This window comes from Chiloscyllium punctatum, chromosome 43 (genome assembly GCF_047496795.1).
Source record: "Chiloscyllium punctatum isolate Juve2018m chromosome 43, sChiPun1.3, whole genome shotgun sequence".
Taxonomy (NCBI): domain Eukaryota; kingdom Metazoa; phylum Chordata; class Chondrichthyes; order Orectolobiformes; family Hemiscylliidae; genus Chiloscyllium; species Chiloscyllium punctatum.
This window is the reverse complement of record NC_092781.1, coordinates 41,967,144-42,111,322: the sequence shown is the minus strand read 5'-3', so window position 1 is coordinate 42,111,322 and position 144,179 is coordinate 41,967,144.

The window sequence follows — 144,179 nt, the reverse complement described above, 5'->3', positions numbered from 1 at the left end:
TTGGAAGTGCACTGCTGTAACCCATATGCTCCTCAAAGGACTCACTGCTTCCCAGAAACATACACCTGACGTATACCTCGTTCGATTTTCTTGACCAAAGCCTCAAAATCCCTATTCATGGACTGTTCCCTACTACAGCGAGCATTGCCTTTCACATTAAGAAGAACATGCTGTCCCTGAACTCTAATGAATTGGCTTTTGAAAGACTTCCACTTGCCTGACGTCCGTCTAAATATGTATAGCTGACCCCAATAGTTGTTTTGAAAGATCCTGCTGAATCTATCAGAAGTAACCGTGCTCCAATTTATAATATTAACTTGTGGACCAGACCGCTCCTTCTCCAGAACTATTTTCAAATTAATGTAATTTTAGTCACTGCTCCCAAAATGCTCCCAATCGAACAGGTCAATCACTTGCACTGCCTTATTTCCCAAGAGGAAATAAAGTTGAGGCCTATATCAGATCTGCCATGATCACATTGAATGGCAAGGCAGGGATGATTGGCCGAATATTTGCATTTCCCTGAATGTTCATAGTTGTGTATTTGTGTGCGTTTGTCTTTGTGTTTCGATGTGTCTTTTAGGGTATCAACGTGTGTATCTCTGCATCTGCATCTCTGAGCATTTGGGCTTCTGTTGTTTTGGGAGTGAATCCATTGATATGAGGATCAGAACGTCCCTCTTCAATGTCTCACTCTCTCTGCAATTCCCTCTCCTTCTGGTGTTTAAAGTGATGTCATGCCAACTTCTGCAAGCAGACACGCACCTCTGCACGAGAGGCAGCTTTGTTTGGAAAATGTATCAAGGACATTGAATCTCTCACAAATAAATTGAATTAGCTTCACTGTCACATGCACTGCAATGAATGGAGTGGGAGTTTTGCAGTGTCTTCACATCTGGCAACATCTTAGGTTCAAGGTAGCTAGGTAAAATATCTTAAGTATTTGGTCCAAAATGAAAAGAATAATAAGTGAAAGTACAGCTGAAGAAAAATATGAAAATCAAAGAGCATGCACGATTTAAAATCGCTTCATGACAGTCTGCGTCAGAACTGAGTCGACTGACTGCACTGGATCCAGTCTCCAAAATGTGCCAGGCTCAGTCTCCAGAATGCACTGGGCCCATGCAACATATCGCACTCGGCACAGTCTCCTCACTGCACTGTGTCCAGTCTGTATAGATTACCAGACCTAGAGTCCAGACCACACCGTGAAGAATCTCCACACTGCACCTGTTCAGTCCCCCAGACCACATTTGCCCAAGTCTCCACTCCACGACGGGTCCATTGTCCAGATTACTCTGGGCCAATACTCCAGACTGCACTGGTCCCACTCTGCAGACTGCACCAGGCCTTGTCTCCAAACCAAATCAGACTCAGTCTCCAGACCGCACCAGGCCCAATCTCTTCGTGCTGACCAGATATCCACTCAGGTTGATAGATAAATACACTGCCGTGGTCAGTATAGCAACCGGTGCTGAACAGATATCTGTCCTTGTTTACGGATGTGCTGCTGTGATCTGGAGCGTATTCCACACTCGGCAGATTGCTAGTTTGGAACGAGCAGATCTTGATCTACACAGTGCACTGTGTTAAAAATTTAATTCCTCTGGCTTATGATGTCTGGGCTGATTCGGTGAGGTGAAATCAGAATGTGAGATAAATAATCATTTCAGCTGATCTGACAATGCCTTCACTTCTTATTCTTGTGATTGGATCCTCTGTCTCTCACTCCATGTCTGATGCAGTGTGATCATTCACAGTACATCGTGTTTGTGAATATTCACTGTCCTGGCAGCAACCACAGCCTCTTCAATCAGAAGCAGTCATCATTCTCTTCATCTTTAGGTCTCCACACAGAAATAAAGGATGGCCTCTCGGTTAAACGTTGTCCATTTGATACACAGCTCAAAACACCCACCCGCTTGCTGCAATGTGGGAACTGGGAACATCAGCGAACATCTTCGGTGCAAGGTAGCAGGGAGATGGAGCAACACTTCCCATGTCTGAACGGGCTAGAGAGAACAATTCAGTGTACACTGAATATCGCTAAGTCCTGCATTCTGTCTCCAGTAATGTAATGGACAGTCTTTTATTCTTCAAGAAATATTCACAGGTTCGCCATTATCCAGTTTGCATTCCACCTGTCAAGCTTTTGTCCGTTGCTGATGCATTTACTGATTCTATACCTGCCGATTGTCTACATCCTTGATAACTTAGTTTCCTAACTACTTCGTGTCATCCAGAAATGTAGTTGTTTGTTCCATTTATGAAAAACATCATAGGTAGAGATTGCAAATACTACTGGTCACTGTGTCACTGCAGTCCTCATTTTCTGTTAAACTGATAAAGAAACTAATTTCTCTCATTCATCACTGCTTCCCGCTCAGTTGCCAGTCCTCCCCGTATTCCTGTGCAGCAGTTTTGGAAAGCGTAGTATTCCCGTCCATTTCATTTGTAACAGACATGAGAGATGAAAAACATCGACTCCAATTGCTGAGAACCGCCTCGATTGGCTGAAATACCCCATCCTGTTCCTTAATAAATCTCTTGATGGGCTGAGTAGCCTGCTTCAGCATAGATACAGTTGTGAATTATGCTGAAAGTATTGGAACCATCAGTAAACAGCCGACTTCTGACTTTCTGATGAGTGGAAGGTTATTGATGTCGCAGCTGCTGATGGCTCACAGTGCCCTCATGGATGCCCAGCTTCCATTTGCTCAGTCATTTATAATTATGTCCGACTTCGCAGGGGACAGTGCTACATAAGCCAGTTTGCAATACCTTCAATATGACGTTGAGACTTTCCCTCCGCCAGGGCAATCTGCGTAATGCTCCGACAGAAGGTTTTAGGAGCAGATCCATCTGTGACAAATAGTTTGGTGAGAATGTTTCACTCTTATTGGTTGACCCATCACTTCTCACAGTCGGGCTACTGAGTATTGGAAGACTCGCCCTACTCGATGAGTGTTGGGCCTGTGGAGACACTGACAGTGCTGCCTCCGATTTGTTTACCACATCATGGTGAACTGAGTTATCACTGAAAGCTAGAGTGGAGGTCAATAGATGTCCATCATCAGGCTATTTCCTTGATCATCTCTCTCGTGTTACAACGGTCCAACCATGTGCAGGTCAGGTGAATTGGCCATGCTAAATTGCGCGTAGTGTTAGGTAAAAGGGGTAAATGTCGGGGAATGGGTGGGTTGCGCTTCGTCGGGTCGGTGTGGACTTCTTGCGCCGAAGGGCCTGTTTCCACACTGTAAGGAATCTAATCTAATCTAATCTAAAAAAGAGATTTCCCGGGTTCTGGAATCAATGTTGAGGAATTCCAGGGAAACCCCTTTCTTGACTGCATCCCACGATGAACCAGCACTGATGGATCTGCCTGACAGTGGGGCAGGATATACCCAGGGATCGTGACTGGGGATTCATGAAACATTGCTCATCAGTCCTGATTCTGTGATTATGACGGTGTCTGCCAGTTTCAAGACGGGATCAACATGAGAAATAAAGGCGAAAATGGAGCAGGAAATGTCGGGTTAAAATGCAGAATGAAACGCCCGCTATCAGATTGTGTTTTCTATTCTCAAAACAGACTAAGGAATTCACTGTACACATTGAGTGAATGCATAACATTCAATGATATTAGACGGACATGGCTGTAGAGTAACCGAGATTGGAAACTCAATATCCAGAGCTGTTTCGATTTTGGAGTGCAAATGTTATGAAGGTGTGGGTGCACTTTCACAGAGTTAACAGCAGAAGACTCACGGACACAGCACCAAGTGTTCTCAGAAAGGCAACAATGTAACACTGGGCTGAAAAACTCGATTGGTTTTTTGCTTGAAGACAAAAAAAATATTGGATTTAGGCCAAACAGTTTAAATTATAACCGAAACATATCAAACTTCAATAAAGTTTGAACCGAGTATATTGACAATCTTGAGGGCTGATGACGCATTCCGATGCTCTCGAGTATAAGACCAGGGAAAATTGAACAAACTGGAGGTGAACAGCCACGACCAGCATTTAAGCAGATGGCCTAAAAAAATTGCTCTTTTAAAAAGGGCACCATTTCGATCAATTAAGCAGGAATTCCTAACCAGAAGGAAAAAAAGACGCAGGAAGATTTTTAGAACCGAAAGCTCTATGGTTTTAAGATACAAAGTTTTTTTTTCTTAATTACGATCTTAATTGAGCGTTTTGTCAACCTAGTATAAAGGAAGGCATGTAAAGATAGCTTAGAGACCGCAATTGTAAATAAAGGTTAAGTAATTATGCTCTGTTTTAGTTTAGGAAATTAATTTGTTAATTTTTACTTTGAATAGTTCTTGGCGACTCGAATATTTACAGAATACTGCATTGAATATATCTTTTCTTTGTTCCTGGTTTTAAATTTAACAGGAGCGTTTACTCCCGTACCGTCTAAAATATACAGAAATGAAAAGGAAGTGCGAGAGTTCTCGGAATAATGAATGGTATCTGGACGATCACAAAAGACGATGGTACAAATCAGGATTGATGTATTGTCTTAATAATGTTGTTTTTGCTGCAAAGTGCCAGTAGAATTGAGCCTGGGGCGAGATTCTCACCATGAGGCTGAGTGGTTCTCAGCAAACTCAATGGGAAGACGTGCCTTTGTGATGTGAGTCTCTATGACTCTGCCACATTTCATACCCGACATTCCCGGGAGAATTCCGCATTCGACATTCCCGCAGCAATTTATATACGACAATCCCCAGAATATTCTATAACTGACCTTTTCCTGGCCATTCCTCATCTGACATTCTGCAGACAAGTCTGTACGCATATTTTACAGTGGTCATTCTCCGGACCGTTCTGAACACAGCATTGCTCAGAACATTCTACAACCCACATTTCCAACAACAATCTACACCCAACATGTCTCAGAACATTATAAGACTGATATTCTCTGGATCATTCTTTAATTGCCATTCTCCAGAACTATTTATAACTGACATTCTCCGGAAAATACTACACCTAATTTTGCCTGGAACATTCCTTCACTGACATTGCCCAGGTCATTCTGGACCGAGCATTCTCTGGAACAATCTACACGCAACTTTCTATAACAAACATTCTCTTGAACATTATATAACTAAGATTCACCTGAACATACGAAACCCAACATTGCCTGGAACATTCGAGAACTGAAATTGCTGGAAACCTTCTATTACTGACAATCCCAGGAATGGTCTACATCCGGTTTTCTGGAACGACTATTCCTCAGAACATTGTATCCCTCACATTCCCTGTGGCATTACCTTACCAACATTCCTGGAACTTTCTGCACTTTAGTTCCAAAACTAACATTCTCCAGAACACTCTATAACGTACATTCCCCGGAAAACTGTACCTGTCATTACCAAGAACATTCCATAACCGACATTCTCTGAGATATTCTATTACTGATATTTTTTATAACATTCTAAACCCAACTTTCCCTGGACTATTCTATGACTGATATTCGTCAGAACATCGTTAAACCGACATTCCCCGGAACAATCTATAACGGACATTCTCCAGACTACTATGTCACCATCATTCTTTGAAATATTTCGCACCATTCCTGAAACATTTCCTGAAACACTCAATCAATTAATGTTTTTTGTGACTGACCGAACGTAAGTTAATTGGGCAACAGCTAAGACCGCAAGTTAAGATGCTGTTTCATGGAGAAGGAGACATTGGTCTGAAGTCTTCTCACGCATTTAAAGGGGTGAGTATGGTTTTCCTGCGTTTGCATTTCTTCCCGACACAGGATCAACCATAATGTAAATTAAAAGACAGAAGTTTTCACCTCTATTTGTCTTCAAGGAACTGAGACAGAATCCTTCAGGACGGCGACGTTTTCACTCTTCGTATTAGGAAATGGAAAGAAGTGACCTGTGTCTGATCTCGAGTGATCGAATGTGCAGAAATGTTCCAGAAACCATCTATTATTATGACTGGGTCTTTGTGTGTTTGGGGAAGGGGGGAGGCGTTCTTGTACTATATGACTATTTTTATCATTAATTTAGAACGTCCAATTTGTTATTTCACCTTCAATTATTATAATCTCTGATTACGGTGACACGTATGAAAGCCTCACCCTGTCGTCAATCAAACTGGTCAATTTGCCTCCAGGCTGATTTTATAATGCCGTTGTTTGCTTCCTCATAGTTAACGTAGTGACGATCTACGTCCTGCTTTGTAAAGATTGTGGATTATCTTCATGTGTCAGACGTTACTTGGGGGCGATGTCAGTGGCAGATCTACTGGTCATTATCCTTGACCTGATATTGAGACAAATTCCCATCGTATTTCAGAAACCGTTTTATTTCCTATTCTCCATCCGCTTGTGTAACATCCACGCCGTCCTGCTTTACGCAGCAACTGACTGTTCTGTCTGGTTCACCGTCACTTTCACCTTTGATCGGTTTGTGGCCATTTGTTGCCAGAAGCTGAAAATTAAATATTGCATTGAGAAAACGGCAGCTGTGGTCCTGGGAGTAGTGACTATGCTGAGCTGTTTAAAGAACATTTTCTGGTATTTTATGCTCGGAGGTGGCAATCAGCTGTTTAACTTACCCTGGTTTTGTTATGCAGAAATACCTATTGATTCCCTATTAACCTGGGCCATCATCGAGTTCCTCCACTACATTATTACCCCGGGTCTCCCTTTTCTCCTGATTCTGCTGCTCAATGTTTTCACTGTAAGACACATTTTAAAGACCAGTAGAGCGCGGAGGAGACTCCGGGCTCACACCAATGAAGCCGCTCAGTCTGACACAGAAATGAGAAATCGAAAAAAATCCATCATTTTATTGTGTGTGATCTCGGCCAATTTCATCCTGTTTTGGACAACGTTAATGCTGTATTCTATTTGGAACCAGATGCGAGTGTTTGTGCATAGCAGTTTGCAACTAGATTTCTTTGTGCTGGATTTGGGCATTATGCTGCAGCTCCTCAGCTGCTGCACAAACACCGTGATTTATGCAGTCACCCAGACTAAGTTCAGACAGCAGCTGAAGCAAGTGCTGAAATTCCCCTTTACACAAATTCATCAATCAAACAAATTCACTCATTAATCAATCTATTCGTGGGTTTCTCATTTCAGTTCAACGTTTCAACAATGAAGCAGCTTGTCGCTTTGAGAACAGACTGAAGTTCGTGCTGGTTTGTTCAGTCTTGTCCCACAGCGGATTACAGGGACGTATTTCAAGGTTTCTCTCAACTCAATGATCAACACGATAAGGCACCATCCCATTGGCTGTACCAAATACTTCAATTTGTCAGCAATAAAAATGTTCATTGTGAAGTTTCATGCAGCAGAATCAACGATATTGGTGTTTGTCATTGTGTTGAAAAGCTGAGATGAGATATACAGACTCAGCCCCAAGCCCTGCTCCTTAGGGAAGTGGAGGCGAACGGGACTGTGTTCAAGAGTTGTGTTTAAATCATCCTGTGCATGTTTTCACCTGTGGGTCACCCACCGCAAACAGGTCATGGGCATAATTCATCTTTCTACCCCGTTCATACAATTTCCACTCAATCGAATCCGTCTATCTCTCTCTAACCTTCCGTTCCTCTTTCCCCTTTGACCCCCTCTCTTGCACCATTTCGCCAGATGCTCTCCCCCCTCGTCAGGAAGGGGAGCAAAAAGTTTTAAATCTCACCCTTAGCATTGGTGCCCGCCATTGCTTTTTGAGCAGTAATGTGTTCGCGAGCGTCGAGCAAGTGGGTGTCGGGAAGGTAAGCAAAATATTCGTAACCACTCCTCTGAGCGCGACCCAGCCATTGTTGTTCCAACAGGATGTGTGGGAGCTTCGAGTAGGAGGCTGTCGGAGAGGTCACGAGATTCCATATTTGGGCATTTGCTTTTGCTTAAACATTACTCGTGTGGTGCCTTCAAGCAATCCTTCTCTAAACAAACAAAAATCAGTGAATCGGTTAGAGAGGTGATGTATTTTCTTTCGTGTTTCACTTTTTCAGCGGTGCATTTGGAAAGTTAGAGCAGTAGGAGAGTAGGTTCACGCATTTGAATATTCCTCCTGCATTATGTGGGAGGACACGGTCACCTCTAATGTACCTGCTGACGATATTTGTGGGATGTGCACGCAGCTGCAGATCCTTGAGGACCCTGTCATTGAAGTGGAGCTGGAGCTGGATGAATTTCGGATCATTCAGGAGGCGGAGGGCGTTATTAATAAGGTTTTCAGGGACGTAGTTATTCGACAGCTCAGTGAAGAAGGTAGTTGGGTTACCATCAGGTGATCAAAAGGGAGCCGCCAGGCAGTGCAGGTTTCTCCTGTGGTCTTTTCCCTCAAAAGACGTAAACCATGTTGGATGCTGTTGCAGGGAGGACCACGTACCAGTGATACGCTGTGGAGCAGAGCTACGTCTGGAAGATTCTGTCCCTGTCAGTCAGAGTGGAGTGGGGAAAAGGAGCAGAGCTTCAATCATTGCAAATTTCATAGACCTGGGATAGATATGAGATTTTGTGGTAACGAAGGAGAGTCTCGCGATGACTGTGTTCCCACTTGTGCGCGACAATTCGTGATGTCTCTGCTCGTGTTTTCCAGATCCTTGATTGGGAACAAGAGCAGTTCCAAGGTGTGATCCACATAGGCACACCGAGGAAGAAAAATAGGGATTGGAGACAGCAATTCAGATAGCTAGGATGGAACCTGAGAGCAGGAACAAACTGAGTTGTTATCTTTGGTTTGTTGTCCTTGCCACGTGCTAGTGAAGAAAGGAACAGTGAGAATGCGACGCAGAACCCGTGACTGCAGTACAGTACAGAAGGGAAGGTTTTGGATTGTTGGATAATTCGACCTCTTTCTGAGGAATGTGGGACTTCATAAAACAGCATGGTCTTCACGTGAAGCAGAGGGATACCAGTACCCTGCAAGAAATTTGGCAACTCCATTCGGGGAGAGTCTTTATAGGAAAGCAACAGGTGTTTGGGAACCTGAGTTGGCGTTCCAGTGTACAAGATGTTGAGGGTACTGATGTCAGGGATAGGTTTAAAATGTTGCGAGAGGGCACTGGCAATCAATATGTTGGTTTGAAATGTGTGTGCTTCAATGACAGGAGACTCAGAAACAAAGAGAGGGTGAAAGTGCAGCATTGATTTTAATGTGGTCGTTGAAGAGACATGGCTAGAGGAGGGAAAGGAATGTTTGTTCCCGATTCCAGGATAGAGATGCTTCTGCAAGAACAGAGAAGATGTTAAAAGAGCCAAGCATATGTCGTATTTTTCAACAAGGGTCGGAATAAAGCAGATGAGATAACTCATATTGAGTTTGAGGACTCATCCACTGAGGTACTTTTAATGTAGTTAGAAACAGAAAAGGAGAGTTCACTCGACTGGGAGTGTTCTGTCTGCCTCCGAAATATTCCAAGGATGTAGAGGAAGGGATGGCTAAGATGATACCCGATTGGAGCGAGACTAACAGGATGATTCTAATGGGGAACTTTGACTTCCCCAACATAAGCTGGGAATACTATAGTTACAAGCAGTTTAGGTAGGTCAGTATTTGTTCAATGTGTGCAGAATGGTTTTTGACACAATATGTTGAATGGCCAACAAGGGAAGATGCCATATTGGAGTTGTTATTGGGGAATGAACCCGGCAACGTGTTCGCTTTGTCGGTAGGTGAGCTCTTTCGCAAGAGTGAACATAATTCGGTTATGTTTACAATAGCAGCGATAGGTATATATTGCAACGAAAGAGGTAGGAATGCGGGGGAAAGCAATTATGATGTGATCAGTTAAGATTTAGGATGGGCAGGATGGGGAAGGAAACTGCAGGGGACTGGCACACCTGACCTATGGAGCTTAATCAAGGAACAGCTACTGCAGGTTCCTGATAAGAATATATCTATTAGTGGTGAAGGCAGTTATCAAAGAATATAAAACTCTTGTCAAGAGGAAGAATGCTTATGCGACGGTAAGGCAAGACGTCTAGGTTAGCGGGCGCAAGACTTATAAGTTAGACAGAAAACTTATGTCTAACGTTAGAGGGCTCAGAAAAGACAGTCGGGAGCACGAGAAGTTGTTGTTGGATATGATCAAGGAAAAACCCAAGACGTTTTACAAGTAAATCAGAAATAAAAGAATGACTGGATTACGTTGAGGGCCAATCAAAGACAGTCGTGGCAATTTGTGTGCGGAATCTGAGCACATGGGGAAAGCACTTCATAAATACTTTTCGTCAATTTCCACATTGGAAAACCGCAATGCTTTTGATAAAGCGGAGATACAGGCTAACAATTTAACTGGGATTGGGGTTGACAAAGAGGAGATTTTAGTAAGTCGAGAAGATCCGAATTTAGGTAAAATCCCTGGGCCGGATGAGATTTATCCTCAGATTCTTTGGGAAGACAGGGAGGAGATTGCAGACACTTTGGCTTCCATCTTTATGTCGTCATTGTCGTCAGGAGTATTGCCAGAAGACTGGAGGATAGGGAACGTTGTTCCTTTGTGTCAGAAGGGGAATCAGGGCAACGCTTCTAATTATAGGTCATTTAGACATCCTTCGATTGTGGGTAAGTTGTGAAGAAATTTGAAGAAATAGGATGTATAATCAGCTGGAAAGGAATAAATTGATTAGGGGTACCCAACCCAGTTTTGTGAAGGATAGGTCGTGCCACAATTGATTGTTGCGTTCTTCAAGAATTTGACAAAAAACAGGTGGATGAAGGTCAAGCCGTGTATATGGACTTCCGTAAAGCGTTTGATTCGTTACCACGCAATAGGCTATTGCATATAATACGGTGTTTTTGCATTGAATGTCATAGCGGTTTGGATCAGAAATTGGCTCGCTGAAATAAGGTACAGGGTCGTGGTTGATGGGAAATGTTTATCCTGGAGTTCTGTTGTCAGTGGTGTTCCGTAAGGATCTGTTTGGGAGCCACTGCTGTGTGTTATTTTTATAAATGATCTGTACATGGGCGGAGAAGCATGGATTATTGACTTTGTGAATGACGTGAAGGTGGGCAGAGTTGTGGATAGCGCTAAAGGATGTCGTGGGTTACAGAGGAACACCGATAAGATGCACGGCTTGTGTCAGCAGTGGTAAATAAAGTTTAAAACAGATAAGTGTGAGGTAGTTCACTTTGGAAGGAGTAACAGGAATGCACAGTACTGGAGTCATGGTAAAATCCTTTGCAGAACGGAGAGATCACGGTGTCCAGGCGTATAACTCACTTAAAGTTTCTACACGTGTTGGTAGGGTTGTTAAGAAGGCATAGGTTTTGTTGACGTTTCTTTGTAGAGCGACTTACTTTTGGAGCCAGGAGGTTATGCTTCAGCTGTACAAGACACTGTTAAGTTTGCGCTTGCAGTATTGAATGCATTTCTGGTCACCCCATTAGAGGAAGGATGGAGAGGGTTTGGAAATAGTGCAGAGGGGATTTACTAGGATGTTGTCTGGTTTGGCAGAAGGTCCTCTGAGGAACGTCTGAGGCTTTCTTCTTTGGAGAAACCAAAGTTGAAAGGATTTAATCGAGACACATAAGGTACTCAGAGCGTTAGACTGGCTGGACAATCACAGCCATTTTCATCCAATGGTGAAGGCTAACACGACGAGACATCGCTTTAAATAGAGGGCTGATAGATGTAGAACAGATATTAGGGGTAGATTCTTTACTCAGTGTGTAGTAGGGGCGTGGAACGGCCTTCCTGCAGAAATTGCAGACTCACCGACGTTAAGTGAATTTTAATGGACGTTGGGCATGCATATTGCAAGTTAAAGGATTGTGTAGGTTAGATGGCCATCAGATAATTTTGATAGGTCTGCGCAACATCGAGGGCTGAAGTGCCTGTGCTACGCAGGAATGTTGTATGTTCTATATTCGATGTGTGAGAGGGTTACAGAGACAGAGGGAAAAGGGTAGCCTGAGAGAGAGTCAGGGCAGAGTAGAGAGAGAGAGAATGGGACGGGAATAGAGAAAGACTGTGAGGAAGATATAGAGAGTGAGGGATGCACAGACAGAGTGTTGGAGACGATGAAAGAGAATGAGGGAGAATTATGGGGTGTCGAGAGAGATAGAGAGGCCGAGGATAGAGAGAGACAGTTAGATTTCGGCAAAAATGAGATACAGAAAGGAAGGTGTCTCGAGAAAAGGAGGGTTACAAAGAGAGTGGGAGAAAGAGCGATGGTGGTCGGGAAAGGAGAGTGGTAATGAAGAATAGAGAGAAAGATTGGGGAAGGTGTTGGAGAGAACGAAAGAGAGTGGGAGGCCGGTAGAGAGAGTGGGGCGAACTGAGGAGAGACCGAGATAATGGAGCCATTAGAGAGATAGTTGAAAGGGGGACGGAGAGACACAGAGAGGTAGGGGTGTTGAGAGAGAGAAAGCGAAATTGGGCGGTTGACGAGGAACAGACAGAGTGGGGGTGGAGAGAGAGGAAGCGTAGTGGAGTGGGGTAGAGTGAAGTTCAGTGAGTGGGATAGAGGGAGAGAGGCAGCGAGAGTGGATTGTCGAGAGACAGTGGTGGGGTGAAGATGTTGAGAGTGGAAAGTGGGTACACAGAGAGAGAGTGAGAGGTGTGCGGTGAGAATGCGAGGAGATTACGGAGAGTGAGCGAGTGGAACAAGATCAGAGAGAGTAGGAGTGTCTTAGAGTGAGAGATTGAGAGCGGGTTAGAAAGAGGGAAAGAGAATCAGAGGGTGCTGGGAATAGTGTGAATGTATTGGAGTGGTGATGAGAGAGACAGTGTGAGGAGGGCATAGAGATAGAGGAAGAGCAAGACTGGCGGAGCGGTCCAGAGCGAGAGTAGGGGACTGGAGCGAGAGTATGCTTGTGATCGGGTGAGATGGAGAGTGAGGGAGGGCGTTAACGAAAGAGAGCGTATGTGAGGTGGCAAGGAGAGATCACAGGGATAGGGAGGAGTGACGATCGAGACAGGTCGGCAGACAGGTAGTGTGAGTGCGGGGTTGGATAGAGGTTGGGGTGAGCATTCGCGAGAGAGGAAGAAACATTCGGCCAGGTGAGTAGAGTGAGTTGGAGTTGGACAGGGAGGATGATTGGGAGGGGGGATAGAGAGAGGTTGAGCACGCCTGGGGATGGGGTGGTTGCGAGAGAGAGAGATAGAAAGAGAGTGAGGGACCAGAGAGAGAGTGAGAGCGTGCTCGAGAGGCTGGGCGGTGTATGGAGAGGCCGTGTGTGAGAGGGTGGTGAGAGAGAGAGAGATGGAGTCGGTGTTTCGAGACAGAGACAGAGAGAGGGATAGAGAGAGAGACAGGGAGGGGGTAGCGAGTGAGAGTGGGAGAGGGCAGGCAGAGAGATGGGAGTGTCGAGAAAGAGAGCATGGGACTGTTACAGAGAGAGAGAGTGACAAGGATGTTCGTGGGAGGAAGAGATTGTGGGGTGTGTGGAATTTGAGAGCGCGGGAGGGATGTAGAGACATGGAGAATGGGAGGGTTGCAGAGACAGACAGAGTTGGAGGAAGGAGGAGAGTGAAACAGAGACGGAGCTGGAGGTAGAGGAGGGGGTTGAAAGAATGCGAGAGATGCTTACAGAGAGAGCAAGGAAGTGGTGGTGGTAGCGAGGGAGATAATGGAGGGACTAGAGAGGGAGATCGTGGGCGAGGTATCGGCGAGGCAGAGAAACACAGTGGGAGGCAGGCAGACAGGCAGAGTGGGGGAGAGATGGAGAGAGAGGGAGGCAGAGGGTCAGAGAGAGGGATTTGGAACAGAGAGAGGCTGACTTGGAGAGGAGAGGTGTCGAGAGTATGTGCGATTTGTAAGTCGTTCAGAGAGGGAGAAATAGTGGGAGGGGAGACACAAATACGTAGAAGTCGGCGTGAGAGAGAGAGGGAGAGGGTAGGGGCGCCGAGGGAGGGTGGACCAGGTATATAGAGACAAACAGTGGATGGTAGGTAGAGCGAGAGAGAGAGTAAGGGATGGAGAGGGAGGAAAGGAGAATACAGAGAGAGACAGTGACAGGGAAAAGAGAGAGTGCGAGGAGGATACAGAGAGAGATGAAAAGGGATGTGGATGGAGTGACAGAGGAAGATGGGTGTTGAGAGAACATACGTTGGTTGGTTTGAAAGTGAGAGAGAGAGGTTGATGAGGGGAGGATAAGAGAGACAATGCGCGAGAGTGGCGAGGGGAAGAGTTGGCGGGAGGTAGAGAGAGTGATCAGCATATACAGAGAGAGTGGGAGGGATGTAGAGAGGGGGGTGCGAGTATCATAGATAGAGAGAAAGAGAGTGGGGAGCGGACTGGAGAGGGACAGATTTGGAGCTGTTTGGTGAGAGAGAGTTGGATATATGTAGAAAACGAGAAGGTGGGGTTGCAGAGAGCGGGTGGGAGCTTCAAAGGGAGTGAGTGCGAGGCAGTTGGAGATAGAGTGAGAAGGGGGCAGAGGGAGATTGTGGGACAGGTGTAGAGAGAGAGGGAAAGTTCTCGAGTGGGATAGAAAGAGATTGTGACAGGAGAGAGAGAGAATGACAGGTATGTATCGAGACAGAGAGTGCGAGAAAAAGCAACCATCAGATAAAGGGAGTGAGGCAGAGAGAGAGATCAAACAAGATGGAGAGGGAGGGAGAGAGAATCAAGCATGGAGAGGGAGACAGAGAGTGGGTCTGTAAGGGAGAAGGAAAGAGATACCTGCATTTATTGGGAGAGTCAGACAGACGGAGATGAGGAGACAGCATCAGATAGAGGGAGTGAGGACGGTAGAGTCAGTCAGAGTGTGAGGGAGACGGAGTCACACATACAGAGACGGAGACTGACAGAATCCGACAGGGAGAGGGAAATAGGGAGTCAGAAGAGAAGGCAGAGAGAGATTCAGACAGAGGGAGAGGGAGAGAGAGAAATTCGGGGAAGTGATTGCGTGAAAGATTCTGGCAGTGAGGCAGGCAGGTGGAGAGGGAGAGAGTTAGGCACAGAGAGCGGTAGATATAGAGAGTGAAGGACAATAAGACAAAGGGAAATGTAAAGAGGGGAGAGAATCAGACAGAGGGTAAGGGTGAGAGGGAAATGCGGGGAAGGGATTGTGAGAAAGATTCTGACAGAGAGACAGGCAGTTGGAGAGGGACAGTGAGAGAGTTCGACCCAGAGAAGGGGAAGGGAGAGTTAGAGAGTCAGACAGAGGAAGATAGAAAGAGGAAGAGACAGAGTCAGGTATAGGGAGAGGGAAAGTGGAAGACTCAGACATTGGCCGGGGTGGGGGGGTGAGAGAGAGTCAGCGAGCGAAAGAGGTAGAGAGAGCGGCACACACAGGGAGAGGGAGAGGAAGAGTCAGACAGATTGAGGGGGGAGAGAGAGATAGAGAGATGGAAAGGGCGAGAGAGCGTCACAGACAGAGAGTGGAAAGAAAGAGAGTCGGACAGAGGGAGCAGGGAGAGAGAGTTTAAGACACAGGGAGAGAATGCGATGGCGAGAATGAGAGAAAGAGTCCAACCGAGAGATGGAGAGACGGACAGAGCGTCAGAGGGAGAGGGAGACAGAGAGATCCGGGCAGAGTTAGAGGGAGACAGAGAGAGAGTCAGGTAAATGCAGAGTGAAAAGGATAGAGCGAGTCAGACAGAAGGAAAGGCAAAGTCAGACAGACTTAGGGAGTGAGAGGGTTAGACAAATAGACAGGGAGAGTGACTAATACAAAGAGCTGAAAAGGGAGAGAGTCAGAGGGAGAGGGAGAGGGAGTGTCAGACAGACACTGGGTGAGGGGCTGACGCAGAGAGTATGTCAGGCAGAAGGCACGAGAGACATAGTGAGGCAGAGTCAGGCAAAGGAAAATGGAGAGTTGAAGAGAGAGAATTCGATAAGCAGGCAGAGGGCGAGGGAATCGGAGATACTACGTCAGAGACAATGGGGACTGAGGAACAGAGAGAGAAAGAGAGTGATACAAGGGAGAGCGAGACGGATTCAATCAGAGGGGGAGGGGAGTGAATGTGTGTGTGTCAGACGGGAGTGATACAGAGAAAGAGTCAGACAGTAGTGTCAGGGTGAGAGAGAGATTCGGAGAGAGAGAGAGAGAATTTGGAGAGAGTTGGAAGGAGAGCCAGACAGAGGTAAAGGGAGAGGCATATACTTAGGCAGAGAGAAGGGGAGAGGGAGAAGAGACACATTCAGACAGAGGTAAAGGGAAAGAAAGACAGTCGGACAGAGGGAGAGGGAGAGTCAGACAGAGGGAGGGAAGACAGAATCAGACAGATGGACAGGATAAGTAGAGATTCGGACAGCGGGAGAAGATGTGAGAACGTCAGCCAGAGGGAGACAGTGAGAGCACGTCAGACAGAGGGAAAGGGAGAGACGGGTTGAATGTCAGACAGATTGACAGGGAGAGGTGGACTGTGAGTCAGGCAGAGGGAAAGGGAGAATGAGAGAGAATAAAACAAATGAAGAGAGACCGTCGAAAGACGGAGATGAGAGAGACAGACAGAGGGAGAGGGATGCAACGACAGACAGGGAGAAGGAGAGGGAGTCAGACAGAGGGAGTTGGAGAGTGAGTCAGGCGGAGGAAGGATGAGAGGGAGAGTGAGACAAAGGGACGGGGAAGAGAAAGAATCAGATATAGGATGGGGAGAAAGAGGGAGACAGACAGAGAAGTACGACATTGAGAGTCAGACGGAGCGAGAGGGAGACGGATAGAAAGGGTCTGAATGTGGGAGAGCGAGAGAGCCAGGAGGAAGGAATGGGATAGAGAGAGCCTGACGGATAGAGAGAGAGATATCGGACATCGGGAGGGACTGGTGAGAGATTCAGACGGAAGGGGGTAGAAAGAGAGAATCCGACAGCTGGTAGGAAGAGGGTGAGTCAGATGAAACGAGAGGGAGAGACAGTCACAGAGAGATAGAGAGAGTTTGAGACCGAGGGGGAGAGAGTCAGAAAGTGGAAGAGTAGGTGTGGCAGAGTCAGAGCGGGAGAGTAAGGGACAGAGCGTCAGACAGATGGAAGATGGATGGAGAGACAGAGAGAGACAGACAACGAGAAGGAGAGACGGAATTCAGACAGAGGGAGGGGGAACCGAGAGACGGAGACAGTCAGGCAGACGATGAGGGAGAGAGAGTCGGACCAAGGGCATTAGAGAGAGAGACAATCAGGGAGAGGGAGGGAGAGAGTTTCTGACAGAAGGAGAGAAAGAGACAACAGAGCGTCAGACAGAGGGGGAGACAAAGGGAAAGAGAGTGTCAGACGGGGTGTGGAAAGACAGAGTAGAGAGCCAGACCGGCGGGTACGGTGGAAAGAGAGAGAGAGGGCGAGAGAGAGAGGGCGAGACAGAGAGAGAGTGTCAGATAAAGGGAGAGGTGGAGACAACGAATCAGATGGAGGAGGTGAGTGAAAGAGGAAGAGAAAAAGGGAGACGGAGGGAGTGAAAGGGGGAGTTGAGCAATAGGAGGGGAAAAAAAGAGAGAGTATGCCAGATTGAGAGGGAGAGAGAGGCAGACAGATGGAGGTGGCGAGACAAAGAGTCAGAGAAGGCAAGAGGATTTCAGATAGAGTGAGACGGCGAGAGAGTTTCAGACTGAGGGAGAGGGAGAGCGTAAGACAGATGGAGTGTTACAGGCTGAGTGAGTCTGAGAGAGAGGGGGGAAGAGTCTGGCAGAGGAGAGGGAGAGAGAGTGCCAGTGTGTGATAAAACGAGGTAGAGTCAGTCGGGGTAGAGAGAGAGAGAGAGGAAGAGTCAGTCAGAAGGAGAGAGAGTTAGGCAGTGAGAGAGCGGAAGAAGAGAGAGAGTAGGCAGAGGGTAATGGGCAGACAACGGCACAGACAGTAAATGGTCGAGGAAAGTGAGACCCAGACGGAAGGAGAGGAAGAGGGAAAGATAGAGAGTCAGAGAGAGAGGGAAAGCAGGAGAAAGAGTCAGACAGAGGGAGAGGACAGAGAGTGACAGAGTGAGAGAGTCAGATAGATTCCGATCGATGCAGTTAGAGAGTTACAGAGAGAAAGAGAGGGAGGAAGGAAGTCGGAGAGAAAGAGAAAGAGAGAGACAGAGAAAGAGAATTTGGAGAGAGGGATGAGGAGAGATAGGGTGAGACAGCGAAGGAGATGGCGGGAGAGAGAGAAATTGTGAGAGGAAGAGATGGAGTGTCAGGCAGTGGGATGGGTGAGAGAAAGAATTGGGCAGTGAGAGAAATAGAGAGAGTGTCAGAAAAAGGGAGGGGGAAAGCGGAAGAGAAAGTCTGACAGAGGGAGAGGAGATAGAGTCAGAGAGGGAGAGTGAAAGACAGCGTTTCAAACAGAGGGAGAGTGAGAGAAGAGTTGGACAGAGAAAGAGGGACAAACCGAGTTGGACAGATGGAGTGCGAGGGGCGGGGAGATAGAGTCAGGCAGAGGTAAAATGAGAGACAAACAGAGTCATACCTAAGGAGAGAGTGAGAATCTATCAGAAGGAAAGGAAGGGAGAGAGTCAGACAGACGTTGAGGGTGGGGAGAAAGAGAGAGAGAGATTTCAGGCAAATAGAGGCAGAGGAAAGTGGGAGTCAGACAGTGGGAGAGGGAGAGAAACACAGAGGGAGAGAGAGTGAGTATGTCAGGGAGAGGGTTGATGGAGAGTGTGTGAGTCAGACAGGGGGTGAGATGAGAGATTGATAAACAGACATAAGGAGAGGAAAATGAGAGCCATACAGTGAGAGAAGGAGAGGGATCGGCAGAGGGAGAGAGAGAATGTGTCAGACACAGGGAGAGGGGAGCGACAGATAGAGTCAGATAGAGAGAGATACATGCACAGAAATTGCAAAGGGGAAGAGTGTGATAGAGAGCTGGAGATGGAGACAGCTTAAAACAGAGGGAGAGGAGAGATGTCAGGCAGACAGAGATTGAGCATCAGACTGAGGGAGAGGGATGGAGAGAGACTCAGAGAGAGGGGGGATTGCCAGAGGAAAAGAGAATTGTAAATAGTTTGTGGAAGACGAAGTGATAGAGATGAACAGCATGGAAACAGAGACTTCTGTCCAACCCGATCAGATATCGCAACCAGTCTTGTCCCACTTGCCAGCATCCGGCCCGTATCCCTCCAAACCCTTCCTATTCATATATCTATCGATCAGAGAGTGGGAGGGGCAATAAGGGGGAGAGAGAGGGGAAGAGATAGGGAAAGGGAGAGACAGGCAGAATCAGAGAGTGAAACAGAGATTGAGACAGAGGCAGAGATAGACAGAAAGAGTCAGACAGAGGCAGACGAAGACACCATAAGAGTGTCAGACAGAGAATAAATGGGGAAGAGAAAGTCCGAGAAAGGGAGAGGGAGAGGGAGAGGGAGAGAGACAACATATGACAGAAGGTCAAGAAGAGGGAGAGTGTGTCAGAAGGAAATAGAGGGAGTGTGATAGACTCATGCAGAGGGATATTGAGGGAGGAATATTCAGTTAGAGGAAGGGGTGGGAGGGTGTGTCAGGCAGAGTGAGAGGGACAATGACCAACTAAGACAGGGAGGGAGAAAGAGTCAGGGAGAGAGAGAGGAGGAAAACAGTGAGTGAGGCAGAGGGTGAGGGGGTGAGATAGTGAGAATCAGACAAACATAAGAAGAAAGTGAGTGCCAGACAGCGAGAGACAGTGAGGGATGAGAGTGTCAGACCCCTGAAGAGGCGGCAGGAGAGAGGGAGAGAGTGGAAGAGCGAAAGAGAGAGAGAGATAGTCAAACAGAGAGAGAGGCAGAGAGAGAGAGAGACAGGGAGAAGGCAGAGGAAGTCAGACAGAACGGGAGACTGTGTGTGTGTGTGAGAGAGATAAAGACAATCAGATTCAAACAGCAGGAGAGGAAGGGAGAGCGAGAGGGAGAGAGAGGGGGAGAGAGACAGAGACAGAGAGACAGAGCCAGACATTCGGAGAAGGAGATTGAGAGAATGTGCCAAGCAGAGGGAGATATATATATATATATATATATATATATATATATAGAGAGAGAGAGAGAGAGAGAGAGAGAGAGAGAGAGAGAGAGAGAGTCAGGCAGAGGATGAGGGAGAGTGCCAACAAAATGAAGAGGAGAGGGAGACATCGAGCGGGAGATGGAAACAGAGACAGACAGAGATATACAGCGGGAGATCGAGAAACAGTGAATGTCAACAAGGGAGGATGGGTGGGGAGAGAGAGTAAGATGGAAGGAGAGATAATCCGACAGATGGTCACAGAGACAGAGAATCCGACAGAGGGAGAGGCAGAGATAAAGAAAATCAGTCAGAGGGAGAGAGAGGAGGGAGAGAGAGACTGAGACTGAGGGACAGGGAGAATCAGACATATGGAAAGGGAGATAGGCAGTCAGAAAGAGGGACAGGGTAAGAGAATGGGAGAGTCGGAAACTGGGATGAGATAGACAGAGTGTCAGGCAGAGTGAAAGTGCCACAGAGAAACTCAGATTGAGACAGAAGGAGAGAGAGACAGAGACAGACACTTGGAGAAGGAGAGAGAAAATGTGTAAAGTAGAGGGAGAGAGAGAGTCACAGCGAGTTCGGGGAGACAGATACACAGAGAGTCAGACAAAGGGAGGGGAATGGAGGGACAGAGTGAGATGGAGAGAGAGAGGATCAGGCATCTGGGGAGCGAGAGAGAGAAAGTGAGACAGCGGATATATATATCGGAGTGCGAGAGAGAGAGAGATAATGAGTCAGACAGAAGGAGAGTGACACCAGGAATAATAAAGAGTTTCTTTGTGTCAGACCGAGGAGAGAGGGACAGAGTGTCAGACAGAGAGAGACTGAGAAAAAAAAACGTCAGACAGAGGCAGAGGAGAGAGAAAGAAAGACAGAGAGAGCGAGTAAGAGAGAGACAGACATACGGGGGCGGGAGACAGAGATTCGGACAAAGGGAGAGGGAGGGAGATAGAGACAGACAAAGGGAGAGGAAGAAAAAGAGTCAGTCAGAAGGCGAGAAAATAAAAGTCAGCCAGAGGGGCAGAGATGGAGAGGACTTCGGACAAAGGGTGTGTTTGAGAAACAATGAGAGGAAGTCAGTGGGAAGGTGCAGGAAGAGAGATTAGGACACAGGGAGAGAGGAGTTAGAGGAAGTGAGAGCGTCAGAGAGATATAGGGAAGGAGAGACAGATACAGATCGAGAGTTACGCAGTGTGACAACGTCAGACAGCGGTAGAGTATGCGAGTGAATCAGATGGAGGGAGGAGAGAGCGAATGTCTGTCAGAGGGACAAAGGAAAGGAGTAAATATTAGAAAGAGGAAGAGATAGATTCAGACGGGGAGAAGGAAAGTAAGACAGTCAGACACAGGGAAAGAGAGACAGAGAGTCAGACCGAGGGAGATAGAGTGTGAGTTTGACAGAGTGAGATGGTGTGAAAGAGAGAGTCCACAAGTGGGAGAGAGAGAGTCAGAGTCAGTTAGAGAGACAGAGCTAGAGTTATACAGTGGGAGAGGGACAGGGAGTCAGAGCGGTGGTGACAGTATAGAAAGACACAGAGATATACATACAGAGGGAGAGGAGAATGAGATTCAGACAGTGCAGGAGGGAGGGAGATAGAGAAATAGGCAGACGGAGGGAAGGACTGGAGAGTGAGAGGTCCAGATGGAGAGACGGGAGTGTCAAAGCCTAACATTGGTAGAGGATCTAAAAATTTGAATTTAGTCAAAAAAGTAGATTTCTATTATTAAAAAAATGTTTCCTGATTTAAAAGAATACCATAAAATGGCCTGTGAAACATATTACTGATTGCAGAATAAACTTGCAGTTCAATGATAAGGGGAAAATAGATTTTTCATAAGATGAATGCTGACACATTAATTGACCATTTGAACTAACCTTGAAGTGATACATGACATGAAAATTGACGTAAATAAGATATCCTTCATAAACAAATACCATTGGATTACCCTGTCTTCATTCATATCACCATATTACAGTTCAATTGATTTCTTTAGTCATGAAGACCCCTTTTCCAGGAAATATCATTGAATTAAATTGCTGTAAACCATGTCACCTTATTGTATGTGATCCGTCTTTCTTGTGATTAAAGTTGTATTATTTTTAAAACATACATAAGTATTGCGTAATAATGAAATGTAATTGTGCAACTTCACCACAGAGCACAGTCGCTTTCATCTCTGTGTTGCTGGATAGAATTGTATCAAAGTAACTTAATTCAATAAACTAATGATCCTTGCTTTTGCAATAGACCGCATTTGTCGATTGTTTCGGCTGATCTCGAACCAAGAGACCCCTATTGAGGGTTCGACATCTTCATTTTGGAGCTTTGATACGGTTTAGCTCAGACAGATTGTTAACAGCGGTGTAAGAGTTAAATATCATTCACGACTGAGTGTTGAGGAATTCGGTCCGCCAGATGTGAGTATTTTGACAGTGTTCAGTTTTCCTCTCAGTCAAATTGTGTTTGATGTGACCCCTTGCTGTTAATTTTCCAGTCCAGCCTGAAAGGATAAGTCAGAGTAAGACAGGGTTTGGGGGACTTTTAAAAAAATGTTTTGAAACATTAATAGAGATTAATTGAAGTTGAGTGTCTTTTGATACTTGGAGAGTGGTCTTCGAAAATTGCTGAATTCTGAGGGGAGGGTTAAAAACTGAATTAGTTAATTTCTGTTCTATCAAAAACAAACTCCGGAATTTTCTTGGCTTCCAAAGATCTCTGGAGATTTGTGATAAACGGTTTCTGATTTGGAAAAAAAAACTTTTCTTATTTTCGGGTTTGGACTGTTCTAACTCTTTTTTTTCTTGTTTTTAAAATGTTCGATTGTTTAAACTTAGTTTATTTTCGGGCTCGGACTTTCATTTTCGGATCTTAGAAAAGTCGATTGCTTAAACTTCATTTTCTTTCGATTTTGGAATGTTTTAACTTCATTTTTTCGGTGTTAAAAAAATTTCGATCTCTCAAAATTCGTTAATTTCCGGGTTTAAAAAAAACTTCGATCTCTTGAAGCTCGTTAATTTTCGGGTTTTTTAAAAATGATGTCTTGAACTTCGTCAATTTTCGAGTTTTGGAAAAGAACTTCGGAATCTCAACTTATGTTAATTTTCGTTTTTTTTAAAACAAAATTGTTCTCTCGAACTTCGTTAATTTCTGGGTTTTTTGTAAAAACTTAGTTCAATCGAAGTTCGTTACTTTTCAGGTTTAAAAAAAACTTCGATCTCTAGAACTTGATTCATTTTCGAATTAAAAAAAATCTTCGATCTCTTGAATTTTGTTAATTTCCGGATTAAAAGAAATTCAATCTCTTGAACTTCGTTAACTACCACGTTTAAAAAAAAACTTTGATCTCGCGAACTTCGTTAATTTCAGGGTTAAAAAAAGAACACTTCGGATTCCAGAACCTTGTAAATTTCCAGGTTCTTTAAATTCGGATGCTTGTATTTTCAGCAGTTTTTGGAGGCTGTTGCCCTGAACACTTCCAATATAAGCAGTTATTTAAGAGGGCTCCGAACGATCAATTCAGTAGTGAGTAAGGTGACTCCCGATATGAGAAGTTTCTGGGAGGCAAGAGGCCCCCCGACATTTGAAGTAATCAGGGAAGCAGTTGACTCCCGATGTTTGATGCTTTTTAGGGAAGACAAAAGGCCTCCAGGTTTCAAATAGGTTATTGTTAATATAATTAAAAATACATAATAATAAGTTAATAAATAATTAACTTTTATAAAAAAAATTGCAATATTTCTCGTCTAAAAATAAACTTAAGTATTGATTGGAGTAATTTTTTGAAATGGGCAATTACGGAACAGAACAGATGATCTGTCATCAACATTAGAGAAATTTCCCGAAAATTCTGAGGCCTTCACAAAACTGTCTGGAGCTATAAACAAAACATTGATTGATGAAGAATGGCCGTTATGTGGCCATAAAGCTGTTCAATTGGTTTAATCAGCTCCGCAATTGATTTGGCAACAGAACAAAGGAGCGGGAAGGAAAGAGTTAATTGAATTATGGCGACAGGTTTGTGATGAGAGGCACAAAGAATCAATTTGACGGTCGTGATAGGATACTACCTTCAAATCGGGGATTGAATTGACTGCAAATGGTGCTATGAAATCTGTTGAGGTTGTTTAAAGTAAAGGTGCTTGAGCAAAACAATTACAGAAACAAAATGCGAAGTCTCAAGTGACTGGTAAACAAACAGAACTGCGCAGTTCGATGGTTGGCTTTCGTTTTAACGAGGAAGACAATGATCATTCAGATATCGATGAGTGTGTTTTTGTGCGGCTCCCATTTAAAACAGGCTAATCAGTCTATGGAATGTCCAACTGTTTCACTTAATTCTCAAATTCCCGTCACTCCCCCACAGCCCATTTCTCTGTCTTCCCAGTTCAGACCTGTCAATGATCCTTGTACTTCGAAATCTCAAACTGTTGTACGTTCAGCCGTTATACCCCGATCCGAAGCATGCACTACTGAAGGTACAAAGACCCTTGATCCTCCTAACCCTTTTCAGAATGGAGATCACATTCCTTATAATACTCAGATTAAAAATCAGTCCAGATCTACGACTAAGCGTCATCTGCAACAATCAGAAACTTTCTCAAATTCCTCTTCTGAAGATACAGAAGATGAGACACCCACATTAAGCATGTTCCCTGTAACGTAACTACCGAACCCTCAACCTGCTGCTCCGAACGCCACTCTCCACATTTATTGCCCATGCAAGCCCCATGAAATTATATCTGTCATTAGTAATGCACCGGAACCTCACAAGGCACCTCAGCCTTTTGTTGATTTCTTAAATACAACAAATACTTTTTACGATGGTAATGCAAAGAACCTTTGGTCACTTTTACAGATTTTTTTTACCCACTCTGAATATGCACGTTGTATTGGACACATTAATCATAACAATTTTACTGATTTTGCTAATGCTATAATTCAGGAGCAACAAAGACAAGATTTCATTTTAGCTGATGCATCTGATGTATTGGCAAAAAAATATTGACTTTGCTCGTGTTCTGGAACATCGACCGAAATATAAACAGACTGCTGAGGATTTTTTGGAACGTTTTAGAGAATGATATGAATCTTATTCTGGAGATCAAGACCGAAATTTTAATGCTGTTAATACACAGTTTACCTTTGTCTTATTGAACGGTTTGCTGACTTCTGTTACCACAACAGTCAAGAAAAATAACTTGGAATGGGTTAAAGCCACTCCTAATCAAATCCATCGTTCTATGAGCGTTTTATGAAAACATCAAAGTGAAGAAAAGCCTCAAGTCCGTGGGAAATCGGTATTTGTTTTTCGAGAAGGAATTATTCCAATCAAACATGCCTGCGTATCAATACAGGTTTTGTAACTACCAATACAACAATCGCGGGCATAATCACAGGGCACTTTACCCTCAATCCAGAAATATGCCTATTGGCTGTTTTAATTGTAAGGGGCGATATCATTAGGTCCGTGACTGCCCGATCCAATGCTGCTCTGTCTGTGGGAATAGTTACGATTGGGGTGCTGTTTGCCCTAAAAAGGTATTAAAGAAAGATCAAAGAAGACAATTTACCAATGTTTCTCAGAATACTCCTTTTTCTCAACGGTTACATAATTGTCCTTTACGTGAACCCACAGTCCGACTTGGAGTAACCAACAGGTGGTATCCTTTTCTAATTGACACAGGAGCTTCAATGTCCTATGTAAAATCTGTCATGGACGTGCCAATTACAAAACGAATAAAGAGTTTGTCTGGTCTGCAATGGGAGAGCAAAGAATATCCAATTTGCGAACCAGTTCCTGTTTATTTTTGAGGTTATTCCCTGTTTCAACATTTTGTGATTAGAAAGAAAATATCTTGCAACTTGATGGAATGAGACTTGCTTTGCGACTTTCACGTTAATCTTGCATGTTCCCCTGATGGTGTCCAGCTCGATACTGACTCATCCGAACGTCCATTTTCTTTATCCACTAACTGCAATGGTGGCAACATGATATTGATCCTCCAAAATTAGCAGATCACATTATTCTTGCTTATTATCGAGAAGGCCAGGATAAAACTCTTGAAAATTTTTTCACAGATTTAATGAGAATCAAATGGACTGTTCACATGGACTGGCCCATGTCACTGGTCGAGAAGGAGAGGCAGATTTCGTTTAAATACATCCTCATCTATGGATGTCAAGGGACTTATCACACCTCATAATATTGGAAAAATTAACTCACCTCACCATGCTAAAGAACTTGGCCCTATGGTTCACTGTGCAATTATCAAGTTGACCCAAATTGTTACATGTTGCAGACAATACAAGAAGTTATGACTGTTCAAAATTACACAGCTCCTACCTCTTGCAATGCTACACTTCAGCATCATGAGAGTCGGGACAGCTTTAACTTAGTCAATCCGAATATATGGTCTGAGAAATTGACTCATAATGGACTTACAGACTGTGAATCTGTTTCCGTCGCTTTAAAACCAATTTTTTTTGCCATCCATTCGCCAGTATCCACTGAAACAGCATGCTATTCCAAGTATTACTTGTTTGCTAGAAAGCTTTCAGCATCAACACATCTTAGTCCCATTCCAATCACCTTGTAACCCTCCAAATATTGCTGTCCAAAAACCTGGAAATCCAAATCAATACAGCATGGTTCAAGATTTGAGAGATATCAATGCCACTGTTCAGCCATTTCATGCCGTAGTTCCAAACCCAGCTCATATTTTATCAACTATCCCTGTGGATGCTAAATGTTCTGCTGTTGTTGACTTCAGCGTGTATTTTTCTCACTACCACTTGAAAAGAATAGCCAGAACTTATTTGCCTTCACCTTTAATGGACAACAGCTAACGGTGGACTCGACTACCAACGTGCGTCCTTCATTCTCCAACACTTTTTTGTCAGATCTTGCAGAAACAATTGAAATGTCTAAACATAGCAAGTGGGTCTACATTAGTTCAATATGTGGACGACCTCCTTTTAGACAACGTTGATGAAGAATCAAATCGATCTGATGTTGTCCCTGTTCTGAATTACTTGAAGCAATTCGGTTGTGTAGTCTTATCACAGAAAGTTTCCATCGCACTACGCCAAGTCAGGTTTTTGGGTTTTATTGTATCAGTTGATTCATCCACCCAGGAACAGAGCCGCATCAGTCCTCTTGTCAACTTCCCAGCTCCAACTACTGCGAGGCAAATGCGCCAATAGCTGGGCATGGTCAACGTTGTAGACAATAGATTCCCAACTCAGCTCTCCTCATTAAGAAATTAACCGCATATATCTCCACCGAGGATAAATTTATACTTTACTCCGGAAACTACAACTCTTATTTCCTCTGAAATGATCCCCACAAGTGCTTGAGAGAGTGACGGAGCTTCGAAAAATAGGGAGCAACAGCAAGGCTAGAGGGTTTTGCAGACCTTAGGAGTTTTTCTGGAGAAAAAGGAGGATTCAGTAATTTTTATATTTCATGGTGATCAAGGAGGGTGGAGCGGGAGAAATGTATGTAGGGACGTTCCAAGTTTTCGTAGTATGGATTTCTTTTGGGGACTGGATTCGTTTACAGAGTTAGGTAGGGTTTAAGTATTGGATGATTTCATACGAAGAGAAGAATTGCGACAACAGGACGTGGATTCAGCAAATTGGGAAGTATGGAGTCTGCGCGAAATTTCAAACGTGAGAAGAGTTTTCTGCAATGGAAGGAATTGCGGAGGCATCAATTGTCTCATCTAAAGCAGATGACCGAAGTTGGGAGGGCTGTTGCTGCTGGAGAAGATATCAAAGGGTGGAAGGATCGTAAAGCCACAGGAAGTCATATAACTGTGCAGAGGTGTAGGGTCGGCCAGAGTTCATGGAGGATGGGAGTGAAAGAGCAGTTTACAGGGATAATAATGTTTGTAGGACAGGGTTGGTGTACGCAATCAGGGAGTGTTTCATTAAACAGAGCTGATTTCAAAGATAAAAATAATTTTGCCGACTGGAGTAACAAATTGACAAATGGAAGATAGTCATCAATAATGATGGTTATATATATAGGAAGACTCAGCTTCCGGAGGTTACTAAGATATGGAGACTATGGAATCTCGCAGATTTTCCCGGAGATAGGGACAGAAACCTTGGTTTCACAGTAAAGGGAACTTTGCACAAACAGGCGGATGTTCCTGTGGTAAGTACGATTGAAGAAGAGGCAGACGTTTCCACAGATACGGGAGAGAGCGAGATATTGCATGGAGACCAGTCGACGAATGTGGAGACTGGAGGAGCTTACATTACCAGGGTGGGTGATAGCGACTGAAAGATTTTACCTTGATAGTGAGTCTTCTCGGAAACGGTTTACAGAAGTCACATACATTGGACTAGCTTCGACAGATCGAGAGTATTACAGGGTCCAAAGAGGACGACACTGATCGAGATGATTGTAATGTGTCCAGAGACTGATGGTGTTTTTGGGACTGAAAGAGGTTATGTCGGAAGGGGGTCAGTCGGATCTGCAGCAGTTTATGGATACTTGAGAAGATGGAGTCGATTACCAAGACAGAGCAGTTTCTCGTGTAGAATTTGTTGCAGATTAGATTAGATTAGATTAGATTACTTACAGTGTGGAAACAGGCCCTTCGGCCCAACAAGTCCACACCGCCCCGCCGAAGGGTAACCCACCCATACCCCTACATCGGCATCTACATCAACATCTACCCCTTACCTAACACTACGGGCAATTTAGCATGGCCAATTCACCTGACCTGCACATCTTTGGACTGTGGGAGGAAACCGGAGCACCCGGAGGAAACCCACGCAGACACGGGGAGAACGTGCAAACTCCACACAGTTAGTCGCCTGAGGCGGGAAATGAACCCGGGTCTCCGGCGCTGCGAGGCAGCAGTGCTAACCACTGTGCCACCGTGCCACCCAGATAGTGAGGGTTGTGCGGCCTGGAAAATTCAAAGATGGGGAGGGTTTTCGGACAAGAAGAGATTACACAAATAGGAACATTGGAAGAGACTGAAGTAGTTTTCATGAAGAAGGTTACACAGTTAAGGAGGAATATCGTGACTGAAGGTACGTTCACAGTCATGGATGGTTGGTTTGGTAGAAGGAGCTCCAGGATAGGAACTGCAGTAAGGGTTTATATGGAAAGTATAGGTTGTATTTCTTGAAGAAGATTACACTGATGTGGACAGTGTTACGGAGAGTCGAAGAGACTCTCGAGGACGTCACAGCGAACATGTTATGGGGAGTGGAGGAGATTGGAGACACAGTGTAGGCGGTAGGTCTGGGACAAGCTTATACAGATGATCCGTGTTGGAGGGCTACAGGTAGCTTACCACAATGAGATTTATCAAGACATGATTACGTGTTTGATACAGAGCAGATTTGAGGACATGACTGTCAAAGTTGAGACGATCCAGGTGAGCGTTTGCAGATATATAAATGGTTCGAGGACGACCAGTAGATAACAATGATCAAGAGTGTTGTAATGAATGACGAAAGTTACAGTCATAAGAAAAATTGTAAGGACAGGAAGAGGTGACAGTCAAATAAAGCTTTGTTACGACTGTAAGAGCTGACATCGGCAAGGCTGTAGCATTTTACAGAGATAACGTGAATATTGAGGATGAGGCAAAAATAGGTGACAGGACTTTTGGAAGATCTGAATAGAATCTTCATCGTGTGGAAGAGGTCATCCGGCGCTCTGAAGAGAATCCCAGCCAGGCACAGCCCTCAACATATCCACGTAATCCTGCATTTCTCAAAAGAAACTCACCTGGCCTGCACATCATGAACACGATGGCCAATCCACATATTTGCACATTCTTGGACTGTGGTGGAAAATAAGAGCAATCAGATGAAATGAGCAGAGGCATGGTAGACTTGCGCAGTCGACAAAGGCAGTCGCCCAAGACTGGAATCGAGCCCAGCTCCCAGCGCTGCGAGGATGAAGGGCGGACCACTGAGCCAATGTCCCATCATGTATGTGATGAAGCAGAGCATGCAGACATTGTGAAAGAACGCAAAATTCCCGAGAGTTATCAGAACAGGAGGAGGTAGTTAGGAACAGGAGAAGGTGACATAGATGTTGAACATTGGAGACACTGGAAAGTTATACAACAATAGGTCCGGCTGTGGAGTCTCTCGACAAATGCAGGGTTTGGAAGAGTAGTCGAGACTGGGGAGGTTAGTAACACTCTGACCTGTAGAACTTGCCTGAGGTTACTGGGTCAGCAAGGAATGGATGGGTTGTCTGGGGTGTGAGACAGAGGTAGTTGAAGGGAATGTAAGTTATTAAATCAATCAAGTGGAGGTTACAACCACAGAAGTTTTTGTGACGACAGGATGTTCGAGAGCGAAGAAGGCAAACAGTGACTGGAGATGGTCAGAGGTAAGGAGCATTACAGTGATGGGAAGGGTCACGGAGATTGAGAAGTTTGTAGAGAGTGGGTAACGTTGCAGACGTGCGGAGCGCTCAAAGAGTTTCAGAATGTTGCACAAAGCGAGGGTTGTCACGAAAGGCTGTAGAAACTGAAGGCCTTTCTACTGATGGAGAGGAGTAAATGGATGATAGAAAATGATATACTGGGAATTCAGAATCAGTGAGCTCGTCGAAGCGTGAATAGCAAAGGCAGGAATTCAATAACCACTGAACAAGTGATGTTGCAAGTTCGATAGCGAAAGAATAGTGCACTTAAAAAGGCGAAGCTCTTCGAAACTACAAAGTGTGCAAGTGGGTCCTTATAAACAATGGGCAAATAAGGCCATTAAATAGCCTTGGCAGAACAATGAATAAAAAGTCACAAGGTATTCGCTACGTATAGCTAAACTAAGAGGATTCACAGATAAAGGTTGTTTCCTGTTCAGCATTCAAAAAGTAGAAAGGCATTGCAACCGGAGAATTCAGTTGGGATGGTGAGTTTCCAGATCATGTCAGGATCAATAAGGAGTAGGTATTATACGTATTCGCTGACATAACTTTGAAGGCATCTCCAGTGCACAACGAAATGTGTCCCACAATGCTATGTGAGGGAAGGAGGAGATTTTTGGGGCGCTGTCATATCTATTAAATAAGTTGCTGGCCACAGCTGGAGTGCAGAAGGACTGACGGTTCTCAAACTTGGTGCCTTTTTTCAAGAAGAAGAGGAGTGATGGACCAGGTAATTACTAAGGAAGGTGCTGTTTGAAGAATTCTGTCGAGCTTTTCTTTTTAAAATGGTTTATAAAAATGATGTTGAGGGCAGTGAAGATGATGTATTTTACGTCGACTACATGAAGGCCTTTGATAAGGTCCGAAATGGAATGATTGTCCAAAAGGGAGAAGCCCATGGGATCCAAGGCGAGTCGGTAAATTGGATCCAAAATTGCTGTTTGATATCCTTTCACCAACGGTGTACGACAGTGATCTCTGCATAAGCCATTGGTATTTACTCTGTACCATAGTAACTTGGAAGTGAAACCTGAAGCTACAATTAGTATATTTGCAGATAACATGAAAGTTGGGGTTGTTATCCACAGTGAGGCAGATGGTCTCAGGCTACAGTCTAATATCGATCAGATGATAAACGCAGCAGGGTAATGGTAAGTGAAGTTTAATTCTAATCAATCTGAGGTAATGAGTGTCGGTAAATCTAATCAGTAAAGGGCGTAAATAGTAAACTGTAGGTCACTGGCGGGTACTGCAGAACAAAGGAATCTTGGTGAAATGTTCACTGGGTACTGAAGGTTCTGACGTAAATTTGCTGCCTGAGCTCGAAATTTCGTGTTCACATGTTTCGTTGCCATACTTGGAAACACCGTCAATGAGCCAAAAGTCTAGCACGGGTGTTCGTGCCACGCTTTCAATCTATGTTTTTACTTTTAATTCGGTTGGTGATGTCATTTGGTGTGGTGATGTAAATTCTTGTGCTGATGTCCTCTCCTGTTCTTTTCTCGGAGTCTAATCCAATGTGCTTGTTGGTAGAATGTCTGTTGGCATGCCATATTAATATGAATTCTCTGCGCATGTCACTGATTGGCTTGTCTTCAGATGGATGTGGTCCCAGTCGAAGTGATGTCCTTCTCCATCTGTATGTAAGGATCTTAGTGAGATTGTGTCATGTCCTTTTGTGGCTCGTTGATGGTAATGTACCCTGGTGGCTAGTTTTCATCCTATTTGTCCAATGTAATGTTTGTTACAATTCTTGCAAGGTATTTCGTAATTGTCATGAGTTTGCTTGTTGAATGCATATTGCCTTTCAATTCATTAGCTTCTGTTTTAGTTTGGTGGATAGTTTGTGAGTTACTATGATGCCAAGAGATCTGAGTAGTCTGGCAGTTATTTATGTCATTCCACAGATGTAAGGGAGAGTGGCAAACGTTTTCTGGATGCGATTTGCTTGCTTGTGTGTTGCAGAGAAATCCGTGGATAGTTTTCATTGGACAATATTTTCCACAATCTGAAAGAGCAAGTAAAACAGGAAATGATAAAACCCCAGGAAATGCTCTAACCAGAGGAAATGATGTTGCTAACCGAAGCGAGTCTAAATACATAAATATAAAGCTGATTACCACCACCAGTGTTTGACCCGAGGGTAACTGATTATTGTTACCTACATTGTGACGCAGCAACTAAAAGCAAAACTTGTACACCAGCGAGCAAACTTGGATCCAGAACTTCAAATGTGCGACAAATCTTCGAGAAATTCGCTAATCCCTGAAGACGTCAATACAGTTAGACAGATTGTGGAAGGTATCTGAATTGGGGACAGGGCTGGGATTCTTATTCTGTTGGGGCGAATTGCTAGAGATACTGGAGAAGAGTTAAACTGGTCTGACAGGGCTGTGTGACCTGAAACAGCTGTGATGACCAAAAGAAGGTGGAGGTTTTTATTGAAGTTGTACGATAAGTTGGGTTTCAACTAACTGACCACGGTACAGCGCTCCAGAATAATGTACTGCCACATAACGGTGTTGGGTTGTCACCTGCTGCCCTGTGCTTTTTGACAGGCGTTCAAGACAGGAACTTAGACAGACAACACACGCTCGAGCACGGAAGGATATGAGGGAAATTGATGAATTAAATTGCATTTGTTTCAATGCAACGGGCCTGACAGGGCAGGAATAGGAACTCAGGGCATGAATAGGAACATGAGATTGGAATTCTAAGGATATTATGAAGCACAGCTGAGTAAGGTCACCACTGACAGTTCGATTTCCCAAGATACTGATGCCACTGGAAGGATAGAAATGGAGACAAGATTAGGGAAAACATAACAATGGAACTAAGAGAAAATATTCCTGCGGGATTACCCAGGGAATCTTCATTACTGGAATGAAAAAATAAGATTCGGTCATCAGTTAGATGCAATTCTTCGACTGACCCCTCAGAAACATTGGGAGATTGAGATGCAAATTTAACGGAGATCTCAGCCATCAGGAAGAAGAATATGACTATAACCATAAAGTGTTTGTGTAATCTTTCCAATCCTAGACGAGCAGAGCGACACTATGAAGCATTTCGACGGGAGAAATTTGCCAAGTATATTCCAGACAACTTTCGATCAATATGTAAATGGCCCGATAGGTGAAAGGGGAAATTGACTTCCCTTTGGGAAACAAGATCAGCAATTTGGTAAAGTTTCTACGATCCTATTAATTTAGAAATATCTGTGGAAAAGGAGAGTGGCAGTCCAAAAGTGTAAGTTATAAAATAGGAGATCACCAATCTTGATAGTATTCGACATGAACTTTCAAAAGATGTTTGTGGAAGCTATTTCAGTAAAAGTGAAGTTTGACACGTGAGATTGATATAAAAGTGAGATAAAATGAGCATTCAGGGTCCGCATGTTACAACTAGAAAATAGGCTCACGCTGACGGAATTAGGAAACGTTGGCTGACAATTTTTGGCTCTGATGAAGACAAATGAGTGACATATCACATATAGTCAGGTGGATCGAGTGAATCCCTTCAGCATAATCGTGTTTGTCGCAAATAAACGTTGGATGGAAATCGTGAATGCAAAAAGGGGACGTGAAGTATATTTGAGAGAAAAGTTTAAGGAATATCCAAAGAGATTTTGCAAGTAAATTGAGAACAAATACGTAATTGGGAGAAGATAGGGCCCCTCAAAGATCAATGCGGCCATCGATATCTGGAACTATGGCGGATCTGTATGATCCAAAACAAGTATTTCACTTCACATGTTACTTTGGAGAATTATAAGGGAAGTCAGGGAACGAAACAGCGATTGGTTAGACCACTCTTGGGATATTGTATACAACTCAGGTCTCCGGCCAGAGAATCGTATTGTTGAAATTCAAAGGAGTAAGAAATGTTAGAGAAGATGTTGCCAGGTTCGGAGAGTTTGAGGTGCATGGAGAGCCTGAATAGCCTTGGAATATTTTCACTGAAGCGTCGCAGGGTGAGAGGTGACCTCACACAGGTTTATGAAAGCATGAGAAGCATCGATAGGGTAAAGAAAGAAGGTATTTTCCCATGTGTTTGTAAATACAAAACTAGAGGACATGGGCTTAATTTGAGAGGGAAAAATTTGAAATGGACTGAAGGTTTATTTTTCTTGCAGACAGTGATATATGTACGGAATAAGTTGAAAAAGCAGGCAGCGGGCACTTGTATAATTGCAACATTTAAAAGGCATTTGGACGAGTGGATGAAAACTAAGGATTTAGAGCCACGTGTGACAAACGCTAGCAACAGAGATTAGATTTATCTGAATTATCTGATCGGCATAAACGATTTGGACCAATGGGTATCTTTCCCTGTTGTACAAGTTTATGACTTTAAACAAAACGCCATATTTTAATAAGAGGTGTTGATGAAGGTATTATGACACAGAGGTAGTAAAGTCCCTAAGACCTGATCAAGTATATCATATAAATTGTACGAAAATAGGGAAGAGATTGATTGACGAGTCCCTGGCAGACATGTTTGTACATTGACACCAATGAGTGATGTGCTGGAAGACTGGAGGGTGGCATGGTGGTCAGTGAAGAAGGCTTCCTAAGATTACAAAATAAACTTGTTGGAATCGGTGTATGGGTTTAAAAGTAAAGTGGAGTTCAATGTGGATAAATGTGAGGGCTTGCATTTTGGTACAAAAAACGAAGGCAGACTTTATACACTTAAAGTTAAGGCCTTTCGCTGTGTTGTAGGGCAGAGGAACTTCATCCACATAATTCTTTGACCTTTGCATCTCGGATAGACAGGGTGGTTAAAAAAAGGCCTTGGCACACTTCTCTTCGGTGCTCAGTCCTTTGACTACAGGATTTAGGAAGTCATATTGAGTGTTTCCAGGAGTGTAGTGAGGCGTGTTCTGGAAAATTGTGTCCAGTTCTGTTCGCCGTTATTTGAAGGATATTATTAATCTTCACAATTTTCAGCTCTCTCTGCTGGGCATGGAAATTTTCACTTACAATGAAAGACTGGAGAGGCTGAGACGTTTATCACTGGTGCCTGGAGTTTGAGAGGCGACCTCATAGGAGCCTTGTAAAATAATGCGGGCTATAGATACAGTAAATTGTTATTTTATTTTCCCGAAGATGGGAATGTTTCGAGACCAGGAGTCGTATATTTCAGTTTAGAGGAGAGAGACGTACATACAAAGACGTGGCAAAGGTTTGGAAGTGTACGGGCCCCGGAAGGGGCAGCTGTGTGGAGCTAAAATTCCGACTATAGTCGGCTTCATCCAAAGGGTCAGTTCGCGTGTTGTATGACTATGACGAAAAACATAATGCATTTTTGACCAATATCGAGACAAAGAAAGGGAACTAAACGTCAATTAACTTGACGACAAATGTGTGCAAATAGTGGGAAGAGATTCTGTGGTCAGGACTGACACACATCTGGGTAGGGAAGGATTGGTTATGGATAGTCAGCTAGTCAGCATGTCTTTATTAATGCAAATTCGTGTCTCACAAACTTGATGAGTTTATTTAAGATGTCACCGAGAAGATTCATTAATGCACTGCAATGACTTCTTTAATGACTTCAGCAAGGCCTTTGACAGGGCTGAGCATAGAATACACGTCAGCTAGTTAATATTAGATAGGATCAGGAAGATCTTGACCACTGGATACAGAATTGTCTTCATTATAGGAGAAGGAGTGTGCAGGTTTAGTGCTGTTGTTCAGACGGGAGGCATGAGACAAGTGTTACAGAGTAATGGTCTGGTCTGTTTCACTGATGTGTATCATCTCCAGGAACAATTTTGGTGAAAGGATATGAGGCACTACTAATATTTTTGTGGCTACCAAACATTAGTGGGCAGTGAACACAGTTTACAAAGGGGGTCTTGATCAACCGTACCATTCGGCCAAGGACAGAATATGGAGTTTAATTCAGGTGTTCGATGCTGTTAAGGCAAACCAGGAAGGACTAACATAGATTATGGTATTGCCCAGGGCAACGTTGTCGAATGGAGAGAGAAAGCAAGGGTGCAGTTGCAATTTACCTTGGAAATCATATCACATGTTGATAATGAAGTGAAAGCGGTATTTGGCACACATGACTTCATTGTTCAGAGTCTTGAGTACATGGAGGTATTTCTTAAATTATCCTGAAAAGGTCCCTTTGGTAATTAGGCCGACAGGTTGCCATTATAATGGTTTTTAAGTCGATGTGGAACATGCGTAAAGGGACGAGTCAAGGGTAGGCCAGTCCAAAAAAAATTGTGAAACCTTGAATGAGAAAGCAAAGATTTAAAGAGGGGCGTGATATGCAATATATTCCACAGAGACAAGTAGGTATATGGAAGGAACTGCTCGGCGAAATGGTAAAAAAAACAATTACAAGATGTAAAAGACATTTGAACAGGTGCACAGAGAGGAGAACGTTCGAAGGGATGTGGGCCAAACGCAGGAAAATGCGGCTCATTCAGTTTACTAACCTTGGTCAGCATTGGCAAGTCGGGCCAAACGAACATTTTCAGTACATCATGGCTCTATGCCTCCAGTTACTTGAGGCGGAGTCTACCGAGACAAGGTATGTTTTAGAAACTGAACCTCGTTACAGAGATAGGGACGGTCGTCGAGATTGGAATATTTATCAAATACATAGAGGCATTCTAGAGCGGGGAGGGGTTTACAGAGATAGGAACTGTTACAGGAGTTCAAGAATTTAAAAACACTGGACCACAAGACATGTCATCAATACATTGCTGGAGAGAGAACACAAAACAGAAAGATCGCACCCTCTCGTAGCAGGTCTGCTTTAACCTCTGTTGTACTGATCCTCCCAAAGCGAACATAAGCTTGGATTGATAACTGAACTACCTATACTGTCTTTGCACAACAAAACGTAGTGTAATATTTGTGACTTAGCTTTGGACATTTCTGAATTTTTCCCGCACCCCCCTCCCAACAAATAGCATCTATGGCATGTCATGTACCCCCATGTTTTGGAGACCAAATTTCTCGTCCGTTTCCCGAATGGTTTTCTCCAGAATTTTACTTCCCAAAATGCATCACCTCACATTTGCCCGAATTGAACTCCATCGGCTACTTCTCTGCCAAACTCTCCAGGCTATCTAAATTATCCTGTATGCTTTGACAATCTGCTGTGTTTCTGTTACGCTACCGATCCTCATGTCATCTTCAAACATGCTGACTGTACAAACAGTGCTATCTTCAAGATGATTTATGTTTATCACAAAGAGCAGTGGGCCCAGCATTGATCCCGGTGGAACATCACTGGTCATCTTTCTCCATTTCACGAAGCACCCTTCAATTACTACTCGCTGTCTCCTCTTGCTCAAGCAGTTGTTTATCCACCTATCTAGAACACACTTCACACCGTGTGTCTTCACTTTCTGAATTAGTTTACCCTGGGAAACCTATCAAACGCCATACTAAAGTCCATGCATATACTGCATCCACAGCCATTTTCTCCTCTATCAAATAGCTCACTTCCTCAAAGAACTCTATTAAGTTGGTAAGGTAAGATCTCTCCCGCACAATATCATTGTGCCTATCACTGATACGCCCAGTATTTTGCAAATATACATAGCTATTATCCATCAGTACCTGTGCCAGCAACTTTCCCGCGACTGACATTAGGCTCAGTGCTCTGTCGTTAACTGGAATACCCCTACTGTCTTTCTTGTGCAGCAGGACCACATGAACAACTTGCCCGTCTTCCAGTTCTTCATGTGTGTTTAAGGATGCTACAATATTTGTCATGCACACAGCGATTACTCTCTAGACACCCTCAGTTACATGGGATAGATCACATCCTGACCAGGCGATGTGCCGAAGTTAATATCTTTTTCACCGACTCAGCTCATCTTCCCTGCAAATGACAACGTGATCCTGATTTATCAACCTTCTATCTCTAATCTCAACTTTCATGATGTCCCCTGACTCAGTGAAAACGAATACAAAGTAATCATTGAGAATCTCAGCTTTTGCCTCAAGTTAAACACAAAACCTTCCTTATCCTTTCGTGGACCAACACGTTTTCTCATGAACCTGTTGCTTCTTAAAGATTAATAAAATGCCTTGAGATTCTCCTTAATTCTGCTTACTAAAGTTATTTAATGGCTCATTTTCACCCGCTTGAATCCTCAGTTCACATTTGACCTATTCGGCCGATATCCCTCCAAACTCATTCTCTTCTTAGCTGTCTGGTCGTCGCATACGCGTCCCTGTTCTTCTTGGCTCGTCACACGATTTCTCCTGTCATCCACGTTTCATGAATCTTAGCTCTCCTATCACTTTTGGTCAAACTATATTTGAACGCCTCCCACATATCAAATATGGACTTCCCTTCAAAAGCTGCTCCTAATCCACATTTCGAAGCGCCTGCAAATTTTGATGCCATTGATCTGAGCCCTGTTTAGCACTATTTTCTTAGGACCACTTTCAACTTGCTGTACATGTATTCTAAAAATTACAGAATTGCTGCCGCTATTCCAGAAGAACTTGTGAGAACTGACCTGATCATTCCTCAACCTAAGACCCAATATGGCCCCTTTCCTCATTGCACCACTGACATTCTGCTCTCGAAAAATGTACTGTACGCTCCTTTTTATTCTGCCCTTTCCAGACATCTGACATAAATATTTCCCAGGCAAAGTTGGAAAAATTAAAATCTGTCCTGTAATACTGCCTCAATGATGTTACTGCATCCTTCTTATTTCTCTGCACTACACATATTGACTCACTGCTCAAGCTCTTCATTGTTTCCTCCTTTTGCACAGCCTTGATATTATCCCGGATCAGAAATACAACTTATCCACCCATTTTATTTCCCTCTCTGTCCTGTCTGTATCCTGGAAAATGTCGTTGCCAATCATGCCTTAATTCAAACAAATCTGTGAACGCGATAACGTCATACACGTAGGCTCCAATCCAAAGCCAAAGTTCATCTGCATTGCCCACAATACGCCTTTCATTAAAGTGTATACACTTCAGAATAACAGTTCGTTTGCATTCATCTCCTCTCTGCCTACCCTTCTGTTTGGTAATGTTATCTTCATATGATCCTAACTATTTCTCGTTTTCACTTCACAGTCGAATAGAATTCTCTTCTGGCTCCATGTTGTACCATTGTTCAATAGCTGTAAAGAAACACCTGGGAACTATAGAACCAAGACCAAGATCTGTCCTGAATACCTTGCTTGAGGACAAGGAAAAAGATATGCATGCATTTGGAAAACAGGGTTTGACTACGAGTATGGTTTTGTGAGTGAGAGGTCATTACACGCAAATGCTTTAGATTTATTTAATGGAAGTGACGAGGAAGGTTGACGAGGGCTGGTCGGCAATAAAATTCTATACGGATTTCCGTCCGTGTTTTGCTATGTCTCCACATGATAAGCTGCTCTGGAAGGTTCGATCACATGGAATGCAGGATAAGCCGGCAAGTTGGATACAATATTGCTTGATGACAGGGAGCAGAGTGCAATATTGGAAGGGGTGGAGGCCTGTGACTAGTGTGGTTCCTCAGAGTTCGGTGTTGGGGCCAGTGCTGTTTGATGTCGATCTCAATAATTCAGGTGAAAATGTGCAAGATATGATTAGCAAGTTTGCAGATAATACTAAAATAGGCTGTATTGTGGACAATGAGGAAGGTTCTCAGTAATTGCAGCAGGAACTTCACCGGATGTAAAGGTTTCCTCTGAAACAGACAATAGAGTTGAATATACATAAATGTGAGGTGTCGCATTTTGGAAGGAGTTTCAAACCAAGATAGAAGTTTCTGGTGAATAGCAGGGACTTAATTAGGGTAGTGGAACTGAAGGACCTTGGTGTTAAGTCTCACATTTCTCTGAAAGTGGAGTCAAAGGTAGAATGGACGGTGATGAACGCTTTTGGCACACAGTCCTTCATCTGGCATGGCATTGAGTAAAGAAGATGGGAAGTGATTTTTCAGTTGTGCAAAACATTGGTGAGATCACACTTGGAATACTAGAAAGAGTGCAGACGAAATGTGACTCGGAATCAGTGGTCTGAGTTATGGAGAGAAGTTGGACAAATTAGAACATATTTCTTGAGAGCATAGGGAAATGAGGCAGGACTTATTCAGATGAACGCGATCATGACTGACAAGCATTAGGCGTATGCAGTTAGACATTTTTCGAGCACTGGGGACTGGAGGAAGAGTGGGCATCATTTGAAGGTTAGAGAGAAAAGAATGAAAGGGGAACTACGGAGGAACATATTTACACAGTGGGTGGTACGCTTATGGAATAAGTTGCAAGCTGAAGTGGTTGAAGCAGCTGCAGTCACAATGTTTAAATGGCATTTGAATGAACAATTAGCTAGGTCTCGACCAGCTTGGACCGAAGGCTCTATCTATGACCTGTAGGTCTCTAAAACGCCAAGATGATGTACTCCAGGTACAGTCTCACTAAGACCTTATGCAGCTATAGTATCTTTTCCTTATCTTTCCAACAGTACTTTTATAATATTTGCCAATATTCCAACTTTCTGCCTGTTCGGCTGGTACAGTAATAGCCTCCAGTTGGCTGAATGACCTCCTGCTATCCGTCTGAACCAAGGCACATTGAGGCATAAATGCTTCTTCCAGTCATTGAGCAGAAGTGTCAATGTTCTGAATGATGTTTCAACATTGTGAAAAAAATATATAACAGGTCTCTTAAAACTAGTAGCAGCATTACACAAAGTCAAACAACAATAAATATTGTTACCTGTCCAAAATTCCAGCAATTGGCACATATTTCGTAAATTCTTTCCTATTCATATAATGATCTAGACGTATTGTGAAATTTTCAAATTATCCCAGTTGCCATGACTTCCTCAATCAACTGACATCATATATGCCCCATCCTCTGCATAATAATAGTTGTCTCAAAGATCACATTTCAATCGTTGCCCTCCACATCTGGACTTGCCCTTCCCAACAAAAAGACCGTGTCTGTGGCCCACATCATTGCCCTTCGTGGATTTATAAACGCCTATAGCTACCAACACTCGAGGGTAAACAAACCCATCCTGTTCAGACTCTCCCAAGAACACAAACCCTTCAACTCTGGCAATATTCTTTTCTGTACCCTTCCGAATTCCACATCTTTCCTACAGGAAGCGGAGCACAATTGCACACAATGTTACAAAAGTGTCCGAACCAGTGTACTGTGCAGTCACTTTATGCAGCTGGTAAATTATTTTATCCTTGTTTTATTTTCCAAATAGGTTGAAACATACGCAACCTTGCATATCCCTGGCACTACTCCCATACATAAGGATGAAAGATTAAAAAAGCTAGGAGTGTTTATGTTTGGTCGTTCAGCAACACACATTCATTTTATCCAGACTGAGAAAATGTTCTCAATTATTGTGATATGAAAGTGAACTGACAATTACGTTCGTTGAAAATGCTTGTTTAGTGTCTGTGAATAATATCAGTCTCACTGGATTCCAGTTGTCCCTGTGTAGATTTTCCATATTTTACAATAAATTGATACCATTCAATGAGTGATCCCTCAGTCAGAGTGGGGCCATCACCGACACCATCAACGGCGCCAGAGAAAGGGAGAGGAGAGTTCAGAGTCTGAGAACAAGAGATGTGAATGTACAGAAAATGAATCATAGTCTGAGAACAATCGATTGCAATGTTCTAACAATTGCCAAAGGTTTACCTGAGGCTATTTGGTATCTTTCGACATATTATAACCAATGGTCATTATCACAGCGGATCTCTGTTTCACTTCTAATTGTTCAACATTTCTATTATCCTATCCTGGCTATCGTTGGTGTCCCTGGTAAGTATCACTACCCATTATTATTTCTATTAACCATGTTTAAATGTATTACTGTTTTTTTAAAAATTTACTTAACACTTGTTTCCAATGACATTCTTGTTGAGACTTCGAGTCCAGTTATTCAGTCTCCGAACCATTACGAACCATATCGGTGAAATTGGTCATCTACACTCTCCCTCTTTGCTTCTGATACTGTCCCTCATGGATCTCTGTGCTGACCTTTAAAATTTCATCTTTAAATCATGATTCATTCCATCCCTGCTCTTGTTATTTAAATATTAATAGCCTGAAGGTCACTATCTTCTGTTTGCTTGCAAACTCGGTTTCCTTCCCTGACTCCATCCCATGCCTCAGCAATATTTGCGGCTGAGATGAGTTCCAGATGTGATGATCCCTTTAACCATGAGATGATTCTTGAAATCATATCCTGACCATTCATAATTTTAACAACTAACATTTCCAGAATATATTTTACTCCTTGAACCTGGAGCTATGAAATACAGTCTTAATAACACCAATAACCTGATGATGACACTCCTCACCTCGAAACTGAAGATGCAATTCTGAGTCAATTTTCCACGTAATGTATGCGAACTGACACAAAACACCCATCCATCCATTATTCCTCTGCGTGCTGCAACATATTGTTATTGCGTTTGGCAAAGCCTTTCTGTTCGTCTTCACAAGCACGTGATCACATCTGTCAGTGAAATGTCCCACAGTCTCGGCTTGGACAAATCAAGTCTGCGCTGCACAACCTGACTGATAGTTGCCCATGGCTCATGCCGCAGAATATATCTGACAGGAGATAGGGCGCTTAAAAACGTCGCAAGTGGAGCAAAGCACCTCTGTAACCTCAAGATCAGCAGCAGTTTTTGACGCACAAGATAAACAAAAGAACATTTCAAACTAATTAGATGTTTTTTCCGAAATTAGTTAATCAGTCCGGTACAATATTAAAAGTAGGCTTTAGTCAATATTCTTCATAGAATCATAGATTCTGAAGTTATTATGGCTCCAAAAACCTTTAAAAGCAGTAAACGAAAAGATTCAAATGAGTTTCGGACAGAAAGGAGGATCATTATCCCCACTCTCATCAAAACAGAAAGGAATGAATATAGTGGTTAGCAGAAATTGAAATGCAGTTTGGATGAACACACTGAGACGCAATTTGTTCGAATAAAAGTATAACATGAGATCTAACCACGTACCTTTTCTGGGGCTGAACAAAACTCATGTTCTTGAGAATAGTAAGACGTTTCCTGAAGTAGTGGGGAAGAATGCATTCGTTGACAATTAACATGGAGAAACAGCACCTGGCAAACGTTACTTAAATATAGCATTCATTGTGGAAACCTCAAAAAGAAAGATCAGAGAGTCTGGGAATACATTATGAAGGACTGGGGTGCCCACAAGCTTGTGTCTAAATGATCAGCGAGTTTGAAATGCGTACGATGACATACCAGAGAGGCAATTGCAGAGGGCTAATTTGACACTGCTGATCAACACTAATCAAAGTGGCTGCCGAGCAAATATTCATTGAGTTAAGCTTTTTTATGTCCATTCCTTGCGACCTGTTAGATGTCAAATTGACATGGAATGTTCACGAAAAACTGTTAATGATTGCAATTCCTCGGCATGTGACTCCATCGATTGTCTCCAGCTGAGCTGTAGTGGTGGAGGTCGTGGTGCTTTCGACCTCCTGTCTCCTGATATTGATGATTAGTCCTAGATTGTCGGTGCCACTGAGGGAATGACTGTTAAATTTGCATCGCATCACAAAGCACAGCATTTTTTCCTTCTGTCTCAGTATTACATGATATGCAGTGTAAAATTAACTTGTCGATTAATTTGGATCCAGGGAATATAATAAGGTGCTGAGTGCATAATGTTGAGAGGCGTCGGCATGGAGGGCTATCGTGGAGGTAGTGTTTTTGTCTCGTTTCACTGTTTATGGTCTGTGGGTCGAGAACTGAGAATTTCAATTGCAGATGAAAGAGCCGCCACCTGGGTCTTAGAGCGATTACATTAGTTTGGTTACAAGCATAGTGTTGTCAGGCGATTCTGTAGTCATAATGTAGAAGCCCGATGTAGGTCATATGGATGTTCAGATATTCCAGTGAGTAGTCTAGAGCTAAAAAGATGGTATGTAACTTGAACCTATTGGGTCAGTCGACAAATTGCAAGAGGTCAAGTCATGATAACTTTGATATGAGCCACAAGTTATCTCTTGAAGATTTTCTTAATTATGAAGGTGAGAGCCACATAATGGAAGTCATTGAGACACGTTGTATTTGTTTTGTGTGATACCCGGATTTTGCTGGCCTTCTTGAAGCAAGTGGGGGCTTCAGATTGTAGCAAGTGCAGGTTAAAGATATTGGCGAATACTCCCACTAGTACCGGGGAATCCATTTGGGCCAGTCCCTTTCCTTGAGTTCACTCACAAAAATGCTGGTCTCACGCACGTGGTGTTCATTGAGAGAGTAAGTGCATTATGGATTTCGGGCAGGTGACAAATTTGCAATGACCTGCTGTGTCAACCAAGCAGGCAATGCAATGATTCAGTAGTTAGCACTGCTACCTCATTGTGGCAGGGATCTGTGTTCCATTGAAGCTCAGGGCAACTGTTTGCGAGGCGTTTGCGCAATCTGTCTGTGTCTGTGTGGGTTTTCTCTGGGTGCTCCGGTTTCCTCCCACTATTCCAGTTATATGCAGTTTAGGTGAATTGGACATAATACATTTCCCCATACTGTTCATGGACGTAATGGGGAGGTGCATTAGTGAGGGGTTCATCGAGTGCAATAGCGTCAGGGAATGGATCCAGGTCGGTTACTCTTTGCAGCGACGGTGTGGTCTTGTTAAGCCAAATGGACTGTTGCCACACTGCTGGGATTCTATAATAATATGCTCCCGCTGGGAGAAGGGGACGTATTGTGTTAGAAATTGTGCCTGGCTTTATATTTTTTTAGCCATGTTAAAAGCGACAGGTGTCCACGCAGTTAACTTGGTTCTCAAACGTGGCACAGTGTTGCCTCTTGGCATCTTTAATGGGCTTATCGAGGTTGTATCTGGATTTCTTCTGAAAGTCCGAGTCGTCAGCATTGAATGAACACATTTGGTCTTGCGTAGATCCTGATTCATTTATGGTTTCAGGCAGGCGAATATACTGATTGCCCCCTTTGGCACGCAACCTCTACATATTTCCTGATGATGGCGGTATACTCCTTCAGATTAGCCACTGAATGATTGAATATCTTTAATCCAAAATTTCAAGAGGGTGAGGGGGCAGAGCTGAGAGTGCTGGTTAAGGAGAAGATGGTGAGAAAAATTGAATGGCCTGAAGACGGATAAATTAGTTGGACCAGATAGTTTACATCTCATAGGTCTAAGGAAGATAACCAAAGAGATAGTGGATGCCTCAATGGTGATCTTTCAGGATCCATGAGGATGAGATACAGTCTGAGCGCAATGAAAGAAATGCTAATGCAACACAGGTGTTTCAAAAATGACTCAGGCAAAAGAACGAAAATGATAGACCGTTTTTCTGAACCTCGGTCATGGGTAACATCTTGTGTACGATGAGATTTCGAAATACTAGGATGTGGATGGTAAAATAGGGCAAAGTCAGGAAAGTTTCGTTCAGGGGCAGTTCTGCCTTGAGATTCCGCAAGATTTCTTTGCGGAAGTAAGGAGCAATCAAACAAACGAGAGTCCATGCATGTTAACTACCTGGACAGAAAGAAGGCCTTTGACAAGATGCTGTACAGGAGACTATAGAGGAGGAAAAATGCCTGAAAAGAGGCTTGACTGTCTGACAAAAATCTGAGGAGTGTGAAGGAAAAGAACGTTCTCAGGACGGCTGGTGGAGACAAATGTTTCGCCACAAAGCTCAGGTTTGGGACCAAACCTTTTACGATCTGCATTTGTGCGTTCAGGTTCTATCTGCAGGAGATACAAAAATAAGTAGACGGTCAGTTCATATTGTGGGGGCGGGGCGAGTGCAAACGGATTTGAAAAGTGTGGGAGAGAAGTGTGAAGTCATGAACTTTGGTACGAAGACTCTTTTCGAAATAGGGAGAAATTTCCGAAGTCTGAAATGCAAAGAGACTTGAGAGTTATTTTCCAGGATTTGTTCAAGGTACACTTGCCAGAATAAGTCGATGTTCAGGATGATCAATGCAATGATTACATTTATTTTAGAGGAATTGCATATCAAAGAAGGCATGTACGTCTGAGGCTCCGTCACTCTCTGGTCTGACAACAATTGGAATATTGGGTGCAGTTTTGGGACCCATGCCGCAAGAATAGTTTGTTTCCACTGAGGCGTCTTCACAGAAGCTTCACGAGAATAAACCCAGTAATGTAAGACTTAACAAATTAGGAAGGGTTGTTAAGGATGCAGGATTTATCCTCGTGGCTATTTAGAAGTATTATAAATTGAAGGTATGCTTAATAAAAAGGAGGAAGCATATGGCAGGTGTCGACAGGATAGATCGAGTGAATCGTTAGAAGATTACAAAGGAAGTAGGAGGATTCTTACGAGGGAAATTAGAAGGGCAAAAAAGGGGACATGAGATAACCTTGGCAAATGGAATTATGTAAAAGCAAAGGGTTTTAATGGATATATTAAGGACAAAATGTAGGGAGAGAATATGGCCCCTCATATATCAGCAAGCCGGCCTTTGTGTGGAGCCTCAGATAATTGGAGATATACAAAATGAATATTTTGCATCAATACTTACTGTGGAAAAGGATTTGGTAGATATAGACTTTAGGGATATAGACGTGACATCTTTCAAAATGTCCAGATTACAGTGCAGGCAGTGCCGGATGTCATGAAATGGGTAAAGATAGATAAATCCCCAGGATCTGATCAGGTTTACCTGAGAACCATGTGCGAAGCCAGAGAAGTGATCGCTGGGTCTGTTGCTGAGATATTTGTATCATCGATAGGCACAGGTGCAGTACCGGATGACTGGAGCTTGGCAAACGTGGTGCCACTGTTTAAGAAGGGCGGTAAAGACAAGACATGGAGCTATAGAGCGGTGAACCTGACCTTGATGGCTGTTGGTGGGAATCGTGAGGGACAGAACGTACATGCATTTGTAAAGGCAAGGACTGATTAGGGATAGTCAACATGGCTTTCTGCGTGGGAAATGATGTCTCACAAACTTGATTGAGGTTTTTCAAGAAGTAACAAAGAGAATTGATAAGGGCGGATCAGTAGAGCCGTTCGACAATGTTCCCCATGGGAGACTGATTATCAAGATTAGATGTCGTGGAATACAAGGAGAACTAGCCACTTGGATACAGAACGGGCTCAAAGGTAGAAGATAGAGGGTGGTGGTGGAGGATTGTTATTTTCAAACTGGAGCCCTGCTACCAGTGGAGTGCCACAAAGATCGGTACTGTGTCCTCTTCTTTTTGCCCTTTACATAAATGATTTGGATGCGAGCATAATAGGTACAGGTAGTATGTTTGAAAATGACAACAAAATTGGTGGTGTAGTGGACAGCGAAGCGGGTTACCTTTGAATACAATCTGGACTAATTGGGACAGTGGGCTGAGAAGTAGCAGATGGTGTTTAATTTAGATAAATGTGAGGTGCTCCATTTTGGGAAAGCAAATCTTAGCAGGACGTATACACTTAATGGTACCGTCCTAGCGAGTGTTCCTGAACAAAGAGACCTTGAAGTGCAGGTTTGTAATTCCTTGAAAGTGCTGTCGCAGGTAGATAGGATAGTGAAGAAGGCGTTGGTATGCTTTCCGTTATTGTTCAGAGTATTGAGTACAGGTGCTGGGAGGTCATGTTGCATATGTACGTGACATTGGTTAGGCCACTGTTGAAATATTGTGTGCAATTCTGGTCTCCTTCCTATGGGAAAGATGGAACATAGAACATGGAACATGGAACATATAACATTACAGCACAGAACAGGCCCTTCAGCCCACGATGTTGTGCCAACCAATGATCTTCATGTCTGCACCCTCAAGTTTCTGTGACCATATGCATGTCCAGCAGTCTCTAAAGTTTCCCCAATGACCTTGCTTCCACAACTGCTGCTGGCAATGCATTCCATGCACTCACAACTCTTGTGTAAAGACGCCGCCTCTGACATACCTTCTATACTTTCCTCCAACCAGCTTAAAACTCTGGCCCCTCGTGTTGGCCATTCCTGACCTGGCAAATAGTCTCTGGCTATCGACTCTAGCTATGCCTCTCATTATCTTGTATACCAAAATTATGTCCCCTCTCCTCCTCCTTTTCCCCAATGAAAAGTGTCCGAGCTCAGTCAACCTCTCTTCATAAGATAAACCCTCCAGTCCAGGCAGCATCCTGAAAAACCAGCTCTGAACACTCTCCAAAGCATCCACATCTTTCCTATAATAGGGCGACTAGAATTGGACGCAGTATTTCAATTGCAGTCTGACCAAGGTTTTATAGAGCTGCAAAGAGATCTCACGACTCTTAAACTCAATCCCCCTGTTAATGAAAGCCAAAACACCATAAGCTTTCTTAACAACCCTGTCCACTTGGGTGGCCATGTAAATGGATCTATGTACCTGCACACCAAGATCCCTCTGTTCCACCTCACTGACAAGAATCCGATCCTTAATCCTGTACTCCGCTTTTAAATTGGACCTTCCTAAATGCATCTCCTCGCATTTACCCGGGTTGAACTCTATCTGCCACCTCTCACCTCTTGACAGGGTTCAGACAAAAAAGTTTAAAAAGATTTTGTCAGGTTTGGAGGATTTGAGCTAAAGAGAGAGGCTGCACAGGCTGGGCGTGTTGTCCCTGGCGCGTCGGAGGCTGAGGGTGACCTGAGAGAGGTTTACAAATTATGAGGGACATGGATAGGAAAAATAGGCAAAGTCTTTTCCCTGGGATCGGTGAGTCCAGAACTAGAGGGCAGAGGTTTAGAATGAGAGTGAAAAAATATAAAAGAGACCTAAGGGATGACAAATTCATTCAGAGGGTGGTGCGTGCATGGAAAGAGAAGCCTGAGCATTTTTGGAGGCTGCTAAATTGCGACATTAAAGAAGCATTTTAATGGGCATTTGAATAAGAAGGGTTTGGAGGGATATGGGCCGGGTGCTGGAAAGTGTGAAGAGATTGGGTTGAGATATCTGGTCGAGAAGGACGGTTTGGGCCGAAGGGTCTGTTTCCGTGCTGTACATCTCTATGACTCAATGACTCTAAGTATTAGGGGTCTCCAACTGAAATATACAGAACACTGAGTAACCTGGAGAGATTGGCTGTTGAGAAGAATTTTCCATTGGTAGGAGAAACTAGGATACGAGGGGACAGCGTCCAAAATGAAGAGAGGACCTTTTTATAATGGAGATGGGCATAAACTTCTTCAGTCAGAGACTGGTGAATCTATGAAAGTCATGCCACGGAGGTTTCTGGAATCCAGGTCGTTGGGGATAGTTAAGACTGAGATATTTAGGTTCTTGATTGTCAAGGGAATTAGTTTTATGGCGAGAAAGTGGGACAGTGGAGCTGAGAAACTTGTCAGCCATGATTGAATGGCGGAGTGGACTCGATGGGATGAATTGACTAATTTCTGTTTCTATGTCTTATTTACTATGGTCTTACGGACAACTCTGAAGTTTCCAAGCCAATCCAGCAGAAATTATTCCACTGACTTAGACCAGTTTCTGCAGTGGATCCTCAAATTTAAACTTGTGCTTCTAAGCAAGGAGGAGAAACATAGCATTGCAATCTGATTTTTCAAGGAGCGGACAGGGTTTGGAGCGATAGGAACTATTCACGATTGTGTAGCAAAGCTCAAGGATGTTCAGCCTCCTTCTGGGAGATGAGACGTATTGGTGGTATTTTTGTGATTGACCTGTTTCATGACGACACCGAGAATGATTAAAATCTCGGAATATTCCATCTCAAGTCCCTTTAAGACCGTAAATCCATAGGCGCAAAACTTCCGGCATTTGGCCGCTCCATTATGGATGATAGGTCTTTCAGCAAACCGGAGAAAGTGAATACTGCAGATACTGGAAAGTGCAGAATCGAAAAGCGTGGCGCTGGCAAAGTACAGCTGGTCGCTTTACATCTGAGAAGCAGGAGAGTCAAGGTTTCGGATATAAGCCCTTCACATTACTGGTGGAGTATTGATATCCGAAACATCAACACTCCTGCTTCTATTATTCGCCCGATCTCTGTTTTTTCCAGCGCTTCGCTGTTGGATTCCGAAACTTTGTCAATTCTATTTTCCCGCTTTCTCATTCTAACCATTGATAAGCTTATCACCAAAAAAAAACTTAGCTATCTTTGATTTACAAATTTTCAATGACGAGACATCCACTGAATTCTCTGGTCGTTCATTCCACAGATTCACTGAAGAGGTTTGTTCATGAATCCTTTCTAAATAGTTTCCCTTTACTCGAAGCCTGTGCCACTCGGTCCTAGTCAATCTTAACAATCGAAACATGTTCCCAACATCCACCCTGATCTAGCTGTTCGACATTCACTGTGTTTCAATGACATCCCTCCTTATCCACCTAATCTCCATTGAGTGGAGTCTCAGAATCCTCAGATGCTTCTCATATGTTGAGCCTTTCATTGATGGGATCATTCGTGTGAATTCCCCCGGTACCCGTTCCATGGCTGGCACATACTTCTCGCGGTATGGAGTCCAAAATGGCTCACACTATTCGAAATGTTATCCTACCAGAGCCTTGAAATCCACAGAAGCACGTCATTGCATTTGTATTCAAGTGCGATCGAAATGAGTCATACGATTATTCCTGCTTTCCGAATTACTGTGCCAACAAGCAGGTTTACCTAAAGAGAATTTGGACAAATCACTTTACGCTCCAGATTTCTGATTTTCTTTTTCCATTTAAATAATTGGATCCGCCTCCCTTATTCCTAACAAAGTGCATTTGTAGTGGCACATATTTTATTTTGCAATTCCCATCGTGTGTGATATAGACAGCTATCAGAATGGTGGATGTCAACTCGCATGGGTCGTCATAAGGATGACATGTTCTGGGTCAGAGGAAGAGTAAATAACGAAGTGCTCCACGTTTGAGAACGAGGAGTTACTGTTCAGGAGGCAGACCTCATTGACTCCTGCTTTAATAGAGGTCACCATGCACTCCATATGATGCACTTAGAAACGTTCAGGTTGAAAGGAATAGTCGGGTGCAGCAGTAATGTTAAACAGATCTGGCAGCAGTATCTCAGTTCCCGCTGAAATGTAGGTCTTGCCTCAAATTAATGTATTTTGTTCTCAATGGCTTTGACAATTGCTAGGATTTTGCTAGTGAGGGGGAAATTGAATACATGTCACCTTCATGCCGTCATGTCTCCCTCTTTTCCTAGTATAGTAGCTGGTTCTGGTTGATCCCGGGCATCAGTGATGGAAATGTGCTGGAAAATGAGTGAGTGAGTCCAATTGAGTCCTGTGTGCAGGCTATGGCCATGGTTCCTCCTGTAATTCAATGGGACATTGCAGGGCCCAGGAAAGAAATTTTAGCATGAGAAGAATATCGCTTATTGAAACGGGAAGCAATGAGAAGGTCAAGGTTATTCATACAAAGTTGAACTAGTTCTCAAATCAGGCTCTGTTTGTTTTTGCCAATGTAAAGGCCGCTCAGTTGTGCACAGCAACGACAAGAGACTTGTTTGCAAGAGTACAAGTGAAATTCTGATTCACCCAGAATTTTGTTTGGGGTCTTCAGTAACGGCTGAAAAATTGAAGAGGGGCGTGAGCTCGCTTATGCAACTTCATGCGAAGGTGCCAGGCAGGAATGTGGAAGTGTTGAGGGTGATCGAGTTTGCCACAGAGGAAATGGCCTCTGTGAGAAGCTGATAATAGGAGCTAGTGGCAGCAGGAAGTGGTGTTGACAGCTGTGAAAGATGGCGCGGTTTTGCTGGAGATGGTGGAATTTACGGATAGTGATTATTTCTGATTTCAAGCACATAGCAAAATGCGGACAAGAGGACCTGTACAATTCCGGTAAGGAAGGAAAGGGTGTGGAGTGAATCATAGGAGATGCGTAATTCACACATGAAGATCATGTCCATCTCAGTTAGAGCTGTCGATCACTTGATTCAGGGAAAAGGAGATCATGTCTGATGCTTCTCACTGGAATGTGATAGCAATCGAGAACCTGGGCGAACTGAGTCACTCTCAGCTGATCATGTGTTCACCAGAATTGGAATCTGCAAAAGACTAATTGACAAGAACCTGGCGTCCAGATTGTAGCTTTTTTGTCTGATGCGTATTCTAAAGCCGAATGTATAAATCGATGTGGTGGAAGTCAGTTGATGTACAATTGTAGAAGCATAAGGGGAGTTTTCATAATTCCCAGAAATAGTTGTTTCTGTTCAAAGAAAAGGCCTCAATAAGAAGACGACCATTTCTTAGTCACAGAAGGTGTCAAGGAGTGTATTCAATTATAAACTGAAGAATTTAAACTGGTAGAAACTGCTTTGGCCAGCACTCAGAAGTAAGGAGTCTGAAAGAGTATAGAGGTAAAATCAGTGAATAGTTAAAATGATTGGCAGATGGTGCTTATGGTAATATTAAAGTGTGAGAATATGGACCTGGCCACAGAGAAAAACACAAGGTTGGCTATTATGTAATGGAGCGGATTCCCAAAACGAAATGCAGTTCCAAGTGAGCGGGGCGTTCCAATGTATAAAACAGAAAGTTAATATGCTGGTGAATCAAGTAAATATTTGCTTCATTGGACTGGTTCCCTGGAGATAAAAATGTTGACTGATCAAAAAAAAGTCCAAAATGGTGAGGCGATTATTCAGTGTAGCTGAAATGAATGAGTGGTGATATTTCTGAAACATATAAGACACTGTCGAGACTTGACAAGGTAGATGTTCAGAATCAGTGTCAAATTCTGTATGGACTTTTTCACGGAAAAAATAGAAAGTGGGATTGGAGCAGGGCGTCGTATCAAACTGGATTTTACAAGTTAGTTTTCCAAACAGACATCTAACTGTTGAAGGTCCTCAATCTGCTCATGTGTAGCAGATCCGAAGGGCTGAGTGGAACTTGAGAACATAGTACTGAGGGGCACGAGAGATCCAAACGATCCTTTGTCACCACTACTGAATGAGTATATAAAAACGTGGCACATCCCCTTTTGGTCAAACTGCACTTTTCTGTGAACATCCCATTCTACGGGATTGACACGTTGACCAGAAATCAAACATAGTCAGTCTGGATATAATCTTAATATTTAATTTCAAAAGGATCTGGAAAAGATATTTCCCACTTGAATGATTTCCCCCTTCGTAAATTTCTCCTCATCCCTGTTGCGAATTTGTTTGGAAATGTTGCTGTGTTTTTTTTCAGTCCTGCTCCTCCAATGGTCACAATACGTTTTCTGTATAATCATTTTGGCGAAATGGCCATTCATAAAGGGCTCAGAAAGGTTCAGCTTCCGTGACGGAGACAACTGAGGCAGAATTTTTCAGTCAGCAGCAAATACGATTAGAACCCACTGAGTTAGCATGATATCTCTGGGGTGAGTACTGCTGCCTCATAACAACAAAGGCCCACGCAAGTGATATTCTTTGAGGAATGTGCACACTCCACTGTGCCTGTGTTGGATTTCTCTTGGTGATCTAATATCATCCCACCATTCAAACCAGTGTAGGCTAGGTTGTTTAATGATGTGAAATGCAGGGTTACAGGTAAATATAGGGGCATGAATCGAGATGGGAAATTCTTCAGAGGGACGGTGAGGACTCGATGGACAGAATGGCTTTAGCCAAGCTGTAGCGATTCCAGGAAAATGGCAACAAATTTTGACAATGCAAGCACCCACTGAATTTCCACCTGATTAATTTTCCTGAAAATGGTTGACGGCTCAATAAGATTACCTCTCACTCAAAGCGGAAACATTTTAGCCTTTATAATATAAACCTTTCATTCAAAAATAAGAGAAGTGAAACATCTATGAACTCCTCACAAGCAAATTATTTCTCTTATCAGGAAAGACTACAAAATAAGCCTTCAAACAAAACCTTCCAGTTGTGTTCTTAGTCAGAGTGCATACAGCTGTAGCAGTATTCTCTCCCAACAATGTTGATTTGAAGTACAGATAGAGGGTTTATTCAAAGTAACTTTAAAAAAGAAATCTTCAATTTATTAAACAAATGAGAAGATTCATCTTCTTTTCACAAAGTGCTGTGAGACTTTCGAAATCTCTTTCCCAGAGAGCATTGGAGGGAGAGATATTGAATATTTTTGTGGCATAGGCAGATCGATTGATGAAGTGTGAAGTATTACCAGGGAATAGGAAGCAATATGCAGTTTGGGAATATGCGTGGTCTAAAATGACCAGAGCTCTGGATAATCAGAACACCCGGAATAAAATCGAAAAAAAATGCTAATGCAGAGAAAATAGTCGAATTATGGCGCTGATCGAATAAATTCAATATGTACACAGAGGACCATGTGGTCCTCTCTCAGTAGAGAACGAGAGAGAGAGTGAAATAAAGGTTCAACCTGACGATCCGCACACCACAGAGGAGCGGTCAGATTGAGAAACCGAGCTCTTCGCGGTGACATTTGTCAGTCGGGGAATTGAACCGACACTGTTAGTCTCCCTCTGCATCACAAAATAGCCGTTCAGCCACCTGAGTGGGAGATTATGTAACCGTGATAGACAGATTGTCAAATGTAAAAGATAATACAAACTTTTGGAGATGCTACAAAAAAGGTAACAGGTTCAGAAGAATAGCTCAGTGCAAAACAGTTCTGCAGATATTGATTTATAATGAGACAAGAATTGCGATGTTGTTTTTAGCTTAATGTAATAAGGCAAAACACGTGAAATAAACAGAAATGTGAATTATGATTGAATACGAATAACTCTGAAATAAGTGAACATCTTTTTGGCTGGTGTGCATTAAGTGTGCTTACCATTGTATAAAAATATAAAGCTGATGGAATGCATTACTTGGAGAGTTAACCTTCGTCGGAAATGGGTGCAGAACACCTGCTTGAATGAAAGCCGACATGAAAAGGGCACTCATTTCTTTCGGTGAGTGATTGGAACCTGGAGTGTTGACTGACTGAATGTTCCTGTAACATGTACCTTGAAACACAATTCAATCAGTCCCGATACCACTGAATGGTGAAGCAAGTTTGAAGAGCTGAATGACCTCATGGTGCACCTTAATCGCATGTGATTCGAAAAACACAGCAAAACTCTGCTCATTCTGCTTATGTGTTATGCACCGTGAGACTTACATTTTCATGAACGTGGGAATTATTTGGAACATTATCAGAAACATGTTATAGTCAAGATCATCCAGGCAGTGGCATTCTCCAGAACATTCTGTCATTGATATTCTGTGGAACATTCTTTAAATTTTCAGGTTATTCTTCACGCGATAGAGTGAAGGTGCTTCAGGCAGTAGTGAAGTTGATGGAGCATTAAGCTTTTTTGGGGGTTAGTGGAATACCAGATGTGCAGTGAATATGAGGGAGCAGAGACTGTACTCTGACAGAGAGTGGAAGGTTATTGATGCTTGTCCTATTTTTCTGGACATTTCTTCAGACTGCAGATACTAATCTGAGCTGGCTCGTGAGCACGGATCTTGCTTGGTGTGGCTTTTGGTATTGCCTTCTCTGGGAAGAGAAAGTTCCTCCTGTGTACTAGCTCATCCACCAGCGCCTGAGTACTGCTGTTGACAAATTGAGGTGTAACTGTCCCTTTTCTGCCCTGTTCGAATAAATCGTGCAGGGCAAGTTTGAACTGAAATGTTCAACTGTCGTCCATTGGACTTTTAAGCAAGACACCAGCACAAGCAATCAGAGAATATCCGATTAATCTGGGCGATAGCGACGACTGACAGACATCCGTGGTGGGAGAATCCGGCTGGCATGAAATCAGCGGGCCGCCATGAGGACAGGTAGGTGGGCAGGTAGCTACTGACATGAGATCGAAAGATAGCGCCAGAAAACTAGATCGGCCTCGTACAGATGATACCTCTGTCACAGTCAATGAAAATGACAATGAGACAAGTTAATCGAAGATTCAGCAAAATGATTCAAAGGCTATGCTGACCACACTTCCCGTTAAAAAGCTGCAGAAGACACGCTTCCTGTCATCATTAACTCACACAAAATTCCCCTCAATTGCAGGAAATGGTGTTCAGGAAATGCAATTGGAAGAGTTTCAGTTTGTTATTGTTAAACATGGAAGTACATCCATCTTTGAAAGTTTCCCTGAACCTTACCCTTTGTTTTCTATTGCACAAACTCCTCAAAGCGAAACGTGGGATTAGATATTGACGGATATTATCTATTCGTATTTGGATGAAAATGTGCTTATCACTGATAGAAAACATGGTTTTGTGCTGGAAAAGTCAGGGTTCCAAAATTAATAGAATTATTTGAGGAAGTGTAAAAGTTGATTGAAGAGTGATTGGATTCAGATAAACATCCATAAAGCATTTGATAAGATTCCCTATGTTCGGCTGATGGAGAGGGTGATGGCGAATGAGTTCTATGGTGTGCGAGGTAGATGGATAGGGATCATTAGGAGAACGATCCTGAGAATATAGGCGACATGTTTAGATGGAATATCTGGATTGTCTAAGGCTTGGTTCTTTGTTTTTATTTTAACTGATCCTCCCCTCATCTCTCTCTGCCAGATATTGTCACAGCACAGCCCCCTTTGTCATAGCACAATCAAGATATGAAGCTGGAATTGACTGCAAGAGGCACATCCTGTCATTTCGAGAATATGCTGCAATTTTCCTCAGGCAGTGTAATGAACAAACAGTGCCACCGAGCAATGCGGTTGGGTGTGAAGGGGCGGAGGAAGTGTGTAAAACATGATATACTGGGTTGGGAACTGCTGTCGGTTTACAGATCAGTTCACTGTTCTTCACTGCACAGCTTCCCAAAATGGACAGGTACCTCGTCCATGTTTACAGCTGAATTGTTTGGAGCGGTCTGCACAGTTTGGTTTGCTGTACAGAGTGTTTGTTCAGGTTTATGCCTCAATGCATTGAAGTAGTCTAGCTCCAGCCAAGACAGGTTACCCTGTTGAACTGAGCATAACACTCGCCCGATATCTGCAGTGTTTTCAGTGTAAAACTGGTAACTCATCTAGCGTTATGGTGTCTGGTCTGATGCTATTATTTTACCTTGCGTATTTTAGAAACTAGTTGTTTGAGCCGAGTTGGCATGTCCTCATTACTCCGATGGTTGAACGCACTCTTGCACTTCATTAGTTTGGCATTGTGACAGTATCCATCTCGCTGGTAAATACCTACTGTCCTAGAAGCAACCAAAACTTTTTCAGTCGGGAGCAATCAGCCATTCCCATCGTCTTCGTGTCTCCACGAAGTAAAATGATAGTTTCGTGTGTATAGATTACCCCAATGGTCCATGGCTCAAAACACCATCACTCTCACCATTCTCCACCTCCAGCGACCCAAAATATTCCATGAGTACTGAGAGCATTGGGAATACTAGGAGCGTCATGGAGCGTCATATCATAAGGGAGATGGAGCAACAGTTCCCTCATGTTTTACGGGACGAGTGAACACTCCAGTACACAATGTACCGCAAGATACTTTCACTCTCTCCATCCCAGTAATTGCATTCCTTTCGTCATGAAACATTCACGGGTTAACATTTACCCATGTCACAGTCCAGCTACTAGATTGTCCATTGATTATCCATTCAGAAGCTCTCCATCTCCGGGGTAACTTAGGTTTCTATCTGTCTTTGCATCATTCATAAATTTAGATAGAACACAAAAGGTATTCTTCCTCCAGGCAGCAGGTGGTGAGGAAGCAGCGATGGAGAAGGCACAGGACCTGCAGGTCCTCGGCAGTGTGGGAGGGGAATTTGAATTGATGAGCCACGGGGCGGTGGGCTTGATTGGTGCGTGTGACCTGGAGATGTACCCTGAAACGTTCTGCAAGGAGGCGTCCAGTCTCCCCAAGGTAGAGGAGACCGCATTGGGACCAACGTATACAATGCATGACATTGGTGGATTTGCAGGTGAAACGTTGATGGATTTGAAAGAGTCCTTTGGTTCCTTGGATTGTGGTAGGTTAAGCGGTGTTGGCGCTGAGTTTGCAAGCCCTGCGGAGGCGGGAGTGGCTGCCAAGACTGGAGGGTGCGTTGTTGGGGGGCGTGGGCCTGACCAGGTAGACACATTGGGAACTGTCTTTGCGGAAAGCGGAAAGGGGTGGAGAGGGAAATATATTTCTGGTGCTGGTGTCTGTTTCGAGGTTCTGGAAATGTCGGTGGATGATATGGTTAATATAAAGAGTGGTTATGTGGAATATGAGGACCTGGGGGTTCTGTCCTTGTTACGGTTGGAGGGGTGGAGTTTGAGGGCAGAGGTGAGGGATGTGAATGAGATGCATTGGAGGGCATCTTCAACCACGTGTGAATGGAAATTGCGGTGTCGAAAGAAGGTCATCTGGAGTGTACTGTGTTGGATCTCGTCCTCTTGGGAGCAGATCCGACGGAGGCAGAAGACCTGGGAATAAAATATGTCATTGTTACTGGAGGTAGGGTAGGAAGAGATGCAATCCAGGTAGCTGTGGGAGTCGGTGGGTTTGTAAAAAAGTCAGCGGAAAATCTGTCGTCATTATTAGAGATGGAGAGGTCCAGGAAGGGGAGGGAGGGTTCAGAGGTTGTCCAGGTGAATTTAAGCTCGGAGTGGAATGCGTTGGTGAAGTTGATGAATTGCTCAACCACCTCGTGGCAGCACGATGTGGCGCTGATGCAGTCATCAATGTAGCAGAGGAAGAGGTGGTGACTGGTGCCAGTGCAACTACGGAAGATGGACTGTTCTACGTAACTGACAAAACGACAGACATATCTGGAAACATACGGAAGTCTTGGAGGATGTGGAGGGAGTGAGTGATCTCTGGAACGTATGTGGGGAGTTCCTGGACCACGGGGATAGGACAGTATCGAGTTAAGTGGAGACGATTGCACTGGGGCAGAAGCAGGCTGACACAATGGTTCGGCCGGGGTTGTCAGGCTTGTGGATGTTGGGAAGGAGGTAGAATCAGGCGTTGCTGGGTTCCCGGACTCCGTGGTTTGAAGTTATGGGTGGCAGATATCCTGAGGTGATTTGCTTCTTCATAGTCTGGTAAACGATTGTTCGTGATGGGGTTGGGGTCATGCTCGAGGGGACGGTAGGAGGAGATGTCTCGGAGTTGGCGTCGGGCTTCCGCGTTGTAGAGGTCAGAGCGCTAAACTTCCACTGCATCCACTTTATTTGCTCACTGAGGACGAAAGGTCAATCCCTCAGCAAAGACCTTACATTTATCCCCGTCCGTCCATGCATGAATGGATTTAATACGCATCGTGACGTCGAACAATTATTCCACTGCCTCCGCCTGCGAGCTTACTATTGAAATCAGGACTCCCGCCTACTTTCTCAGGACACTGTCACTCGCCTCCAACATACTCCATCCACCTGCTCCACGCCCCGCGCTGGCCTATTACCACCCCTCGATTTCCTCATTTCCAACTGCAGCCAAGACATTAACTGCCTCAATCTGTCTACCCACCTCCCCCATTACAACCTCTCACCACTGACAACGAGCAGATATCGACTCGCTCTGCTCCAATCTGAATATCATCTTCAAAGCAGAAGTTAAAGGGTGTGCAGTAGTAATTTTGCGCACTGATCTCTGTACCACGGAAGTCAGATTCCAACTCATAGAAAACTGCTCCAAACACACTCTATCCAAGACCCCAATCCAATGACCAAACCATCATCTCACAGACCATACAGAACCTCATCACTCCAGGAGATTTCACACCCACAGCTTCCAACCTCGTATTCCGGGAACTGAGAACCACCCGATTCTACTACCTTCCCAAGATCCACAAGCCTCACCACCTTGGGTAACCAATTCTCTTCGCCTGCTTCTGCTCCACCAAAGTTATCTGCATCCACCTCGATGCTGTCCTATCCCCCAGTCCAGGAACTCTCCACATGCTTTCGAAACATCACCCATGCCGTCCTGCTCCTGCAGGACTTCCGTTTCGCCACCCCAATTCATCTTCACCAAGGACATCCACTCCCTCTACACCTCCATCCGCCACAACTAGGGCCTCCAAGCCCTCCGTTTCTTCGTCTCCCGACGTCCCCAACAGTATTTTGTCACTGGCAGTCTCATTCGTTTGCCCGAACTGGTCCACACTCTTAACAATTTCTGCATCAAATCCTCCCACTTCCTCCAGACCAAAGGGATAACCATGGGCACCCGTTTGTGCCAAGCTATGCCTGCATCTTTGTTGACGACGTAGAATATTCCATCTTCCTGAGTTACACTGGCACCATTCCCACCTCTTCCTCCGCTACAGTAATGACTGCATCGGCGCCACCATATGCTCCCACGAGGAGGTAGAGCAATTCATTAAATTCACAAAAACACTCCACCCCGACCATAAATTCACCGAGACCTTCGCTGGCACTTTCTCCCATTCCTGAGCCTCTCCATCTCCAAGAATGATGACCGACTTGATACTGACATTTTTTTTACAAAATCACCGACTCTCACAGCTACCTTGAGTTCACCTCTTCCCAACCTACCTCATTGAAAAATGCTATCCTGTATTCCCTACACTTCCGCTTCCACCGTATCAGCTCACATGGGGACAAGTTCCACCACAGAACACACCAGATGGCCTCCTTCTTTAGAGACCACAATTTCTCTTCTCACGGAGTTGAAGATGCCGTCCAATGCATTTCATCCACATCCCGCACATCCGCCCTCAAAGCCCACCCCTACAACCGTAACAAGGACAGAAAGCACCCATCCTCACATTCCACCCAACCAACCATCGCATTAACCACATCTTCCACCGATATTTCCGCCACTCCAAACGGATCCCACCACCAGAGACATATTTTGATCCCCTCCCTTTTCCGCTTTCCAGAAAGACCGTTCCCTCCGTGAGTACCTGGTACGGTCCATGCCACCCAACAAACCACCCTCCCATCCTGGCACCGTCCCCTGCCACCACAGGCAGCAAAACCTGTGCTCCCACCTACTCCCTCATTGCCATCTAAGGCCCCAAAGGAGCCGTCCACATACATCAACCTTTGACCTACACATCCACCAATGTCATTTATTGTATCTGTTGCCCCCGATGCTGTGGAGACTGGACGCCTCATCGCAGAGCGTTTCAAGGAAGATCTCCGGACCACCCGCACTAATCAATCCCACCGCCCCGTGGCCCAACATTTCATGCCCCTCTCCCACTCTGCCGTGGACATGCAGGCTTCCTCCACAACCTCACCCCCACCACCCGACGCCTGGAGGAAGAATGCCTCCATCTTCCACCTCGGACTCTTAAACCCGAAGGCATCAATGTGTACTTCACCAATTTCTCCATTTCGCCTCCTCCACCTTAACCTTAGTTCCAAACTTAGAGCGCAGCATATTCCTCATGACCTGTCCTACCTGCCAATTTCCCTTCCCACGTGTCCACTCCACCCTCCCCTCTGACCTATCACTTCGGTCCCCACCCCATTTACCTATTATACTCCTTGCTACCTTCCCCCACCTTCACCTCTGACCTATCACCTCCATCCCCACCCCCACTGACCCATTATACACTTTGCTACCTTCTTCCCTGCCCCAACACTCGCCCCATCCCATTTATCGCTCCACCCTGGAGACTTCCTGCCGCTGTTCCTGTTGAAGTGTTATTACCCGAAATGTCACTTCCCACTATCTGGCTGTGTTGTATTAGAGATGTTATCGTGCTCTCTCAGGCGTGGACCTAAGGAGACCCACATGGTAATAGACATGGAAAAACACACAAGGATTGCCTTCTATGTTCCTGCCACCCTCAATGCTTCCTCAGATTTGTTTTCAACATCAAGGAGAACAGAGATATCACTGAGGTGGTGCATAATGTAGTAGTTGTCTATCATCAGGTTATTTTGTGGACCATCTTTGACCTGTTACCATTAAATGTCTTGTGGTCTGGAGTCAATGCAGGGAATTTGCAGGATAATTACTTTCTGTACTGTCTGTTCGGTACCGCCAATTGTGGTGAGACTTTCCTTCCAGTGGGACAGGAGAAACCCAGGAATGGCGATGAGACGCCATGACCCGTTACTCATCCAGTCTGATCCGGTGAGATCGACGACGTCAGTCTGTTTCCTGAACGGATAAAATGAAGAATAAAAATGACAGCGGAGCTGGTAATAATAGCTCATAAAGCTGAATGAAAGGCCCTGTATCTGAGTGTTTGCTATATTCTCTGAAATGATTGAGTCACTCAATGCATACACTGAATTAAATGACATTAGAGAAACATGTCTACAGGGGACATAACATACAGGACATTTTACACCTGGGAGTGTTTATTCAAAACTGAACAGGAGGTGGGGACGATCTCTGATTAAGAGGTAACATTGTATGATCGTAAAAACGGATCTGACATCAAATGATCAAAGCATTGCCTTCCTCTGTATGTTTTGGAGTACAGAAACCAGTTGAGTCAGGTTTCGGCAAAATTTCTTTCGGCGAAGCGGCGTTGATCTCACCAAACTTCATGGACATAAGGCCCTTTGCGAAATGGATATATATGAATCTAACACATTCCACAACGGCGTTCCCTGGAAATTTCTGTAACTGGCATTGTCCAGAACATTCTCTTAACGACATTCTGTGGAAAGTTCTTTCCTGACGTTCTTCAGATAATTCTTTAACAACATTCTCCTGATCGTTCAGTAACTGACATTCATTAGTTCATTCTGTCCCTTCCATTCAGTGGAGCATTGTATCCCCGACATTCTCCACAACATTTTACAACTGAGACTCTCTGACACATTTCATTACTTAGAATCTCTGGATCATTCTATTAGCAATTCTTCAGATTATTTTGGCACCTACATTCTCCAGAATATTCGAGAATAGACGGAATCTGAAATATTTTATGATAGTCATTTCGCACATTCACCTAATAATCCAAAACTGACATTTCCCAAAAGATTGTGCAACTGAAATTCACCAAGACATTCCATAGCGGGCCTCACTTGAATGAACCATAATAGACTTTCCCTGGAACATTCTCCAACCAGCATTCCTAAAACATTCTATGACCGACATTCCAACAACTCCGTTTCTCTGAACATTATCAACTGCAAATCCCTGTAACATTCTGAAATCGGTATTCTCTTGAAAATTCTCCAACCGGTATTCCCTTATACATTTCATAACTGACATTACCTATAACATTCTCCATCCGAAATTCCCCAGAACATTCCCTTACCGGCATAGCCCAGAGCATTCTACAACCGAAGTTCTCCTTAACATTTGATAACTGACATTTACTGGAAAAATTACAACCGACATTCTGCAGAACATTCTGTAAATAAGAATTCTTGAACCATGCTGGAACTGAAATTATTTGTGAACGGTCGGATGTCAGTACTTTGAACAAAAGATACGATCAAGAACGAGGAGATCAAGTTCCAAGTATAAGAACACACTGCTTGAAGTCCCATCAGGAAATGAAAGGCGTGAATATGTTTTCCCTCGGTTAATATTTCTTCACGACAGAGGATAGACCACAATTGAAACCAAAAGACACAAATTTCCATTTCCTGCTTGCCTTTCAGGAGCTGGGAGGGACTCCCTCACAATGGCAATGTCTTCGTCCGACATATTAGGAGCTGGAAAGAAAGTAGTGTCTACTCCCAAGCGATCGAATGTGTGCGAATGTTCTGGAAAACATTCTTTCTTAAAGATATGGCCATATGCGTTTTGGAGGGAGGGATCCTTATGTTTTTTTCGCATTTTTGTAATTAATTCACAACATACCATTTGTTATTTCAGCACCAATTATTTCAAATATTCTTGAAATGCAGTGATATATTTGAAATTCGCGCGGAGTCCTTCATCAAACGGTATACTTTGCCTCCAGGCTGATATGTAATTTGTTTATTTTCTTTCCTCACAGTTAACGCAGTGACGATCTATGTCCTGCTTTGGAAAGATTGTGGATTGTCTCCATGTGTCAGTCGTTACCTGGGGGCCATGGCAGTGGCGGATCTTCTGGTCATTATCCTCGACCTGATATTGAGACACATTCCCATTGTTTATTATGAACACTTTGGTTTCCTATGGTACATTCCCCTGTGTAATGTTCACGCCGTCCTGCTTTATGCAGCCACTGACTGTTCTGTCTGGTTCACCGTTACTTTCACCTTTGATCGATTTGTGGCCATTTGTTGCCAAAGGCTGAAAAGTAAATACTGCAGTGAGAAAACAGCAACTGCGGTTCTGGGAACAGTGACGGTGTTAAGTTGTTTGAAGAACATTTTCTGGTATTTTATGCTCACAGCTCAGTATTGGTTGGAAAATTCCCCCTGGTTTTGTGAGGTAACAGTCACTGTTTATAACTCCCGTTTCTGCGTCGCAATCGAGATGATCCACCACATTCTCAATCCAACTCTACCATTTCTCCTGATCCTGTTACTCAATGCTTTCCCAGTCAGACACATTATAGTGACCAGCAGAGCCCGCAGAAGACTCCGGGCTCACACCAATGGGGAGGTTCAATGTGACACAGAAATGCGAAATCGATAGAAATCCATTATTTTACTGTTTGTTATATCCGCCAATTTTATCCTGTTATGGTCAACGTTAATGGTATATTCTACATGGAATCGAATGTGGTGGTTGGGCTATGACTCTATGAATATGGCTCCTTTTGTGCAGGATTTGGCCTTCATGCTGCAGCTCCTCAGTTGCTGCACAAACACCGTGATTTATGCCGTGACCCAGACGAGGTTCAGGCAGCAGCTGAAGAATGTCCTCAAACATTCATTTACCCAAATTCATAAACCAATCTGAAGAATTCATTCATCAATGTATTCACTATTTTCTCATTTCATTCCAATGTTACAACAATGAAGCAGCCAGTCGCTATGGTGGCAGACGTAATGTAGTGCTTTTGTCCCCCCAAACTTAACCCACGGGGACTACAGGGCACATTTCGATGTTTCTCGCAACTCAGAGGCCATTGGGAAAAGGCACCATTGCAAAGACTGTATCTATTGCATAAATTTATAGTAAATAAATTGTTCATTAAAGATACCAAGCAGCAGAGTGAACTATACTGTTGTTTGTCCTTGGGTTGAACAAGTTGAGCTGGAGAGTGCAATTGAGTGAGACTGGGAAGGATCGTGGGTAACAGGAAAAAGTCGTTGTGACATGGAGGGATTGAGTGTGAAAGTCAGGGAATGAGTGTGATGGAGTCAGCATTACCGTGAGGGGTAGGGAGGCTACGAATGAATGATTGAGACTGAGGGACCGAGTATGTAACTGGGGACATGTTTGTGAGCGTGGGGAAGTGAATATCAGAGTGCTATTTGAATATAACTTTGATTGAATGAGTGCAAAATAGACAGGATGAAAATGACAGATTAAATGAAACAGTGAGGGAATGAGTGACTGAAGGAATGAGGTCATGGACACGTGGTTTACGAAAAAAGTTGATGTTCTTGTCAAGAGGAAGAGCAAGAGTGTGCTGCTGCAAAAGCATAGCAGATCAGGCAGCATCATTCCTGATGAAAGGCTCCGGGCCCAAACATCGATTTTCCTGCTCGTCGGATGCTGCCTGACCTGATGTGCATCACCAGCAATAGAATATGAATTCTGATCTCCAGAATCTGCAAACCACACTGTCTTCGTGTTGATTTCCCATCAGTCACTACGCTTTGTCTTCTTCGAGCGAGCCAAGTTCTGATCCAAACTGCTAAGTCACACTCAATGATATATAGAACATAGAACATAGAACATAGAACATAGAACATAGAACATAGAACATAGAACATAGAACATAGAACATAGAACATAGAACATATCTCCTCATTTATTGCAATATTGCAGCGTGTGGAACCTTATCAAAGCTGTACTGAAATCCAGACACACAAAAACCACCGCTTTCTCCTCACCCACCTGTTTGGTCACTTATCAAAGGACTCAGTAAGGTTTGTGAGGCACGACATACCCTTCACTAAACCGAGTTTACTTCTCCCTATTCAACTTGTTCCTCCCTCGACAATTATTAATCCTCGCTCTTACAAACTTTTCCAATAATTTATCCACAACCCAAGTAAGCCTCACTGGTCTCTAATTAGTAGGGTTGTCTGTACTCCCCTTCTTGAAAAAACGGACGTTTCCTATCCTCCAGCGTCATGACATTAAACCTGTAGTCAATCATGACATAAATATCAAACCCAATCGTTCTGCAAGTCTCCGCCCTGGATTCCGAGGGAATGCTGGCATAAATTCCACCTTGCCCAGGGGATTATTTGTGTTCACACATTCCAGAACTGCTGACACCTCCTCCTTGTGAACGTCAAACCCGTCCTATCTGGTAGTTGTTTCTCAGTATTCGCCTCGGCAATATTGTTTTTTTCTCTCTCGTGTTTATATCGTCGAAAAACATTTTCCCTATCTCCTCAGACTCCACGCAAAACTTTCCACAACTTTGTTCGATTGGCTCGAGACTTTCTCTCGTCATTCTTTTCTTCCCGATATGCCTATATATCCTATCTGCTGTAATGCCAACTGACGGATGAAGAATCTTATTTTTCATACTCTTCCAGTATTTTCATTGTTTTGAGCAGCTCATTCAGTTCACATCTACGTCCTCTCTGGTCCAGGATGAATCAGACCAAGTTCTCTCATCCTTCCATTGTCTAAATCTTTAATTCTATTTATAATTCTAATTGTTTATATCTTAATTCGTATTTTTCGACAAAGTAATTCTTTCTGAGTGCCTTCATGCGTGTCTGTGAACAGTCCTCTGTCATTGAATTGAAGTGAGAACAGATGTAAAAGATCTCTTTCCATTATCGTTTGAAAGGAATGAACAATTTGTTGATAATGGACTAAAAATAAATAATTGGACATTTTTGGATCACCAAATAATTAGATACTTTAAAATAATTAAAATTTAGATTTTTCAAGTCTGGATGGCACAGAATCTGTCTCAATAAACTGTCATATATGATGACAACATGAGAAATAAATGGAAAAGCTCAGTAAAGCTGGCAACATCTGTGTTGATAAAGCATAGTAAGCCTGGCAATATATGTGCTGATAAAGCAAATGCTGCACCTATTCCAAAGCAGGATTCCTGATACCAAGGACAAGGATGTTTCTGCGCATGCTCAGCAGATGCCAATGGGGAGGGTGAGCAGTCCCAAGCTATGGTGCACTTTGGCACCAATGACACAGGCGGGTAGAATGACGAGTAACTCTAAACAGATTTCAGGGTGCTGAGCTTAAAAACAGTATCTTGGTGATTTAAATCTCCAGATTACTCCCTGTACCACGTGGACTTGAGGGAGGTATGGAAGGATTGGGTCGCTTTAAATAGGGCTAAGTAGTTGGTGAGGGGCGAGCGGATCATGTTATTGTAACATTAGGATTTCTTCCAGAGCAGAAGGGACCTGTAATAAAAGGAGTTGTAACCTGAACTGACAGGGCACCAACATCCGGGTGGAGATATTCCATACAGCGCCGTGTGTGGATTGAAACTACTAATGCAGGAGGCTGGGAACCACGGCAGCAGATCAGAAAGTGAGCAGAAGGTAGAGGTGACTAGGACAAACAGGTACGCCCAGACTGATGATGTTGGTGAGGTAACAAATCATAGATGTCCAAATGCCCGGTCGGAGTTCCCGAAACGACGGCGGGAGATGCAGCTGTTGATATCTTTTACAGTGGTGTAGCAGTGCCCCAAAAAGTTCGGTCCCGGGTGGCACAGGTACTGTTCTGGTGGTACTTGGGTAACGCGTTCCATAGATTGGCTTGTTGAAGTCGCCAGTTACAAAACACAGGATCTCGAGGTATGCCATCTCCAAGGTAATCATAGTGGAGCACAGCAGATCCAGAGCTTCCTTAATCTTTTCTTGTGGCGGTATGTACACATCAATTAGTATAGAAGTGGTAAATCTCCGTCGTAGATAGAAAGAGTGGCATTTGATGGTGAGGAATTAAATATTGGTATAACAATATCTTTGCAACTTTATAATGTGCATTCAGCATAAGTTATTGATTAAATATCAAACCCCTCTACCCTTTTTAACAATTATATAACCGATAACGTTCGGGCAAAACTGGGAAATGTCATCCTACATAAAGTAGTTGCATTGTGCAGGATTCGAGTAGACGCTGAGCTCGTCACATTAACGCTCAATTGTGATTCGAGAGACCACACAGTGTTCTGAGGACTTGAGTTTGGATCCTTCCAAGGCAGCTGGTGGAGATTAAGAAAACATCTTGAATTAAGATACTGATGACTATGAATCGATTATAAGGAAAGCCCAAGTAATTCATTAAAGTCCTTAAGGGAAGGGAACAGCTATCCTTAATTCGTCTGGCCTGTTTGTGACCCCACACACAAAGCAACGTTGGTAACTCTAAAGTGAAAGTCAAAGACTTTGGAAAACAGGCAGTGATGACCGGACAGAGTTCACAGATATATATTGACACAGTATGATAGTGGGGAAGAAATTGGCAGACGGGTTGACGAGGCTGAGGGCGAGGTTGTCTACTTTTGGCCAAAAAATGTTTATATTTAAATGGGAAACAGAGTCAAAGTATGTGAATTTTGGCTTATCTGGTAGTTTTTCTGCATTAATTGCGGAAAGCAGGTGTTCAGATGCAGCACATAATTGGAAAGACAAACGAAACCCGCGGATTTTTTTGCAGGATTAGAAATGGAAAGAAGCATTGTTACAAATATAGACGGTTTCGTTTCCAGACCTGAACAATTGCGTCTGGTTTTGGTCTCCATATTGGAGAAATGCTGCGGTGGCACTGGAGGCATTTCAGAGGAGTTTCACCAGGTTGATTCCAGGCAACAAAGGGCTGCAACAGAGGGAGTAGTGAAGTAGCTTGGGCTTGTACTTGCTGGAGTCCAGACGAATGAGTCAGAGATCTGACTGAGGTGCATGAAATGCTGAAGCAGATTGGAAAAGTAGACGTGATAAAGATGTTCACACTTTTGAGACAGTCTAGTATGAAAGATAAAATGCATAGTATCGGAGGATCTAGATTCAAAATTGAGATCAGGAGAAAGTAATTCTCTTGGATGATTTTGAATCTGTAGAACGTACTCACCCAGAGTGCTGTGCAGGAAGAATAGATCAACACATTAAAAAAAAACAGATATGTTTCCGGTGGAACACACTCGAAGGGCTCAATTACCACACCTAATTCTTACGTTCCTCTCTTGTACTTATCTGCAGTTCTTTGGCTCTTAGTCACCATAATAGAATGGGTGGTCAGAGTCTGGGGGTTTGCTTGAGGGAGGTGCAGATTAGCTCAGTGCGTGGGGAATAAGACAAAGTTAAAAATCACACTTCACCAGATTATAGCTCAAAAGATTTATTTGAACGTACCAACTTTCTGAGTGCTGCTGCCTCCGAATAAGTGCCATTTACTTGAGCTTCAGAGGATATCAGCGATTTCATAAGAGCCACCACGTGTATTCATACATTACGGAAGAGACCAGCGTGTCTGCCGGGCCAAATGTTCATCCAAATGTTTTATACATTTTGTAAATTTATCTGCCTCAACTTTCCTCCTCGGCAGTGCATTCCAGACACATACCACTGTGTGGATTCAAAACACATTCGAAAATACTCTCACACCCTCTTAACGTTTATTTCAATAGTGTGCCCTCTTATTATCGACCCTTCAACAGCTGTGCCTGCACGCTGTCCATTTCCCAAATGCTCTTGAACCCTTCTGTCAGGTTCCATCTCAACGTTTCCTGCTCCAAAGAAAAACCTGAGCCAACATAGCCTTTTTCATAGTTTGAGTACTCTGTTGCCTTCTTACTTCCGACGTGTATTTCCACACATTTGTGATTGTTAGATGTGATTGTTAAATTGGCCACTGATCAGTCCATTTGAACAATTCATTTATTCAACGCCCCCCACCCCACCCCCCACCCCCACAAAACATAACACTTCACTCTTCTATGTCAACCACCAGGTTTTAGAACATAGAACAATAGAGCGCAGAACAGTCCCTTCGGACATCGATGTTGTGCTGACCCACGAACCATTCTCAGCTCTTCCCCTGCACTATCGTATCAACATCCATGTGCTTATCCAAGGATTGTTTAATTCTCCCTAATGTGTGTGAGTTAATTACTTTGACAGTTATGGCATTCCACGCCCTTACAACTCTCCGAGGAAAGAAAACTTTATTTTGTATCATCCAAAAAATTATCCACGAAAGTATATTTTACAGGCAGCTGCATTTTCTTAAACAACCCTTCATGAATAGAAAATTGATGATTAAACATTCTGTCGTTCACTGAACAGTATTGTCTTCTCTCGCTCTGAAAGCTTAATCCAAGCTATAGAATAATTGCGACAAAGTGATGATCACTCAGCTCATTATCTCTGCATCAGCTTGGACTTAACTACATCTCTACCTTTATTGATTGCAATGTCCCTCCATTCCAACACATGATGGTACCTGAGTCTATTTTGAAATCTGAAAATCCTGTCCAGGTACGAACATTCTTATCAAGTTGCATACCTTGTAATTAAATTTTAAATATCAACATAATTCCTTACATCACATTTAAAATTATGCTGTCCTATTCACACGTTGGATCAATATTCCATCTCCCAAGAGCAACCTGTTGCCGTGTGTGTGCGTTATATTTCATTCTGGACATGAGAGTGAATGTCAAATACTGGCAACTGAGATTATGACTGAACTCTCCTCCTGTCTCCGTAGCCGCTGGTCTTATTCTTTTCCCTCTCCTGGCCAATATCGTATTCATTCTGTCTTGGGTTCATTAATCCATGTCTTTTAATGAGCACGTTCATTTCTCATATCATATTTCGATTTAGACAGAAGTTTAAAATGTAAATATTGCCCGTTTAAAGTCAACCTGCAAAAAGATTTGACTTACTTGACCAACGAGAGGGTAGTCCAGACAAATCCATACTTCCTCTCTGTGGTTAGAGCAAACCTTTTGCTTGTCATGTTTTAGTGGAGGAGGAATCAGGAAAGCAAAAATATCTTTATCGTCCGTGCTTTTTTTTGGCTGCGGCTGCGGGAGATATTGAATCGTACATCGAAAACACAGCAAAATCATTTTATCTGCGAAAAGAAAGCATTTATCATTCTCCCTTTACCGACTTCGTTCAAACAATTGGTGATGAGAGATGAGGTAGTTAGTGATGTCAACATCCAGTCCAATCAAGTTACTACTGCAAACGGAAGTACTGTAGTGAAAGCTGTCAACTGGAAATGTTTGCTCAGTGACCGTGTTTGATGTCACTCTCCGAGGATTCGAACTCTTCACTGGCATATTATTAAGAGGCTTGTTTCAGTGAATTTTTTTACATTGTAGCAGCAAATGCATCAACTCCGATACAAACAGGGATCAGCATCTGCAGATATATGGGAAAAAAAGAGATCAGACTCCAAGAACATGAGACTGGATTGTTACAAAATGGATCAGAATCTGAGAACGTTTAAATGGAATGTTCCATCAATCGACAAGGATTTATTTTGGCGTCTTTTATATCTTTTCTGTTGTTCGGAAAACGTACCATATTGGATGTTAGGTGTACTACTGATTGTTGTGGTTCTGTTCGCCGACCTAGGAATGTTTTGGTGCAGACGTTTCTTCCCCTGACTAGGGGATATCCTCAGTGCTTGGGAGCCTCCTGTGAAGCGCTTCTGTGATGTTTCATCCGGCATCCGAGCTACAAATCTTCTCACAGATTTTGTACTACTGATTATCCAAGCGGGTTACTATGCCATTCTTGGTATTATTTGGGCACCTGATAAGTCTCTCACTCTCTCTGTCCTTTTATTAATTCATGAACTATGTTGGCTTTCAATGTTATTTCGATTTTACTCCCATTTGCAAAAGCCTGAAACTAACATAATCAGTCTTAATCACCAGCTCCGCTCATTTTGCATCAACTTCGGGCCTCTCGCTCACATCTGAGAACGAAACAGTTCATCGTCTCGAGGGCTTCATTTTACCTTGAAATAATTTATATCTCATTGTTCTCTCCATTGTCAAACCTGTCTATTACCAGAGCCATTGCATCCCCAGGTTCCACCTTTGTGGTAGTTTTGTTCATGTATAAATCGTTACATATGCCTTGGTAAAATCAGACTTTATGGGTCTTCCTCTCCATCGGCGAAAGTTCCAGTTACAAATATTTCGATCACACTATTTTTCTTGTCCCTAAAGTGGCTTTACAATAGTGACACTATGGCAGAATAGTATTGTTGCTGAACAGTATTGCAGAAATTACTACACTTAAGACACTTTCATATCCTACCACAACTGATGTCAAAACATAAATTCAAATTATAAATGCAAATTCCACTCAGAAGAACAATAAACCACCCGCATTTTGCATGAAAACCTACCTGCTTCACTGGTGTCCTTTCTAAATAAATGTAACTTAATTGTCTCTTTTGGGTCAAGAGCGACTTAAGATCCCCAACAATGTGGAATGACGGCAAAAGCAAGGGCTATTAATGATGATCAGCAAGTGTTGCCCTTGGCATTGAAATAAGAAAATTAAAGATTAAAACAAACAAAAAAATAAGTTGAAGATTTGGAACTGAAAGAAACTGTAACTGTGGTTGAAACCGAGCAGCGTTGGCAACCTCTGTTGAGAGAAAAAGAGAGTTAACATTTCGAGTCCGTTGAACAGGCATTGGTGCTGAAACCAGCTGAGAAAAAAAGTGTGGTGGATGCTGCTGACAGGGTGGAGTGAGTTGAGTCGATGGAGAAAAATAAAGTGATGGACAGAAAAAAACAAACAACGGGATTGTTGATCATAAGCTGGGATCGAAATAAAATGTGAGATTAATCACATTTCTTTTTCATCTATTCCCATTATCATGAATATCATGCCCATGTAGGTGCATATCCAAGACCCCGTGTACAGTGAAGGATGCCCGCACTGACTCTTATCTCTGAGAATGAATATTAATGGGTTGGGAGTGTTGCTGGCTCGGTCAGCATTTATTTCCCTTTCCCAGTTACCATTGAGAAGGTGTTGATGAGCTGCCATGTTGAACCACTACAGTTGACGAGCTGTAAATTGCCAACGTCGAGTTCCATGCAGTTTCTTTGACACATCGAATTGATTATTATAACTGAGTGGCTTGGCAATTTCAAAGGGAATTTGGAGTCAGCCATATTTCTGTGTATGTGCAGACATATGTATACAATACCATGAGAAGATGGTAGATTTCCTTCCGTGAAGGACATTTTTGAGCCAGTTGGGTTTTCCTGACAATCAACAATGGCTTCATGGTTGTATTAGATTCTTAATTCTAGCTGTTATATTGAATTCAACTTCCACCGACTGCCGCGTTATGATTCGAATCCAACATCCATTACTGTGTCCCTGGTTTTATAGACTAGAGCTAATATATAGACCATTGCCTCCCCAATATTTCCAATCATCTCAAGCGACATTAGTGATGTTGCTCTTATCGCAACCGGGGGACAGAAATTTGAGCAGGTACATTGTCAACTAGTTCTATGGAGAGCGGAACTTTTCATATTTCAGGTCACTGTGACTGTGCATAGCTGTAATCAGTCAGGACAACAAACTGGGTACCGGAAATCATTTCCAGCATCGAGTGGGTGTTCCATTTATATATGGATTTATCTTGTTTCTGTGTCTGGAAAGACAGTGGAGGTTCTGTGTATCGTTTTCTCAGGTTTGCGCTGTCAGTTGCTGCATTCATTCACCAAAAAAGAACTTAGGGTCTGCTGATGCCACTCTAGAAGAGGTATGGTCACTGCCTTAACAATGTATCTGGGTCTATAACATGGCTGACTATTGGATCAGAGGTTGCATAGAAAGAAACTGCAAACGGAAAGGAGCAGGAGCAGATTTCCTGGGGTAACATCACGAAGAGTGAAATCCGCTGGCCCCGAAATAAAGGAGGGAGTGAAATACATCGGAGTGAGGTTTGAAGAGAAAGTCCAAATCCCCCACACAGGCAACATTTTACTGTTTACTGAATCATCACACTCACCTCTCAGTTTCCCATTGTCTCTCTCTGCCTACTTTGCTATTATTCCCATTTCCTGTCAGTCTGAAAGTCTTTTGTTTTCTTTGTCTCTGCCCCAAAATTTTTTCTGGTTAACAACTCTTCCAGGATTCTCCCGACCTCAAGATCCCACTGACTGCGTCTGCAGCTCTCATTCTCTCTCTCGCCCTTTCTCTCTCCCCGTCTCTATTTATTTCTAAACATCCCGTGTATCATGATGAATAAAGTAGTGCATCAGTAAAAGTAACTTAAAGTGAAGTTAACCGAGTTATCAAGAAGACTTGTGACATTCCCTGATACATTGCAGGAGGATTTGTACAAAAATAAGTCACGTTGTTCTGGTCTCTGTCAATTACTCTGATTCTCTCTTTAAACATCTCACTGATCCCAGAATTTACTACAACACTGGGATACAGATACAAAGTAATTCAACATTGCCCTTCCCATGCAAGAACTTGAAATGTCAATTGCAGGAGTTCACTTTTTCTTTAATATAATGTGCTTTATTCCAAGTAACCCATCTCAAACTGTGCCAACTGACACTGCAAAAAGAATGTTTGACGCAAAGTCTGTTCCGTGTTTGACAGCCTGACATTACCCCTTTCCGTTTCCGCACAGCAGATGGGCACCAGGTGACCGATTATGGGAGAGAACACTTCGCCTTCCTGTTGGCTTTCCCTGCTTCACAGTGCAGAAAGACCAACACAGATATCAATGCATCCTTTCATTACCTACGATGTGCACTTTTTCCTAAACCAGCCAGGTGGAAATTACCTCGAGTACTTTCCGAACATCTGCTGCTGTTGACCAGGAAGTAAATTGCTATTTCCCGCCCAGATTAACCGGAAACGCACCGCGGCTCACCTTTTCCAATCTCTGCTGAATAACAGAACCCAGCACAATAACCAGCCAGTGGGCTGTATCATTCTCTACACCACCTACAGCACATGTCTAGATCTACCATCTTCTCATGGTATTGTATACATATGTCTGCACATACACAGAAATATGGCTGACTCCAAATTCCCTTTGAAATTGCCAAGCCACTCAGTTATAATAATCAATTCGATGTGTCAAAGAAACTGCATGAAACTCGACGTTGGCAATTTACAGCTCGTCAACTGTAGTGGTTCAACATGGCAGCTCATCAACACCTTCTCAATGGTAACTGGGAAAGGGAAATAAATGCTGACCGAGCCAGCAACACTCCCAACCCATTAATATTCATTCTCAGAGATAAGAGTCAGTGCGGGCATCCTTCCCTGTACACGGGGTCTTGGATATGCACCTACATGGGCATGATATTCATGATAATGGGAATAGATGAAAAAGAAATGTGATTAATCTCACATTTTATTTCGATCCCAGCTTATGATCAACAATCCCGTTGTTTGTTTTTTTCTGTCCATCACTTTATTTTTCTCCATCGACTCAACTCACTCCACCCTGTCAGCAGCATCCACCACACTTTTTTTCTCAGCTGGTTTCAGCACCAATGCCTGTTCAACGGACTCGAAATGTTAACTCTCTTTTTCTCTCAACAGAGGTTGCCAACGCTGCTCGGTTTCAACCACAGTTACAGTTTCTTTCAGTTCCAAATCTTCAACTTATTTTTTTGTTTGTTTTAATCTTTAATTTTCTTATTTCAATGCCAAGGGCAACACTTGCTGATCATCATTAATAGCCCTTGCTTTTGCCGTCATTCCACATTGTTGGCGATCTTAAGTCGCTCTTGACCCAAAAGAGACAATTAAGTTACATTTATTTAGAAAGGACACCAGTGAAGCAGGTAGGTTTTCATGCAAAATGCGGGTGGTTTATTGTTCTTCTGAGTGGAATTTGCATTTATAATTTGAATTTATGTTTTGACATCAGTTGTGGTAGGATATGAAAGTGTCTTAAGTGTAGTAATTTCTGCAATACTGTTCAGCAACAATACTATTCTGCCATAGTGTCACTATTGTAAAGCCACTTTAGGGACAAGAAAAATAGTGTGATCGAAATATTTGTAACTGGAACTTTCGCCGATGGAGAGGAAGACCCATAAAGTCTGATTTTACCAAGGCATATGTAACGATTTATACATGAACAAAACTACCACAAAGGTGGAACCTGGGGATGCAATGGCTCTGGTAATAGACAGGTTTGACAATGGAGAGAACAATGAGATATAAATTATTTCAAGGTAAAATGAAGCCCTCGAGACGATGAACTGTTTCGTTCTCAGATGTGAGCGAGAGGCCCGAAGTTGATGCAAAATGAGCGGAGCTGGTGATTAAGACTGATTATGTTAGTTTCAGGCTTTTGCAAATGGGAGTAAAATCGAAATAACATTGAAAGCCAACATAGTTCATGAATTAATAAAAGGACAGAGAGAGTGAGAGACTTATCAGGTGCCCAAATAATACCAAGAATGGCATAGTAACCCGCTTGGATAATCAGTAGTACAAAATCTGTGAGAAGATTTGTAGCTCGGATGCCGGATGAAACATCACAGAAGCGCTTCACAGGAGGCTCCCAAGCACTGAGGATATCCCCTAGTCAGGGGAAGAAACGTCTGCACCAAAACATTCCTAGGTCGGCGAACAGAACCACAACAATCAGTAGTACACCTAACATCCAATATGGTACGTTTTCCGAACAACAGAAAAGATATAAAAGACACCAAAATAAATCCTTGTCGATTGATGGAACATTCCATTTAAACGTTCTCAGATTCTGATCCATTTTGTAACAATCCAGTCTCATGTTCTTGGAGTCTGATCTCTTTTTTTCCCATATATCTGCAGATGCTGATCCCTGTTTGTATCGGAGTTGATGCATTTGCTGCTACAATGTAAAATAATTCACTGAAACAAGCCTCTTAATAATATGCCAGTGAAGAGTTCGAATCCTCGGAGAGTGACATCAAACACGGTCACTGAGCAAACATTTCCAGTTGACAGCTTTCACTACAGTACTTCCGTTCGCAGTAGTAACTTGATTGGACTGGATGTTGACATCACTAACTACCTCATCTCTCATCACCAATTGTTTGAACGAAGTCGGTAAAGAGAGAATGATAAATGCTTTCTTTTCGCAGATAAAATGATTTTGCTGTGTTTTCGATGTACGATTCAATATCTCCCGCAGCCGCAGCCAAAAAAAAGCACGGACGATAAAGATATTTTTGCTTTCCTGATTCCTCCCCCACTAAAACATGACAAGCAAAAGGTTTGCTCTAACCACAGAGAGGAAGTATGGATTTGTCTGGACTACCCTCTCGTTGGTCAAGTAAGTCAAATCTTTTTGCAGGTTGACTTTAAACGGGCAATATTTACATTTTAAACTTCTGTCTAAATCGAAATATGATATGAGAAATGAACGTGCTCATTAAAAGACATGGATTAATGAACCCAAGACAGAATGAATACGATATTGGCCAGGAGAGGGAAAAGAATAAGACCAGCGGCTACGGAGACAGGAGGAGAGTTCAGTCATAATCTCAGTTGCCAGTATTTGACATTCACTCTCATGTACAGAATGAAATATAACGCACACACACGGCAACAGGTTGCTCTTGGGAGATGGAATATTGATCGAACGTGTGAATAGGACAGCATAATTTTAAATGTGATGTAAGGAATTAGGTTGATATTTAAAATTTAATTACAAGGTATGCAACTTGATAAGAATGTTCGTACCTGGACAGGATTTTCAGATTTCAAATTAGACTCAGGTACCATCATGTGTTGGAATGGAGGGACATTGCAATCAATAAAGGTAGAGATGTAGTTAAGTCCAAGCTGATGCAGAGATAATGAGCTGAGTGATCATCACTTTGTTGCAATTATTCTATAGCTTGGATTAAGCTTTCAGAGCGAGAGAAGACAATACTGTTCAGTGAACGACAGAATGTTTAATCATCAATTTTCTATTCATGAAGGGTTGTTTAAGAAAATGCAGCTGCCTGTAAAATATCCTTTCGTGGATAATTTTTTGGATGATACAAAATAAAGTTTTCTTTCCTCGGAGATTTGTAAGGGCGTGGAATGCCATAACTGTCAAAGTAATTAACTCACACACATTAGGGAGAATTAAACAATCCTTGGATAAGCACATGGATGTTGATACGATAGTGCAGGGGAAGAGCTGAGAATGGTTCGTGGGTCAGCACAACATCGATGTCCGAAGGGACGGTTCTGCGCTCTATTGTTCTATGTTCTAAAACCTGGTGGTTGACATAGAAGAGTGAAGTGTTATGTTTTGTGGGGGTGGGGGTGGGGTGGGGGGCGTTGAATAAATGAATTGTTCAAATGGACTGATCAGTGGCCAATTTAACAATCACATCTAACAATCACAAATGTGTGGAAATACACGTCGGAAGTAAGAAGGCAACAGAGTACTCAAACTATGAAAAAGGCTATGTTGGCTCAGGTTTTTCTTTGGAGCAGGAAACGTTGAGAGGGAACCTGACAGAAGGGTTCAAGAGCATTTGGGAAATGGACAGCGTGCAGGCACAGCTGTTGAAGGGTCGATAATAAGAGGGCACACTATTGAAATAAACGTTAAGAGGGTGTGAGAGTATTTTCGAATGTGTTTTGAATCCACACAGTGGTATGTGTCTGGAATGCACTGCCGAGGAGGAAAGTTGAGGCAGATAAATTTACAAAATGTATAAAACATTTGGATGAACATTTGGCCCGGCAGACACGCTGGTCTCTTCCGTAATGTATGAATACACGTGGTGGCTCTTATGAAATCGCTGATATCCTCTGAAGCTCAAGTAAATGGCACTTATTCGGAGGCAGCAGCACTCAGAAAGTTGGTACGTTCAAATAAATCTTTTGAGCTATAATCTGGTGAAGTGTGATTTTTAACTTTGTCTTATTCCCCACGCACTGAGCTAATCTGCACCTCCCTCAAGCAAACCCCCAGACTCTGACCACCCATTCTATTATGGTGACTAAGAGCCAAAGAACTGCAGATAAGTACAAGAGAGGAACGTAAGAATTAGGTGTGGTAATTCAGCCCTTCGAGTGTGTTCCACCGGAAACATATCTGTTTTTTTTTAATGTGTTGATCTATTCTTCCTGCACAGCACTCTGGGTGAGTACGTTCTACAGATTCAAAATCATCCAAGAGAATTACTTTCTCCTGATCTCAATTTTGAATCTAGATCCTCCGATACTATGCATTTTATCTTTCATACTCGACTGTCTCAAAAGTGTGAACATCTTTACCATGTCTACTTTTCCAATCTGCTTCAGGATTTCATGCACCTCAGTCAGACCTTTGACTCATTCGTCTGGACTCCAGCAAGTACAAGCCCAAGCTACTTCACTACTCCCTCTGTTGAAGCCCTTTGTTGCCTGGAATCAACCTGGTGAAACTCCTCTGAAATGCCTCCAGTGCCACCGCAGCATTTCTCCAATATGGAGACCAAAACCAGACGCAATTGTTCAGGTCTGGAAACGAAAACGTCTATATTTGTAACAATGCTTCTTTCCATTTCTAATCCTGCAAAAAAACCGCGGGTTTCGTTTGTCTTTCCAATTATGTGCTGCATCTGAACACCTGCTTTCCGCAATTAATGCAGAAAAACTACCAGATAAGCCAAAATTCACATACTTTGACTCTGTTTCCCATTTAAATATAAACTTTTTTTGGCCAAAAGTAGACAACCTCGCCCTCAGCCTCGTCAACCCGTCTGCCAATTTCTTCCCCACTATCATACTGTGTCAATATATATCTGTGAACTCTGTCCGGTCATCACTGCCTGTTTTCCAAAGTCTTTGACTTTCACTTTAGAGTTACCAACGTTGCTTTGTGTGTGGGGTCACAAACAGGCCAGACGAATTAAGGATAGCTGTTCCTTTCCCTTAAGGACTTTAATGAATTACTTGGGCTTTCCTTACAATCGATTCATAGTCATCAGTATCTTAATTCAAGATGTTTTCTTAAACTCCACCAGCTGCCTTGGAAGGATCCAAACTCAAGTCCTCAGAACACTGTGTGGTCTCTCGAATCACAATTGAGCTTTAATATGACGAGCTCAGCGTCTACTCGAATCCTGCACAATGCAACTACTTTATGTAGGATGACATTTCCCAGTTTTGCCCGAACGTTATCGGTTATATAATTGTTAAAAAGGGTAGAGGGGTTTGATATTTAATCAATAACTTATGCCGAATGCACATTATAAAGTTGCACAGATATTGTTATACAAATATTGAATTCCTCACCATCAAATGCCACTCTTTCTATCTACGACGGAGATTTACCACTTCTATACTAATTGATGTGTACATACCGCCACAAGAAAAGATTAAGGAAGCTCTGGATCTGCTGTACTCCACTACGATTACCTTGGAGATGGAATACCCCGAGATCCTGTGTTTTGTAACTGGCGACTTCAAACAAGCCAATCTATGGAACGCGTTACCCAAGTACCACCAGAATAGTACCTGTGCCACCCGGGACCGAACTTTTTGGGGCACTGCTACACCACTGTAAATGGTGCCAACAGCTGCATCTCCCGCCGTCGTTTCGGGAACTCCGAACGGGCATTTGGACATCTATGATTTCTTACCTCACCAACATCATCAGTCTGGGCGTGCCTGTTTGTCCTAGTCACCTCTACCTTCTGCTCACTTTCTGATCTGCTGCCTTGGTTCCCAGCCTCCTGCATTAGTAGTTTCAATCCACACACGGCGCTGTATGGAATATCTCCACCAGGATGTTGGTGCCCTGTCCGTTCAGGTTACAACTCCTTTTATTACAGGTCCCTTCTGCTCTGGAAGAAATCCTAATGTTACAATAACATGATCCGCTCGCCCCTCACCAACAACTTAGCCCTATTGAAAGCGACCCAATCCTTCCATACCTACCTCAAGTCCACGTGGTACAGGGAGTAATCTGGAGATTTAAATCACCAAGATACTGTTTTTAAGCTCAGCACCCTGAACTCTGTTTAGAGTTACTCGTCATTCTACCCGCCTGTGTCATTGGTGCCAAAGTGCACCATAGCTTGGGACTGCTCACCCTCCCCATTGGCATCTGCTGAGCATGCGCAGAAACATCCTTGTCCTTGGTATCAGGAATCCTGCTTTGGAATAGGTGCAGCATTTGCTTTATCAGCACAGATATTGCCAGGCTTATTATGCTTTATCAACACAGATGTTGCCAGCTTTACTGAGCTTTTCCATTTATTTCTCATGTTGTCATCATATATGACAGTTTATTGAGACAGATTCTGTGCCACCCAGACTTGAAAAATCTAAATTTTAATTATTTTAAAGTATCTAATTATTTGGTGATCCAAAAATGTCCAATTATTTATTTTTTAGTCCATTATCAACATATTGTTCATTCCTTTCAATCGATAATGGAAAGAAATCTTTTACATCTATTCTCACTTCAATTCAATGACAGAGGACTGTTCACAGACACGCATGAAGGCACTCAGAAAGAATTACTTTGTCGAAAAATACGAATTAAGATATAGACAATTAGAATTATAAATAGAATTAAAGATTTAGACAATGGAAGGATGAGAGAACTTGGTCTGATTCATCCTGGACCAGAGAGGACGTAGATGTGAACTGAATGAGCTGCTCAAAACAATGAAAATACTGTAAGAGTATGAAAAATAAGATTCTTCATCCGTCAGTTGGCATTACAGTAGATAGGATATATAGACATATCGGGACGAAAAGAATGACGAGAGAAAGTCTCGAGCCAATCGAACAAAGTTGTGGAAAGTTTTGCATGGAGTCTGAGGAGATAGGGAAAATGTTTTTCGACGATATAAACACGAGAGAGAAAAAACAATATTGCCGAGGCGAATACTGAGAAACAACTACCAGATAGGACGGGTTTGACGTTCACAAGGAGGAGGTGTCAGCAGTTCTGGAATGTGTGAACACAAATAATCCCCTGGGCAAGGTGGAATTTATGCCAGCATTCCCTCGGAATCCAGGGAGAAGACTTGCAGAACGATTGGGTTTGATATTTATGTCATGATTGACTACAGGATTAATGTCATGACGCTGGAGGATAGCAAAAGTCCGTTTTTTCAAGAAGGGGAGTACAGACAACCCTACTAATTAGAGACCAGTGAGGCTTACTTGGGTTGTGGATAAATTATTGGAAAAGTTTGTAAGAGCGAGGATTAATAATTGCCGAGGGAGGAACAAGTTGAATAGGGAGAAGTAAACTCGGTTTTGTGAAGGTTATGTCGTGCCTCACAAACCTTACTGAGTCCTTTGATAAGTGACCAAACAGGTGGGTGAGGAGAAAGCGGTGGTTTTTGTGTGTCTGGATTTCAGTACAGCTTTGATAAGGTTCCACACGCTGGAATATTGCAATAAATGAGGAGATATATCATTGAGTGTGACTTAGCAGTTTGGATCAGAACTTGGCTCGCTCGAAGAAGACAAAGCGTGGTGACTGATGGTAAACCAACAAGAAGACAGTGTGGTTTGCAGATTCTGGAGATCAGAGTTCATATTCTATTGCTGGTGATGCACATCAGGTCAGGCAGCATCCGACGAGCAGGAAAATCGATGTTTGGGCCCGGAGCCTTTCATCAGGAATGATGCTGCCTAATCTGCTATGCTTTTGCAGCAGCACACTCTTGTTCTTCCTCTTGACAAGAACATCAACTTTTTTCGTAAACCACGTGTCCATGACCTCATTCCCTCAGTCACTCATTCCATCACTGTCTCATTTAATCTGTCATTTTCATCCTGTCTATTTTGCACTCATTCAATCAAAGTTATATTCAAATAGCACTCTGATATTCACTTCCCCACGCTCACAAACACGTCCCCGGTTACATACTCGGTCCCTCAGTCTCAATCATTCATTCGTAGCCTCCCTACCCCTCACGGTAATGCTGACTCCATCACACTCATTCCCTGACTTTCACACTCAATCCCTCCATGTCACAACGACTTTTTCCTGTTACCCACGATCCTTCCCAGTCTCACTCAATTGCACTCTCCAGCTCACCTTGTTCAACCCAAGGACAACCAACAGTATAGTTCACTCTGCTGCTTGGTATCTTTAATGAACAATTTATTTACTATAAATTTATGCCATAGATACAGTCTTTGCAATGGTGCCTTTTTCCAATGGCCTCTGAGTTGCGAGAAACATCGAAATGTGCCCTGTAGTCCCCGTGGGTTAAGTTTGGGGGAAAAAAGCAATATATTAGGTCTGCCACCATAGCGACTGGCTGCTTCATTGTTGTAACATTGGAATGAAATGAGAAAACAGTGAATACATTGATGAATGAATTCTTCAGATTGGTTTATGAATTTGGGTAAATGAATGTTTGAGGACATTCTTCAGCTGCTGCCTGAACCTCGTCTGGGTCACGGCATAAATCACGGTGTTTGTGCAGCAACTGAGGAGCTGCAGCATGAAGGCCAATTCCTGCACAAAGGGAGCCAGATTCATAGAGTCATAGCCCAACCACCACATTCGATTCCATACAGAATATACCATTAACGTTGACCATAACAGGATAAAATTGGCGGATATAACAAACAGTAAAATAATGGATTTCTTTCGATTTCGCATTTCTGTGTCACAGTGAACCTCCCCATTGGTGTGAACCCGGAGTCTTCTGCGGGTTCTGCTGGTCACTAAAATGTGTCTGACTGTGAAAGCATTGAGTAACAGGATCAGGAGAAATGGGAGAGTTGGATTGAGAATGTGGTGGATCATCTCGATTGCGACCCAGATACGAGGGTTATAAACAGTGACTGTTACCTCACAAAACCAGGGGGAATTTTCCAACCAATACTGAGCTGTGAGCATAAAATACCAGAAAATGTTCTTCAAACAACTTAACACCGTCACTGTTCCCAGAACCGCAGTTGCCGTTTTCTCACTGCAGTATTTACTTTTCAGCTTTTGGCAACAAATGGCCACAAATCGATGAAAGGTGAAAGTAACGGTGAACCAGACAGAACAGTCAGTGGCTGCACAAAGCAGGATGGCGTTTACATTACACAGGGGAATGTACCATAGGAAACCAATGTGTTCAGAATAAAGAATGGGAATGTGTCTCAATATCAGGTCGAGGATAATGACCAGAAGATCCGCCACTGCCATGGCACCCAGGTAACGACTGACACATGGAGACAATCCACAATCTTTCCAAAGCAGGACATAGATCGTCACTGCGTTAACTGTGAGGAAGGAAAATAAACAAATTAATTATCAGCCTGGAGGCAAAGTATACCGTTTGATGAAGGTCTCCGCGCGAATTTCAAATGTATCACTGCATTTGAAGAATATTTGAAATAATTGGAGCTGAAATAACAAATGGTATCTTCTGAATAAATTACAAAAATGCGAAAAAAAACATAAGGATCCCTCCCTCCAAAACGCATGTGGCCACATCTTTAAGAAAGAATGTTTTCCAGAACATTCGCACACATTCGATCGCTTGGGAGCAGACACTACTTTCTTTCCAGCTCCTAATATGTCGGACGAAAACATTGCCATTGTGAGGGATTCCCTCCCAGCTCCTGGAAGGCAAGCAGGAAATGGAAATGTCTGTCTTTTAGTTTCAATTGTGGTCAATACTCTGTCGTGAAGAAATATTAACCGAGGGAAAACATATTCACGCCTTTCATTTCCTGATGGGACTTCAAGCAGTGTGTTCTTATACTTGGAACTTGATCTCCTCGTTCTTGATCGTATCTTTTGTTCAAAGTACTGACATCCGACCGTTCACAAATAATTTCAGTTTCAGCATGCTTCAAGAATTCTTATTTACAGAATGTTCTGCAGAATGTCGGTTGTAATTTTTCCAGTAAATGTCAGTTATCAAATGTTAAGGAGAACTTCGGTTGTAGAATGCTCTGGGCTATGCCGGTAAGGGAATGTTCTGGGGAATTTCGGATGGAGAATGTTATAGGTAATGTCAGTTATGAACTGTATAAGGGAATACCGGTTGGAGAATTTTCAAGAGAATACCGATTTTACAATGTAACAGGGATTTGCAGTTGATAATGTTCTGAGAAATGGACTTGTTGGAATGTCGGTCATAGAATGTTTTAGAAATGCTGGTTGGAGAATGTTCCAGGGAAAGTCTATTATGGTTCAAGTGAGGCCCGCTATGGAATGTCTTGGTGAATTTCAGTTGCACAATCTTTTGGGAAATGTCAGTTATGGATTATTAGGTGAATGCGGTTTGGACAATGTCCTGGGAAATGACTATCATAAAATATTTCAGATTCCATCTATTCTCGAATATTCTGGAGAATGTAGGTGACAAAATAATCTGAAGAATTGCTAATAAAATGATTCAGAGATTCTAAGTTAAGAAATGTGTCGGAGAGTCTCAGTTGTAAAATGTTGTGGAGAATGTCGGGGATACAATGCTCCACTGAATGGAAGGGACAGAATGAACTAATGAATGTCAGTTACTGAAAGATCAGGAGAATATCGTTAAAGAATTATCTGAAGAACGTCAGTAAAGAACTTTCCACAGAATGTCGTTAAGAGAATTTCTGGACAATGCCAGTTACAGAAATTTCCAGGGAACGCCGTTGTGGAATGTGTTAGATTCATATATATCCATTTCGCAAAGGGCCTTACGTCCATGAAGTTTGGTGAGATCAACGCCTCTTCGCCGAAAGAAATTTTGCCCAAACCTGACTCAACTGGTTTCTGTACTCCAAAACATACAGAGTAAGGCAATACTTTGATCATTTGATGTCAGATCCGTTTTTACGATCATACAATGTTACCTCTTAATCAGAGATCGTCCCCACCTCCTGTTCAGTTTTGAATAAACACTCCCAGGTGTAAAATGTCCTGTATGTTATGTTCCCTGTAGACATGTTTCTCTAATGTCATTTAATTCAGTGTATGCATTGAGTGACTCAATCATTTCAGAGAATATAGCAAACACTCAGATACAAGGCCTTTCATTCAGCTTTATGAGCTCTTCTTACCTGCTCCGCTGTCATTTTTATTCTTCATTTTATCTGTTCAGGAAACAGTCTGACGTCGTCGATCTCACCGGATCAGACTGGATGAGTAACGGGTCATGGCGTCTCATCGCCATTCCTGGGTTTCTCCTGTCCAACTGGAAGGAAAGTCTCACCACAATTGGCGGTACCGAACAGACAGTACAGAAAGTAATTATCCTGCAAATTCCCAGCATTGACTCCAGACCACAAGACATTTAATGGTAACAGGTCAAAGATGGTCCACAAAATAACCTGATGATAGACAACTACTACATTATGCACCACCTCAGTGATATCTCAGTTCTCCTTGATGTTGAAAACAAATCTGAGGAAGCATTGGGGGTGGCAGGAACATAGAAGGTAATCCTTGTGTGTTTTTTCATGTCTATTACCATGTGGGTCTCCTTAGGTCCACGCCTGAGAGAGCACGATAACATCTCTAATACAACACAGCCAGATAGTGGGAAGTGACATTTCGGGTAATAACACTTCAACAGGAACAGCGGCAGGAAGTTTCCAGGGTGGAGCGATAAATGGGATGGGGCGAGTGTTGGGGCAGGGATGAAGGTAGCAAAGTGTACAATGGGTGAATGGGGGTGGGGATGGAGGTGATAGGTCAGAGGTGAAGGTGGGGGAAGGTAGCAAGGAGTATAATAGGTAAATGGGGTGGGGACCGAAGTGATAGGTCAGAGGGGAGGGTGGAGCGGACACGTGGGAAGGGAGATTGGCAGGTAGGACAGGTCATGAGGACTGTGCTGCGCTCAAAGATTTGAACTGAGGTTAAGGTGGAGGAGGCGAAATGGGGAAATTGGTGAAGTACACATTGATGCCTTCGGGTTTAAGAGTCCGAGGTGGAAGATGAGGCATTCTTCCTCCAGGCGTCGGGTGGTCGGTGTGAGGGTGTGGAGGAAGCCTGCATCTCCTCGGCAGAGTGGGAGAGGGGCTTGAAATGTTGGGCAACGGGCGGTGGGATTGATTAGTGCGGGTGGTCCGGAGATCTTCCTTGAAACGCTCTGCGATGAGGCGTCCAGTCTCCACAGCATCGGGAGCAACAGACACAATAAATGACATTGATGGATATGTAGGTCAAAGGTTGACGTATGTGGACGGCTCCTTTGGGGCCTTATATGGCAATGAGGGAGAAGGTGCGAGCACAGGTTTTGCAATGCCTGTGGTGGCGGGGGACGGTGCCAGGATGGGAGGGTGGTTTGTTGGGTGGCATGGACCGGACCAGGTACTCACGGAGGGAACGCTCTTTCTGGAAAGCGGAAAAGGGAGGGGATCAAAATATGTCTCTGGTGGTGGGATCCGTTTGGAGTGGCGGAAATATCGGTGGAAGATGTGGTTAATGCGAAGGTTGGTTGGGTGGAATGTGAGGATGGGTGCTTTCTGTCCTTGTTACGGTTGTTGGGGTGGGCTTTGAGGGCGGATGTGCGGGATGTGGATGAAATGCATTGGAGGGCATCTTCAACTCCGTGAGAAGAGAAATTGTGGTCTCTAAAGAAGGAGGCCATCTGGTGTGTTCTGTGGTGGAACTGGTCCCCATGGGAGCAGATACGGTGGAAGCGGAAGTGTAGGGAATACGGGATAGCATTTTTCAATGAGGTAGGTTGGGAAGAGGTGAACTCAAGGTAGCTGTGAGAGTCGGTGATTTTGTAAAAAAATGTCAGTATCAAGTCGGTCATCATTCTTGGAGATGGAGAGGCTCAGGAATGGAAGAAAGTGCCAGCGAAGGTCTCGGTGAATTTATGGTCGGGGTGGAGTGTTTTTGTGAATTTAATGAATTGCTCTACCTCCTCGTGGGAGCATATGGTGGCGCCGATGCAGTCATTACTCTAGCGGAGGAAGAGGTGGGAATGGTGCCAGTGTAACTCAGGAAGATGGAATATTCTACGTCGTCAACAAAGATACAGGCATAGCTTGGCACAAACGGGTGCCCAAGGCTATCCCTTTGGTCTGGAGGAAGTGGGAGGATTTGACGCAGAAACTGTTAAGAGTGTGGACCAGTTCGGGCAAACGAATGAGACTGCCAGTGACAAAATACTGTTGGGGACGTCGGGAGACGAAGAAACGCAGGGCTTGGAGGCCCTAGTTGTGGCGGATGGAGGTGTAGAGGGAGTGGATGTCCTTGGTGAAGATGAATTGGGGTGGCGAAACGGAAGTCCTGGAGGAGCAGGACGGCATGGGTGATGTTTCGAAATCATGTGGGGAGTTCCTGGTCTAGTGGGATAGGACAGCATCGAGGTGGGTGCAGATAACTTTGGTGGAGCAGAAGCAGGCGAAGAGAATTGGTTAGCCAAGGTGGTGAGGCTTGTGGATCTTGGGAAGGTAGTAGAATCGGGTGGTTCTCAGTTCCCGGAATACGAGGTTGAAGCTGTGGGTGTGAAATCTCCTGGAGTGATGAGGTTCTGTATGGACTGTGAGATGATGGTTTGGTCATTGGATTGGGGTCTTGGATAGAGTGTGTTTGGAGCAGTTTTCTATGAGTTGGAATCTGGCTTCCGTGGTGCAGAGATCAGTGCGCAAAATTACCACTGCACACCCTTTAACTTCTGCTTTGAAGATGATATTCGGATTGGAGCAGAGCGAGTCGATATCTGCTCGTTGTCAGTTGTGAGAAGTTGTAATGGGGGAGGTGGGTAGACAGATTGAGGCAGTTAATGTCTTGGCTGCAGTTGGAAATGAGGAAATCGAGGGCTGGTAATAGGCCAGCGCGGGGCGTGGAGCAGGTGGATGGAGTATGTTGGAGGCGAGTGACAGTGTCCTGAGAAAGTAGGCGGGAGTCCTGACTTCAATAGTAAGCTCGAAGGCGGAGGCAGTGGAAGAATTGTTCGACGTCACGATGCGTATTAAATCCATTCATGCATGGACGGACGGGGATAAATGTAAGGTCTTTGCTGAGGGATTGACCTTTCGTCCTCAGTGAGCAAATAAAGTGGATGCAGTGGAAGTTTAGTGCTCTGACCTCTACAACGCGGAAGCCCGATGCCAACTCCGAGACATCTCCTCCTACCGTCCCCTCGAGCATGACCCCAACCCCATCACGAACAATCGTTTACCAGACTATGAAGAAGCAAATCACCTCAGGATATCTGCCACCCATAACTTCAAACCACGGAGTCCGGGAACCCGGCAACGCCTGATTCTACCTCCTTCCCAACATCCACAAGCCTGACAACCCCGGCCGAACCATTGTGTCAGCCTGCTTCTGCCCTGGTGCAATCGTCTCCACTTAACTCGATACTGTCCTATCCCCGTGGTCCAGGAACTCCCCACATACGTTCCAGAGATCTCTCACTCCCTCCACATCCTCCAAGACTTCCATATGTTTCCAGATATGTCTGTCGTTTTGTCAGTTACGTAGAACAGTCCATCTTCCGTAGTTGCACTGGCACCAGTCACCACCTCTTTCTCCGCTACATTGATGACTGCATCAGCGCCACATCGTGCTGCCACGAGGTGGTTGAGCAATTCATCAACTTCACCAACGCATTCCACTCCGAGCTTAAATTCACCTGGACCACCTCTGAACCCTCCCTCCCCTTCCTGGACCTCTCCATCTCCAATAATGACGACAGACTTTCCGCTGACTTTTTTACAAACCCACCGACTCCCACAGCTACCTGGATTGCATCTCTTCCTACCCTACCTCCAGTAACAATGACATCTTTTATTCCCAGGTCTTCTGCCTCCGTCGGATCTGCTCCCAAGAGGACGAGTTCCAACACAGTACACTCCAGATGACCTTCTTTCGACACCGCATTTTCCATTCACACGTGGTTGAAGATGCCCTCCAATGCATCTCATTCACATCCCTCACCTCTGCCCTCAAACTCCACCCCTCCAACCGTAACAAGGACAGAACCCCCAGGTCCTCATATTCCACATAACCACTCTTTATATTAACCATATCATCCACCGACATTTCCAGAACCTCGAAACAGACACCAGCACCAGAAATATATTTCCCTCTCCACCCCTTTCCGCCTTCCGCAAAGACAGTTCCCAATGTGGCTACCTGGTCAGGCCCACGCCCCCCAACAACTCACCCGCCAGACTTGGCACCTACCCCCGCCTCCGCAGGACTTGCAAACTCAGCGCCAACACCGCTTCACCCACCATAATCCAAGGAACCAAGGACTCTTTCAAATCCATCAACGTTTCACCTGCAAATCCACCAATGTCATGTATTGTATACGTTGGTCACAATGCGGTCTCCTCTACCTTGGGGAGACTGGACGCCTCCTTGCAGAACGTTTCAGGGGACATCTCCAGGTCACACGCACCAATCAACCCCACCGCCCCATGGCTCATAAATTCAAATCCCCCTCCCACTCTGCCGAGGACCTGCAGGTCCTGTGCCTTCTCCATCGCTGCTTCCTCACCACCTGCTGCCTGGAGGAAGAATACCTTGTGTGTTCTATCTAAATTTATTAATGACGCTAATACAGATAGAAACCTAAGTTACCCCGGAGATGGAGAGCTTCTGAATGGATAATCAATGGACAATCTAGTAGCTGGACTGTGACATGGGTAAATGTTAACCCGTGAATGTTTCATGACGAAAGGAATGCAATTACTGAAATGGAGAGAGTGAAAGTATCTTGCGGTACATTGTGTACTGGAGTGTTCACTCTGTCTTGTAAAACATGAGGGAACTGTTGCTCCATCTCCCTTATGTTATGACGCTCCCTGACGCTCCTAGTATTCCCAATGCTCTCAGTACTCATGGAATATTTTGGTTAGCTGGAGGTGGAGAATGGTGAGAGTGATGGTGTTTTGAGCCATGGACCATTGGCGTAATCTAAACACACGAAACTATCATTTTACTTCGTGGAGACACGAAGACGATGGGAATGGCTGATTGCTACCGATTGAAAAAGTTGTGGTTGCTTCTAGGACAGTAGGTATTTACCAGCGAGATGAATACTGTCACAATGCCAAACTAATGAAGTGCAAGAGTGCGTTCAACCATCGGAGGAATGAAGACATGCCAACTCGGCTCAAATGACTAGTTTCTAAAATACGCAAGGTAAAATAATAGCATCAGACCAGACACCATAATGCTAGATGAGTTACCAGTTTAACACTGAAAACACTGCAGATATCGGGCGAGTGTTATGCTCAGTTCAACAGGCTAATCTGTCTTGGCTGTAGCTAGACTACTTCAATGCATTGAAGTATAAACCTGAACAAACACTCTGTACAGCGCACTAAACTGAGTAGACCGCTACAAACAATTCAGCTGTAAACATGGACGAGGTACCTGTCCATTTTTGAAAGCTGTGCAGTGAAGAACAGTGAACTGATCTGTAAACCGACAGCAGTTACCAACCCAGTATATCATGTTTTACAAACTTCCTCCGCCCCCTCACACCCAACCGCATTGCTCGATGGCACTGTTTGTTCATGACACTGCCTGAGGTAAATTGCAGCATATTCTCGAAATGACAGGATGTGCCGCTTGCAGTCATTTCCGGATCCATATCTTGATTGCGCTATGACAAAGGGGGCTGTGCTGTGACAATATCTGTCAGAGTGAGATGAGGGGAGGATCAGTTAAAATAAAAACAAAGAACCAAGCCTTAGACATTCAGATATTCCATCTAAACATGTCGCCTATATTCTCAGGATCGTTCTCCTAATGATCCCTATCCATCTATCTCGCACACCATAGAACTCATTCGCCATCACCTTCTCCATCAGCCGAACACAGGGAATCTTATCAAACGCTCTATGGAGGTTTATCTGAATCCAATCTCTCTTCAATCAACTTTTACACTTCCTCAAATAATTCTATTAATTTTGGAACCCTGACTTTTCCAGCACAAAACCATGTTTCCTATCAGTGATCAGCACATTTTCTTCCAAATAGGAATAGATAATATCCCTCAATATCTTGTCCCACGTTTCGCTTTAAGGAGTTTGTGCAATAGACAAAAAGGGTAAGGTTCAGGGAAAATATCAAAGATGGATGTACTTCCATGTTTAACAATAATAAACTGAAACTCTTCCAATTACATTTCCAACACTGAACACCATTTCCTGCAGTTGAGGGGAATTTTGTGTGAGTTCTTGATGACAGGAAGCGTTTTTTCTGCAGCTTTTTAACGGGAAGTGTGATCAGCATAGTCTTTGAATCATTGTGCTGAATCTTCGATTAATTTGTCTCATTGTCATTTTCATTGACTGTGACAGAGGTATCCTCTATACGACGCCGATCTAGTTTTCCGGCGCTATCTTTCAATCTCATGTCTGTAGCTACCTACCCATCCTCATGGCGGCCCGCTGATTTCACGCCAGCCGGATTCTCCCACCACGGATGGCTGTCAGTAGTCGCTATCGCCCAGATTAATCGGATATTCTCTGATTGCTTGTGCTGGTGTCTTGCTTAAAAGTCTAATGGACGACAGTTGAACATTTCAGTTCAAACTTGCCCTGCACGTTTTACTCGAACAGGGCAGAAAAGTGACAGTTACACCTCAATTTGTCAACAGCAGTACTCAGGCGCTGGTGGATGAGCTAGTACACAGGAGGAACTTTCTCTTCCCAGAGAAGGCCATACCAAAAGCCACACCAAGCAAGATCCGTGCTCACTAGCCAGCTCAGATTAGTACCTGCAGTCTGAAGAAATGTCCAGAAAAATAGGACAAGCATCAATAACCTTCCACGCTCGGTCAGAGTACAGTCTCTGCTCCCTCATATTCACTGCACATCTGGTATTCCACTAACCCCCAAAAAAGCTTCATGCTCCATCAACTTCACTGCTGCCTGAAGCACCTTCACTCTATCGCGTGAAGAATAACCTGAAAATTTAAAGAATGTTCCACAGAATATTAATGACAGAATGTTCTGGAGAATGCCACTTTCTAGATGATCTTGACTATAACATGTTTCTGATAATGTTCCAAACAATTCCCACGTTCATGAAAATGTAAGTCTCACGGTGCATAACACATAAGCAGAATGAGCAGAGTTTTGCTGTGTTTTTCGAATCACATGCAATTAAGGTGCACCATGAGGTCATTCAGCTCTACAACCTTGCTTCACCATTCAGTGGTATGGGGACTGATTGAATTGTGTTTCAAGGTACATGTTACAGGAACATTCAGTCAATCAACACTCCAGGTTCCAATCACTCACCGAAAGAAATGAGTGCCCTTTTCATGTCGGCTTTCATTCAAGCATGTTTTCTGCCCCCATTTCCGACGAAGGTTAACTCTCCAAGTAATGCATTCCATCAGCTTTATATATTTATACAATGGTAAGCACACTTAATGCACACCAGCCAAAAAGATGTTGACTTATTTCAGAATTATTCGTGTTCAATCATAATTCACATTTCTGTTTATTTCACGTGTTTTGCCTTATTACATTAAGCTAAAAACAACATCGCAATTCTTGTCTCATTATAAATCAATATTTAGCAGAACTGTTTTGCACTGAGCTATTCTTCTGAACCTGTTACCTTTTTTTGTAGCATCTCCAACAGTTTGTATTATCTTTTACATTTGACAATCTGTCTATCACGGTTACATAATCTCCCATTCAGGTGTCTGGACGGCTATTTTGTGATGCAGAGGGAGACTAACACTGTCGGTTCAATTCCCCCACTGACAGATGTCACCGCGAAGAGCTCGGTTTCTCAATCTGACCGCTCCTCTGTGGTGTGCGGATCGTCAGGTTGAACCTTTATTTCACTGTCTCTCTCGTTCTCTACTGAGAGAGGACCACATGGTCCTCTGTGTACATATTGAATTTAGTCGATCACCGCCATAATTCGACTATTTTCTCTGAATTAGCATTTTTTTCGATTGTATTCCTGGTGTTCTGATCATCCACAGCTCTGGTCATTTTAGACGACGCATATTCCCAAACTGCATATTGCTTCCTATTCCCTGGTAATACTTCACACTTCATCAATCGATCTGCCTATGCCACAAAAATATTCAATATCTCTCCCTCCAATGCTCTCTGGGAAAGAGATTTCGAAAGTCTCACAGCACTTTCGGAAAAGAAGATGAATCTTCTCATTTGTTTAATAAATTGAAGATTTCTTTTTTAAAGTTACTTTGAATAAACCCGCTATCTGTACTTCAAATCAACATTGTTGGGAGAGAATACTGCTACAGCTGTATGCACTCTGACTAAGAACACAACTGGAAGGTTTTGTTTGAAGGCTTATTTTGTCGTCTTTCCTGATAAGAGAAGTAATTTGCTTGCGAGGAGTTCATAGATGTTTCACTTCTCTTATTTTTGAATGAAAGGTTTATATTATAAAGGCTACAATGTTTCCCCTTTGAGTGAGAGGTAATCTTATTGAGCCTCAACCATTTTCAGGAAAATGAATCAGGTGGAAACTCAGTGGGTGCTTGCATTATCAAAATTTGTTGTCATTTTCCTGGAATCGCTACAGCTTGGCTTAAGCCATTCTGTCCATCGAGTCCTCACCATCCCTCTGAAGAATTTCCCATCTCGATTCATGCCCCTATATTTACCTGTAACCCTGCATTTCACATCATTAAACAACCTAGCCTACACAGGTATGAATGGTGGGATGATATTAGAGCACCAAGAGAAATCCAACACAGACACAGTGGAGTGTGCACATTCCTCAAAGAATATCACTTGCGTGGGCCTTTGTTGTTATGAGGCAGCAGTACTCACCACAGAGATATCATGCTAACTCAGTGGGTTCTAATCGTATTTGCTGCTGACTAAAGAATTCTGCCTCAGTTGTCTCCGTCACGGAAGCTGAACCTTTCTGAGCCCTTTATGATTGGCCATTTCACCAAAATAATTAAACAGAAAACGTATTGTAACCATTGGAGGAGCAGGACTGAAATAAAACACAGCGACATTTCCAAACACATTCGCAACAGGGATGAGGAGAAATTTACGAAGTGGGAAATCATTCAAGTGGGAAATCTCTTTTCCAGATCCTTTTGAAATAAAATATTAAATTATATCCAGACTGACTTTGTTTGATTTCTGGTCAACCAGTCAATCCCGTAGAATGGGATGTTCACAGAAAAGTGCAGTTTGGCCAAAATGAGATGTGCCACGTTTTTATATACTCGTTCAGTAGTGGTGACAAAGGATCGTTTGGATCTCTCGTGCCCCTCAGTACTATGTTCTCAAGTTCCACTCAGCTCTTCGGATCTGCTACACATGAGCAGATTGAGGACCTTCAACAGTTATGTGTCTGTTTGGAAAACAAACTTGTAAAATCGAGGTTGGTACGACGCCCTGCTCCAATCCCACTTTCTATTTATTCCGTGAAATAGTCCATGCAGAATTTGACACTGATTCTGAACATCTACCTTGTCAAGTCTCGACAGTGTCTTATATTTTTCAGAAATATCACCACTCATTCATTTCAGCAACATTGAATAATCTCTTCACCATTTTGGACTTTTTTTTGATCAGTCAACATTTTTATCTCCAGGGGAACCGGTCCAATGAAGCAAATATTTCCTTGATTCACCAGCATATTAACTTTCTGTTTTATACATAGGAACGCCTCGCTCACTTTGAACTGCATTTTGTTTTGGGAATCCGCTCCATTAACTAATAGCCAACCTTGTGTTTTTCTCTGTGGCCAGGTCCATATTCTCACACTTCAATATTACCATAAGCACCATCTGCCAATCATCTTAGCTATTCACTGATTTTACCTCTATTCTCTTTCAGACTCCTTACTTCTGAGTGCTGGCCAAAGCAGTTTCTACCAGTTTAAATTCTTCAGTTTGTGATTGAATACTCTCCTTGACACCTTATGTGACAGAGAAATGGTCGTCTTCTTATTGAGGCCTTTTCTTTGAACAGAAACAACTATTTCTGGGAATTATGAAAACTCCCCTTATGCTTGTACAATTGTACATCAACTGACTTCCACCACATCGATTTATACATTCGGCTTTAGAATACGCATCAGACAAAAAAGCTACAATCTGGACGCCAGGTTCTTGTCAATTTGTCTTTTGCAGATTCCAATTCTGGTGAACACATGATCAGCTGAGAGTGACTCAGTCCGTCCAGGTTCTCGATTGCTATCACATTCCAGTGAGAAGCATCAGACACGATCTCCTTTTCCCTGAATCAAGTGATCGACAGCCCGAACTGAGATGGACATGATCTTCAGGTGTGAATTACGCATCTCCTATGATTCACTCCACACCCTTTTCTTCCTTACCGGAATTATACAGGTCCTCTTGACCGCATTTTGCACTGTGCTTGAAATCAGAAATAATCACTATCTGTAAATTCTACCATCTCCAGCAAAACCGGGCCATCATTCACAGCTGTCAACACCACTTCCTGCTGCCACTAGCTCCTATTATCAGCTTCTCACATAGGCCATTTCCTCTGTGGCAAACTCGATCACCCTCAACACTTCCACATTCCTGCCTGGCACCTTCCCATGAAGTTGCATAAGCGAGCTCACGCCCCTCTTCAATTTTTCAGTCCTTACTGAAGACCCCAAACACAATTCTGGGTGAATCAGAATTTCACTTTTACTCTTGCAAACAAGTCTCTTGTCGTTGCTGTGCACAACTGAGCGGCCTTTACATTGGCAAAAACAAACAGAGCCTGATTTGAGAACTAGTTCAACTTTGTATGAATAACCTTGACCTTCTCATTGCTTCCCGTTTCAATAAGCGATATTCTTCTCATGCTAAAATTTCTTTCCTGGGCCCTGCAATGTCCCATTGAAGCACAGGAGTAAACATGGCCATAGCCTGCACACAGGACTCATTTGGACTCACTCACTCATTTTCCAGCACATTTCCATCACTGATGCCCGGGATCAACCAGAACCAGCTACTATACTAGGAAAAGAGGGAGACATGACGGCATGAAGGTGACATGTATTCAATTTCCCCCTCACTAGCAAAATACTAGCATTTGTCAAAGCCATTGAGAACAAAATACACTAATTAAAAGCAAGACCTACATTTCAGCGGGAACTGAGATACTGCTGCCAATCTGTTTAACATTCCTGCTGCACCCGACTATTCCTTTCAGCCTGAACGTTTCAAAATCCATCATATGGAGTACATGGTGACCTCTATTAAAGCAAGAGTCAATGAGGTCTGCCTCCTGATCAGTAACTCCTCGTTCTCAAACGTGGAGCACTTCGTTATCTACTCTTCCTCGGACCCAGAACATGCCATTCTTACGACGACCCATGCGAGTTGACATCCACCATTCTGATAGCTGTCTATATCACACACGATGGGAATTGCAAAATAAAATATGTGCCACTACAAATGCACTTTGTTAGTAATAAGGGAGGCGGATCCAATTATTTAAATAGAAAAAGAAAATCAGAAATCTGGAGCGTAATGTGACTTGTCCAAATTCTCGTTAGGTAAACTTGCTTGTTGGCACAGTAATTTGGAAAGCAGGAATAATCGTATGACTCATTTCGATCGCACTTGAATACAAATGCAATGACGTGCTTCTGTGGATTTTAAGGCTCTGGTAAGATAACATTTCGAGTAGTGTGAGCCATTTTGGACTCCATACCGCGAGAAGGATGTGCCAGCCATGGAGCGGGTACTGGGGGAATTCACACGAATGATCCCATCAATGAAAGGCTTAACATATGAGAAGCATCTGAGGATTCTGAGACTCCACTCAATGGAGATTAGGTGGATAATGAGGGATGTCATTGAAACACAGTGAATGTCGAACAGCTTGATCAGGGTGGATGCTGGGAACATGTTTCGATTGTTAAGATTGACTAGGACCGAATGGCACAGGCTTCGAGTAAAGGGAAACTATTTAGAAACGATTCATGGACAAACCTCTTCAGTGAATCTGTGGAATGAACGACCAGAGAATTCAGTGGAGGTCTGGTCATTGAAAATGTGTAAATCAAAGATAGCTAAGTGTTTTTTTTTGGTGATAAGCGTATCAATGGTTATAATGCGAAAGCGGGAAAATAGAATTGACAACTTTTCAGAATCGAACAGCGAAGCGCTGGAAAAAACAGTGTAGGGCGAATAATAGGAGCAGGAGTGTTGATGTTTCGGATATCAATACTCCACCAGTAATGTGAAGGGCTTATATCCGAAACCTTGACTCTCCTGCTTCTCAGATGTGAAACGAACAGCTGTACTTTGCCAACGCCACGCTTTTCGATTCTGACTTTCCAGTATCTGCAGTAATCACCTTCTCCGATTTGCTGAAAGACCTATCATCCATAATGGAGCGGCCAAATGGCGGAATCTTTGCGCCTATGGACTTACGGTCTTAAAGGGACTTGAGATGGAATATTCCGAGATTTTAATCATCCTCGGTGTCGTCATGAAACAGGTCAATCACAGGAGGGTACGACCAAAATACCACCAATGCGTCCCATCTCCCAGAAGGAGGTTGAACATCCTTAAGCTTTGCTACACAATTGTGAAAAGTTCCTATCGCTCCAAACCCTGTCCGCTCCTTGAAAAATCAGATTGCAATGCTATGTTTCTCCTCCTTGCTTAGAAGCACAAGTTTAAATTTGAGGATCCACTGCAGAAACTGGTCTAAGGCAGTGGAATAGTTTCTGCTGGATGGCTTGGAAGCTTCAGAGTTGTCCATAAGACCATATTAAATAAGACATAGAAACAGAAATTAGTCAATTCATCCCATCGAGTCCGCTCCACCATTCAATCATGGCTGACAAGTTTCTCAGCTCCATTGTCCCGCTTTCTCGCCATAAATATGTGGAACTTGTTCAAGGAGCAACTATTGAGTGTCCTTGATAAGTACGTACCTATCAGGCAGGGAGGAAAGTGTAGTGTGAGGGAGCCGTGGTTTAATAAGGAGTTGGAATCCCTTGTTAAATGGAAGAGGGCGGCCTTTGTAAAGATGAAGCGTGAAGGTTCAATAGGGGCGATTGAGAGTTATAAGGTAGCCCGGAAGGACCTGAAGAGAGAGCTAAGAGCAGCAAGGAGGGGACATGAAAGGTCATTAGTTGGTAGGATTAGGGAAAACCCTAAGGCTTTCTATAGGTATGTTAGGAATAAAAGAATGACTAGGGTAGGAATAGGTCCAATCAAGGATAGTAATGGGAAGTTGCGTGTGGAGGCTGAAGAGATTGGAGAGGCACTGAATGAATACTTTTCGTCAGTATTCACTCAGGAACAGGACATTGTTGTCGATATGAATACTGAGGGACGAATAAGTAGAATGGATGGCTTTGAGATATGTAGAGAAGAGGTGTTGGAAATTCTGGCAAGGGTGAAAATAGATAAGTCCCCTGGGCCTGATGGCATTTATCCTAGGATTCTCTGGAAACAAAGGAGGAGATTGCAGAGCCATTGGCCTTGATTTTTGTGTCCTCTTTGTCAACAGGAGTAGTGCCAGAGGACTGGAGGCTAGCAAACGTGGTTCCCTTGTTCAAGAAGGGGTGTAGGGATAATCCGAGTAACTATCGGCCAGTGAGTCTCACTTCTGTTGTGGGCAAAGTCTTAGAGAGAATTGTAAGGGATAGGATTTATGCACATCTGGATAAGAATAATGTGATCAAGGATAGTCAGCATGGTTTTGTGAAGGGCAGGTCGTGCCTCACAAACCTTATTGAATTCTTTGAGAAGGTGACTAAGGAGGTAGATGAGGGGAAAGCGGCAGATGTGGTATATATGGATTTTAGTAAGGCGTTTGATAAGGTCCCCCATGGTAGGCTACTGCAGAAAATACAGAGATATGGCATTGAGGGTGAGTTGGAGGTTTGGATTAGGAATTGGCTGGCTGGAAGAAGACAGAGGGTAGTAGTTGATGGCAAAGGTTCATCTTGGAGTGCCGTCACTAGCGGTGTTCCGCAAGGATCTGTTTTGGGACCATTGCAGTTTGTCATTTTTATAAATGACCTGGAGGAAGGGTTAGAAGGTTGGGTGAGCAAGTTTGCGGATGATACGAAAGTCGGAGGAGTTGTAGACAGTGAGGAAGGATGTGGCAGGTTACAGCGGGATATAGAGAATCTGCAGAGCTGGGCAGAAAGGTGGCAAATGGAGTTCAATGCAGCTAAGTGTGAGGTGATTCACTTTGGTAAGAGTAATAAAAAGATGGGGTACTGGGCTAATGGTCGGATACTTGGTAGTGTGGAAGAGCAGAGTGATCTTGGTGTCCATGTACAGAGATCTCTGAATGTTGCCACCCAGGTAAATAGTGCAGTGAAGAAGGCATATGCCGCACTGGCTTTTATTGGTAGAGGAATTGAGTTCCGGAGTCCTGAGGTCATGCTGCAGTTGTTTAAGACTCTGGTGCGGCCACATCTGGAATATTGTGTGCAGTTTTGGTCGCCATACTATAGGAAGGATGTGGAGGCACTGGAACGGGTGCAGAGGAAGTTTACCAGGATGTTGCCTGGTATGGTAGGAAGATCCTATGAGGAAAGGCTGAGGCACTTGGGGTTGTTTTCATTGGAGAAAAGAAGGTTTAGGGGTGACTTGATAGAGGTGTACAAGATGATTAGAGGGTTAGATAGGGTTGACAGTGAGAACCTTTTTCCACGTATGGAGTCAGCTATTACAAGAGGGCATAGCTTTAAATTAAGGGGGGGTAGATATAGGACTGATGTTAGGGGTAGGTTCTTCACTCAGCGAGTCGTAAGTTCATGGAATGCCCTGCCAGTAGCAGTAGTGGACTCTCCCTCTTTATGGGTATTTAAGCGGGCATTGGATAGGTATATGGAGGATAGTGGGTTAGTGTAGGTTAGGTGGGCTTTGATCGGCGCAACATCGAGGGCCGAAGGGCCTGTACTGCGCTGTATTCTTCTATGTTCTATGTTCTATGTTCTAAAACTCATTCCCTTGACAATCAAGAACCTAACTATCTCAGTCTTAACTTTTCCCAACGACCTGGATTCCAGAAACCTCCGTGGCATGACTTTCATAGATTCACCAATCTCTGACTGAAGACGTTTATCCTTATCTCCATTATAAAAATGTCCTCTCTTCATTTTGGACGCTGTCCCCTCGTATCCTAGTATCTCCTACCAATGGTAAATTCTTCTCAACAGCCTATCTCTCCAGGTTACTCAGTGTTCTGTATATTTCAGTTGGAGACCCCTAATACTTAGAGTCATAGAGTCATAGAGATGTACAGCATTTTTTACAGACCCTTCGGCCCAACCCGACCATGTCGACCAGATATATCAACCCAAACTTTTCACACTTTCCAGCACCCGGCCCATCTCCCTCCAAACCTTTCCTATTCAAATTCCCATTAAAATGCTTCTTAAATGCCGCAACTTACCAGCCTCCAAAAAATGCTCAGGCTTCTCTTTCCATGCACGCACCACCCTCTGAATGAAAATGTCATCCCTTAGGTCTCTTTTATATTTTTTCACTCTCATTCTAAACCTATGCCCTCTAGTTCTGGACTCACCGATCCCAGGGAAAAGAATTTGCCTATTTTTCCTATCCATGTCCCTCATAATTTGTAAACCTCTCTCAGGTCACCCTCAGCCTCCGACGCGCCAGGGACAACACGCCCAACCTGTGCAGCCTCTCTCTTTAGCTCAAATCCTCCAACCCTGGCAACATCTTTTTAATTTTTTTTTCTGAACCCTGTCAAGAGGTGAGAGGTGGCAGATAGAGTTCAACCCGGGTAAATGCGAGGAGATGCATTTAGGAAGGTCCAATTTAAAAGCGGAGTACAGGATTAAGGATCGGATTCTTGTCAGTGAGGTGGAACAGAGTGATCTTGGTGTGCAGGTACATAGATCCATTTACATGGCCACCCAAGTGGACAGGGTTGTGAAGAAAGCTTATGGTGTTTTGGCTTTCATTAACAGGGGGATTGAGTTTAAGAGTCGTGAGATCTCTTTGCAGCTCTATAAAACCTTGGTCAGACTGCAATTGAAATACTGCGTCCAGTTCTAGTCGCCCTATTATAGGAAAGATGTGGATGCTTTGGAGAGTGTTCAGGATGCTGCCTGGACTGGAGGGTTTATCTTTTGAAGAGAGTTTGACTGAACTCGTACACTTTTCATTGGAGAAAAGGAGGAGGAGAGGGGACCTAATTTTGGTATACAAGATAATGAGAGGCATTGATAGAGTCGATAGCCAGAGACGATCTGCCAGGTCAGAAATGGCCAACACGAGGGGCCAGAGTTTTAAGCTGGTTGGAGGAAAGTATAGAAGGCATGTCAGAGGCGGCGTCTTTACACAAGAGTTGTGAGTGCATGGAATGCATTGCCAGCAGCAGTTGTGGAAGCAAGGTCATTGGGGAAACTTTAGAGACTGCTGGACATGAATATGGTCACAGAAACATGAGGGTGCAGACAAAAAGATCATTGGTTTGCACAACATCGTGGGCTGAAGGGCCTGTTCTGTCCTGTAATGTTCTATGTTCCATGTTCCATGTTCTATGTTCCATCTTTCCCATAGGAAGGAGACCAGAATTGCACACAATATTTCAACAGTGGCCTAACCAATGTCATGTACATATGCAACATGACCTCCCAGCACCTGTACTCAATACTCTGAACAATAACGGAAAGCATACCAACGCCTTCTTCACTATCCTATCTACCTGCGACAGCACTTTCAAGGAATTACAAACCTGCACTTCAAGTTCTCTTTGTTCAGCAACACTCGCTAGGACGGTACCATTAAGTGTATACGTCCTGCTAAGATTTGCTTTCCCAAAATGGAGCACCTCACATTTATCTAAATTAAACACCATCTGCTACTTCTCAGCCCACTGTCCCAATTAGTCCAGATCCTGTTGTATTCAAAGGTAACCCGCTTCGCTGTCCACTACACCACCAATTTTGTTGTCATTTTCAAACATACTACCTGTACCTCTTCTGCTCGCATCCAAATCATTTATTGTAAAGGGCAAAAAGAAGAGGACACAGTACCGATCTTTGTGGCACTCCACTGGTCACAGGCCTCCAGTCTGAAAATAACAATCCTCCACCACCACCCTCCTTCTTCTACCTTTGAGCCCGTTCTGTATCCAAGTGGCTAGTTCTCCTTGTATTCCACGACATCTAATCTTGATAATCAGTCTCCCATGGGGAACATTGTCGAACGCCTCTACTGATCAGCCCTTATCAATTCTCTTTGTTACTTATTGAAAAACCTCAATCAAGTTTGTGAGACATCATTTCCCACGCAGAAAGCCATGATGACTATCCCAAATCAGTCCTTGCCTTTCCAAATGCATGTACGTTCTGTCCCTCACGATTCCCACCAACAGCCTGCCCACCATCAAGGTCAGGCTCACCGCTCTATAGTTCCATGTCTTGTCTTTACCACCCTTCTTAAACAGTGGCACCACGTTTGCCAAGCTCCAGTCATCCGGCACCGCACCTGTGCCTATCGATGATACAAATATCTCAGCAAGATGCCCAGCGATCACTTCTCTGGCTTCGCACAGGTTTGACAGGTAAACCTGATCAGATCCTGGGGATTTATCTATCTTTACCCATTTCATGACATCCGGCACTGCCTGCACTGTAATCTGGACATTTTGAAAGATGTCACGTCTATATCCCTAAAATTTATATCGACCAAATCCTTTTCCACAGTAAGTACTGATGCAAAGTATTCATTTTGTATATCCCCAATTATCTGAGGCTGCACACAAAGGCCGCCTTGCTGATTTATGAGGGGCCATATTCTCTCCCTAGTAACACGTTTTTCCTTAATATGTCCATTAAAACCCTTTCCATTATCCATAATTCTATTTGCCAAAGTTATCTCATCTCCCCTTTTCTGCCCTTCTGATTTCCCTCGCAAGTATTCTCCTACTTCCTTTGTAATCTTCTAAGGATTCACTTCATCTATCCTGTCGATACCTGCCATATGCTTCCTCCTTTTTATTAACCATACCTTCAATTTATAATACTTCGAAATAACATCAAGTATAAATCCTGCATCCTTAACAAATGTTCCTCATTTGTTACGTCTTACATTACTGGGTTTATTCTCGTGAAGCTCCTGTGAAGACGCCCCAGTGGAAACAAACTGTTCTTGCGGCATGGGTCCCAAAACTGCACACAAGGTTCCAATTGTTGTCAGACCAGAGAGTGACGGAGCCTCAGACGTACATCCCTTCTTTGATATGCAATTCCTCTCAAAATAAATGTAATAATTACATTTATAATCCTGAACATCGACTTATTCTGGCAAGTGTACCTTGAACAAATCCTGGAAAATAACACTCAAGTCTCTATGCATTTCAGACATCGGAAATTTCTCCCTATTTGGAAAAGAGTCTTCGGACCAAAGTTCATGACTTCACACTTCTCTCCTACACTTTAAAAATCCGCCTGCACTCGCCCCACCCCCACAATACGAAATGCCCCTCGACTTATTTTTGTATCTCCTGCAGACAGAACCTGAACGCACAAATGCCGATAGTAAAAAGTTTGGTCCCGAACCTGAGCTTTGTGGCGAAACATTTGTCTCCACCAGCCGTCCTGAGAACGTTCTTTTCCTTCTCACTCCTCAGATTTGTGTCAGATAGTCAAGCCTCTTTTCAGGCATTTTTCCTCCTCTATAGTCTCCTGTACAGCATCTTGTCAAAGGCCTTCTTTCTGTCCAGGTCGTTAACATGCATGAACTCTCGTTTGTTTGATTGCTCCTTACTTCCCCAAAAGAAATCTTGCGGATTCTTAAGGCAAAACTGCCCCTGAACGAAACTTTACTGACTTTGCCCTATTTTACCATCCACATCCTAGTATTTCGAAATCTCATCGTACTCAATGGATTCCAAGATTTTCCCCATGACCGAGGTTCAGAAAAACGGTCTATCATTTTCGTTCTTTTGCCTGAGTCATTTTTGAAACACCTGTGTTGCATTAGCATTTCTTTCATTGCGCTCAGACTGTATCTCATCCTCATGGATCCTGAAAGATCACCATTGAGGCATCCACTATCTCTTTGGTTATCTTCCTTAGACCGATGAGATGTAAACTATCTGGTCCAGCTAATTAATCCATCTTCAGGCCATTCAATTTTTCTCACCATCTTCTCCTTAACCAGCACTCTCAGCTGTGCCCCCTCACCCGCTTGAAATTTTGGATTAAAGGTATTCAATCATTCCGTGGCTAATCTGAAGGAGTATACCGCCATCATCAGGAAATATGTAGAGGTTGCATGCCAAAGGGGGCAATCAGTATATTCGCCAGCCTGAAACCATAAATGAATCAGGATCTACGCAAGACCAAATGTGTTCATTCAATGCTGACGACTCGGACTTTCAGAAGAAATCCAGATACAACCTCGATAAGCCCATTAAAGATGCCAAGAGGCAACACTGTGCCACGTTTGAGAACCAAGTTAACTGCGTGGACACCAGTCGCTTTTAACATGGCTAAAAAAATATAAAGCCAAGCACAATTTCTAACACAATACGTCCCCTTCTCCCAGCGGGAGCATATTATTATAGAATCCCAGCAGTGTGGCAACAGTCCATTTGGCTTAACAAGTCCACACCGTCGCTGCAAAGAGTAACCGACCTGGATCCATTCCCTGACGCTATTGCACTCGATTAACCCCTCACTAATGCACCTCCCCATTACGTCCATGAACAGTATTGGGAAATGTATTATGTCCAATTCACCTAAACTGCATATAACTGGAATAGTGGGAGGAAACAGGAGCACCCAGAGAAAACCCACACAGACACAGACAGATTGCGCAAACGCCTCGGAAACAGTTGCCCTGAGCATCAATGGAACACAGATCCCTGCCACAATGAGGTAGCAGTGCTAACTACTGAATCATTGCATTGCTTGCTTGTTTGACACAGCAGGTCAATGCAAATTTGTCACCTGCCCGAAAGCCATAATGTTTCTCTCTCAGTGAACACCACGTGCGTGAGACCAGCTTTTTTGTGAGTGAACTCAAGGAAAGTGACTGGCCCAAATGGATTCCCCGGCACTAGTGGGAGTATTCGCCAATATCTTTAACCTGTACTTGCTACAATATGAAGCCCCCACTTGCTTCAAGAAGGCCAGCAAAATCCGGGTATCACACAAAACAAATACAACGTGTCTCAATGACTTCCATTATGTGGCTCTCACCTTCATAATTAAGAAAAGCTTCAAGAGATAACTTGTGGCTCATATCAAAGTTATCATGACTTGACCTCTTGCAATTTGTCGACTGACCCAATAGGTTCAAGTTACATACCATCTTTTTAGCTCTAGACTACTCACTGGAATATCTGAACATCCATATGACCTACATCGGGCTTCTACATTATGACTACAGAATCGCCTGACAACACTATGCTTGTAACCAAACTAATGTAATCGCTCTAAGACCCAGGTGGCTGCTCTTTCATCTGCAATTGAAATTCTCAGTTCTCGACCACAGACCATAAACAGTGAAACGAGACAAAAACACTTCCTCCACGATAGCCCTCCATGCCGACGCCTCTCAACATTATGCACTCAGCACCTTATTATATTCCCTGGATCCAAATTAATCGACAAGTTAATTTTACACTGCATATCAAGTAATACTGAGACAGAAGGAAAAAATGCTGTGCTTTGTGATGCGATGCAAATTTAACAATCATTCCCTCAGTGGCACCGACACTCTAGGACTAATCAGCAATAAAAGGAGACAGGAGGTCGAAAGCACCACGACCTCCACCACTACAGCTCAGCTGGAGACAATCGATGGAGTCACATGCCGAGGAATTGCAATCCTTAACAGTTTTTCGTGAACATTCCATGTCAATTTGACATCTAACAGGTCGCAAGGAATGGACATAAAAAAGCTTAACTCAGTGAATATTTGCTCGGCAGCCACTTTGATTAGTGTTGATCAGCAGTGTCAAATTAGCCCTCTGCAATTGCCTCTCTGGTATGTCATCGTATGCATTTCAAACTCGCTGATCATTTAGACACAAGCTTGTGGGCACCCCAGTCCTTCATAATGTATTCCCAGACTCTCTGATCTTTCTTTTTGAGGTTTCCACAATGAATGCTATATTTAAGTAACGTTTGCCAGGTGCTGTTTCTCCATGTTAACTGTCAACGAATGCATTCTTCCCCACTACTTCAGGAAACGTCTTACTATTCTCAAGAACTTGAGTTTTGTTCAGCCCCAGAAAAGGTACGTGGTTAGATCTCATGTTATACTTTTATTCGAACAAATTGCGTCTCAGTGTGTTCATCCAAACTGCATTTCAATTTCTGCTAACCACTATATTCATTCCTTTCTGTTTTGATGAGAGTGGGGATAATGATCCTCCTTTCTGTCCGAAACTCATTTGAATCTTTTCGTTTACTGCTTTTAAAGGTTTTTGGAGCCATAATAACTTCAGAATCTATGATTCTATGAAGAATATTGACTAAAGCCTACTTTTAATATTGTACCGGACTGATTAACTAATTTCGGAAAAAACATCTAATTAGTTTGAAATGTTCTTTTGTTTATCTTGTGCGTCAAAAACTGCTGCTGATCTTGAGGTTACAGAGGTGCTATTGCTCCACTTGCGACGTTTTTAAGCGCCCTATCTCCTGTCAGATATATTCTGCGGCATGAGCCATGGGCAACTATCAGTCAGGTTGTGCAGCGCAGACTTGATTTGTCCAAGCCGAGACTGTGGGACATTTCACTGACAGATGTGATCACGTGCTTGTGAAGACGAACAGAAAGGCTTTGCCAAACGCAATAACAATATGTTGCAGCACGCAGAGGAATAATGGATGGATGGGTGTTTTGTGTCAGTTCGCATACATTACGTGGAAAATTGACTCAGAATTGCATCTTCAGTTTCGAGGTGAGGAGTGTCATCATCAGGTTATTGGTGTTATTAAGACTGTATTTCATAGCTCCAGGTTCAAGGAGTAAAATATATTCTGGAAATGTTAGTTGTTAAAATTATGAATGGTCAGGATATGATTTCAGGAATCATCTCATGGTTAAAGGGATCATCACATCTGGAACTCATCTCAGCCGCAAATATTGCTGAGGCATGGGATGGAGTCAGGGAAGGAAACCGAGTTTGCAAGCAAACAGAAGATAGTGACCTTCAGGCTATTAATATTTAAATAACAAGAGCAGGGATGGAATGAATCATGATTTAAAGATGAAATTTTAAAGGTCAGCACAGAGATCCATGAGGGACAGTATCAGAAGCAAAGAGGGAGAGTGTAGATGACCAATTTCACCGATATGGTTCGTAATGGTTCGGAGACTGAATAACTGGACTCGAAGTCTCAACAAGAATGTCATTGGAAACAAGTGTTAAGTAAATTTTAAAAAAACAGTAGTACATTTAAACATGGTTAATAGAAATAATAATGGGTAGTGATACTTACCAGGGACACCAACGATAGCCAGGATAGGATAATAGAAATGTTGAACAATTAGAAGTGAAACAGAGATCCGCTGTGATAATGACCATTGGTTATAATATGTCGAAAGATACCAAATAGCCTCAGGTAAACCTTTGGCAATTGTTAGAACATTGCAATCGATTGTTCTCAGACTATGATTCATTTTCTGTACATTCACATCTCTTGTTCTCAGACTCTGAACTCTCCTCTCCCTTTCTCTGGCGCCGTTGATGGTGTCGGTGATGGCCCCACTCTGACTGAGGGATCACTCATTGAATGGTATCAATTTATTTTAAAATATGGAAAATCTACACAGGGACAACTGGAATCCAGTGAGACTGATATTATTCACAGACACTAAACAAACATTTTCAACTAACGTAATTGTCAGTTCACTTTCATATCACAATAATTGAGAACATTTTCTCAGTCTGGATAAAATGAATGTGTGTTGCTGAACGACCAAACATAAACACTCCTAGCTTTTTTCATCTTTCATCCTTATGTATGGGAGTAATGCCAGGGATATGCAAGGTTGCGTATGTTTCAACCTATTTGGAAAATAAAACAAGGATAAAATAATTTACCAGCTGCATAAAGTGACTGCACAGTACACTGGTTCGGACACTTTTGTAACATTGTGTGCAATTGTGCTCCGCTTCCTGTAGGAAAGATGTGGAATTCGGAAGGGTACAGAAAAGAATATTGCCAGAGTTGAAGGGTTTGTGTTCTTGGGAGAGTCTGAACAGGATGGGTTTGTTTACCCTCGAGTGTTGGTAGCTATAGGCGTTTATAAATCCACGAAGGGCAATGATGTGGGCCACAGACACGGTCTTTTTGTTGGGAAGGGCAAGTCCAGATGTGGAGGGCAACGATTGAAATGTGATCTTTGAGACAACTATTATTATGCAGAGGATGGGGCATATATGATGTCAGTTGATTGAGGAAGTCATGGCAACTGGGATAATTTGAAAATTTCACAAAACGTCTAGATCATTATATGAATAGGAAAGAATTTACGAAATATGTGCCAATTGCTGGAATTTTGGACAGGTAACAATATTTATTGTTGTTTGACTTTGTGTAATGCTGCTACTAGTTTTAAGAGACCTGTTATATATTTTTTTCACAATGTTGAAACATCATTCAGAACATTGAATCTTCTGCTCAATGACTGGAAGAAGCATTTATGCCTCAATGTGCCTTGGTTCAGACGGATAGCAGGAGGTCATTCAGCCAACTGGAGGCTATTACTGTACCAGCTGAACAGGCAGAAAGTTGGAATATTGGCAAATATTATAAAAGTACTGTTGGAAAGATAAGGAAAAGATACTATAGCTGCATAAGGTCTTAGTGAGACTGTACCTGGAGTACATCATCTTGGCGTTTTAGAGACCTACAGGTCATAGATAGAGCCTTCGGTCCAAGCTGGTCGAGACCTAGCTAATTGTTCATTCAAATGCCATTTAAACATTGTGACTGCAGCTGCTTCAACCACTTCAGCTTGCAACTTATTCCATAAGCGTACCACCCACTGTGTAAATATGTTCCTCCGTAGTTCCCCTTTGATTCTTTTCTCTCTAACCTTCAAATGATGCCCACTCGTCCTCCAGTCCCCAGTGCTCGAAAAATGTCTAACTGCATACGCCTAATGCTTGTCAGTCATGATCGCGTTCATCTGAATAAGTCCTGCCTCATTTTCCTATGCTCTCAAGAAATATGTTCTAATTTGTCCAACTTCTCTCCATAACTCAGACCACTGATTCCGAGTCACATTTCGTCTGCACTCTTTCTAGTATTCCAAGTGTGATCTCACCAATGTTTTGCATAACTGAAAAATCACTTCCCATCTTCTTTACTCAATGCCATGCCAGATGAAGGACTGTGTGCCAAAAGCGTTCATCACCGTCCATTCTACCTTTGACTCCACTTTCAGAGAAATGTGAGACTTAACACCAAGGTCCTTCAGTTCCACTACCCTAATTAAGTCCCTGCTTTTCACCAGAAACTTCTATCTTGGTTTGAAACTCCTTCCAAAATGCGACACCTCACATTTATGTATATAAAACTCTATTGTCTGTTTCAGAGGAAACCTTTACATCCGGTGAAGTTCCTGCTGCAATTACTGAGAACCTTCCTCATTGTCCACAATACAGCCTATTTTAGTATTATCTGCAAACTTGCTAATCATATCTTGCACATTTTCACCTGAATTATTGAGATCGACATCAAACAGCACTGGCCCCAACTTCGAACTCTGAGGAACCACACTCGTCACAGGCCTCCACCCCTTCCAATATTGCACTCTGCTCCCTGTCATCAAGCAATATTGTATCCAACTTGCCGGCTTATCCTGCATTCCATGTGATCGAACCTTCCAGAGCAGCTTATCATGTGGAGACAGAGCAAAACACGGACGGAAATCCGTATAGAATTTTATTGCCGACCAGCACTCGTCAACTTTCCTCGTCACTTCCATTAAATAAATCTAAAGCATTTGCGTGTAATGACCTCTCACTCACAAAACCATACTCGTAGTCAAACCCTGTTTTCCAAATGCATGCATATCTTTTTCCTTGTCCTCAGGCAAGGTATTCAGGACAGATCTTGGTCTTGGTTCTGTAGTTCCCAGGTGTTTCTTTACAGCTATTGAACAATGGTACAACATGGAGCCAGAAGAGAATTCTATTCGACTGTGAAGTGAAAACGAGAAATAGTTAGGATCATATGAAGATAACATTACCAAACAGAAGGGTAGGCAGAGAGGAGATGAATGCAAACGAACTGTTATTCTGAAGTGTATACACTTTAATGAAAGGCGTATTGTGGGCAATGCAGATGAACTTTGGCTTTGGATTGGAGCCTACGTGTATGACGTTATCGCGTTCACAGATTTGTTTGAAGGAAGGCATGATTGGCAACGACATTTTCCAGGATACAGACAGGACAGAGAGGGAAATAAAATGGGTGGAGAAGTTGTATTTCTGATCCGGGATAATATCAAGGCTGTGCAAAAGGAGGAAACAATGAAGAGCTTGAGGAGTGAGTCAATATGTGTAGTGCAGAGAAATAAGAAGGATGCAGTAACATCATTGAGGCAGTATTACAGGACAGATTTTAATTTTTCCAACTTTGACTGGGAAATATTTATGTCAGATGTCTGGAAAGGGCAGAATAAAAAGGAGCGTACAGTACATTTTTCGAGAGCAGAATGTCAGTGGTGCAATGAGGAAAGGGGCCATATTGGGTCTTAGGTTGAGGAATGATCAGGTCAGTTCTCACAAGTTCTTCTGGAATAGCGGCAGCAATTCTGTAATTTTTAGAATACATGTACAGCAAGTTGAAAGTGGTCCTAAGAAAATAGTGCTAAACAGGGCTCAGATCAATAGCATCAAAATTTGGAGGCGCTTCGAAATGTGGATTAGGAGCAGCTATTTGAAGGGAAGTCCATATTTGATATGTGGGAGGCGTTCAAATATAGTTTGACCAAAAGTGATAGGAGAGCTAAGATTCATGAAACGTGGATGACAGGAGAAATCGTGTGACGAGCCAAGAAGAACAGGGACGCGTATGCGACGACCAGACGGCTAAGAACAGAATGAGTTTGGAGGGATATCGGCCGAATAGGTCAAATGTGAACTGAGGATTCAAGCGGGTGAAAATGAGCCAGTAAATAACTTTAGTAAGCAGAATTAAGGAGAATCTCAAGGCATTTTATTAATCTTTAAGAAGCAACAGGTTCATGAGAAAAAGTGTTGGTCCACGAAAGGATAAGGAAGGTTTTGTGTTGAACTTGAGGCAAAAGCTGAGATTCTCAATGATTACTTTGTATTAGTTTTCACTGAGTCAGGGGACATCATGAAAGTTGAGATTAGAGATAGAAGGTTGATAAATCAGGATCACGTTGTCATTTGCAGGGAAGATGAGCTGAGTCCGTGAAAAAGATATTAACTTCGGCACATCGCCTGGTCAGGATGTGATCTATCCCATGTAACTGAGGGTGTCTAGAGAGTAATAGCTGTGTGCATGACAAATATTGTAGCATCCTTAAACACACATGAAGAACTGGAAGACGGGCAAGTTGTTCATGTGGTCCTGCTGCACAAGAAAGACAGTAGGGGTATTCCAGTTAACGACAGAGCACTGAGCCTAATGTCAGTCGCGGGAAAGTTGCTGGCACAGGTACTGATGGATAATAGCTATGTATATTTGCAAAATACTGGGCGTATCAGTGATAGGCACAATGATATTGTGCGGGAGAGATCTTACCTTACCAACTTAATAGAGTTCTTTGAGGAAGTGAGCTATTTGATAGAGGAGAAAATGGCTGTGGATGCAGTATATGCATGGACTTTAGTATGGCGTTTGATAGGTTTCCCAGGGTAAACTAATTCAGAAAGTGAAGACACACGGTGTGAAGTGTGTTCTAGATAGGTGGATAAACAACTGCTTGAGCAAGACGAGACAGCGAGTAGTAATTGAAGGGTGCTTCGTGAAATGGAGAAAGATGACCAGTGATGTTCCACCGGGATCAATGCTGGGCCCACTGCTCTTTGTGATAAACATAAATCATCTTGAAGATAGCACTGTTGGTACAGTCAGCATGTTTGAAGATGACATGAGGATCGGTAGCGTAACAGAAACACAGCAGATTGTCAAAGCATACAGGATAATTTAGATAGCCTGGAGAGTTTGGCAGAGAAGTAGCCGATGGAGTTCAATTCGGGCAAATGTGAGGTGATGCATTTTGGGAAGTAAAATTCTGGAGAAAACCATTCGGGAAACGGACGAGAAATTTGGTCTCCAAAACATGGGGGTACATGACATGCCATAGATGCTATTTGTTGGGAGGGGGGTGCGGGTAAATTCAGAAATGTCCAAAGCTAAGTCACAAATATTACACTACGTTTTGTTGTGCAAAGACAGTATAGGTAGTTCAGTTATCAATCCAAGCTTATGTTCGCTTTGGGAGGATCAGTACAACAGAGGTTAAAGCAGACCTGCTACGAGAGGGTGCGATCTTTCTGTTTTGTGTTCTCTCTCCAGCAATGTATTGATGACATGTCTTGTGGTCCAGTGTTTTTAAATTCTTGAACTCCTGTAACAGTTCCTATCTCTGTAAACCCCTCCCCGCTCTAGAATGCCTCTATGTATTTGATAAATATTCCAATCTCGACGACCGTCCCTATCTCTGTAACGAGGTTCAGTTTCTAAAACATACCTTGTCTCGGTAGACTCCGCCTCAAGTAACTGGAGGCATAGAGCCATGATGTACTGAAAATGTTCGTTTGGCCCGACTTGCCAATGCTGACCAAGGTTAGTAAACTGAATGAGCCGCATTTTTCTGCGTTTGGCCCACATCCCTTCGAACGTTCTCCTCTCTGTGCACCTGTTCAAATGTCTTTTACATCTTGTAATTGTTTTTTTTACCATTTCGCCGAGCAGTTCCTTCCATATACCTACTTGTCTCTGTGGAATATATTGCATATCACGCCCCTCCTTCAATCTTTGCTTTCTCATTCAAGGTTTTACAATTTTTTTTGGACTGGCCTACCCTTGACTCGTCCCTTTACGCATGTTCCACATCGACTTAAAAACCATTATAATGGCAACCTGTCGGCCTAATTGCCAAAGGGACCTTTTCAGGATAATTTTAGAAATACCTCCATGTACTCAAGACTCTGAACAATGAAGTCATGTGTGCCAAATACCGCTTTCACTTCATTATCAACATGTGATATGATTTCCAAGGTAAATTGCAACTGCACCCTTGCTTTCTCTCTCCATTCGACAACGTTGCCCTGGGCAATACCATAATCTATGTTAGTCCTTCCTGGTTTGCCTTAACAGCATCGAACACCTGAATTAAACTCCATATTCTGTCCTTGGCCGAATGGTACGGTTGATCAAGACCCCCTTTGTTACTGTGTTCACTGCCCACTAATGTTTGGTAGCCACAAAAATATTAGTAGTGCCTCATATCCTTTCACCAAAATTGTTCCTGGAGATGATACACATCAGTGAAACAGACCAGACCATTACTCTGTACCACTTGTCACATGCCTCCCGTCTGAACAACAGCACTAAACCTGCACACTCCTTCTCCTATAATGAAGACAATTCTGTATCCAATGGTCTAGATCTTCCTGATCCTATCTAATATTAACTAGCTTACGTGTATTCTATGCTCAGCCCTGTCAAAGGCCTTGCTGAAGTCATTAAAGAAGTCATTGCAGTGCATTAATGAATCTTCTCGGTGACATCTTAAATAAACTCATCAAGTTTGTGAGACACGAATTTGCATTAATAAAGACATGCTGACCAGCTGACTATCCATAACCAATCCTTCGCTACCCAGATGTGTGTCAGTCCTGACCACAGAATCTCTTCCCACTATTTGCACACACTTGTCGTCAAGTTAATTGACGTTTAGTTCCCTTTCTTTGTCTCGATATTGGTCAAAAATGCATTATGTTCTTCGTCATAGTCATACAACACGCGAACTGACCCTTTGGATGAAGCCGACTATAGTCGGAATTTTAGCTCCACACAGCTGCCCCTTCCGGGGCCCGTACACTTCCAGACCTTTCCCACGTCTTTGTATGTACGTCTCTCTCCTCTAAACTGAAATATACGACTCCTGGTCTCGAAACATTCCCATCTTCGGGAAAATAAAATAACAATTTACTGTATCTATAGCCCGCATTATTTTACAAGGCTCCTATGAGGTCGCCTCTCAAACTCCAGGCACCAGTGAGAAACGTCTCAGCCTCTCCAGTCTTTCATTTTAACTGAAAATTTCCATGCCCAGCATAGAGAGCTGAAAATTGTGAAGATTAATAATATCCTTCAAATAACGGCGAACAGAACTGGACACAATATTCCAGAACACGCCTCACTACACTCCTGGAAACACTCAATATGACTTCCTAAATCCTGTAGTCAAAGGACTGAGCACCGAAGACAAGTGTGCCAAGGCCTTTTTTTAACCACCCTGTCTATCCGAGATGCAAAGGTCAAAGAATTATGTGGATGAAGTTCCTCTGCCCTACAACACAGCGAAAGGCCTTAACTTTAAGTGTATAAAGTCTGCCTTCGTTTTTTGTACCAAAATGCAAGCCCTCACATTTATCCACATTGAACTCCACTTTACTTTTAAACCCATACACCGATTCCAACAAGTTTATTTTGTAATCTTAGGAAGCCTTCTTCACTGTCCACCATGCCACCCTCCAGTCTTCCAGCACATCACTCATTGGTGTCAATGTACAAACATATCTGCCAGGGACTCGTCAATCAATCTCTTCCCTATTTTCGTACAATTTATATGATATACTTGATCAGGTCTGAGGGACTTTACTACCTCTGTGTCATAATACCTTCATCAACACCTCTTATTAAAATATGGCGTTTTGTTTAAAGTCATAAACTTGTACAACAGGGAAAGATACCCATTGGTCCAAATCGTTTATGCCGATCAGATAATTCAGATAAATCTAATCTCTGTTGCTAGCGTTTGTCACACGTGGCTCTAAATCCTTAGTTTTCATCCACTCGTCCAAATGCCTTTTAAATGTTGCAATTATACAAGTGCCCGCTGCCTGCTTTTTCAACTTATTCCGTACATATATCACTGTCTGCAAGAAAAATAAACCTTCAGTCCATTTCAATTTTTTCCCTCTCAAATTAAGCCCATGTCCTCTAGTTTTGTATTTACAAACACATGGGAAAATACCTTCTTTCTTTACCCTATCGATGCTTCTCATGCTTTCATAAACCTGTGTGAGGTCACCTCTCACCCTGCGACGCTTCAGTGAAAATATTCCAAGGCTATTCAGGCTCTCCATGCACCTCAAACTCTCCGAACCTGGCAACATCTTCTCTAACATTTCTTACTCCTTTGAATTTCAACAATACGATTCTCTGGCCGGAGACCTGAGTTGTATACAATATCCCAAGAGTGGTCTAACCAATCGCTGTTTCGTTCCCTGACTTCCCTTATAATTCTCCAAAGTAACATGTGAAGTGAAATACTTGTTTTGGATCATACAGATCCGCCATAGTTCCAGATATCGATGGCCGCATTGATCTTTGAGGGGCCCTATCTTCTCCCAATTACGTCTTTGTTCTCAATTTACTTGCAAAATCTCTTTGGATATTCCTTAAACTTTTCTCTCAAATATACTTCACGTCCCCTTTTTGCATTCACGATTTCCATCCAACGTTTATTTGCGACAAACACGATTATGCTGAAGGGATTCACTCGATCCACCTGACTATATGTGATATGTCACTCATTTGTCTTCATCAGAGCCAAAAATTGTCAGCCAACGTTTCCTAATTCCGTCAGCGTGAGCCTATTTTCTAGTTGTAACATGCGGACCCTGAATGCTCATTTTATCTCACTTTTATATCAATCTCACGTGTCAAACTTCACTTTTACTGAAATAGCTTCCACAAACATCTTTTGAAAGTTCATGTCGAATACTATCAAGATTGGTGTTCTCCTATTTTATAACTTACACTTTTGGACTGCCACTCTCCTTTTCCACAGATATTTCTAAATTAATAGGATCGTAGAAACTTTACCAAATTGCTGATCTTGTTTCCCAAAGGGAAGTCAATTTCCCCTTTCACCTATCGGGCCATTTACATATTGATCGAAAGTTGTCTGGAATATACTTGGCAAATTTCTCCCGTCGAAATGCTTCATAGTGTCGCTCTGCTCGTCTAGGATTGGAAAGATTACACAAAAACTTTATGGTTATAGTCATATTCTTCTTCCTGATGGCTGAGATCTCCGTTAAATTTGCATCTCAATCTCCCAATGTTTCTGAGGGGTCAGTCGAAGAATTGCATCTAACTGATGACCGAATCTTATTTTTTCATTCCAGTAATGAAGATTCCCTGGGTAATCCCGCAGGAATATTTTCTCTTAGTTCCATTGTTATGTTTTCCCTAATCTTGTCTCCATTTCTATCCTTCCAGTGGCATCAGTATCTTGGGAAATCGAACTGTCAGTGGTGACCTTACTCAGCTGTGCTTCATAATATCCTTAGAATTCCAATCTCATGTTCCTATTCATGCCCTGAGTTCCTATTCCTGCCCTGTCAGGCCCGTTGCATTGAAACAAATGCAATTTAATTCATCAATTTCCCTCATATCCTTCCGTGCTCGAGCGTGTGTTGTCTGTCTAAGTTCCTGTCTTGAACGCCTGTCAAAAAGCACAGGGCAGCAGGTGACAACCCAACACCTTTATGTGGCAGTACATTATTCTGGAGCGCTGTACCGTGGTCAGTTAGTTGAAACCCAACTTATCGTACAACTTCAATAAAAACCTCCACCTTCTTTTGGTCATCACAGCTGTTTCAGGTCACACAGCCCTGTCAGACCAGTTTAACTCTTCTCCAGTATCTCTAGCAATTCGCCGCAACAGAATAAGAATCCCAGCCCTGTCCCCAATTCAGATACCTTCCAGAATCTGTCTAACTGTGTTGACGTCTTCAGGGATTAGCGAATTTCTCGAAGATTTGTCGCACATTTGAAGTTCTGGATCCAAGTTTGCTCGCTGGTGTACAAGTTTTGCTTTTAGTTGCTGCGTCACAATGTAGGTAACAATAATCAGTTACCCTCGGGTCAAACACTGGTGGTGGTAATCAGCTTTATATTTATGTATTTAGACTCGCTTCGGTTAGCAACATCATTTCCTCTGGTTAGAGCATTTCCTGGGGTTTTATCATTTCCTGTTTTACTTGCTCTTTCAGATTGTGGAAAATATTGTCCAATGAAAACTATCCACGGATTTCTCTGCAACACACAAGCAAGCAAATCGCATCCAGAAAACGTTTGCCACTCTCCCTTACATCTGTGGAATGACATAAATAACTGCCAGACTACTCAGATCTCTTGGCATCAAAGTAACTCACAAACTATCCACCAAACTAAAACAGAAGCTAATGAATTGAAAGGCAATATGCATTCAACAAGCAAACTCATGACAATTACGAAATACCTTGCAAGAATTGTAACAAACATTACATTGGACAAATAGGATGAAAACTAGCCACCAGGGTACATTACCATCAATGAGCCACAAAAGGACATGACACAATCTCACTAAGATCCTTACATACAGATGGAGAAGGACATCACTTCGACTGGGACCACATCCATCTGAAGACAAGCCAATCAGTGACATGCGCAGAGAATTCATATCAATATGGCATGCCAACAGACATTCTACCAACAAGCACATTGGATTAGACTCCGAGAAAAGAACAGGAGAGGACATCAGCACAAGAATTTACATCACCACACCAAATGACATCACCAACCGAATTAAAAGTAAAAACATAGATTGAAAGCGTGGCACGAACACCCGTGCTCCACTTTTGCTCCACTTGGTGTTTCCAAATATGGTAACGAAACATGTGAACACGAAATTTCGAGCTCAGGCAGCAAATTTACGTCAGAACCTTCAGTACCCAGTGAACATTTCACCAAGATTCCTTTGTTCTGCAGTACTCGCCAGTGACCTACAGTTTACTATTTACGCCCTTTACTGATTAGATTTACCAACACTCATTACCTCAGATTGATTAGAATTAAACTTCACTTACCATTACCCTGCGGCGTTTATCATCTGATCGATATTAGACTGTAGCCTGAGACCATCTGCCTCACTGTGGATAACAACCCCAACTTTCATGTTATCTGCAAATATACTAATTGTAGCTTCAGGTTTCACTTCCAAGTTACTATGGTACAGAGTAAATCCCAATGGCTTATGCAGAGATCACTGTCGTACACCGTTGGTGAAAGGATATCAAACAGCAATTTTGGATCCAATTTACCGACTCGCCTTGGATCCCATGGGCTCCTCCCTTTTGGACAATCATTCCATTTCGGACCTTATCAAAGGCCTTCATGTAGTCGACGTAAAATACATCATCTTCACTGCCCTCAACATCATTTTTATAAACCATTTTAAAAAGAAAAGCTCGACAGAATTCTTCAAACAGCACCTTCCTTAGTAATTACCTGGTCCATCACTCCTCTTCTTCTTGAAAAAAGGCACCACGTTTGAGAACCGTCAGTCCTTCTGCACTCCAGCTGTGGCCAGCAACTTATTTAATAGATATGACAGCGCCCCAAAAATCTCCTCCTTCCCTCACATAGCATTGTGGGACACATTTCGTTGTGCACTGGAGATGCCTTCAAAGTTATGTCAGCGAATAAGTATAATACCTACTCCTTATTGATCCTGACATGATCTGGAAACTCACCATCCCAACTGAATTCTCCGGTTGCAATGCCTTTCTACTTTTTGAATGCTGAACAGGAAACAACCTTTATCTGTGAATCCTCTTAGTTTAGCTATACGTATCGAATACCTTGTGACTTTTTATTCATTGTTCTGCCAAGGCTATTTAATGGCCTTATTTGCCCATTGTTTATAAGGACCCACTTGCACACTTTGTAGTTTCGAAGAGCTTCGCCTTTGTAAGTGCACTATTCTTTCGCTATCGAACTTGCAACATCACTTGTTCAGTGGTTATTGAATTCCTGCCTTTGCTATTCACTCTTCGACGAGCTCACTGATTCTGAATTCCCAGTATATCATTTTCTATCATCCATTTACTCCTCTCCATCAGTAGAAAGGCCTTCAGTTTCTACAGCCTTTCGTGACAACCCTCGCTTTGTGCAACATTCTGAAACTCTTTGAGCGCTTCGCACGTCTGCAACGTTACCCACTCTCTACAAACTTCTCAATCTCCGTGACACTTCCCATCACTGTCATGCTCCTTACCTCTGACCATCTCCAGTCACCGTTTGCCTTCTTCGCTCTCGAACATCCTGCCGTCACAAAAACTTCTGTGGCTGTAACATCCACTTGATTGATTTCATAACTTGCATTCCCTTCAACTACCTCTGTCTCACACCCCAGACAACCCATACATTCCTTGCTGACCCAGTAACCTCAGGCAAGTTCTACAGGTCAGAGTGTTACTAACCTCCCCAGTCTCGACTACTCTTCCAAACCCTGCATTTGTCGAGAGACTCCACAGCCGGACCTATTGTTGTATAACTTTCCAGTGTCTCCAATGTTCAACATCTATGTCACCTTCTCCTGTTCCTAACTACCTCCTCCTGTTCTGATAACTCTCGGGAATTTTGCGTTCTTTCACAATGTCTGCATGCTCTGCTTCATCACATACATGATGGGACATTGGCTCAGTGGTCCGCCCTTCATCCTCGCAGCGCTGGGAGCTGGGCTCGATTCCAGTCTTGGGCGACTGCCTTTGTCGACTGCGCAAGTCTACCATGCCTCTGCTCATTTCATCTGATTGCTCTTATTTTCCACCATAGTCCAAGAATGTGCAAATATGTGGATTGGCCATCGTGTTCAGGATGTGCAGGCCAGGTGAGTTTCTTTTGAGAAATGCAGGATTACGTGGATATGTTGAGGGCTGTGCCTGGCTGGGATTCTCTTCAGAGCGCCGGATGACCTCTTCCACACGATGAAGATTCTATTCAGATCTTCCAAAAGTCCTGTCACCTATTTTTGCCTCATCCTCAATATTCACGTTATCTCTGTAAAATGCTACAGCCTTGCCGATGTCAGCTCTTACAGTCGTAACAAAGCTTTATTTGACTGTCACCTCTTCCTGTCCTTACAATTTTTCTTATGACTGTAACTTTCGTCATTCATTACAACACTCTTGATCATTGTTATCTACTGGTCGTCCTCGAACCATTTATATATCTGCAAACGCTCACCTGGATCGTCTCAACTTTGACAGTCATGTCCTCAAATCTGCTCTGTATCAAACACGTAATCATGTCTTGATAAATCTCATTGTGGTAAACTACCTGTAGCCCTCCAACACGGATCATCTGTATCAGCTCCTCCCAGACCTACCGCCTACATTGTGTCTCCAATCTCCTCCACTCCCCATAACATGTTCGCTGTGACGTCCTCGAGAGTCTCTTCGACTCTCCGTAACACTGTCCACATCAGTGTAATCTTCTTCAAGAAATACAACCTATACTTTCCATATAAACCCTTACTGCAGTTCCTATCCTGCAGCTCCTTCTACCAAACCAACCATCCATGACTGTGAACTTACCTTCAGTCACGATATTCCTCCTTAACTGTGTAACCTTCTTCATGAAAACTACTTCAGTCTCTTCCAATGTTCCTATTTGTGTAATCTCTTCTTGTCCGAAAACCCTCCCCATCTTTGAATTTTCCAGGCCGCACAACCCTCACTATCTGCAACAAATTCTACACGAGAAACTGCTCTGTCTTGGTAATCGACTCCATCTCCTCAAGTATCCATAAACTGCTGCAGATCCGACTGACCCCCTTCCGACATAACCTCTTTCAGTCCCAAAAACACCATCAGTCTCTGGACACATTACAATCATCTCGATCAGTGTCGTCCTCTTTGGACCCTGTAATACTCTCGATCTGTCGAAGCTAGTCCTATGTATGTGACTTCTGTAAACCGTTTCCGAGAAGACTCACTATCAAGGTAAAATCTTTCAGTCGCTATCACCCACCCTGGTAATGTAAGCTCCTCCAGTCTCCACATTCGTCGACTGGTCTCCATGCAATATCTCGCTCTCTCCCGTATCTGTGGAAACGTCTGCCTCTTCTTCAATCGTACTTACCACAGGAACATCCGACTGTTTGTGCAAAGTTCCCTTTACTGTGAAACCAAGGTTTCTGTCCCTATCTCCGGGAAAATCTGCGAGATTCCATAGTCTCCATATCTTAGTAACCTCCAGAAGCTGAGTCTTCCTATATTTATAACCATCATTATTGATGACTATCTTCCATTTGTCAATTTGTTACTCCAGTCGGCAAAATTATTTTTATCTCTGAAATCAGCTCTGTTTAATGAAACACTCCCTGATTGCGTACACCAACCCTGTCCTACAAACATTATTATCCCTGTAAACTGCTCTTTCACTCCCATCCTCCATGAACTCTGGCCGACCCTACACCTCTGCACAGTTATATGACTTCCTGTGGCTTTACGATCCTTCCACCCTTTGATATCTTCTCCAGCAGCAACAGCCCTCCCAACTTGGGTCATCTGCTTTAGATGAGACAATTGATGCCTCCGCAATTCCTTCCATTGCAGAAAACTCTTCTCACGTTTGAAATTTCGCGCAGACTCCATACTTCCCAATTTGCTGAATCCACGTCCTGTTGTCGCAATTCTTCTCTTCGTATGAAATCATCCAATACTTAAACCCTACCTAACTCTGTAAACGAATCCAGTCCCCAAAAGAAATCCATACTACGAAAACTTGGAACGTCCCTACATACATTTCTCCCGCTCCACCCTCCTTGATCACCATGAAATATAAAAATTACTGAATCCTCCTTTTTCTCCAGAAAAACTCCTAAGGTCTGCAAAACCCTCTCGCCTTGCTGTTGCTCCATATTTTTCGAAGCTCCGTCACTCTCTCAAGCACTTGTGGGGATCATTTCAGAGGAAATAAGAGTTGTAGTTTCCGGAGTAAAGTATAAATTTATCCTCGTTGGAGATATATGCGGTTAATTTCTTAATGAGGAGAGCTGAGTTGGGAATCTATTGTCTACAACGTTGACCATGCCCAGCTATTGGCGCATTTGCCTCGCAGTAGTTGGAGCTGGGAAGTTGACAAGAGGACTGATGCGGCTCTGTTCCTGGGTGGATGAATCAACTGATACAATAAAACCCAAAAACCTGACTTGGCGTAGTGCGATGGAAACTTTCTGTGATAAGACTACACAACCGAATTGCTTCAAGTAATTCAGAACAGGGACAACATCAGATCGATTTGATTCTTCATCAACGTTGTCTAAAAGGAGGTCGTCCACATATTGAACTAATGTAGACCCACTTGCTATGTTTAGACATTTCAATTGTTTCTGCAAGATCTGACAAAAAAGTGTTGGAGAATGAAGGACGCACGTTGGTAGTCGAGTCCACCGTTAGCTGTTGTCCATTAAAGGTGAAGGCAAATAAGTTCTGGCTATTCTTTTCAAGTGGTAGTGAGAAAAATACACGCTGAAGTCAACAACAGCAGAACATTTAGCATCCACAGGGATAGTTGATAAAATATGAGCTGGGTTTGGAACTACGGCATGAAATGGCTGAACAGTGGCATTGATATCTCTCAAATCTTGAACCATGCTGTATTGATTTCGATTTCCAGGTTTTTGGACAGCAATATTTGGAGGGTTACAAGGTGATTGGAATGGGACTAAGATGTGTTGATGCTGAAAGCTTTCTAGCAAACAAGTAATACTTGGAATAGCTTGCTGTTTCAGTGGATACTGGCGAATGGATGGCAAAAAAATTGGTTTTAAAGCGACGGAAACAGATTCACAGTCTGTAAGTCCATTATGAGTCAATTTCTCAGACCATATATTCGGATTGACTAAGTTAAAGCTGTCCCGACTCTCATGATGCTGAAGTGTAGCATTGCAAGAGGTAGGAGCTGTGTAATTTTGAACAGTCATAACTTCTTGTATTGTCTGCAACATGTAACAATTTGGGTCAACTTGATAATTGCACAGTGAACCATAGGGCCAAGTTCTTTAGCATGGTGAGGTGAGTTAATTTTTCCAATATTATGAGGTGCTGATAAGTCCCTTGACATCCATAGATGAGGATGTATTTAAACGAAATCTGCCTCTCCTTCTCGACCAGTGACATGGGCCAGTCCATGTGAACAGTCCATTTGATTCTCATTAAATCTGTGAAAAAATTTTCAAGAGTTTTATCCTGGCCTTCTCGATAATAAGCAAGAATAATGTGATCTGCTAATTTTGGAGGATCAATATCATGTTGGCACCATTGCAGTTAGTAGATAAAGAAAATGGACGTTCGGATGAGTCAGTATCGAGCTGGACACCATCAGGGGAACATGCAAGATTAACGGGAAAGTCGCAAAGCAAGTCTCATTCCATCAAGTTGCAAGATATTTTCTTTCTAATCACAAAATGTTGAAACAGGGAATAACCTCAAAAATAAACAGGAACTGGTTCGCAAATTGGATATTCTTTGCTCTCCCATTGCAGACCAGACAAACTCTTTATTCGTTTTGTAATTGGCACGTCCATGACAGATTTTACAGAAGACATTGAAGCTCCTGTGTCAATTAGAAAAGGATACCACCTGTTGGTTACTCTAAGTAGGACTGTGGGTTCACGTAAAGGACAATTATGTAACCGTTGAGAAAAAGGAGTATTCTGAGAAACATTGGTAAATTGTCTTCTTTGTTCTTTCTTTAATACCTTTTTAGGGCAAACAGCACCCCAATCGTAACTATTCCCACAGACAGAGCAGCATTGGATCGGGCAGTCACGGACCTAATGATATCGCCCCTTACAATTAAAACAGCCAATAGGCATATTTCTGGACTGAGGGTAAAGTGCCCTGTGATTATGCCCGCGATTGTTGTATTGGTAGTTACAAAACCTGTATTGATACGCAGGCATGTTTGATTGGAATAATTCCTTCTCGAAAAACAAATACCGATTACCCACGAACTTGAGGCTTTTCTTCACTTTGATGTTTTCATAAAACGCGAATAGAACGATGGATTTGATTAGGAGTGGCTTTAACCCATTTCAAGTTATTTTTCTTGACTGTTGTGGTAACAGAAGACAGCAAACCGTTCAATAATACAAAGGTAAACTGTGTATTAACAGCATTAAAATTTCGGTCTTGATCTCCAGAATAAGATTCATATCATTCTCTAAAACGTTCCAAAAAATCATCAGCAGTCTGCTTATATTTCGGTCGATGTTCCAGAACACGAGCAAAGTCAATATTTTTTTGCCAATACATCAGATGCATCAGCTAAAATGAAATCTTGTCTTTGTTGCTCCTGAATTATAGCATTAGCAAAATCAGTAAAATTGTTATGATTACTGTGTCCAATACAACGTGCATATTCAGAGTGGGTAAAAGAAATTCTGTAAAAGTGACCAAAGGTTCTTTGCATTACCATCATAAAAAGTATTTGTTGTATTTAAGAAATCAACAAAAGGCTGAGGTGCCTTGTGAGGTTCCGGTGCATTACTAATGACAGATATAATTTCATGGGGCTTCCATGGGCAATAAATGTGGAGAGTGGCGTTAGGAGCAGCAGCTTGAGGGTTCGGTAGTTCCGTAACAGGGAACATGCTTAATGTGGGTGTCTCATCTTCTGTATCTTCAGAAGAGGAATTTGAGAAAGTTTCTGATTGTTGCAGATGACGCTTAGTAGTAGATCTGGACTGATTTTTAATCTGAGTATTATAAGGAATGTGATCTCCATTCTGAAAAGGGTTAGGAGGATCAAGGGTCTTTGTACCTTCAGTAGTGCATGCTTCGGATCGGGGTTTTACGGCTGAACTTACAACAGTTTGAGATTTCGAAGTACAAGGATCATTGACAGGCCTGAACTGGGAAGACAGAGAAATGGGCTGTGGGGGAGTGACGGGAATTTGAGAATTTTCAGTCAATTCAATCCCCAATTTGAAGGTAGTATCCTATCACGACCGGCAAATTGATTCTTTGTGCCTCTCATCACAAAACTGTCGCCATAGTCCAATTAACTCTTTCCTTCCCACTCCCATGTTATGGCGCCAAATCAATTGCTGAGCAGATAAAACCAATTGAACAGCTTTATGGCCACATAACGTTCATTCTTCATCAATCAATATTTGTTTATAGCTCCAGACAGTTTTCTAAAGGCCTCAGAATTTTCGGGAAATTTCTCTAATGTTGATGAAAGATCATCTGTTCTGGTATGTAATTGCCCATTTCAAAAAAATACTCCAGTCAATACTTAAGTTTATTTTTAGACAAGAAATATTGCAAGTTTTTCATAATAGTTAATTATTTATTTACTTATTATTATGTATTTTTAATTATATTTACAATAACCTATTTTAAACCTGGAGGCCTTTTGTCTTCCCTAAAAAACATCAAATATCGGGAGCCAACTGCTTCCCTGATTACTTCAAATATCGGGAGCCTCTTGCCTCCTAGAAACTTCTCATATCGGGAGTCACCTTACTCACTACTGACTTGAACGATTGGAGCCCTCTTAAACAACTGCCCATATTGAAACTGTTCAGGGCAACAGCCTCCGAAAACTGCTGAAAATACAAGCATCCGAATTTTAAGAACCTGGAAATTTACAAGGTTCGGGAATCCAAAGTGTTCTTTTTTAACCCTGAAATTAACCAAGTCCGCGAGATCAAAGTATTTTTTTTAAACGTGGAAGTTAACGAAGTTCAAGAGATTGAATTTCTTTTATTCCAGAAATTAACGAAATTCCAGAGATCGAAGATTTTTTTTTAAATTCGAAAATGAATCAAGTTCTAGAGATCGAAGTTTTTTTTAACCTGAAAAGTAACGAACTTCAAGTGATCTAAGCTTTTTAAAAAAAAATCCGGAAAGTAACGAAGTTCAAGAGATGATTTTTTTTTAAAAAAACGAAAATTAACATAAGTTGAAATATCGAAGTTCTTTTCTAAAACTCGAAAATTGACGAAGTTCAAGACATTATTCTTTAAAAACCTTAAAATTAACGAAGTTCAAGAGATCGAAGGTTTTTTTAAACTCGGAGATTAATGAAGTTCAAGCGATCAATTATTTTCAAACCCGAAAATTAACGAATTTTGAGAGATCGAAGTTTTTTTAACACCAAAAAAATGAAGCTAAAACATTCCGAAAACGAAAGGAAATGAAGTTTAAGCAATCGACTTTTCTGAGATCCGAAAATAAAAGTCCGAGACCGATAATTAACGAAGTTTAAGAAATCGAATATTTTTAGAAAACGACAAAAAAAGTTAGAACAGTCCAAACCCGAAAATAAACAAAGTTTTTTTTTTCAAAATTAGAAACTGGAAATTACAAACCTCGAGAGATCTTTGAAAGTCAACATAAATCGGGAGTTTGTTTTTGAAAGAACAGAAATTTACGAATTCAGTTTTTAACCCTCCCCTCAGAATTCAGCCATTTTCGAGGACCATTCTCCAAGTACCAAAACACCCTAAACTTCAATTAATCTCTTTTAAATGTTTTAAAGCATTCTTTTTTAAAAGTCCCCCAAACCCTATCTTACTCTGACTGATCCTTTCAGGCTGGACTGGAAAATTAACAGTAAGGGGTCACATCAAACACAATTTGAATGAGAAGAAAACTAAACACTGTCAAAATACTCACATCTGGCGGACCGAGTTCCTCAATACTCAGTCGTGAATGATATTTAACTCTTACACCGCTGTTAACAATCTGTCTGAGCTGAACCGTGTCAAAGCACCAAAATGAAGATGTTGAAGCCTCAATAGGGGTCTCTTGGTTCGAGATCAGCCGAAACAATCGACAAATGCGGTCTATTGCAAAAGCAAGGATCATTAGTTTATTGAATTAAGTAACTTTGATACAATTCTATCCAGCAACACAGAGATGAAAGCGACTGTGTTCTGTGATGAAGTTGCACAATTATATTTGAATATTATGCAATATTTATGTATGTTTTAAAAATAATACAACTTTAATCACAAGAAAGACGGATCACATACAATAAGGTGACATTAATAAGCAATTTAATCCAATGATATTTCCTGGGAAAGGGGTCTTCATTATAAAAGAAATCAATTGAACTGTAATATGGTGATATGAATGAAGACAGGGTAATCCAATGGTATTTGTTTATGAAGGATATCTTATTTACGTCAATTTTCAAGTCATGTATCACTTCAAGGTTAGTTCAAATGGTCAATTAATGTGTCCGCATTCACCTTATGAAAGATCTATTTTCCCCTTATCATTGAACTGGAAGTTTATTCTGCAATCAGTAATATGTTTCACAGGCCATTTTATGTTATTCTTTTAAATCAAGAAATAATTTTTAAATAGTAGAAATCTACTTTTTTTGCCTAAATTCAAAATTTTAAATCCTCTACCAATGTTAGGCTTTGACACTCCCGGTCACTCCATCTGGATCTCTCACTCTCCACACCCTCCCTCCGTCTGCCTATTTCTCTATCTCGCTCCCTCCTGCACTGTCTGAATCTCATTCTCCTCTCCCTCTGTATGTATATCTCTGTGTTTTCTACCCTGTCACCACCGCTCTGACTCCCTGTCCCTCTCCCACTGTATAACTCTAGCTCTCTCTCTCTCTCACTGACTCTGACTCTCTCTCTCCCACTTGCTCTCTCTCTCCTTCACACCATCCCACTCTGTCAAACTCCCACTCTATCTCCCTCTGTCTGACTCTCTGTATCTCTTTCCCTGTGTCTGACTGTCTTTCTTTCCTTCTCCCCTGTCTGACTCTTTCCCTTCCTCTTTCTAAAATTTACTCCTTTCCACTGTCCCTCTGACTGACATTCGCTCTCTCCTCCCTCCATCTGATTCACTCGCATACTCTACCGCTGTCTGACGTTGTCACACTGCGTAACTCTCGCTCTGAATCTGTCTCTCCTTCCCTATATCTCTCTGACGCTCTCACTTCCTCTAACTCCTCTCTCCCTGTGTCCTAATCTCTCTTCCTGCACCTTCTCACTGACTTCCTCTCATTGTTTCTCACCCACTCCCTCTGTCCAACGTCCTCTCCATCTCTGCCCCTCTGGCTGACTCTTCTTCTCTCGCCTTCTGACTGACTCTTTTTCTTCCTCTCCCTTTGTCTGACTCTATCTCTTACCTCTCCCTTTGTCCGAATCTCTGTCTCCCGCACCCGTCTGTCTGTCTCTCTCTTACTCGCTCTCTCTGTCTTTCTTTCTCTCTCCTCTGCCTCTGTCTGACGCTTTTTTTCTCAGTCTCTCTCTGTCTGACACTCTGTCCCTCTCTCCTCGGTCTGACACAGAGAAACTCTTTCTTTCTCCAGGTCTCACTCTCCTGTCTGACTCATTCTCTCTCTCTCTCTGCCACTCTCTCTGTTTGACTATCTCTCTCTCTCTTTCGCTCTTCCACTCTCTCCCTCTCTCCTCCCGCCTCTTCAGGGGACTGACAATCTCTCATCCCTCCCTGTCTCTCGCTGTCTGGCAATCACTTTCTTCTTATGTTTGTCTGATTCTTCCTCTCTCACCCCCTCACCCTCTGCCTCACTCACTGTATTCCTCCTCTCCCTCTCCCTGACTCTCTCTCTCTCCCTCCCTGTCTTAGTTGGTCATTGTCCCTCTCACTCTGCCTGACACACCCTCCCACCCCTCCCTCTAACTGAATATTCTTCCCTCAATATCCCTCTGCATGAGTCGATCACACTCCCTCTATTTCCTTCTGACACACTCTCCCTCTTCTTGACCTTCTGTCAGACGTTGTCTCTCTCCCTCTCCCTCTCCCTTTCTCCGACTTTCTGTTCCCCATTTATCCTCTGTCTGACGCTCTTACGGTGTCTCCGTCTGCCTCTGTCTGACACTTTCTGACTCTCTGCCTCTGTCTGACTCTTTCTGTCTATCTCTGCCTCCCTGAATCTCTGTTTCACTCTCTGATTCTGCCTGTCTCTCCCTTTTCCTATCCCTTCCCCTCTCTCTCCCCCTTATTGCCCCTCCCACTCTCTGATCGATGGATATTTTGGTTTGGATGGATACGGGCCGGATGCTGGCAAGTGGGACTAGACTGGTTCCGATATTTCATCGGGTTGGACTGAAGGCTCTCTTTCCATGCTGCTCATCTCTATCACTTCGTCTTCCACAAACTATTTACAATTCTCTTTCCTCTGGCAATCCCCCCTCTCTCTGACTCTCTCTCCATCCCTCTCCCTCAGTCTGATGCTCAATCCCTGTCTGCCTGACATCTCTCCGCACCCTCCGTTTTAAGCTGTCTCCCTCTCCAGCTCTCTCTCACAATCTTCCCCTTTGCAATTTCTGTGCATGTATCTCTCTCTATCTCCCTTTATCTGACTCTATCCGTCGCACCCCTCTCCCTGTGACTGACACATTCTCTCTCTCCCTCTGCCTCACTCTCTCCCGATCCCTCTCCTTCTCTCACTGTATGACTCTCACTTTCCTCTCCTTATGTCTGTTTATCAACTTCTCATCCCACCCCTGTCTGACTCAAACTCTCTCCATCAACCCTCTCCCTGACACACTCACTCTCTCTCCCTCTGTCTCTTTCTGCCTCTCCCACTGTCTGACTCTCACTTTCCTCTGCCTCTGTTTGCCTGAAATCTGTCTCTCTTTCTCCCCATCCTCAACCTCTGTCTGACTCTCTCCCTTCCTTTCCTTCTGTTAGATTCTCACTCTCTCCTTAGGTATGACTCTGTCTCTCATTTTCCCTCTGCCTGACTATCTCCCCGCCCCTCGCACTCCATCTGTCCAACTCGGTTTGTCGCTCTTTCTCTGTCCAACTCTTCTCTCACTCTCCCTCTGTTTGAAACGCTGTCTTTCACTCTCTCCCTCTCTGACTCTCTCTCCTCTCCCTCTGTCAGACTTTCTCTCCCGCTTTCCCCCTCCCTGTTTCTGACACTCTCTCTATTTCTCTCACAGCCCAATTCTTTCTCTCACCCATCCCACTGCCTGACACTCCATCTCTTCCAACTCACAGTTTCTCTCTCTCCCGCAATCTCCATCGCTGTCTCACTCCATCTCTCATAATCCCTCTCTCCAAATTCTCTTTCTCCGTCTCTCTGTTTTGCTTTCTCTCCGACTTCCTTCCTCCCTCTCTTTCTCTCTGGAACTCTCTAACTGCATCGATCGGAATGTATCTGACTCTCTCTCTCTGTAACTCTCTGTCCTCTCCCTCTGTTTGACTCTTTCTCCTGCTTTCCCTCTCTCTCTGACTCTCTATCTTTCCCTCTTCCTCTCCTTCCGTCTGAGTCTCACTTTCCTCTACCATTTACTGTCTCTACCGTTGTCTGCCCCTTACCCTCTGCCTACTCTCTCTCTTCTTCTTCCGCTCTCTCACTGCCTAACTCTCTCTCCTTCTGACTGACTCTCACTCTCTCTCTCTTTACTCCGTCTGACTCTTCCTCGTTCTAACACACACTGGCACTCTCTCTCCCTCTCCTCTGCCAGACTCTTCCCCCCTCTCTCTCAAACTCACTCAGCCTGTAACACTCCATCTGTCTGACGCTCCCCCTCTCCCTCAGTCTGAAACTCTCTCGCCGTCTCACTCTATCTGAAATCCTCTTGCCGTCTCTGACTCTTTGTCTCGCCCCCACCATCTGTCTGCCTCTCTCTCTCCCTCTCAGTCTGGCCTACTCTCTCTTTCTTATCCCTCCTATTGCTCGACTCCCCCTTGAACCCCCTCCTTCTCCGTTTGTCTCTTACTCTTTCACTCACCTCCTCCATCTGATTCGTTGTCTCCCCTCTCCCTTTATCTGACACTCTCTCTCTGTCTCGCCCTCTCTCTCTCACCCTCTCTCTCTCTTTCCACCGCCCCCGCCAGTCTGGGTCTCGATCTCTCTCTTTCCACACCCCGTCTGACACTCTCTTTCCCTCTGTTTCCCCCTCTGTCTGACTCTCTGTTGTCTCTTTCTCTCCTTCTGTCAGAATATCTCTCCCTCCCTCTCCCTGATTGTCTCTCTAAACAATTCCCTTTGTCCGACTCTCTCTCCCTCATCGTTTGCCTGACTCTCTCCATCTCTCGGTTCCCCCTCCCTCTGTCTGAATTCCGTCTCTCCTTCTCGTTGTCTGTCTCTCTCTCTGTCTCTCCATCCATTCCATCTGTCTGACGCTCTGTCCCTTACTCTCCCCCTCTGACTCTGCCACACCTACTCTTCCACTTTCTGACTCTCTCCCCCTTGGTCTCAAACTCTCACTATCTCTGTGACTGTCTCTCCCACTCGTTTCATCTGACTCACCCTCTTCCTACCAGCTGTCGGATTCTCTCTTTCTAGCCCCTTCCGTCTGAATCTCTCACCCGTCCCACCCGATGTCCGATATCTCTCTCTCTCTCTATCCGTCAGGTTCTCTCTATCCCATTCCATCCTCCTGGCTCTCTTGCTCTCCCACATTCTGACTCTTTCTCTCCGTCTCCCTCTCCCCCCGTCTGACTCTCAATGTCCTATTTCTCTGTCTGTCTCCCTCTTTCTCCCCATCCTATATCTGATTCTTTCTCTTCCCCGTCCCTTTGTCTCACTCTCCCTCTCATTCTTCCTCCGCCTGAATCACTCTCTCACTCCCTCCGCCTGACTCCCTCTCCTTCTCCCTGTCTGTCGTTGCATCCCTCTCCCTCTGTCTGTCTCTCTCTCTCTCACCTCCGTCTTTCGACCGTCTCTCTTCATTTGTTTTATTCTCCTTCATTCTCCCTTTCCCTCTGCCTGACTCTCTCTCCAACTCTCCCTGTCAATCTGTCTGACATTCAACCCGTCTCTCCCTTTCCCTCTGTCTGACGTGCTCTCACGCTCTCCCTCTGGCTGACGTTCTCAAATCTTCTCCCGCTGTCCGAATCTCTACTTACCCTGTCCATCTGTCTGATTCTGTCTTCCCTCCCTCTGTCTGACTCTCCCTCTCCCTCTGTCCGACTGTCTTTCTTTCCCTTTACCTCTGTCTGAATGTGTCTCTTCTCCCTCTCCCCTTCTCTCTGCCTGAGTATCTACCTCTCCCTTTCCATCTGTCTGGCTCTCCTTCCAACTCTCTCCCATTCTCTCTCTCTCTCTCCGAATCTCTCTCTCACCCTGACACGAGGACCTGACTCTTTCTCTGTATCACTCCCGTCTTACACACACACACACAATCTCTCCCCTCCCCCTCTGATTGAATCCGTCTCGCTCTCCCTCTGTATCACTCTCTTTCTCTCTCTGTTCCTCTCTCCCCATTGTCTCTGACGTAGTATCTCCGATTCCCTCGCCCTCTGCCTGCTTATCGAATTCTCTCTCTTCAACTCTCCATTTTCCTTTGCCTGACTCTGCCTCACTATGTCTCTCGTGCCGTGCCTTCTGCCTGACATACTCTCTGCGTCAGGCCCTCACCCAGTGTCTGTCTGACACTCCCTCTCCCTCTCCCTCTGACTCTCTCCCTTTTCAGCTCTTTGTATTAGTCAATCTCCCTGTCTATTTGTCTAACTCTCTCACTCCCTCAGTCTGTCTGACATTGCCTTTCCCTCTGTCTGACTCGCTCTATCCTTTTCACTCTGCATTTACCTGACTCTCTCTCTGTCTCCCTCTACCTCTGCCCGGCTCTCTCTGTCTCCCTCTCCCTCTGACGCTCTGTCCATCTCTCCATCTCTCTGTTGGACTCTTTTTCTCATTCTCGCCATCGCTTTCTCTCCCTGTGTCTGAAACTCTCTCTCCCTGCTCCCACTGTCCGACTCTCTTTCTTTCCACTCTCTGTCTGTGACGCTCTCTCTCCCTTTCCATCTCTCTGTCTCTCTCTCCCCCCCAATCTGTCTGACTCTTCCTCTCCCTCTCCCTGTGTGTGACACTCTCTCTACCTCTTTCGCTAGCTGACTCTCTCTCACCCCCCCTCCCCCCCGCCAATGTCTGAGTCTTCCATTTTCCCTCTCCCTATACCTGACTCTGTCACTTCCTCTTTCTATCTTCCTCTGTCTGACTCTCTAACTCTCCATTCCCCTTCTCTGGGCCTAACTCTCTCACTCTCCCCCTCCAACTGCCTGTCTCTCTGTCAGAATCTTTCTCACAATCCCTTCCCCGCATTTCCCTCTCACCCTTACCCTCTGTCTGACTCTCTCCTCTCTTTACATTTTCCTTTGTCTTACTGTCCTTCACTCTCTATTTCTTCCCTTCTCTGTGCCCAACTCTCTCCCTCTCCACCTGCCTGCCTCACTGCCAGAATCTTTCACACAATCCCTTCCCCGAATTTCGCTCTCTCCCTCTCCCTTTGTCTGAATCTCTCTCTGCCTCTCTTCTGACTCCCTATTTCCCTCTCCCTGTCTGGCTCTGTCAGTCTCCGTCTCTGTATGTGTGACTCCGTCTCCCTCACACTCTGACTGACTCTGCCGTCCTCACTACCTCTATCTGATGCTGTCTCCTCATCTCCGTCTGTCTGACTCTCCCAATAAATGCAGGTATCTCTTTCCTTCTCCCTTACAGACCCTCTCTCTGTCTCCCTCTCCATGCTTGAATCTCTCTCCCTCCCTCTCCATCTTGTTTGATTTCTCTCTCTGCCTCACTCCCTTTATCTGGTGGTCGCTTTTTCTCGCACTCTCTGTCTCGGTACATACCTGTCATTCTCTCTCTCTCCTGTCACAATCTCTTTCTATCTCACTCTAGTACTTTCCCACTCTCTCCACAACTGTCCCACAATCTCCCACTGCCGCCTTCTCACTCTCTCTCCAACTGCCTCCCACTCACTGCCTTTGAAGCTCACACCCTCTCTCTGCAACCCCACCGTCTCGTTTTCTACACATATCCAACTCTATCTCACCAAACAGCTCCAAATCTGTCCCTCTCTAGTCCGCTCCCCACTCTCTTTCTCTCTATCTATGATACTCGCACCCCCCTCTCTACATCCCTCCCACTCTCTCTGTATATGCTGATCACTCTCTCTACCTCCCGCCAACTCTTCCCCTCGCCACTCTCGCGCATTGTCTCTCTCACCCTCCCCTCATCAACCTCTCTCTCTCACTTTGTAACCCACCAACGTTTTTCTCTCAACACCCATCTTCCTCTGTCACTCCATCCACTTCCCTTTTCATCTCTCTGTATCCTCCTCGCACTCTCTCTTTTCCCTGTCACTCTCTCTCTCTGTATTCTCCTTTCCTCCCTCTCCATCCCTTACTCTCTCTCTCTCTCTACCTGCCATCCACTGTTTGTCTCTGTATACCTGGTCCACCCTCCCTCGGCGCCCCTACACTCTCCCTCTCTCTCTCACACCGACTTCTACGTATCTGTGTCTCCCCTCTCACTATTTCTCCCCCTCTGAACGACTTCCAAATCGCACGTTCTATCGACAACCCTCCTCTCCAAGTCAGCCTCTCTCTGTGCCAATTCCCTCTCTCTGACCCTCTGCCTCTCTCTCTCTCCATCTCTCCCCCACTCTGCCTGTCTGCCTGCCTCCCACTGTGTTTCTCTGCCTCGCCGACACCTCGCCCACTATCTCCCTCTCTAGTCCCTCCACTATCTCCCTCGCTACCACCACCCACTTCCTTGCTCTCTCTGTAAGCATCTCTCGCACTCTTTCAACCCCCTCCTCTACCTCCAGCTCCGTTTCTGTTTAACTCTCCTCCTTCCTCCTACTCTGTCTGTCTCTGAAACCCTCCCATTCTCTCTGTCTCTACATCCCTCCCGCTCTCTCTATTCTACACACACCACAATCTCTTCCTCCCACGAACATCCTTGTCACTCTCTCTCTCTATAACAGTCCCATGCTCTTTTTCCCGACACTCCCATCTCTCTGCCTGCCCTCTCCCACACTCACTCGCTACCCCCTCCCTGTCTCTCTCTCTCTCCCTCTCTCTGTCTCTGTCTGGAAACATCGACTCCATCTCTCTCTCTCACCACCCTCTCACACACGGCCTCTCCATACCCTGCCCAGCCTCCCGAGCACGCTCTGTGTCTCTCTCCCAGGTCCCTCACTCTCTTTCTATCTCTCTCTCTCGCTACCACCCCATGACCAGGCATGCTAAACCTCTCTCTATCCCCCTCCCAATTTTCCTCCCTATCCAACTCCAACTCACTCTATTCGCCTGGCCCACTGTTTCTTCCTCTCTCGCGAATGCTCACGCCATCCTCTCTCCAACCCCCCACTCACACTACCTGCCTGCCTATCTCTCTCGATCGTCAGTCCTCCCTATCCCTGTGATCTCTCCTTGCCACCTCACATACGCTCTCTTTCTTTAGCGCCCTCCCTCACTCTCTATATCTCCTGACCAAAAGCATACTCTCGTTTCACTCCCCTTCTCTCGCTCTGGACCGCTCCGCCATTCTTGCTCTTCCTATATCTCTATGCCCTCCTCACCCTGTCTCTCTCATCACCCCTCCAATACATTCACACTATTCCGACCACCCTCTGATTCTCTTTCCCTCTTTCTAACCCGCTCTCAATCTCTCACTCTAAGACACTCCTACTCTCTATGATCTTGTTCCACTCGCTCACTCTCCGTAATCTCCTCGCATTCTCACCGCACACCTCTCACTCTCTCTCTGTGTACCCACTTTCCACTCTCAACATCTTCACCCCACCACTGTCTCTCGACAGTCCGCTCCCGCTGCCTCTCTCCTTCTATCCCACTCACCGAACTTCACTCTATCCCACTCCCCCACGCTTCCTCTCTCTCCACCCCCACTCTGTCTGTTCCTCGTCAACCTCCCAATTTCGCTTTCTCTCTCTCAACACCCCAACCTCTCTGTGTCTCTCCGTCCCCCTTTCAACTATCTCTCTAACGGCCCCATTATCTCTGTCTCTCTTCAGTTCTCCCCACTCTCTCTACCGGCCTCCTACTCTCTTTCGTTCTCTCCATCACCTTCCCCAATCTTTCTCTCTATTCTCCATTACCACTCTCCCCTTCCTACTACCATCGCTCTTTCTCCCACTCTCTTTGTAACCCTCCTTTTCTCGACACACCTTCCTTTCTGTATCTCATTTTTGCCGAAATCCAACTGTCTCTCTCTATCCTCTGCCTCTCTATCTGTCTCGACACCCCATAACTCTCCCTCATTCTCTCTCATCTCCTCCAACACTCTGTCTGTGCATCCCTCACTCTCTATATCTTCCTCACAGTCTTTCTCTATTCCCGTCCCATTCTCTCTCTCTCTACTCTGCCCTGACTCCCTCTCAGGCTACCCTTTTCCCTCTCTCTCTGTAGCACTCGCACTCATCGAATATAGAACATACAACGTTACTGCGTAGCACAGGCACTTCAGCCCTCGATGTTGCGCAGACCTATCAAAATTATCTGATGCCCATCTAACCTACACAATCCGATAACTCACAATATACATGCCCAATGTCCATTAAAATTCACTTAACGTCGGTGAGTCTGCAATTTCTGCAGGAAGGCCGTTCCACACCCCTACTACACACTGAGTAAAGAATCTACCCCTAATATCTGTTCTACATCTATCAGCCCTCTATTTAAAGCGATGTCTCGTCGTATTAGCCTTCACCATTGGATGAAAATGGCTGTGATTGTCCAGCCAGTCGTACGCTCTGAGTACCTTATGTGTCTCGATTAAATCCTTTCAACTTTGGTTTCTCCAACGAAGAAAGCCTCAGACGTCCCTCAGAGGACCTTCTGCCAAACCAGACAACATCCTAGTAAATCGCCTCTGCACTATTTCCAAAGTCTCCACACCCTTCCTCTAATGCGGTGACCAGAACTGCATTCAATACTGCAAGCGCAAACTTTACAGTGTCTTGTACAGCTGAAGCATAACCTCCTGGCTCCGAAAGTAAGTCGCTCTGCAAACAAACGTCAACCAAACCTATGCCTTCTTAACAACCCTACCAACACGTGGAGAAACTTTTAGTGAGTTATACGCCTGGACACCGTGATCTCTCCGTTCTGCAAAGGATTTTACCATGATTCCAGTACTGTGCATTCCTGTCACTCCTTCCAAAGTGAACTACCTCACACTTATCTGTTTTAAACTTTACTTGCCACTGCTGAAACAAGCTGTGCATCTTATCGGTGTTCCTCTGTAACCCACGACATCCTTCAGCGCTATCCACAACTCTGCCCACCTTCACGTCATTCGCAATAATCCATCCTTCTCCGCCCATATCCAGATCATTTATAAAAATAACAAACAGCAGTGGCTCCCAAACAGATCCTTACGGAACACCACTGACAACAGAGCTCCAGGATAAACATTTCCCATCAACCACGTCCCTGTACCTTATTTCAGCGAGCAAATTTCTGATCCAAACCGCGATGACAATCAATGCAAAAACACCGTATTATATGCAATAGCCTATTGCGTGGTAACGAATCAAACGCTTTACGGAAGTCCATATACACGGCTTGACCTTCATCCACCTGTTTTTTGTCACCTTCTCAAAGAACGCAATAATCAAATGTGGCACGACCTACCCTTCGCAAAACTGTGTTGGCGACCCCTAATCAATTTATTCCTTTCCAGAATAAGAATACATCCTATTTCTTCAAATCCTTTCACAACTTACCCACAATCGAAGGATGTCTAAAAGACCTATAATTAGAAGCGTTGCCCTGATTCCCCTCCTGACACAAAAGAACAACGTTTCTTATCCTCCAGTCTTCTGGCAATACTCCTGACGACAATGACGACATAAAGATCGAAGCCAAAGTATCTGCAATCTCCTCCCTGGCTTCCCAGAGAATCTGAGGATAAATCTCATCCGGCCAAGGATTTTAGCTAAATTCGGATCTTCTCGATTTATGAAAACATCCTCTTTGTCAACGCCAATCCCTGTTAAATTTGTAGCCTGTATCTCTGCTTTATCAAAAGCATTGCTGTTTTCCAATATGGAAATTGACGAAAAATATTTATGAAATGCTTTCCCCATGTGCTCAGATTCCACACACAAATTACCACTCCTGTCTTTGATTGGCCCTCATCGTAATCCAGTCATTCTTTTATTTCTGATTTCATTGTAAAACGTCTTGGGTTTTTCCTTGATCATATTCAACAACAACTTCTCGTGCACCCTACTGTCTCTTCTGAGCCCTCTTTGTGGATATTTTCTGTCTAACTTATAAGGCTTGCGCCCGCTAACCTAGACGTCTTGCCTTACCCTCGCATAAGCATTCTTCCTCTTGTCAAGGGTTTCAAATTCTTTGATAACTGCCTTCACCACTAATAGATATATTCTTATCAGGAATCTGCAGTAGCTGTTCCTTGATTAAGCTCCATAGGTCAGGTGTGCCAGTCCCCTGCAGTTTCCTTCCCCATCCTGTCCATCCTAAATCTTAACTGATCACATCATAATTGCTTTCACCCCCATTCCTACCTCTTTCCTTGCAATATATACCTATCGCAGCTATTGTAAACATAACCGAATTATGTTCACTATTGCCAAAGAGCTCACCTACCGACAAAGCGAACACGTTGCCGGGTTCATTCCCCAATCCAACTCCAATAAAGTATCTTCCCTTGTTGGCCATTCAACATATTGTGTCAAAAACCATTCTGCACACATTGTACAAATGCTGATCCACCTAAACTGCTTGTAACTATAGCATTCCCAGCTTATGTTGGGGAAGTCAAAGTTCCCCATTAGAATCATCCTGTTAGTCTCGCTACAATCGGGTATCATCTTAGCCATCCCTTCCTCTACATCCTTGGAATATTTCGGAGGCATACAGAAAACTCCTAGTAGAGTGAACTCTCCTTTTCTGTTTCTAACCACATCAAAAGTACCTCAGTGGATAAGTCCTCAAAATCAATATGAGTTATCTCATCTGCAGTATTACAACTCTTGTTTAAAAATACGACATATGCTTGGCTCTTTTAACATCTTCTCTATTCTTGCAGAAGCATCTCTATCCTGGAATCGGGAACAACCATTCCTTTCCTTCCTCCAGCCATGCCTCTACAACGACTACATTACAATCAATGCTGCACTTTCACCCTCTCTTTGTTTCTTAGTCTCCTGTCATTGAAGCACACACATTTCAAACCAACATCTTGATTGCCAGTGCCCTCTCGCAACATTTCAAACCTATCCCTGACATCAGCACCCTCAACATCCTGTACACTGTAATGCCAACTCAGGTTCCCAAACTTCTGTTGCGTTAGTATAAACACTCTCCCCGAAGGGAGTTTCCAAATTTCTTCCAGGGTACTGGTCTCCCTCTGCTTCACGTGAAGACCATGCTGTTTTATGAAGTCCCACATTCCTCAGAAAGAGCTCGAATTATCCAACAATCCAAAACCTTCCCTTCTGTACTGTCCTGCAGTCACGGGTTCAGCTCCGCATTCTCCCTGTTCGTTACTTCACTAGCACGTGGCAAGGACAACAAACCAAAGATAATAACTCAGTGTGTTCCTGCTCTCAGGTTCCATCCTAGCTCCCTGAATTGCTGTCTCCAATCCCTATTTTTCTTCCTCGATGTGCCTATGTGGACCACAACTTGGAACTGCTCTTGTTCCCAATCAAGGATCTGGAAAACACGAGCAGAGACATCACGAATTGTCGCACACAAGTGGGAACACACCCATCGCGAGTCTCTCCTTAGTTACCACAAAATCTCATATCTGTCCCAGGTCTATGAAATCTGCAATGATTGAAGCTCTGCTCCTTTTCCCCACTCCGCTCTGAGTGACAGGGACAGAGTCATCGAGAGGTCGCTCTGCTCCACAGTGTATCACTGGTAAGTGGTCCTCCCTGCAACAGCATCCAACATGGTTTACGTATTTTGAGGGAAAAGACCACAGGAGAAACCTGCACCTGCCTGCTGGCTCCCTTTTGATCACCTGATGGCAACCCAACTCCCTTCTTCACTGAGCTGTCGAATAACCACGTCCCTGAAAACCTTATTAATAACGCCCTCCGCCTCCTGAATGATCCGAAATTCATCCAGCTCCAGCTCCAGTTCAATGACAGGGTCCTCAAGGACCTGCAGCTGCGTGGACTTCCCACAAATATAGTCAGCAGGTACATTAGAGGTGACCGTTTCCTCCCACATACTGCAGGAGGAATATTCAACTGCGTGAACCTACTCTCCCACTGCTCTAAGTTTCCAAATGCACCGCTGAAAAAGTGAAACACGAAAGAAAATACATCACCTCACTAACCGATGCACTGATTTTTGTTTGTTTAGAGAAAGATTGCTGGAAGGCACTACATGAGTAATGTTTAAGCTAAAGCAAGTGCCCAAATATGGAAACTCGTGACCTCTCCGACAGCCTCCTACTCGAAGCTCCCACACATCATGTTGGAATAGCAATGGCTTGGTCGCGGTCAGAGGAGTGGTTAGGAATATTTTGCTTACCTTCCCGACACCCACTTGCTCGACGCTCGCGAACACCCTACTGCTCGAAAAGCAATGGCGGGCACCGATGCTAAGGGTGAGTTTTTAAACTTTTTGCTCACCTTCCTGTCAGTCTCCTGCGCGATGCTCTATCGCCTCTTTCTCTCGCTCACACTCCCACTCTCTCTCACTTACCTTTCAGTCTCAATGAATCTCTCGCTCTACCTCTCCTTCCGAATTTATCAGACACACCCACTCGCTCGTCCTTCTCTCTCCCTCTGACCCAGTGATGGGAAAGATGTGGAGAGTTTGATGGAGGTGTGGAAGGTAAGACAGCTGTAGGGTTGTTGGGAGGAGGGAGAAAATTAGGGAGAGATAAAAATGATGGAGACAGAGACAGCAGGGGTGTGAGAGAGAAAGGGAGGGTGATAAATAAGAATGACGGAGAAAAAATCGGGTGGGTGAGAGATGGAGGGTGGCGGTGGGGTAGGATGAGTGAGAGTGAAAGGCAGAAGGGGAGAGAAATAGAGTGTGTGCAGAGAGACAGAGGGAAAGAAATGACGAGAGGGGGAGAGCATCTGGCGAAATGGTGCAAGAGAGGGGTCAAAGGGGAAAGAGGAACGGAAGAATAGAGAGAGATAGACAGATGCGATTGAGTGGAAATTGTATCAACGGGGTAGAGAGATGAATTATGCCCATGGCCTGGTTGCGGTGGGTGACCCACAGGTGAAAACATGCACAGGATGATTTAAACACAACTCTTGAGCACAGTCCCGTTCGCCTCCACTTCTCTAAGGAGCAGGGCTTGGGGCTGAGTCTGTCTATCTCAGCTCAGCTTTTTCAACACAATGACAAACACGAATATCGTTGGTTCTGCTGCATGGCACTTCACAATGAACATTTTTATTGCTGACAAATTGATGTATTTGGTACAGCCAATGGGATGGTGCCTTATCTTGCTGATCATTGGGTTGAGAGAAACCTTGAAATACGTCCCTGTAATCCGCTGTGGGACAAGATTGAACAAACCAGCACTAACTTCAGTCTGTTATCATAGCGACAAGCTGCTTCATTGTTGAAACATTGAACTGAAATGAGAAACCCACGGATAGATTGATTATTGAGTGAATTTGATTGATTGATGAATTTGTGTAAAGGGGAATTTCAGCACTTGCTTCAGCTGCTGTCTGAACTTAGTCTGGGTGACTGCATAAATCACGGTGTTTGTGCAGCAGCTGAGGAGCTGCAGCATAATGCCCAAATCGAGCACAAAGAAATCTAGTTGCAAACTGCTATGCACAAACACTCGCATCTGGTACCAAATAGAATACAGCATTAACGTTGACCAAAACAGGATGAAATTGGCCGAGATCACACACAATAAAATGATGGATTTTTTTCGATTTCTCATTTCTGTGTCAGACTGAGCGGCTTCATTGATGTGAGCCCGGAGTCTCCTCCGCGCTCTGCTGGCCTTTAAAATGTGTCTGACGGTGACAACATTGAGCAGTAGAATCAGGAGAAAAGGGAGACCCGGGGTTATAATGTAGTGGAGGAACTCGATTATGGCCCAGGCAAACATGGAATCACCAGTTGTTCGCTCATGACAAAACCAGGGTAGGTTAAACAGATTATAGCGACCTCCGAGCATAAAATACCAGAAAATGTTCTTTAAACAGCTCAGCACAGTCACTGCTCCCAGAACCACAGCTGCCGTTTTCTCACTGCAATATTTAATTTTCAGCTTCTGGCAACAAATGGCTACAAACCGATCAAAGGTGAAAGTGACGGTGAACCAGACAGAGCAGTCAGTGGCTGCATAAAGCAGGACAGCGTGGATATTACACACGCGGATGGAGAACAGGAAATAAAACGATTTCTGAAATACGATGGGAATTTGTCTCAATATCAGGTCAAGGATAATGACCAGTAGATCCGCCACTGCCATCGCCCCCAAGTAACGTCTGACACATGAAGATAATCCACAATCTTTACAAAGCAAGACGTAGATCGTAACGACGTTAACTATGAGGAAGCAAACAAAGACAGTATGCATCAGCCTGGAGGCAAATTGACCAGGTTGATTGACGACAGAGTGAAATTTTCGTACGTGTCACCATAATCAGAGATTTATTATAATAATTGAAGCTGAAATAACAAATCGAACTTTCTAAATTAATGACAAAAATAGTCATATAATACAAGAACGCCTCCCCCTTCCCCAAACACACAAAGAACCAGTCATAATAATAGATGGTTTCTGGAACATTTCTGCACATTCGATCACTCGAGATCAGACACAGGTCACTTTTTTCCATTTCCTAATACGAAGTGTGAAAACGTCGCCGTCCTGAAGGATTCTGTCTTAGTTCCTTGAAGACAAATGGAGGTGAAAATTTCTGTCTTTTCATTTAAGTTATGGTTGATCCTGTGTCGGGAAGAAATGTAAACGCAGGAAAAACATACTCACCCCTTTAAATGCGGAAGAAGACTTCAGGACCGTGTCTCCTTCTCCATGAAACAGCATCTTAACTAGCGCTCTTAGCTGTTGCTCTATTAACTTACGTTCGGCCAGTCACTAAAACATTCAGGGATTGAGTGATTCAGGGAATGTCGGGTGCAGAATATTTCAAAGAATGATGGAGACAGAATGTTCTCGGGAATGTCGATTGTAGATTGTTCTGGGGACTATCGGTTTAACGATGTTCTGACGAATATCAGTTATAGAATATTCCAGGGAATGTTGGGTTTTGAATGCTACAGAGAATATCAGTACTGGAATATCTCAGAACATGTCGGTTTTGGAATGTTCTTGGTAATGTAATTACAGTTTTCCGGGGAATGTAAGTTATAGAATGTTCTGGGGAATGTCAGTTTTGGAATGTCAGTGTAGAAAGTTCCAGGAATGTTCGTAAGGTAATGCCCCAGGGAATGTGAGGGATACAATGTTCTGAGGAATAGCCGTTACAGAGAACCGGGT